This window comes from Ursus americanus, chromosome 34, assembly GCF_024610735.1.
Source record: "Ursus americanus isolate L20-20 chromosome 34, mUrsAme1.1.p, whole genome shotgun sequence".
Taxonomy (NCBI): domain Eukaryota; kingdom Metazoa; phylum Chordata; class Mammalia; order Carnivora; family Ursidae; genus Ursus; species Ursus americanus.
Window position 1 is genome coordinate 1,337,652 of NC_142160.1, and position 141,458 is coordinate 1,479,109.

Here is a 141,458-nt window from a genome sequence, read left to right on the forward strand (position 1 = left end):
CTGGCCCTCCCAGGTCTCCCACTTGGCTAGGAGACGGGCACAAGGGCAAGGATGGTGCAGCCGAGTGAGGTGTGAGACTCCGGGGTAGGACGATCTTGGAGGGCTTCCTGGGGGAGGCAGCCTCTCAACTGAATCTGAAAGGGAAGCAGGAGTTCATCAGACCAGGGGGTCAGAGGGGCATTCCTGCAAACTGTCAAGGACATGGCGAGCTAAGGAGGGTTGAAGGGTGGGCTGCAGTGGGGGACCCACACCCCTGAGCACATTTTCTAAAATGCCTCCCTACAAACAACATTTGCGAGACACTATGTTAATATAACCATTGATGATGGCAAAGGTGTGGAAGGAGACACGTTTCTGTGGGCCCAAGGGTGGGAGGAGGGCCATGGTGGCACTCCTCAGGCCAGGTCTTCCTGGCAGCCCCCAGTGTGACCAAGGATTTCATTTAGAATATGCAGTCTCCCACAACTTAATAAGGAGCAACCCAGAAGAGTAACCAGGTGGCCCTACAGGAAATGGAACAGAGGCCCTGAATAAGCACATCGCAGAAGGGGATGCCCACGCGGCGGTCCTCACAGCAGAAGGCGCTAGCGGAAATTAAAATCCCAGGGATCACCACTGCAGTCTCAGAACAGGAGCCTGAGGGGCCAGGGGCCTCAGGGGAGCAGCAAGGACAGAGGGCAGGAGCTGAGGGAGGCGGGACTGGCTCTCACCTTTGCACCCCAGTGAGCTAGCCCTTGGCAGGTCCTCAAAAATGCAGCAAGTTGGCCCCACAAGGACAGGCCCCCCAGTGCTCCCCAGTGTCTAGCCCAGGACCTGACATTTCTTACCTGACCAGGCCGGCCCCTGGAGCAGGTCCCAAGGTCCCGGCCCTGGGTCCATGGCACCCCAGAGGGGCCCACTGGGCGCAGACACTGCCCGGAGCCCACGCGGCAGAGCGGCCCTGCTCGCTGTTTACCACGCTGGGTCCCTATAAATACCCCGGCTGAGGCAGAGAGCCTCCCGGCCATATTATGACCGACCTAAATAAGACGCCTTTAATAAAAAGAAACACACGGCCCCATTTATACACAAGTGTGTAAAATATATTAAAATAATTTTAAATGCATGAGTCACTCACAGAGAGTGTGTTTTTTAAAAACTCACAAACAGCACTTTGTGGAGAAGATGGCAGGGAACAGGGGCTTGTCCTGAAGACACGGAGCTGGCAGGGAAGGGGCACAGACGTGCGGGGGACACTGCTGCGTCCCCTACTCAGGTCGGCGTTCCCTCGGTGGGTGCACCTAGCCCCGGTTCCCACCCGGACAGTAAAGGGCACCATCGGCGTGGGCGCCTGAGTCTGGCCCCCTTCCCACACTTCACCCCGCAGTGGACACCACAGGCAGAGCTGGTGGCCCCGTGCTGGGTGGGGCGGAGGGAAGAAAGGCCGCTTTGCAGGTCACCCACTCACCGTGAGCTCCTCGCCTTCCTTGTTTATAGAGTGGAGAGAAGAAGCCTGAGTCCTGGGGCCAGAGAAGACTCCAGAGACTGCCCCCAGCACAGTAATCCTCTGACGGCCCCTCTCACATCTCACACAACCTGTGACGGGGAGCTCACTCCCTCACCGGCATCTCTAGCAGCTGAACAGAGCCCCCAGCCTGGCCCTGCTCCTGCCCAGGGCCCAACCCATCACTTTGGGGGTTAGCATTTCCACATGTGGGTTTGAGGGGACACAAACATTTGCAGTCCACAACACCAGGCTTCCTGCAAAAGCAGCTCACTGGTTTTCCTTAGCATACTATAAAGTCTTGAGTTTTCAAATATTTGATGTGTTTCGAGCCATTCTTGTGAAAGTGTCCCGTATTTGGCCCGTTGGGAGCTCTGCCGGTTGGTCCCCTTGGTCCTCTTCCCGTAGGCCCGGTCGTCCCACCACTTCCTTGTGGTTGCTTATGACAGGAAGCTCAGGTCATCGTGCTCATTTCTTGCCCCAGACACAGGCCAGCCATTTCTAGAAGGACCCCTGGCTCCTCGTAGTGCAAGTGATATGCAGAGCGCACAGTGAGGGCGCAGGCTTGCTCCTGACGACCGGATTTGTAGTATCTAGGAATGTTCGGTCATAGAGCTATCACATATGTATTTTTCTAAAGATTTTGTTTTATCATGCCCAAATAGACACGACATAAAATTTACCATCAACCATTTCTTTTCTTTAGAGATGACTGACTGACCGATTGGAGAGGGAGACACAATCTCAGGCAGACTGCGCTGAGCTCGGAGTCCAATGCAGGGCTCGATTCCACAACCCTGAGATCAGGACCTGAGCCGAAATGAAGACTCGGACGCCCCACCGATGGCACCAGCCGGGCGCCCCCCCCCCCCAGTTTCTCAGCATCCAGGTCAGTGGTCGTGCGTCTGTCACCCACACTGTGTCCGGAACTCTGTTCACGTGGTAGAATGAAACTGCGCGTGTGAACCGCTGCCTCCCCACCCCTCCCCCAGTCCAGGCACCCCCCCCCCCGTCTCTGTGAGTTGGACACTGGAGGTCACTCACGGCAGTGGCATCCTAGGGGATGTGTCCGATTTCGCTCCGCACAGCGCCCTCCAGGTTCGTCCATGTTGAAGCAGCCTTACGTTTAAGGCTGAATCGTGTTCCCTGTACGGATGGAGAGACCTCACTCTCCTTAGCCATCCTCCACTGATGGACGCTGGGTGCTGTCCACCTTTCGGCTGCTGGGAAGAATGCTGCTGTGAATGTGGGTGTGCAGACAGGCGTGAATATGTTTTTGTCGCAGAATCCAAGGAGGCAGTGAGGATGTGCGTGCATGCGGGGCTGCTCAGAGCATGTCGGCTGGGGGTTGCTCCCACTGAGCCCTCTGGCGTGGCCTTTGTGTCCTCCCTGCGCCACCCCTGGCTTACACATCCCTCAGCAGCTGGGCCGCTGTCTGCCCGGCAGAACCTTGGCTAGAAAGAAACACGCTGCCCCTTCTTTACAGGAGCTCCTGTCAGTTTGTTTCTCACAACACTGTTTCCCACTCTGGTCTCCTGGACAAGCGGGAAGTTCAGGCCCGTGTTCAGAAGTCTCTGAACTGCCGCTGTTGGCATCACACGGTCCGGACACTGTGGCCCTGCTGGGGTCCTTCTCTGCTTCCTCCTCATCCTTCTCCACCCTCTGCCTCCTCCCTGCTCCCCATCCACACCAGGGGGCTCCTGATGGTAGATGCAGAGTGCTTGAAGGGGGGTGGAGCACATCAAGGGTTCCAGAAGCTCTGAGCTGGGAAGGGTCCTCAGCACCTATGACATCTGACAGTCCTAAACCTCATTGTTCAAACACAATCCTACTAGAGCCCCACTAACTCAGAGCTGTCAGGGGAACAGCTTCTATCACTGCACTCATGTTACAGAGGGCAACGCACCACACAGAAGACAAAGGGTGTGTTTTCCAGCAAGTTCCACGTGGGCAACTGGGAGTGAGTGGCCATGCTCCCCCACCAATTCCAGCAACCACTGCTGGGGACCCTGGCCTCGCTCACCGGGGGACTGGGGTGTGAATTCCTGCGAGGGGGGGGCTGCTGACAGCAGAAGCCCTCAGCCGGTCCAAGGCCTGCACTTGCAGGGGCAGTCAGACCTAGGCTAGCATTCACTCATTCGCTGCAGGCCTGCCAGTGTCTGCCCACAACCTGGAGGGGACATGTGTCCAGGTTCTGGGCAAGCCTGAGGGCTGTGGGAGCACAGCCCGGCGCCCACCACCGACAGGGATGAAGTCAGGGAGGTCTACGGAGAAGGTGCTTCTGGAAAGTATCTTGGTTGGCCAGCCGGGGAGGGGCCGAAGCAGTGCCTTGGGCAGAGGACACAGAACATGGAGGGTGGGGTCTGGACAGGGTGGGCCCCAGCGGGTGGGACAGGAACTAGCCAGGCAGAGTGTGTTCAGAGAAGAACAGGGGTGCAGGGGTGGGCTGGCCAGGACGGGGGTGTGGGGGCTGATGAGGAGTAACCACAGCAACTCCCCCAGTGAGTGGAACCCCCCAGGGCCACACCCCGACTGCCAGGGGCCTGCTGATCACCCTGCCTGTGGCAGCCTGCCACCATAAGGCCCTGGGTGGAGGGGCATCCCATTCTAAGCCTGTGGGAGCAAAGGCCAGGCAGACTTTTGTCATGTGACATCTTCCCGTACATCCTCTGTGCGCAGTGGGGGTTCCAACCAGGCTCTCCCAGCTTCTAAGTGGCGTCTGCTCCTCTGGCCCACAGGTGTTTCTGGTGCAGCCAGCGTGTCCCAGGCATGGGGCACAGGGGTGAGAGGACAGACAGGGCAGACACGCCAGGGGGAGAGACAGCCAGAAATCCATCCACTGATGACCTCTCAAAAAGTCCCACAATGTCGGTAAGTGCCATGACGACGATGTGTGGGGGTGGGGGAGAGCAGGGGGCTGCTTCCTTGCCAGCACCCCAGGAGCTCCCATCAGCCGCCTAGACACCACACGGACACCAGGCCTGTGCCCTCACGCTCATTCCAAAAGTCCTTGGTGAGAAAGTCCCACGCGCTTCGGGGGTCAGGCCGCTCAAGGAGGATTTGGGATTTTATTATCGGTCACGATTTTAAGGAGAGGGAAACCAAGGAATGCAGAGGCGGTCACACAGCCAATGAGGGGTGAAGTCAGGCCGCCTGGCTTCCAAGCCTTGCCCTTAACCACCGAGCAAGCTGCGTGTGTTGCTCCGGGCTAAGCCTGCATGGCTAAGCCTGCATGGGATCCTCCACTGCGTCCAGCTGCAGCGGGAGGAGCTCTGCCCCTGCCCGTGAAGTCGAAGTCACCCTTGTCTGAGCTTCCGGTTGCTCGCCTGCAACACGGACTTGGTCGTCTGTGTTTCTGCAGGCTTCGAGGCGATCCCGCGAGAGTAGCGCAGGGGGTGCACAGCGTTGCTGCCCTGAGAAGGGTCAGGCGGTGTGCGGCACAGTTGCAACCCCGGGGAGGGCCCCGGGTTCCAGGTGGTCTCCAAGGCTAGGGGGCGATGTCCCACTGAGCTCCCGCATCCCCCCTCAGGCAGCACCCCAGAAGATACGTGACTCCAGACCCCCACCCCTGTCCAGACAGGAAGGAAGGACACTGCAGGGACCCGGGCAAGGGGAAGGATCCCAGCCAGGTGTCCTCCCGGCGCCGGGAGTTTCCTGGGCCTCTGCAGTGGGTGCCCGGCCCAGGTCTGCCTGGCCCCGCGCAGATCCAGCGTTCCTGGTCGTGCAGGAGGATGGCAGGGGCACGGAAGCTACGGCTGGGGACCCTCAGGTTGTGCGGGGACTGGGGCGGCCGGGTCCCAGCACAGACCCCAGGCAAACGCTCAGGGCGTCAGAGCGGAGAGGAGCGCCAACCGACAAGGCAGGGCATTGAGAGCCGCGCGCTGGGAACGGCAGGGCCCGGGACGGAGGGAGTTTGGCGCCCTTTGGAGCTGAAACACAGCGAGCAAGCGGAGGGCAAAGGCACCTAGGCTGCTTCCCATTTTGGCCACTGTCTACCGGGCCACACCACCTTCACCTTCGTGCGCAAGGTCACCTGGCGGTCTGGGGAGAGGGGCCCCGGGAAGAGCCCCGTGCCTGCGATCCCCGTCCTCTCCTTCCCTTGCCCGGGCCTATCTCCCCTCCCTCCACCTCCCTCCCCGGTCTTTCGGCCGCGCCGGTGCCGTCCGCGGCTCTACGTGCCCACAGCGCCCACTCCCCGTCTCCCTCCGACAGGCTTCCACGTCTGTGGGTCCGTTTCTGCAGCTCCGGTCTCCGCACGTCTCTCTCCCGCCGTCTCTCCGCTCTCCCGGCGACTCTGTGCCCCCGCCCCCAGCGGTCCCCAGGGCCCGCCCCCGCCTCCACCTGCCCCTTCCCCGCGCGGCGCCGCCTCCTGTGCACTGCGCCGCGAGCCTCGCTAATGCGTTTCGCATGGCGCGTCAGTCAAACGCCCTTCTAATGTCCTTAAAGCACGCAGAAAATTGCATCCTTATGAAGAAAAAAAAAAAAAGCAAATTGCCTGGTGGAGGCGGAGCTGCCGCGGGGCTTTGGCGGCCGCGCGCCGCGTTCGGAGGGGCTGGGCAGGCGCAGGCGCCTGCCCCCGGGCTCCTAGGGCTGCAGGGCGGAGGGAGCAAGGATGCCGCCTTCCGGGTAGCCCCTGGGCTCATCTCCTCGCCTTCTCGCCCACTACTCTTGACCACCTCGCCACACTTGTTTCCTTCACTCTGATCCAGCCCCGTCCCCCGCCAGCCTTTAAGGCCAAACTCTTAACTGTCTCAGGACCTTTGCACTTGCTATGTCGGCTGCCTGGCATACATTCCTTCAGGTCTCAACTGAAGGGTCAGCTCCTGACAGAGATCCTCACTGAGCACGCTAAAACCCCCCTCCCACTCATTGTCTACCACATGCTTTGTTTTCTATAAGGCATGTGTGACTCTCTGAAATTATCTTGTAGGGTTAATTGTGGCTCCTTTGGGACCTACCCAAGTCCCCTCACTCCAACATGAGCTCCTTAGGTCAGAGGCTATATGCCCCATGCCTAGCACAGTGCCTGGCGCTCACACACACACACACACACACACACACACACACACACAACAGGCATTCAATGAATACTTAGTGAACAAGTGGACATATTCATTTTGGGCAGGCAGAGGCTGTTGAGGACCCTAAGGCATCTGGGATGCCCCAAGCTGAACCTCGAGGCTGCTGGGCAAGGGGCAGTGGAGACCCCTAGAAGTGAAGTCTGATCCAAATTCTGCTGCTAATCGCTGTGTCCCTGGACAAGTTGCCTAATACCTCTGAGCTTTATCTTCATCTGTAAAACGGGAGTAAGCTAAGTACCTTCCTGGGTTGTCACTGGATCAACATAGGGGAAGACCTGTGTCACAGTGCTGGGAACTGCCTGCCACACTCAGTAACTGCTTTGTTAAGTGCATGAGTGGCTCAAGGAAGTGCTTGGCTAATATCAGGGTCCACGGTGCCACTGAAGTCAGACACTGATATTTCCGGAAGCACAAAGAAAGAAAAATGTGTGAAGATATTGCCAATAGAGTCATGACCCGAGGCTTTTATGTCACCAGAATTTTTGTGTCATACTTACTCCACGATCTCTTTTGGGCCTATTAGGACATTGATTTTTTTTTTTTTCACAGATCACTAGTGAGTTTACATGAAACGGAAACTATTAGGGAACTCAATAGTTTGAGGTGTTCCTTAAAACTTCTCTGAGGTCAGACCTGCCTCTGAATCTGTGCCGTCCTGTAGCCAAAATTCTGAAACCCTTGGCCTCTGCCTGGAGGGTGATCTGCCCTCACCCCTGCACCTCAAGAAAGGTCTCCCCTCCAGCAGGCCTCCTGGCTCTCTCCAAGGGGGGGGGTGTCAGTGCACCTGCTGCAGGGACAGTCACATCCTGCAGACACAGGGCCCATGGGGCCCTGGACACCTCCCCCCAAACTGTCACATGAACTCAAATTTCAGAAAAGGGAAGACGTTGTCTTAAACTTGATGAGATTCAGTAATATGGCATAAGAACTAGGAAGGGGACTTTTTCCGTCACACAAGGGAGAGGTGCCTCACTGGGCCTTACTGCAGACAGGAGGAGGACCTGCCTTTCACTGCATCCTGTGTGTCCAGGGCCCAGGGACAGGGCCAGCAGAGAGGTTGGCCCAGAGCCAGGCTGACTGCCTGCATGGCCCAGTCTCTGCGGCCACCTTTCTGCCCCACTCACTGAGGGAGTAAGGCTCCCCCACTCCCTAAAGTGGGGAGGCAGCGTTTGAGACATTTCCTTCAGCTCCTGAGCTGGACAGGCCAGTGGGGCACTTGTGGTCCTCCTCAGCCTCGATGTGGCTCCCGGAGAGGCCTTGGGGACAGGCTTTCTGGATTAGATGGGACCCTCTCTGGACAGGAGAACTCGAGGGGCAGGTGGAGGGGGGTGTCAGAGATGTCACTTCTGAGGCAGGGGCTGCTCTTGAGTGTAGAAAGAAAATCAGGCAGCGGGGCGACCAACAATGAAGGAGATGCCCGGTTTCCCGTGCCACGCTCGAGTCCCGGGAGGGTGCGGCGGTGGTGCCCAGTCCAGGCTGAGAGGCCGGCGCTGCTCCCTCCATCTCCCCCCCCCCCCCCCGCCCCCGTAGGTACAGGAGGCCAGCGCCCTCCCTCCAGGAAGCTCAAACCTCACACCGGCCTGGTTAGTGTGGCCTGGCCCGCTTTTCTTCTCTTACACTTTATGGGTTCCCGCCAGTGACCTCCAGGAGAACTCCGAACAGGGAAAGGGTTAAGTCAGAGAAAACTTTATATTTTACAAGGTGGTGTGGCGTGGGGAGCCCCCGCTCCCGGCTGCACCTGTCACGTCCTGGCGGTGCCGGCTCTGGGCGGAACCTGGGGACGGGCTGCGGGCCTCAGGCCCGCCTCCATCGGACCACCCTCTCCCCAAACGCTCCAGCGTTCTTCCCGAGCTAGGCTCCCGCTTCCACCGACGAGATCCGCTTGCTCAGGTCGGGGTCACAGTCTCCCTCCCCAGCTCGGCCCTGCAGCCGACCCTCCCCCAGAGTCTGCCCTACTGCCCAGTCCTGCCGACCCCCCTTCCCTCAGTCCTAGAAGCACGGAAAGTGCAGATTTGGCGGCTGTCGCCCCACGCGGAGGCCCAGCTAACCCGGCGCTGCTCAGCCCTCGGGCGGCCCCCGGACCTTCCAGCCGCGAGGGTCCCTGCAGCCGCGGGCGCTCCCCGCAGCCCCCACCCCAGCGCCGCGGCTCTCGCGAGACGCCCGAGCCCGCTCCCTCCCCCGGCCGCGGGCCCTGCGCTCCCCAGGCGCAGCCGCGACCTCGTTCGCCCGCGCAGTTCCAGGGTTGTGTTTCCCAGGACCTTGGGGCGGAGAAGACCTTCGTGCGGCCGGGGAGCGGGGAGGGGTCGAGGAGACCGTCCCTCCCTCCCCGCCGCCAGGCCTGCGGTGAGGGGCGCGCGTGCTGCGGGGCCGGGAGGGGCCTCTGCGCCGGGTGGCATCTCGCGGACGCCCCGCGTCACCTCCGTGGGGAGGATGCGGTCCTCCTCCAGGAGTCGCGGCTCTGCGGGCCGCTGGCTGCGAGCCAAGCCTGGGGCGCCGTGGGCATGTCGTGGCTTCTCTGGGAAGGGCTGAGCTCCCTCCCGGGCTTCCGGAGCAGGGAACCCCGAGCTGGCCGGCCAGCCGCCCCTTCCCCTGCCCACCGAGGGGCACAGCGGCGCAGGCAGTGCCAGGAACCCCTCCCACCGCCGCCCGCAGTGGGGGCCCAGCTCCCCCTCTGACGGGCTGGTGACCTCTCGACAGCAGGGCCGGCTCAGGCTCCCCATCTGTGCCCAGAGGGGCTGTCCTCAATGGAATATAGGAACCCTGTGCTCTGGCGCTCCATTCGCTGGACGCCCCCCACCCCAAGGCCTCCTCCCTCAAGGACCTTCCGTGCAGTCCAGTGAGGGGGCTGCCTTGGCGAAACCGCAGGGCAGTCTGCCTAAGGTCGCATTCCAGAGTGAGTCCAGCCCCAGAACCGACTTTGAGGAGTGGGTCAGAACTCCTCTTCTCTTGGACCCTCCTTCCTTCTGCAGCTCCGCCAGGCTGACAGAGGTTGTAGCTGGCATTGGCACCCAGGGCCCACCCGGGACAAAATTGTGGGAACTTCCCTTTCCTCCCCTTTGAAGTGGAGAGAGGGAAAGGCAGCCCGGCGCCTAGCCGGGCTGGCCTGGGCCTGGGGCAGGAAGGTTACCACCCACTGCCACATGTAGCCACCTAGGGGTAACCCTCAGGGCCGGAAGGGATCGGCGCAGCCCTACACTGAATATCCGTTCCCTCCCGCGAGGCTGGGCCCCACAGGATTTCTCTTCAGGGGACGCTGGCCAGCGAGTAGGCTGGAAGCTGTTTGCAAGGTGGAGCTGACAGCCTTTGAGCCGATTTCCCTGAGACCTGGCAGGGCTGGGGCGCCTGGAGAATTGTCTGCAGCCCTCAGAAAGAACCCACTCTCTCACTCCTCCCGGCCTTAACCTGACCCCGAGATGCTGGGAACTGGAAATCCAAGAGCTGATTTCCCCAAGGAACGCTCAAGCCCCAATTTGAAGGGAAGCCGTCTCTCTCACAGGTGCAGGCCGTTACTGTCGTCTTCACATTCCGAGATGCAAAACCGGAATCTGGGTGTGCCTTTCCTCTGTCCCCCGTACTTGCGCCTGGGGGACCTGGTTAAATCCTGTCCCACTTGGAATTCTGCACGGCCAAGATGGGGTCCCTCCCTGAGCTTTAACCAGCAAAGTGGCCATCTCTCCATCCCCATGCCCTGGTCCTCGTCCTCTCCTCGTAGGAAGTGGAAGGAGAGGAACCCACAGGCCCGCCGAAGCCGAAGGGGGGACAGAAGTCAGCCGAAGCCTTCCCTGAGGATAGGGCGCCCGCGGGCACACGCCACCAAGCTGCACCCCTGGAAAGGGCGCCCTGCGCGAACTGGGGAGGCTCGCCGGCCTCTGCCTGGGTCGGCTGCCCTCCCTGCGCAGAGCAAACCTCGGGGCTGGGCGCTGCCGCTGGGCGTGTCCCGCGCAAAACGGGAAGACCTGGCTGCAGGCTCCTCCGCGGCTCCGGACCTTGGATCCCGTGCGTCCCGTCTGCCTCACGAAGAGCTGGCCAAGACCATCTCGAGGACCTCACAGGCGGTTCTTCAAGTCCCTAGAGACCGAACCAACAACGGAGGTGGCTCTCAGACCCGGGACACTTCCCGAGCCAGCTCCGCCGTGGCCTGGGGCTTCTGCCCCTCGGGCGACCCCTGTGTAGCCCGACTGCTACCGCCGGTGCCCTGGCCCCGCACACGGAGAGGAAGCGATTCCTGGGATCCTGCAGCAACTGGACCGCCTGCCCTGCCAGTCCGAGCCCGTGGGGCAGGTCACAGTTAGCTCCCACGAAGCCCGGGGAGAGGGCGTTTCAGAAGCCAGTGCAAGTGTCCCTCTTAGTCGCCGCGACCCCCCTCCTCCAGCCCTGCAGCCTCAGAAACCCTTCATCAAGCCCCGCTGTGTCATAAAATATTTTATTGGAAAAAAAATCACTGTCTTCGCAAAAGAGGGGTAGGAGCCCCAGCGACGTCGGGGACCCGGCCGACCTCAGGGTAGAGCCGCCGGGCTGTCCGGGCGCCCTGTCGGGCCGTAGTGGCCTGCGCCAGGCGGCGGGGTCCCCAACAGGCGGTAGCAGGTGTGTGCCGGCGGCGTCAGGACGCAGAGGGCCGGCTGAGGCGGGTGGGGGTGCGGGAGAGGAGCGGGGCGTGAATGCGCGCGGAGCTCCGGGCCCAGGCGCCGTCCGCCGCGCCGGACGCGAGTCTCCAGGCCAGGGCCCAGAGCGCAGCACTGGGGCCGGGCTTGGCTGCAGGGTCTGTGTCCTTTCTTGGCCCCTAACTGTCCGCATTCAAGGTAATAATAAAACGTTTCGAAAGCGAACGGCGTGGCCGCGGAAGGGCCGGCTCGCGGCTTCCAGCGGGCGAAGGGCCCTCGGTCGACGCTTTGCGCGCTCAGTCCTCGCGGCTCCTGTCGATGGTCTCCCCTGGCGCCTCCGCCGGCTTCTCCGCCTCCTTGGCGCGCTCCTGCTCCGTGAGCTGCTCGCTCGTGGGAATGGAGTTCTTCTTGGGCCGCCCCTTGGGCTTGGTGGGAGACTCCAGGCCGCCGCCCTGCAGCACCTGCACACAGGACGGCCGCAGGGCAGTGAGCTGGGACCCGGGAGCGGGACCCCAAGCCCTGTGCCCAGGTAGGGCCTGCCCAGCACAACGAGGCCATCTGAGGCCGCGCCTAGCCCGGGGAAATGATGGGGAAAAGCAACCGAAGGGCCGGGCCTAGGGGTCAAGGCTGTTGGAAGGCCTGAGGGTGCAGCGGAGCAGAAGGAATGTGGGCTGTGGTAGGGCCCCCAGAAGCAGGAAGAGAGCAGAGAGGATCCCTGCGGGGATCAGACACGGAGGGAACCCTAAGCGTAGGGTCGAAGTCTGGGGGGGGGGGGATCCTGGAGGGCACAGGGGCCTGGTAGCCACCGGGACTCGGAAAGTGACAAGCACACTCACTATTTTCTTCCACTTCATCCTCCGATTCTGGTACCACGTCTTCACCTGCAACTGGCTCAGGCCCAGGGATTCAGCGAGATCTATTCTGGAAAGAGCAGGGGGCACCTTCAGCAGGGCAAGCAGACACCTCCCACCCCCGCTGGGCTCCGCCTGGCCCCACAGCTACCTGTCGGGTGTGGAGAGGTACTTCTGCTTCTCAAAGCGTTTCTCTAGACCCATCAGCTGCAGCTCAGTGAACACCGTGCGGCTCCGACGCCCTTTCTTGGCCTTGGCGCCTGGCTCCCCGGTGCCCTGCGTCTCCAACTTCCCACGGAGCTGCAGCTCAAGAGGCAGGTGCGGTGCTCCAGGGGCGCCGGGCAGTCCAGGCCCTGCTGCCAGTAACGCTGAGCCTAGCCCGGAGCAGCCCAGTGGCGCCAGAGGGAACTTAAACACCGCTGCCTGCTCGGCCTTCAACACGGCTGCAGGGAGAGAGAGTGGGGAGCCGGTGAGCTTGGGCCGTGCTCCTCCTCCTGGAGATGCCCCGCACTGTGGGCCGCGGGAGTGCTCGCCGCACTTGGCTAGTGCCACCCAGCACAAAACCTTCCTGCCCGGCCACAAAGCTCGAGATTTGCACACTTTGCCTAGGGTGACCCTCTTGAAAGCCAGCGTTACTGCAGCCTGGGAGGGGGGAACCTCCCCCACCCGGGCCTCTGCCTGGTGTTCCCCAGGCCCCAGCCGCCTTTGGGATTCTCAATGAACAAAGTCAGCACAGTGTGTCTTTCACAGGAGAGGGAAAGCAAGAAGGAATGGCAGGAAGGTGAGCGTTTGCCCCAACCACGTCGGCATCGCTGCATCCCCAAAACCAGAATGGTTAACTGCATGAGCGCGTCTGCTCCTCCGCGAGGGCGGCACAGCCACGCGGCCACAGGCTGGGGTCGTTAGCGGGGTTGGGGTTGGGCACCCCCGCATCAGGAAATTGTCCTTCCTGTTTTCTCTGTTTAGACTCTTCCCCCGAAGATGTTTCCATTTTTCATTAGTCCTATGATGATGATTTTTTTTTGCCCGCTTCAAACGAATTGTTAACAACAGTGCAAAGAGCAGCGGAGAGGCTGCATCAGAGCGGCATTAAAACGAACAAACCGACCCTGCGGCCCTCCGCGCTGGCGGGCGGTGGCCGGAGGGTCTTGGGTGCGGAGCAAGGCCGTTTGCAGGGCGGGGCTCCTGCGGGGACGTCGGCGACCCCCTTCCCCGGCAGGCATCTCGCTGCGGCGGATGTTCGCCCCGCTGGAGCCGGCCAGGGCCGGGCAAGGTGCGGGCCAGTGTGAGGAGGGGACGAGCGATCCTTGGCGGAAGGTGGGAGAGGGAGGGCAGACAGACCCCATCGAGAGAAGTCCACCGACGGATGGAGAGAGGCCGGGAAAGGCCAGAAGTAGAAGGGGGTGCCGAGGAAGAGAACCGGCAGGAAAAGGCAGGATCCGCCAAGGAAGGAAGGGAACCGATGGCGGCAGAAGAAGGCAGAGCAGGCAGCTCAAGATGCAAGGAGGCCCAGCCGACCTGGAGGGGAAGGGCCAGGCGGGCAGCGGCTCACAGCCAGGCCTCTTATCCCCAGGCGAGGCCCATGGGCATCGGCGCTGGGGCAGAGGCCGTTGGTCCCCACCTGAGGCCCTGGAAGTAGCGTCAGCCCCCAGCACAGCCCTCGGAGACACGGGCTTCTGCCCCAAAGGTCCGGCTTCCCCGCCGTGGGCAGCCGCGGCCAATGCCGACCAGCTCTCTGCGGCTTAGGCCCAGGCGCCCGAGGCCTGAAGTCGCTCTGACCCGCAGTCTGACATTAGCAGTGTGGTCCTGCGCCCGCGCTAGGGATGCGGGCTCCTCCGGGCCCCGACTGGAGGCCGCAGGTCGGCGGTGAAGGAGAGAGCGGACGCCCCCCCAGCCGGCGCGGCCCGGGGGCACCAGGCCTGCTTTCTGAGCGGCCCGGCGCCTGCCCCTCGCTTCCCCGGCCGGAGCGCGCCCTGGGAGCCGCCGGGGCCTGTGCGCCCAGAGTTGCGTCCTCGAGGCAGCGCGGCTCGCTCCCCCCAACGCTCGGCCCCGCACGTACCCAGGTGGCTGTGGAACGGCCGCGCCGCCAGCAGCGCCTGCACGCCGAACTTGAGCAGCTCGCCCGCGGCGGCGGCAGCGGCGGCGGCGGGCGCGGCGCCCTTGGGCCCCGGCGGCTCGGTGAGGATCTCCTCGATCATGAAGCTGCGGTAGCGATGCGGCGGGTGGTCGGCGCAGCCCTCGGGCGGCCCGAAACGCGCGGCGCCGGGCTCCCCAGGCCGCTGCATCGCGGCGCCCGCGTCTCGGTGGCGGTGGCGGCTCGGGCGCGGGGCCCGCGCGGGGCTCTAGGCCGGCCCGCAGTTCGGGGCGGTGCGCGGGCACCGGCTCATGCCCCCTCCCCCGCCGGCCGGCCGGGCGGAGGCGCAGGGCGCGGGCGGGGCGCGCGGGGCTCGGCCTGTCGGACCCGGGACTGCGCCCCCGCCCCGCGCCGCCGCGCCTCTAGCCCGGCTGGCCCCGCGTCACCGCCCCGCCCCGCCCCGCCCGGCCGCCCCGCCCCGCGCCGCCGCCCCCACCCCCCAGGCCGAGCCCGAGGGAGGCCGGAGAGGGGAAGGAGGCGGGAGGGAGGGGGCCGCGAGAGGGGCGGGCCGACGAGACCGAGGGGACCCAGCGGAGCGCACGCCCAGGAAGGAGAGAGCGGGAGAGCTCGGAGACCAGACCCCCAGAGATGGGAGCGGAGGGTTCGAGAGAGAGAGGTGAGAGAGGGGCCAGCGCGAAACAGCGAGGCCACACAAGACGCGAGACAGTGATGAGCGGGTGCCACGGACGCCGAGACGTGCGCACAGAGAGGCCGACGGAAGCGCGGGAGCCAGCGGGCCGCGACGTGCCGGAGGGCACAGAGGCAGGCAGGGCTGGGCAAGGGGCAGTAAAGAAAGACCGGGGACAGCTAGGAAGGCAGCGGCCTGGCCAGGGGTCCGGGAGCCCTGGAGAGGTCGGGGGGAGGAGAGGCAAGGGCCGTGCGGCTTGGCTGGGAAAGGAGTAGCCATGCGCAGCCTCCAGGCTAGCGCTCAGAGCCACCCGGCAGGGTGGCGCAGCAGCAGGGAGGGGTGCAACTCTCAGAGTAGCGGCCGCACCTGTGCACTCCCGCCTCAGTTTACCAGACACGGCCTCATCTGTCCCAAGCTGCCCTCAGAGGTTCTCCAGCGGGGATTTGCTTGTATTGCCAAGTGATGCAGGAACACATCCCCCTTGGCCATCCCCCTCCTGTGGGGTGGGTTCTGTCCCCCTACTGAGTGGAGGAGATGGATGCCGGGGAAGAAGTGCTGCAGCTCCACCTTTTCCCAGCTTTAGAGGAAGAGCACGGGGCTGAGCTGCGCGAGGAGCCACAGGGTGCACTGGGAGTGTGGTGATAAACTCCGGCGTCACCCCACTGGTCTCTGAGCCTGAGTCCCCCATATGATTGAGGGAGGTCCAGTCTTCCTGGCTCCCCTTCGTCACTACAGAAATATAAACCCAAGCTGTGGGGTGAACGATCTCCCCAGCTCTCTACTGACTCTCTCTCTCTTTGGCTCTGCCGCTCCTGGCAAGCCACTGCCCCTTCTGGGCCTCAGCCTCTTGACCTGTCCTGAGGAGCTGCTGCTGCAGGGTTCCAGGGAGGCTCTGATGACTGAATAGGGGGTCCTGCACCCGTGTGCCCCACAGGTCTGTTGGGGAGGAGTACACAGTTTGTCTGGGCAAGGAGGGTGGGTTGTCAGTGGGGTGGATGGGTGTCTCTGGGAGGCTGGGGAGAGTGCCAGCCCTCCCCTCCCATTCCTCTGCCCAAGTCCTGGACCACTTCTCCCACTGTGTGCTCTGCCCCTCCTCTGTGTTTGCCTCTGGGAAATAGGGCCTACCATGCCCATGGCCCTACTCTCCGCAAGTTGATGCAATTTCCCTAGCTCCAGCGGCTGGCAATGAGATCCTGAAGCCAGTCCCAAGCCCTGGCACCTGCCCTAGACCCTTCGTGAACTAGGAGATGGCCAAGACTCTTTGTCCATAGGGATAAAGAGAATGCATTTCGTACCAGAGGCTCTAAGATCCTAGCTGCCTCTCCCACTGTGGTTGGGGGACTTTTGCTGGGTCTGCCCCTTACTGAGCATAACAGCCATCATCAGGTATGAAAGGTGGCCTCCAGGTGCTCCATGTGTGGGTGGTCCTGTGAGTCACGTTGTGGTTGTTTGGAAGGGGACAGTGTGGGATCCGCTGAGACTGATAGTATCCCACAGGAGCAGGCCTCCCTCCCAGTGAGAGGTAGCACGATAGTGGGTGGGGCCATGCCGACACCAGTCCAAGAGAGAAAAGCCAGTGTCTCCTGCAGCTCTGGGCAGCCCAGCCTGGACTGCACTGGCCCAGGGGCTGGGGGAGCAGGGCTGGTTTGCTGTTGCTCCCAGCACGTAACAGCATCACACCCTTGCCCTCTCAGCTCCCTCCACCCCTGTAGGGTCCACTGGCCGCTGCCACCTCCCCCTCCTGCCCCTTCTTCTCCTTCTCCCCCTCCCCCTCCTCTTCCTTCTCTTCCTCCTCCTCCCCACTTCAGGTCTTTCCAAGGGCATAGCCTGGGGGTGTTTTCGTTGGAGGGTTAGGCCCAGGCACCCCCATTCTATCCCTTCACTCCTATCTGGGCCGCTGATGGAAGCTGCCCACCTTTGAACCATCTCTTCCCCCTGCAATTGCTATTCCGCAGGGTCTCCGGTCCTTTAGATGAAGACGCATTTGGAGTCACATTGGGTACTGAGCAGTTCTCACTAAACCCATTGGGCCCCCAGTTGGCCTCCTAGGTCAGGCTTGGGGAAACGAGGTCATTTTCAGGGTGGGACCTCATCTCTAGATTTGGGGGAGTCAGAAGACCAGCGCAGCCCAGGCCGAACCTCATTTCACAGGTGCCAAGGCCCAGAGTGCCTCCCCCAGCTCCTTGGACACCCGCCAGGGCTCTTTCTCAAAGGCCCAGAGAGGTCTGCGCCCGGCCATTGAGGCCCCGGGGCTCTTTGGAGAATGCCCTTCGGGAAGCAGTCGGAGGCCTCGGCTGGCGCAAAGTACTGAGAGAGCCCGCCCGGCCCGTCACCCCCACAGACTCCCCGCCAGGCGAGAAGGCCTCTGACCTCCCCCCGCCGCCGGACGAGGTCTCCCCGCGCGGCGCGATCCCAAAGCAGACACGCAGATAAACCCCTTTTAGGCGAAAAAATGCGCGCGCACAGCGGCAGGGCCTCTCCTGTGCTCGAGAACTGCAGAATTGTTGGCCGGCAAAGGGTTCACAGCGGATCCCTCCTCCCGGTCCGAGCCCCGCAGCCCCCACCCCAGGGGCGCAGCAGCCCGGCCAGCGCCTGGGACCCGGCTGGGGCCTCCAGCCGCCGCCGCCGCGAAAATCCCGGAAACCGTCCGCTCGCGGCGGGCGCAGTGGAAAAGGTGACCTCAGCGGCCGAGGCCAGCCACCCTCTCCTGGCGGCGGGCGGCGAGGGGCTTCGGGTGGCAGGGGCGTCCCGGCGCCGCCCCGACGCCGGCTGGGGCCCCTTCCCCCACTGCTCTGCCCTTCCGGACCCCACAGCCGAGCTGCAGGGGAGACGCGGGGAAGGGGGTTACCTCCCTCCCTAGCCAACCCCCTCAGCCGGGATGCGCAGATTCCAGACTCTCCTCCTCCGCCCGCCAAGCCTCCTCCTCCCGCGGAGCCTCCCCGAGGGATTCTGGAGTCGTTCGCCGTAGGGGTCCTAAGAGCAGCCGGGGAAGCTGAGACTCGAGCGCGCAGGCCTGGGCGAGGTCGGCGGCCCGCGGCGGTGTTTCTGCACCGCCTGGAGGGTCCTGGGACCAGCTCCCCTGGGGCCCCCACCCGACCGCGGCCGGTGTCCTGGCGTCTCCTCTCCCACTGGCCGCGGGTTTGGATCTTATGCGGCAAAACAGCGTGGATGGAGGGTAGGTTGCTTCTGGACCTGTCGGCTCACCTCCGAGTGCAGTCGCCCCGCAGCTGCCGGTGGGGAGTCCCACACCTTCTGGCGATCCACAGAGCGGGAAATCGATCCCGAACCGGCCAGCCGGCCCCCGGGGGACCCCCTGCAGCCCCGCGCCCCGCGCAGGCCTCCTTGCCGAGCACACGCAACGCAGCTTCGGCGCCCCGCACGCGGGTCATCCTCCTCTCCCCCCTTTCCTCCGGGAAGCCTTCCGTTGTGATGGCCCGGGGCCGGCAGGCGGTGGCGGCGCCCGCATCCGCTCGATCTCAGGTGGGCAGCGCCGGCAACGCACCGTCAGTCTACAGCCGCGCTCTGTCGCGCGCCTGGTGCGTGAGTTCGAGACCCGCGACCTCTTCTGTCCTGCCTTCAAAGTGGAAAATCTCGGGGCCCTCGCCCTCGCAGGTCACATCTCCCAGGGACCGCCAGGTTACTTTCTCGTTGGAGAAACCGGTCTCTGTGGCGCCTTTCTTTACGAAAATTTCGATGTCAAGTGTGGACTTTTCGTTTTGGATCATTTCAAACCCCCGTGAGCTCGGGGCTCAAATCGTGTTTTGAGACAGCGCCTTAAGACACATCCCTCCCTCTTCCCTTCAAATTATTCCTTTTCGGGTATTTTCCAAACTTGTTCCTTTGGAATGTGTTACTTTATTTTTGTTTTGTGGTTATTTTTCTTAAACGTGTGGTTTTCTTTAGAAGTGTCAATTTTAAAAGATTATAGGCGGGTAATAACTGGCCTAACCCAGCGAAGACCCGGGGCGACCCTGCTGGACGAGCACAGACGCCGGCCGCCTCCGCTTCACGCCGGACCCTCGGCCTGGCGGGGGCAGCGCCCGCAGGGACCTTGGGTCCCAGTCCAGCTGCGCGGATCAGCTCCCGAGTCCACACCCAGGGCCCGGAAGCAGTGGCCGCTGGGGCCTCGGTTCGGTGGGGTCCGCAGCGCGCGCCGGGCTGCTGGGCACCCGTGGCGAGGCCGGATGTGGTCAGTCTGGGGGGGCTGGAGATGTGCCCTGCGCTCTGGGCGCTTCGCACCGGGGACACGGTCCCAGGCCCCGCGGAGACTGGATCTGACTTCTGCCGGGTGCGCGTCCGGGGCCACGTTCGGACTCGGAGCTGCTCCGCCTTCCGGGAGAGCGAGGGTCAGTGCAGGCCGCCCGTAGGATCCTTACGGCTTCATAGCGGCAGGTGCCAGGTCGCCCACTCGCTGGGGTCATTGGTCTCGGAGGCGGCAGAAAAGCAGAGGCCCCAGGGCAGAGGCCGGATTCCTCCCAAGCCACCGGCCAGGTCTGGTCTTTTCTTTTTCTTCCTTTTCTTCCTTTTTTTTCTTTTTTCTTTTCTTCTCTTTTTCTTTTCTTCTCTTTTTCTTTTCTTCTCTTTTTCTTTTCTTCTCTTTTTCTTTTCTTTTCTTTTCTTTTCTTTTCTTTTCTTTTCTCTTTTCTTCCTCCCTCCCTCCCTCCCTCTCTGGTCCTTCCTTCTTTGCTCTCCAACTTCTCTTCCCTCCCTCCCTCCATTCAGTCACCCTCTTTCTTCTTTTACTTTCAGCTCGTCCTTCTCCACCTCGCCCACCTCTGCTCTTGCTCTCTGTGTGGCGTTTCCTTCTGCTCCCCTCTCCCTTCCTTCCCCCGCTCTCTTTTAGTGAGAAGTAGGGGGCCAAGCCACAGTCGTCCTCCTAATATTAAGGGGGAGGGGTTGCATTCTCGGGTGGCCCCCCAGGAGCCAGATACACAGATGCGGAACCCTTGGAGGCAGCTGTGGTCTGTGTGCCTGGGCGGGGGTCTCCTTCCCAGCCAGCCCGAGAGGCTGCCTAGGGGGTCGGGTTGAGATCAAGCACCCCCAAGCCCCAGGCAGTTTGAGAGGGGCATGCCACCTCCTCCAGGTTCCGTTCAGCCGCAGGTAGGGGGCCAGACCACATCGTCCCTGTTCAAGTAGGGACTCTCACGTGCATCTTTCATCTGTGACACAGAAATCCCTTCTCCCAGGGAATGGGGATGGGGATGGAGCTCCAGGGGACAAAGAGGCCACAGCTGCCCTACCTCTCAGATACCAATCCAGGACCCGCTTCCGGTCCCCAGACTGCAGGGCAGCCCTCCTCCCTCCTGCTACTCTGAGTGAAGATGGGGTCAGGAGTCTGGGCTTTCCTGCTCTCCCCACCTACCACCTGTGCTTCCTCACGATCTTGGACCTGCCCCGGGGTGCCAAGAAGGGGCTCAGAGGCCCAACTCGCAAATGTCCAAAGGCCATGCAGAGCACAAAGGATCCCACGATGAGCCCAGGACCGCTGGTTTCCGGTCCTTTCCTGCTCCTGCCCACTCCCTGTCCAAGCCTCAGTGTCTCCAACTGAGACAATGAAAGGGGTGAACCGGACAAATCGTCCTCCTTGCCAGTTTCAATAGCCAAGATCAGGGTCCCCCAACTTTTTCTGTAAAGGGCCAGCTAAGTCAATATTTTAGGCTTTCCACGCAGACAGCGTTTGCAGCCACCCCACTCGGCCCTTCAGTGTGGATGCAGCCGGGGGTGACGTATCCTGGCTGTGTCTCACCACCCTTCATTTCTGCACACTGACACTTGAGTTTTATTTAATTTTCACATGTAACAAAGTATTATTCTTATTTTTATTTGTTCTGATCTTTTAAAAACGTTAACTCCTTTGTCGGTTGACAGGTGGTACAAAACCAGGCAGGATGGTTTCCTAGTCTACCTTCAATTCTCCTCACACAAACATACACTCTTCCATGTCAGAAGTGTTACCTGATTAAAAAAAAAAATTTTTTTTTTTTTAGTTTTTTCCCCACAAAAGCACCCATTAGTTTTACAGCACTGGGGCCTTGGACACATACTTTATGTGGTTCATTCCCTACGACCATGGTTGACTTCTCAACGATTTGAAGTCTTCTCGGTGCTGATACTGTATTTCACCTGGATGGCTTAAGTTGTCGCTCATTTAACAGACGGACTCTCACAATAGTCCTTAGGGATTGTTCACCCCACTTTCCAGTGCCTCGCATATGCCTGGTGACAGGGCACTCACTCCCTTCAGTGGTAGCCCTAAGAGACTCTGAGGGCTGAATCTTCCGGAGAACCCCAGCTACTGAGAGCCCAGTGACCTGCCTGATGACCCTAGAAGGACAAAGGCCACTGTGGGTATGCGAGCTCCCTCCAGGGCCTGTCTTTTCCCATCTCTGCTCAATTCCATCTAAATCCTCTCCAGCTGTTGAAATGTGGATGGACAAGGGGGCCGCAGCCTTGATTTTCTGGAAGTTTCCCAAGCCCTGAGGCTTTGCAGGCCTTTGCAGCTGCCAAGTGACAAATCTTGCAAGGAATAGGCGAGGGGAAAGAAAATGACAGAGAAATAGTTATTATAAATGTGTTACTTGCTAGAAATATCTTGCTCGTGTGGAGGCCTCGCTGCCTCCCCCACGTGTATCGTCAATGGTTCTCGCGCCCTCTGCTGGTCGGATTGAGCCCTAACCAGGCTCCCTAGGACCATCTTTCCTCATCAGAAGGACAAACAAGACAGAGCTTTCTCTGTGTGTACCAGACGCTCACTGGATGCTGAGGAGACAGAGGAGAAGGCGCTTTATCTGTGTTCAGGGAGCACGGTGGGGCCGTGGAGAGCGGCAGACAGACGCGCTCACAGCTGATAGGGAGAGTGAAGCTGTGGACACAGGTGGGGGCGGGGGGCAATGTGGACAGCTGCCCAGAGCAGGTGGCAGGACATAGCACCGAACCAGGGGCGAGGAGCGTCCAGACACAGACGTGGGGTGCTCACGGTTCTGGAGGGTGCTAACGTTCCAATCAGTGGGCTGGCGGCGCACGTCGGCTTCTGCACGTTTGCAGACTTTTAGTGTCAGCGACCACTGGCCTTCAGAGGCCTACCCGGCTGGAGCCCCACGCCCCATGCTCTCTCCTGAGGGCATGGGTGCCTTCTGGCCCCTGCTGCTGAGAAGGGACATCTCTCCGCCCAGTTATGGGCTCCCATGTGCTCCCTAACTGGAATCGCCAGGGGACTGTCTGAGCAGCGTGTCCTCTCAGCAGCAGCCCCCCGATATTATCTCATTTAATCCCAGTCTAGGACAAGGGCGCTTTTACCCTGAAGTTCCAGGTAAGGAGACAGGTAGTGAGAGGCCACCTCATTGGCCAAAGTTGCAGGCCGGGGTTTGAGCCAGCGCTCCCTCCCTAGCACCACCACGAGGCTCCTCCAACTTCTTTTTTTTTTTTTTTTTAAAGATTTTATTTATTTATTTGACAGAGATAGAGACAGCCAGCGAGAGAGGGAACACAAGCAGGGGGAGTGGGAGAGGAAGAAGCAGGCTCATAGCAGAGGAGCCTGATGTGGGGCTCGATCCCATAACGCCAGGATCACGCCCTGAGCCGAAGGCAGGCGCTTAACCGCTGTGCCACCCAGGCGCCCCTCCTCCAACTTCTGACTTAACCCCACGTTCTCTCCAGCCCTGATTGCTCCTGGGGTTCAGACGAGTAGCCCTCACTGCCAAAGGTCACCTCCAGCCAGGTGTCCCTAGGCCACCGTGCTCACTGTGTTACGTCTGGACTCCTCATTCCTCGAGACTCCCCAGGCTGCTCTCCTGCTCCCACATGTGGGCTGGGTGGGGAAGATCTTCTGGGCAGCTGTCGGGACAAACACGTTTCCCTGTCTGCGGCCGGGGGCAGCCCTGGGAGGCAGGCCCCATTCCAACCAGAGAGCTCGCAGGGGGCAGGGCGCCCCTGTGCAGGGGGCAGGGCAGCCAGGGTCCCGGGCCCCCTCCACAGGCTGGCCCTGTGCTGGCGCTGACCAGGGCGCAGCCTGGCTGTGCAGGAGAGCAGATGGGCATCGAGGACAGAAGCTTTGGGAAGGACAGCCTCTCTGGGCACTGCAGGAGGACTTGGGGGAGGGGGCAGCTGGGTAGGAGTTGGGGTGTGGCAGGCAGGCTTGAGGAAGCAGAGGAGCCCCGTTTGCTGGCGCTGGAAAGCTCTCTGGAATGTAAGCTTGGAGGAGGGTCCAAACCCTCCTGGGAGGTCCGGGTAGTCACCTACTTTGAGACTGAAAGGTTTGTTCCAGAAACTTGGTGGTTCCCAAACGGTTTTGCATTCAGTGGTACACACAGCAGCACCGTCAGCCAGGGAATTAGAATTGTAGACCTTTCTGGTGCCTGGGGACAGCTGCTAGGGTCGTGGGGAGGGTCCGGAGACCTCTGTTGTAAGCCAGAGGCTGAGGAAGTGACCGGCACAGCCGTCCCTGTCAGGGGCCTTGCCTACTCAGTGCACGTGAGCACATGAGGCGTTGGGAAGGCTCTGACTACGCCGTGGCCGTGCCACTGTGCCACTGTATGGATGCCGTGTGTGCTCGCGTGGGAAGAGCCCTGAGCCTTCTGGCAGAGGTTTGCCTGAATCCGTTGTAGCTGAACACAGCCCCGCGGCAGGTACTCTGCAGCACAGGGTGGACGGCGGCCCCGGAGCCACCTGCCAAGGACATGTGTCCAAGAGTCGGGCCAACGCGACACCCAGTAGCATCCCACACAGGCAGCAGCTGGATGGGCCACCCGCGGTGTGGAGGGGCTGGGGTGGTTGCAGGGGGGTGGGGGCTTCCGAGGCCCTTCCACACCATGCAGGAGCCTGCTGTAGCTGGGGACGCGCGCAGCTGGGCCAGAGCGCCTGCGCGGCCTGGGGCAGAGCATGGCAAGGCGGCTGGGGTGTCCTTCTAGAAAGCTCAGAGTGCTCTTAACCGGGCAGGTGTCTTGCGGTCTGGAGATGACAGCCGAAAAATCCTTCCAGGCCCTGCCTCCCTCCAGCGCTGCCACCCTGGAGGCTGAGTTCCACGTAAGCCCTGCGGCCAAGCTGCCGTTTGGATGGGTCGTTGTTCCTGGGGAGGCGTCTGTTCCTGTGGAACCCCAGCACCTGGTGAAATCACGGGTTCGGGAGGGCCTCAGTGCCGCCTCTGTCCCGGCCCCCAGACACCGCCCACCTCTCCGCTCCCCAGGGTTGGGCCCAGGCCCTCCCTGGAGCCCGCCAGCCCTGCGTGGCTCCCTGCTCCCTGACAATAAGGCCGGGAGGGCCTGAACGCCGCAGACTGCTACCCCCCCGCCCCCCCCGCCCCGGGGCTCAGGTCCCCTCCGACTCTTGTTAGCAGTCCTGTGCCACCAGCATGGGGATCGCTGATGTTCGTACAGTCACCTCGCCCCGGGAGTGCCTTCCGCAGAGGGTGGGTGTGGGGGTGAGCGGCTTGGCTGGCTTTCCCGGCCTTGCCCACAGCGGGTGCTAAGCGAACAAAGCTCTCACCCCACACACAAGGCACCCACGGGAGCCTCCCCTCTGGGGCGATTCCATAGTCTCCTTCCACTTGGGGCTCCCGCCTTCCCTGGACCCTCATTCTGTGCATGGACCCCCACTCTGCTGGCCCTGCTTTCTGCTTTTCCTTCCTCCTTCCCCCAGACCCCCATCTCTGCCTCTTTCCAGATCCCACTTTCCACCTCATCACTGGATGGGCCACTGGTACTGCTCCTGCTCTTCCAGATGGGGAAACTGAGGCTCAGACAGGGCCCCAACCCTGAGCCGCATAGGTGGTGGCAGAGCTGGGAGGACTTGTCTGTGAAGGCACTGCAGGGGAGGCTCCCCACCCCTCCAGGCAGGTGAGGCTCTCTCTGCACGTCTGCCCCTGCGGGCTCCTTGGCAGCTCTGGCTCCCCCTCGCCAGGCTGGGACTGTGGACAAGCAGCAGGACTTTGCTGAGCCTCAGTTTCCCCAGGTGTCTGGTGGGGATGGTAACAGCCCCATGTTCAGGGATTACTGTGGATAAAACGAGGTGCTGAGCAAAAGGTCAGGTTCAGAGTAAGTGCTCACAAGATTGGAACAGGGAGACACTTCTAGGTGCTAAGAAAGTCCTCGCCGGCAGTCAGTGTTGGAACGGGCATCTGGTCCTGCATGCACAAGCCCAGTAGAATTAGGTAGCATTGTCTTCATCTTTCTGACAAGGACACCGGCTTGGAGGCATTCCCCAAAGTGAGCAGGGCAGCTAGGGAGGGCACAGCCAGGATTCGAATCCTGTGCTAGGAGACCAGCAGGTGCCTGGGGAGCGAGGCAGCCGCAGGGCCCAGCAGGCAGAGATGAAGCCCGGATGTGCCAAGCCCAGGAACAGGAGGTGCAGACAGGTCCCCGGAGGCCCAGTGCAGTGGGTGGGGACGAGGCGCCGGCCACTGGACATGTGTGTTTGAGAGCAGCTCAGAGGCCTGAATGCAGAGACACTGTGGGCGGTTCTAGGCACAAAGGTGGGGTGGCCTCCTCATCCCGGTGGCCCCTCTCCGTGTGGGCCCTCTCCCTGTAGACGGTTCTGTGCTCCTGCCTGGAGCCCCCCTTCTTGTGCAGGCCCAGCCTTGGGTTTCAGGTCTTGGGGTGAAGCCAGCTGCCCTCCCAGGACAGGTGGGGACAAAGGAGCTGCAGGTGCCCAGGCTGGACCCTCCGTGCCTCTCTGGAGCCCCGGCTTGCCCCCCAACCCTGGGACTGTGGGCCACTCCTGTGCTGGGAGGACCTGGGACCCCACGGGAAGGGGTGGGGGAGTTTCCCAGGGCTGTGAGAAGTGGGGGGCCTGTGGCTGGGAGCTCAGCCGGAAGAGGGGCCTAGTGCAGGGTGGAGGCCCTGAGTGCATGGCCCAACCGCCCTCTGCTGGGCTCTCTGGGAACAACAAGGTAGCTGCAGCCCTCGAGGCCCTAGCCAGCCCTTCAGCCCACGGAAGGTTTGTGTCACTCCCTATTACGTGTCTCTCGTTTTCTCTCTGCCGCAGGCCCCTAAGGCCCTTGAGTACAAGATCCACGGCCCCACCTCCGCCCCAGCTGAGAACCTCATGTTTCTAACGGGATGGGAGAAGTTCTGATCTTTAAAAACGCCCACAAGAAGGGTTCTGGAACAGGGCTGTCTCTGGCCCTGTGGTTTCCTGGGCTCCACACGTGGGACAGCTCAGAACAGCAGTCTATTCTGTCAGGGAGCTGGAGGCTGGAAGTGCGCAATCAAGGTGTCCGCGGAGCTCCGCTCCCTCCGAGGGCCCAAGGGAGGACGCATCTTTGTCTCCTCCAGGGCCAACTTCTGTGGTCACGTGGCCTTCTTCTCGTGGGTCCGTGTCTCCAGATCTCCCTCCTCATGAGGCCTCCAGTCACTGGGTCGGGGCCCACCCTGACCCAGCCTGACCTCAGGTCGACTAATTATATCTGCAAAAACACCTATTTCCAAATAGAGTGACAGTCACAGGTCCTGGGGAGTTAGGACTTCAGTATGTCTCTTTGTGGGACACGATTTACCCAGCACTGCCCACAGAGCATTTTTGTACAAATTAGATAAAGGCACGCCCTCTTGTGGGTAGGCATGGCAGCAGCAGCAGGGCACAGGCTGGGGTTGAGCCCCTCACTTGCCCTCGAGCTTGTGCAGTGAACAACCTGCACAACTGTAAGCAGGAGTCCTGTTCTGGAACCTCTCATTTATAAGCTTAACATCCAGCCCAGGTAAAATGTCCAGACTGGAATTTCTATTTCAGCCTGGGACAGAAGGTGCTTTGAAGGCCAAGGGAAGGGCCAAGGCAGGGTCTGCAGCAGGCAAGACCATAGGGTGTACATTGTCTGCAGAGAATTTAAGAACAATCATAAAGCTCAGTGAAAGTTGATCTGCTTTTTATTATCACCGTGCACCCACTACTCTAACAGTGTAACCCAAGTCTTCCGTTGGTTTTAGTTCTAAACAACCGCTACAGAGTTTTCAGACTAGCACACACTTACTCTCTGTAAAACACTGGCCTACGTGGAAGTTGTTAGGAGAACTGGGACGTTGCAGCCAGCCCAGGCATTCACACCCATCTTGAGGGCTTCAGGACCATTGGCGGTCATGGCGCTGGGAGACTGCACACCCCTGACACCCAGGGTAGTCAGTGTCCCCCCCGGAAAGCACAGTGACCACAGAGACAAAGACCTCAGGCGCCTTCAAGTCTGCGAGATCACTGGGAGTTTTCATTAGTGTTTAGACCTTCCAATGGTGAAACAGAGAGACAGTGCGAGTTGAGGGGTGACCGTTCTGTATCCTGAACGCGGTGGTTGTTACTAATCTGTGATAAAATGGCAAAGAATAGGGGTCACCTGGGTGGCTCTGTTGGTGAAGCGTCTGCCTTCGGCTCAGGTCGTGATCGCAGGGTCCTGGGATCGAGCCCCGCATCGGGCTCCCTGCTTAGCGGGGAACCTGCTTCTCCCTCTGCCTCTGCCCCTCCCCCTGCTCGTCTTCTCTCTCTCTCAAAGAAATAAGTAAAATCTTTTTTAAAAAGTGGCCAAGAACAGCACACTCGCACCAGCGTTAGCTTCCTGCTTTGGATGCTGGGTAACCACAGTTGCTCAGCCTGAGTTGTCACTGATCGTGGAGTGGGCCGGAGGGCACTCGGACCTCTCTACTACCTCTGAATCTGTAATACAGCTCAAAATGAAAACTTAAAAAGATAATGGTGAAAAGAATGATCTCAGAAACCAAAAGCAACCCCAAAACACCACAATGGTACAAATCGCGAAGTGTGATTGTTTGTGAGTGTACATTTATCCTGTATGTGAGCGATTTTACTGAATTCGGATATCTTTGAAATTGAAACTTATTCTTTTAAAATTATGCTATTTAATTTTTATTTTATTGTTATTAAACCATAACAGACCAGTATATAGGTTGAAGGTTTTCCCCTTTGAAAAAATACATTCAGTAAGTTAGAGGTATTAACCCATTGGTTTCTTCCTATTTTGTATGATATCTATCTATCTATCTATCTATCTATCTATCTATCTATCTATCTATATTTTTTCCTGGCATGTAGTTCAGTAAAAGTCGACTGTCTGAGTTCCTTTACTGCCACGATGCTGGTTGTGATTCATGTCATTTCATGATTATAACTGAAAACAGCTGCGTCACGTAGTGGGGGGCATGCTGGGTGCACTGCTGGGCCCCAGCCGAGCCTGTTAGCTGGAGTCACCCATCCCAGCTTGGGGTCTGAACCCGGCTCCGCCCAGCGCCCTCCACGCTGACCCGTCTGTACATCTGCGGCTCGGTAGCTGCAAGGTAAACGCAGGTGTGCCGAGGGCCCTGAATACCGAGGACAGGCCGACTCTGCATTTGGTTTCTAGAAGGGAAGCAAGTTGCAAGAGATGTTTGCCCCTAAAGATGAAAGCCGCCCAGCTCAGGTGTACTTATCAACCGCTCTGTAGGGGTGACTCTTGGTCATTTGGGACCCGGCGTACCTGCACACTGGCATGGTCTCCTCCTCCTTCCAGGTAAGGAAACCGAGGCGAGCTAGGTTGGTAACGTGCCTGTTTACTCTGTAGTGAGGGTGGAGTTGGCACTTGAACCTCAGCGTTGACAGCGCTCACTGACCACCAGGCCACCCTGCCTCCATTGTGGGCAGAAAGAAACTTGAAGTTCCCAGGACCAACTGTGCACTGGTGCAATTAAAAGCCTTGTGTGGTAGTGAGTCCACTAACACTGCAGGTGTGCAAGCAGGCGCAGGTGACATTTCAGGCAGGCTGTGGGCGGTCAGACAGATGATTGGGTAAGACCTGCAAGTGTCTGAGGCAGCATTGTATTGGTATGGGTGGCATGGACATTTTAATAATACTAACACTTCCAATCCATGAGCATGGAATGTCTTTCCACGGATTTCTATCTTTTTCTTTTTTTTTTTATTGCTATCTTATAGTTTTCAGTGTACGGCTCCTTCCTTGGTTAAATTTATTCCTAAGTGTTTTATTCTTTTTTGATGTAATTTTAAATGAGATCCTTTCCTTTCCTTTCCTTTCCGTTCCGTTCCGTTCCGTTCCGTTCCTGAGAGAAGGCGCACACAAGCAAGTGGGGCTAGGGGGGAAAGGCGGCAGAGGGAGAGAGAGAATCGTAAGCAGGCTCCACGCCCAGCTCAGAGCCCAATGCGGGGCTCAATCTCATGACACTGAGAGCATGATCTGAACAGAAATTTAAAGTCGGAGGCTTAACCCACTGCACCACCCAGGTGCCCCAGGATTGTTTTCTTAATTTTCCTTTCCAGTAGTTCATTATTAGTGTATATAAACACAACAGATCTTTGTATATTGATTTTGTATCCTACAACATTATGGAATTCATTTATGAGTTCTAGAAGTTTGGTGGTGGAGTCCTGAAGGTTTTCTGTGTATAATACCATGTTTCTGCAAATAGTGACAGTTTTGCTTCTTTCTTTCCACTTTCAATGCTTTGTAGTTCTTTTTCTTTCCTCATTACCCTGGCTAGGAGCTTGTGTTTTTATATTTAGATGAATTTTTTGTTGACAACACTTAATTGGGTCTTGCTTTATTATCTATATGACTATCTCTGCCTTTTAGTCTGAGCATTTAAACCACTGACGTTTAGTGTAGTTATCCATATGGTTGGATTTAAAGTCTACAGTACAGATATTTTTAAATTTTTCTTTATTGATTTTTTACTTTTATCCCTGTCTCCTATTAGGGCAAATAATTTTTGTGGTTTCAGTTTGTCTCCATGCTGGTTTTATTAGTTGCTCGAGGGTTTACGCCAGTCACAATCTATGTCCAGATAATATTATATTATCTCGTAGATCATGTATGAATCTTACAACAGTCAACTTGCATGTCCTTCCCCCCACACTCTGTGTGTTGTTATCATACATTTTAATCCTGCATCTATTGTAAACCACAGAGCACACTGTTGGCTTTGCTTTAAGCAATCCATCTTCCTTTAAGAAGATTAAAACTTGGGGAAATGTATTTCGAATTTACGCACATATTTGCCAGTCCAGGTGCTCTACATTTCTTCTCTTTAGGAACACAGTTTCCTCCTGGTTCCCGTAGTTCTTGGAGCAATGGCTTTAACATTTCTTGCAGTTCTGGTCCGCTGGTGAGCAGTTAGCTCAGCTCTTCTTTCATCTTTCTCGAAAGATGTGTTCACTGGGTATAGAATTCTGGGTTGATACAAATTTTTTTTCTTTCAGCACTTAAAGGTGATGTTGTATTGGGCTCTGGCCTGCGTGGTTTCTGGATGGAAGGCCAGGGTCACCTCTGCTCTTGCAATGTGCCTTTCCTTCTCTAGCTGCTTTGATTATAGTGTACCATTGTGGGCTTTTCTTTATATTTCTTCTCTTTAGCATTTGCTGAGCTTCATGGATATTTGGGCTTGCCATTTTCCTCCAATTTGGAAATTTTCAAGTATAATTTCTTCAAATATTTTTGTGTTTTTCCTCTCCTTCTGGGACTCCAATTACAAGTCTCTTAGACCACCTGATATTGTCCCACAGCTCACTAACGTTCGGAGGTTCTCGTCAGTGTTCTTTTTCTCTGCATGCTTTATTTTGGATACTCCCAGTTGCCAGCTGCGAGGTCACCGATCTTTCCTTCTGCAGAATCTCATCTGCTCTCAATCCCACCCAGTTTCTTTTTCACTCCAGTGTCACGTTCTTCATCTCTACAACTTCCATGTGGGTCTTTTTCACACCTTCCCTTTCTTTCCCCACAATGTTCACATTCTCCGTTACAGCTTTGAACACAGTTACAAGATTTTTAATATAGTTGCTTAGTATCTTCATCCATTAATGCCATTACCTGTCACTTCTCAGTCTGTTTGTATCGACCGATTTTTCTCCTGGTCGTGGGTCCTTTTTCTCGCTTCCCTGCCTCTCCAGCTGTTTGTGGATGTGGTCGGGTCTGCGTGGCTGCTCAGGTTATGTCCTGTTATATTATTTTACAGACTGTTGCACTTTGCTCTGCCTGCAGTTACTTGCGATGAATCCAATCCTTTTAAGTTTTGATTTTAAGATTTACTACAGGTATTTCAGAGGGGCTCTGGGTCTAGAGATAATTTAGCCCCGCTACTAGGCATGGCCCTTGTCAACACACTGCCCGATGCCCCAGGCATTCTGAGGACTATGGGAACACAGACTATTCCCAGCCTTCTCTAAACTCCAGGAATTGTTGTCTATCGCTTTCCAGATCTCTTTCCTTGGTCTCAGAGAGTTTCCTCCTCTATATGCACAAGTACGCTGACAAAAACTCAGTGGGACCCCTTTGCAGATGCCTGGAACTCTGTCTACGGCACCAGCCCCTTCTGCATTCTGTCCTGAAATGTCTAACCTTCTTGACGTCCCGAGAAGCCAACGTCTGTGTCCTGAGCTCAGCAGGACCTCTGAGTTCTGCTCTGCTGCTCAGACGTCTCCCCCAGGCAGCGAGTTGGGGCACCTGTGGGGCTCACCTGCCTTTTTGCTTCTCAGTCCTGTGCTACCTGCTTTCTGATGCCTGGAAACTGTTGCTCCAGACATTTTCCCAAGTGTTCTATTTTTGTATGGCCAGAGGGCTTTCCCATAGCATTTAATCCTTCATGGGCAGAAGTAGAAGTCATCCACTGAGTTCATAATTTCAGTTATTATGGTTTTCAATTCTAGAATTTCTGTTTGATTGTTTTTAATGGTTTCCAGTTCTCTGAGAAGAATTTTCCATGTTCTTATTGGTTATATTGAAGACATGAAATATGAAACTTAAGTATTTTAAAGTTCATGTCTGATAATCCCAGTATCAGGGCTTTCTGTGGGTCTGTCTTCAGCCTTAGTTTTTTCTCTTAATTTTTGGTCAATTATTGTCTTTTTGTATGCCTTCCTAAATTTGGTTGAGTGCCAGACCTTTGTGGTTTAAAAACTATGAAGACAGCTTGAGACTTTGGATTCTTTCTCATACAGAGATTTACTTTTGCTTCTAGCAGGCAGTTGGGAAGGGACAGGCCACCTTATTCACACGAGACACTAAGCTGCTGGAAGCTGCCTTCTGTCCTGGCACTTGATGATCTGCTTCCTGTCTGCCCTTTCTGTTAGGGTGTACCCCTTTGGGGACCCAGCCAAGAGCCTGGGGTGTTGGATGTCCTCCCCTCCCCAGCCATCTCTGAATGACACTTGTCCCCAGCCCCGTGGAGCCACCAACAGCAAGCTTCATAGCCTCTGCAGCGACAGTGTTTGTAACTGGCAGATACTTACCTTGAGGGGAAAATGTACCAGATGTCAGAACCCCCTCCCTGGGCTCTCTGCAGTGCTGTCGAAAGACCTTATTTGGACTGGGTCCGTCTTTTCTAGTCGTTCTTGGTTCGAGGGTTTGAGACAAGCTGGTTCACTGTTCCAGGAAATAAAACTCAGCCCTGATTTCTTCCTAGTAATATTTTTTGAGCCTGAGATGGCAGAGGCTGTGCCCAGTGGTGAAACCCACACAACTGAAAACTTCCCTGTAGTCGAGGCTGACTCTGAGTTCCTGAACACTGAGACTGGAAGCGTGAACAGGACCCTCCCCACCCGTAATGAAGCCAGGCAGCAGATCCTTGAACTCCAACAACTTCGTGCAGAAGAGATTTACCGCTATCACACGTGCAAATGCCACGTTAGAAAGGGCGTGGCCAGCTACGCATCCTAAGCTTAGGGACATGGTTATCCTATTAATATCCAGGAGCAATCATTCATGTGGCCGTTGCTAGCAAATCCAGGTCCAGAAGTTGGATTTCTGAGGGTATATCATAAAAATCTAGTCCAGACGCTTGTATTAAGCTCTTGGCTCCTTCCCTCAGTTGCTCCCCTGACCCCAATGTCCAAGAGCGCCTCAGGCTCAAGAGCCCAGGCTAAACTTTCTGTCTTCCCCCCAAATCCTTGTTTCTCAGAGAAAAACTTCTGAAAAGACACTGATGAAACTCTTCCAATAGGGGCCACATCTGGGGAGTTTAACTGTGGGATTGGAGAAGAACAGAAGGGGCAGCAGCTTTTGCTTTCTATCTTTTGCTCCTCTGTGGTCTTGAAAACAAATTTAAACTATGAGTTGGTATCACCCTTAAAATAAAACAAACCTGTCTCTCCCAGGCTCCCTCTCACGGCCATTAAATCGAGAGCCCCAGGGGTCTCCCTGACGCGTGCCCCACCCATCCCAGCTCACCTGGCCCCGGATCCCCTTCCCAGCCCCACTGTCACACGTGAACACAGAATGACACCCGCAGCCGCCCGGGGGTCTTCCCTCCTGCCCCCCCCCCAATTCGGCTCCACACCTGCTCTGCTCCCTTCGAAATCTCTTGAATACAGGCCTGCATGGGCTGTGGGTGCTTGAGGCTGGAGGCCACCTGTCTGGCCTGGCCTGGGACACAGGGAAAGGGTGGATGCGGCTGTGAGTTGGGGCCATGGTTTCTGCTGGGAAGTGGGACCAGTCACTGCCATTCAGGGCCCTCGGAAGCAATTCTGACCTGTTGGAGGGTCAGCTGGTAGACATGTCAACTCTGGTCGTGAGGAGAAATGCACGTTTGGAAAAGTACGCCCTGCCCCAGCCAGGGAGCCTGCTTGTGCGCCTTACAGAGGTGAGCCTCTGGGCGCGGCCGGCACGAGGGAGGGACAGTGGATCTGATGGGCAAGCAGACTACAAGTGCGCCTGCCCAGGTTCACGTCCAGTGGCCCCAAATGTCTTGGTTAGCTGGTCTGTAGGTTCCAGTCAGGCACCATGCCTCAGAGAAGGTTGCCCTTCCCAGGTTGTCTGGTCATGTCACTCGGCTCCGGTGGGAGACGTGGGCAAGAGTGAACTTGTATGAGCTGAGAGGGGACAGACAGACGGTGGTGGCAGTCCTGCAGCGCGCTGTGTGCCTCGGACTCACCTGACTCAGGTTCCACCTGATTTCTCAGCCTCACGGGACCAGCTGTCCACCAAAACTGGGACACAGCTGGCCTGCAGTCTCCCTTGCGTCCGCGTGTGACCCTGTGACTAGATATGGCCAAGGGAACGTGAGCAGAAGTGGTGGGTGTCAGTCCCGGGAGGGGTGCTCTCCTCTCCTTCCATCCCCTCTGTATGGGTTTTCTCGAGCTGCCGTAACCACGCGCTGCAGACCCTGCGGCTGAAACAACAGGGACCATCCTCTCCGGGTGCTGGAGGCGGGAAGGCCGGGGTCCAGGCGTGGGGTGGCCGGGTTCCCCGAGGCCTCTCTGCTGGCAGGTAGACCCCGTCTTCCCCGTGTCCTCACGCGGTCGTCCCTCCGAGCGTGTCTGCGCCCTGGCCTCTCCTCAGTCCGTCGGGTTAGGGCCCACCCTAACGACCCTGTTAGAACCAGTCACACTTGTAAAGACCCTCCCTCCAAAGGCTCCTGTTCGGAGGCACTGGAGGTTAGGGCTTTGACTCCGAGACACTTTGAACTGAAAAAATACCGAAATACACGAGGTGCAACAAAAGCAGCGCAACCGCTTCTGGCGCCCCGCAAACGGGTAGAGAGGGGAACGCATTCTGTGCAGCGAGCGCCGGAGGCCAGCTGATCTGCCCAGTAAAGGGGCAGTGGCCCCGGGAGTCAGCACCTGCTCGTTTGCGGCAGCCCACCGTCCTCCTTCCGAGCTCCCGCGCCCGTTGCTGGGTGCAATGGGGACCCCACAGGTATCCCCACTCCTCCTTCCTTCAGGGCTCTGATGGCGGCGTTTGTCTCTTCAGTCCCCAGGGATGGGACGCTGCTTCCTGTTTGCCATCCTGGGGGAGAGAGGTGCGGGTGCTGCCACAGCCTTTCCTGCCATGATGCTGAATCGGTGTCCTGGGTCACAGCGTGTCCTGTTCCCAGAGATGGTGCTGATGTCTGACTGACTCGTGGGTCTAGAGGCAACGGGCAGTGGTCGTTGAAGTGTGTCTTGAACAGAAAGAGGCTCCGTCTCGGAGGCATTTGCCCCGGCGAAGTTATCAAAGGGACTTCAAGCAGAAGCAGCTGTGTCCTTGGACAGCAGACAACCGTGACCTCCACTGCTGATGGAGGCTCAGAAGGATTTGTGGGCTCAATATCATAGCCAGTTTCATCCGGGTCCAACCAGATTTCTCCATTCTGAGTCTCTCCACTGTCGAGTTTCAAGATCTCGATCCTTCCTGATCAATACCCTCGCTTTTACACGAGCAACTTGACAAGACTGAATTCAGCTGTTAAAATTCAGCAACCCGCATAGCTAAAATTGTGTTTGATTAGTTTTGGGACTAGAAGAAATGATGTCCTTCAAGGGCTGTCATGGCACCTCTCTGCTTCTCAGAAACAGCTTGAGCCAAGAGTTAATAGCCCCCAGCTCCTCATTTTCTCTCAGAAAGAGCTCAAGTGCGCCCATTCTTGCTGTAACTGTCAAGCACGGCAGCCACGGGGATCACAGTCCAGCACTGTGGCCATGGCGTGTCACGGTCACCAGCCTCTCACTTCCCCTGGGCGAGGAGCTCAACGCTGGGCAGGAGCCCAAGGAGGCACTCTCACTAAACCAACCCCCACATTCCATCTCTACGGTCCCAGAACCAATGCTCTATCAGTTTGGATCCAAACAAGGGACAGAAATCACATAGCGATTTAAACGGAAGTTTAGTCTAAAGAATTATTAAGCTGTGATTAGGGATTAATGCAAAGATGAAAAGAGATTTCTGAAGAGAACCCGATGGCTGATAAACAAACCACGGTTCATCACGGGAAGAACACACGTGCCACGTTGTTCTTGTATGGAGCACGTAGGAAAGATTGGACTTGGAGGGAGTCCTGCTTCCTTCCCCAAGCCTGGGGCTCAGACATCATCAGTGGAGGTGTGGCTGTAACCCACGGGAGGGCACAGGATTTTGCTGGTTGCCTGCTCGGAGGTGGTCCACAGTCTCTGGGCAGCAGGAGACAACCCTCCGAGTTCGCCTTCTCATTGACAGGATGGCACATGGTCTCAGGTGCAGAGGGTTCATGTTGGGCGAGTTGCAGCCACAGAGCCACCAAGCCAGTCCCAGGGCCATGAGATTGCGAGGGACATGCATTCTGGGGCTCTGGGCATGTGCCTGGGGCAGACAGAGAGCATCACTGGTGGCTCCCAGAGGATGAGGCCGAAGAGAGAAAAAGCGGGATGCAGCCGCGGCTACCCAGAGGCTGGCGCTGGCCCTCTGGTGCCCTCTGCTGACAATGCTTGACCTCACACCCTGGCCGGGGAAATGCTCGGGCGGAGCCCAGGCTATGCATGAGGGTCTTTCTGGGACAACTCTGGAGCTCAGAGCCAATGAATAGATCTGACACATGCCCCAGCATAGAAACCATGCCAATGCTTATCAGCAGGGGAGCGGATGAACAACCGTGGCTTGTCGGTGGGACCGAGAACACCGCTCAGCAGCAAAACGTCGCGAACGCTGGCTCGCGCACAGCACACGTACTCGAGAAGGCATCTTGCTGAGCCAGAGCGAGACAGACGGGCACCCAGCACGTGACTCTATTTATGGGAAAGACTCTAACAGGCAAAGTGGCAGCCGGATGGGGCTCCGGGGAGGAGAATTCGCTGCCAAGGGGCACACAGAACTTCCTGGGATGCTGGGAATGTCTGTGTTTTTATAGTCATGCTGCTTAAGTAGTGCCTGTACACATTTTTCAAAACTCAAAGGTCTACACTAAAACAAGTGCATATTATTCATGTAAGTTATGCCACAATAAAGCTATTTTAAAAAGTTAGTGGAAAACCATGGCCTCTCAGGAAAAGCAGGACTATTAGGAATTCAAACCATCCAATATTGGGGCAAGGACCCCACGCCGACGGGCTGGCTGACAGCAGAGAACACGCATGGGGCGGCGGGAAGACACTGACAGACAGATGTTGGCTCTGGCTTCAAGACCAGCCCTTCAAATGAACACCGTCAAAGCACATTTCTTTTTGGCCTTCCTCCTGGGGAGTGCGTGTAAACCGAGTTTTCCCACCTCCTCCTCCTGTTTACTCAGCAACTTCGGCAGTGATGAATTTCCATGACGTTTTGGGATCACAAAATTTCCAGGTAGGACTTGAACTGAGCCAGAGCAGGAATGAGCCTCCAGACATGATTATGGGGAGTAATGGGGCTTTGTGTGTCCCCTGCTGCAGTGAGAAGGGAGAATCCCAAAGTATGAGGCTTCTGTTCTCTGCGGATCAGGATTTTAGACACAGGTGCTGGGTTCCTGCTGCTGTCACTACGGCCCACACCTGTCTCTTTGCCCTTTGCCCTGCTGGAGCTGAGCGTCTCAAGTCTGCCTTTCCTGGAGTCTCCTGGCAGCAGGAGGCACTGGCAGGAGATGGGAAACAGGCGGAGGGAGGATGCTGCCCCTGTCCTGACAGCTCGAGGTGGCTCTGCAGCGGGAGGGGTATTGCTGTGCTCCCAGGACGCAGGCCAGGGGAGGGCGACTCCGCATCCCAGCACCTGCCCCGGGGGGGGGGGGGGGCGGTTCCAGAGGAGGAGCAATGGCGGCCCCCAGGGACGGGTTATCACTTCTTCCTTTTACTCTTCTAGACCTTCTACCTCATTTGTAACCAAGTCTCTGTATAAATTTTTCTGTGTAAACACCCAGTGGGGTTTCTGTTTTCTTGACTAAGACTGTGGCTATTTCAGTGTCAGAAACACTGGTCTGACATAACACAGCACAACAGCCTTGCCCAGGGCCGGGTGCAGATGAGGGAATAACCTGACACCATTTAAACGGGTGGTTTTAAAGTATTTGTTCAACTTTACTTAGCAGAAAGGCTGAGCATTCTAAATAAATGAAGGAAGGGCCCAGAAGGAGGAAAGACTCCAGGTGGGGCGGGGCACCTCCAGCCTCTCCCCACCTCCGGAGAACTCATTTCAGGCCCCAAATCTGCAGCCCCTTGTCAGTAAAACAAATCCCTGCAAGGAACTGTGCCACTGTCTCCAGAGCCACGTTCTGGCTCAGGCCCTTCAGCACCCTCATCCCAGGCCCTACTCAAGTACCCCTTCCCTCTCCGGCACTTTCCCCTGAGGGCAGATCTGGAAAAGACTGCTCTCTCCCTTGCTGCCACCTTCAGTGACGTCCAGCGGGCGCGCCCTGGCTAGAAGGAAACGTGGTTTCTTCCCAAGTGCTCTGGTGCTCTGGCTTGTGCCTGCATGGCCCTCCCACCGCTCCTGACGCCCCCCAGGCTCCCATCGTAACTGTCAGGCCATGACACAGAAGGTGCACAGAAGTTGGAAAAGTGCAGAAACAAAGGATTTAAAGAAGAACCAGCGTCTCGTGATATCTTGATGTGTCCAGAGTATAATAGAAAAGCACCAGTTCAACCAAGATCCAGGCAGATCTCAACGTCATTGAGAAAAGACAGTGAAGAGAAGCCAACAGTGAGAGGACACAGACGTTGGAATTATCCGGCAAGGATCTTAAAGGAGCCATTGCAGAAATGCTCCAATGAGCAAATATGAAGACTCTGGTGACAAATGAAAAAATAGAAAGTCTAAGTAAAGAAATAGAAGATGTAAAGAAGAATGAGGGGAAATGTTTAGACGTGAAACATACACATGAAGAACTCAGTGGATGGATGTGTGGTGCGTGGACAGGAGAGGACGGAGGAAAGAGTCAGGTTAAAGGCGGGAGGACAAGTTACTCGACCCCCACAATGAGAAAATGGATCAGAAAAACAAATGAACCGAGCCCCCGGATCCAGTGGAACGATGACAAAAATCACACGTTGAGACACTGGCACCTCACCAGGAGAAAGAAGGTGGGCTGAAAGCTTTTCAAGGAAATCACTGTGAAAATTTCCCAAATTTAGCAAAAGATGTAAACCTGCAGATGCAAGAAGTCAAGGATAAACAGGATAATCCCAGTGAAATCCACACCAGAACACATCACAGTCAAACTGAGAACAAAAGCAGAAATCTCAGGGGATGGGAGAAACGAGCCCTCATCTGCAGAGCAAACAGGCCGCCTGCCACTGACTCGCCACCAGAAACCGTGGCGGCCCGAGGATGGGGCGTGTCTCGCTGCGAGCGGTGACAGAAGACAACTGTGGGCCCGGAATCCTGCCCCCCGCCGTGGGGACGCCCGTCGGGAACAAAGAGGAGGGCAAGGTGGGCTCCGAAACAAGGAAGACCAAAGTCGGTTGCCAGCAGACTACTCGGAAAGATCTTCTCGAGACGGAAATGACAAAGAAGGAACTTTGGAACAGCAGGAAGGAGGCAGAGAAACACAAACGTAAAGGTCTGGGTAGATCCAGTGGACTTCGCTTCTCTCCTTGAGCGGCCCTCTCAAGCATGCTTGACAGTTGAGCAGATCCGTGTTAGGTGGGGTCACCCGGGAGCAGGAGCGGCAGGGCGAGGCGTGCTGGCCTTGAGCGGCTTGCACGAGCCAGCTGGCCAAACGCCCCCAGCAATGCCTGATACTCTAGGCATCAAGTAAGTACAAGAAATGTAAGAACTGGGGCGCCTGGGTGGCACAGCGGATAAGCGTCTGCCTTCGGCTCAGGGCGTGATCCCGGCGATATGGGATCGAGCCCCACGTCAGGCTCTTCTGCTATGAGCCTGCTTCTTCCTCTCCCACTCCCCCTGCTTGTGTTCCTTCTCTCGCTGGCTGTCTCTATCTCTGTCGAATAAATAAATAAAATCTTTAAAAAAAAAAAAAAAGAAATGTAAGAACACAACACAAAGTCAACTGAAGGACATCCACTGGCAAAGACGACATTAAATCCTCCTGTTTTCTCCGTAAATGTGGCAGCAAAGTACAGAGAGGAAGAAACCCATCCAGCGGTCCTGTTCACGTCCGAGGCTGTACCATCTGGTCCTCAGGCGGCCAAGAGTGGAGGTGGCCGGGAAACCTGGAGGGAGGGGCGGGTTCTTCCTGGCCTCCCCCACCTCCCCCTCACCACCAACCTCCCAGAGGCCTCCACATCGCCCGCCCGATCCGAACTCTAGCATCTGTTTTTAGAGAAAGCTTTTCTCCCCATGTCTCAATTTTCTGTCTGAACAGACACTTTGACCTAAGCTCCCACCTTGGAACCTCAGGAAAAAGCTCTGTTTGCAGCCCTTTTTCATCTGACTATTAACATTAATTAGGTTGTAAATTAATCAACAAAGTCACTGGTTAATTGGCTTTCATTTCTTCCAGAAATGTCAGGAGACATGACATTTTTCCGAGCGTAAAATGCGTTCCCCAACCTGAAATGCTGGGCTACATAAGAAGGTTTCCTGCTAGGCCAGATGAGCGTGAACTGGGGCCGACTGGGGTGGGAGCCGGGGAGTCAAGAAGGAAGACTTCTTTTGCAGCCCCCACTTCCTTGATGGGGTCTGTTTCACGGGGGGCAGACCTGGAAGACTTGGGTTATGGCCCCATTCTGTCACTGACTCTCTGTGGGAACTAGGACAAGTCAACCCCCTGAGCCTTGCCCACACAGTGGGTACAAATCAACCCAATCTAGCCTTTGCAAAGAAGTGAATGAGTATGTGTGTAAAAACACACTGTCCGCTGCAACGCTCTGCAATGAGACCTTCCTTTTCAGAGGCTGGAGCACAAGGAGAAGGGCAGAGTTTGAGTTATGGAGCTGAATCATGAAGGAGGAAAGGAGAGGGGACGTTTGTGGCCAGGAGAGCAGCACGGCAAAGGTGAGGAAGGGCAGAGTGTACCTGGAAACCTGCCTGAAGTTTGCACAGCCAGGTGTGAGGGCCCAGGGAAGTGGGCGGGAGGAGTGATGATGCTAGAATGGGCAGGGCAAGGTCACGAAGCCCTTCGCATGTCACCCAGGGCAGTGTGGCCCTGGAGGATGTGGGGGGCCATCGAGGCATCTGAAGAGGGCAAGACCACATCTGTGGTGCAAGAGCTCCCCAGGAGGAGGCACAGAAGAGGGCCTGGACCCAGACTAGGCTGCAGGACCTCCCGGGGGACAGGTGCAGTAACCGGGGCAGGCGTGTCAAGGACCCACGATGGGGCGGTTGTACCGTCACCGACTCAGGGCGTGTTACATTGAACACAGCCCGAGGAGCTGTTGAAAGCAGAGAGTTTTTATTACGGGTCCCAGCAGGGAAACGCTGTGGAAGCACTGTCTCCTCCTGGGGTCAGCATGGGGGGCTTCTACTCAGTGCGCCACGGCACGGGGGCGGGGAGTGATGCGTGAAGGAGCTCACACGTGTTTGTTTTAGGCGCTTCCTCTCAACTGTGCATGTTTAGCACACCAACACGCTAGTGCATACGTTACCTATTCAGAAAGTAGCTGAAAGACCCTGCCCCTCGGAGGAGATCTCAGTGTTATAATGAGCTAAAGTTTCTGGACGGGAACTCAGGGGGCTTCTGCGCAGGCCCCCAGCTTCAATCTGGCTCACGTCGGCTTGTGCAAGGGCGTGTCTGGGGAGCACCTGGCCGTACGTCTTCCTGGGAGCTGCCTGTTCAGCGCAACAGACCCATTCTTTCCCTGGTTAGTCCCTTCCCCTCTCCCTGCAGAAGACACCCCTGGTCTCTTACTGGGACCGCGGCCTTCCAGCTGGTGTGGAAGATGCTCTGCATCCAGGGGTCTCCAAACTCCCCACCCTCACTCCTCAGGATTTTCTTTATAAAAGAAAGCCAAACAGGGAATGCCAATATTTAAAGCACATTTTAAAGGTTCTTCACACAGTTTAAAAATTCATCTTCATGGTTCAGTTTGAACGCTCTGATTCCCAACCATCTGTCCTAAGAATTCTGCTGCCCCTGTATGCTTTTCCAGGCGGGGATCCTCGGTCGCGTGGGTCCCGTGCCCCACAGGCTTGCAGTCCCGGATTTCCATCCACATCCAACCCCATCTCTTTAGTCTGGTGAAGCCACTGCTCTGGTTCTTGTCCTTGTTAGAATCTGATGAATGTCTTGCCATAAGACGGCACAATAGTAGTGTATACCTTTAAACCGTGATTGGACTCTTTCAAACATGGATAAAAAATTTAAAATGTAGTTGTTAAGATGTTTCCAAATCTCAGCCAACAATGAGCACCCTTTATTGGTTTCCGTGCCCCTGAACGAGAGACCAAGTCATTGGAGCGGCCCGGCAGGTCCAGCCTCGTGCTCCAGCCTCCCCTGGGCCGCTCCTCGCCTCTCACACTGCACTGCATTTCCAGGGGCGCCGGGCCTTATATTCTCTGTTTCTGTTAATGACTGCAAACAAGCTGACATACAGTTTAAGGTCAAGGGCAGAAGTGGGGTCACGTCCTTTCTCCGGAGTCTTGGTTCCTCCATCGATAAGGCCAGATTCAACTGGAGTTGGCCACCAAGAACAGGATCCGGGATTCCCAGGGGGCCTCAGAGATGTGAGGCAATGGGCTCACTAACAGCACACAGCGCGGCCCATGGAGGGACTGGCCCGCGTGCTGGGCTCACGCTTACTTAGCTCCTTCATGAAGGAGGGGCTGCGCTACCTGTTTTGCCATTTCCACCTTCGGAAGCGGAAACGGTCTGCAGAAGTGAGACCGGCTTCTTAAAGCAGAGCTGGGGTTCTACAAGGCCAAATAAAACCAAAGACATGTTTCTCTGCTTTTAATTGGAATTCTATTGATTTAATACTGTGACCGGGATCATCCGGGAACAGTGAGCCCACTCCTCCTTCTCCCCACCCACCGCTCTTTCCAGTACATTCTGTTTCCCACTGTATTGGCCTGGTGCCTGCCTTTTGAACAGATTTAATGGGCAGATACCAGGCGCTCACTAAACTCGAATGTGCCAGCGCCCACAGCCACTCGGAATTCCAAGGCAGCCCGTCGAGTCCAAGCCGTCTCTGCAAACAGCCACGCGGCTGAGGAAGGAAACAGCACAGGGACCCTCCGCCGTCTTCACTCTCCAGGGGCCGAGCTGAAGGAACACGGAAGGGTAAGGAGCTCTCGATGGCTCACGTGGTCTTGCACCGTCTGTGGGTGTGGGCCTTGTCCATTTTGGAAGATAAACACCCACGTGAAATGCCTCAGGTGTGCACATGCCTTAGATGACGGCCGGAGTTTTCCTGCCACAGTGATTTGTGAACTTTTCAGAGGCTTTGGGGGAATGGTGGGAAACCACGCGGGCTTTGTAATCAGACCGTTCTGGGTTTTAGACCTTGATTCCTCCATTTAATTGGGTAACTTTGGTTCTTCTGGGAGCTTCATTTGCCTACGTGAAAGGGAGCGATCCCAGTTCCTGTCTTGTGGGGCTATCGTGGAGATTGAACGGACTAAGTGTGCAGAGCACTCCGCAGACGGGCTCTTTGATTGCTGGAATGACTAAGCTCCCTCTTGAATACCTACACATTTATGTCCTCAACCCATCAATCACTGATTCCATAAACATTCACTAAGTGGCTAAGAACATGCCAGTTGCGGAGCCGTGAGCTGGGGCTGAGACAAGCAGGAGGATGGGGAGACCCCACACAGAGCAGGGCTCTGTGCTGAGTGCTGAGGGTCGCTGGCAGATAAGCCCCAGCACCTGAATTTCGTATTTGCTTTTGCTCCTTCGTTTCACACATTCATGCATCTAAGAGACAGCAAGGCTCACGGGAGCTCTTGTTGCTTTCTGGTCTCCAGAATTTCTTTCGGAATCAGCGTTCTCGGGAGAGTGCACCTGGGAGACCTGCTTTACTCTCCAGCTGGGTGCTGACCTCCTGCCTCCCGCCTGCAGCGAGAAATACGCACTTTCTCAAAGGAGTCTCAACAGTATTGAAAGCAGTGGTGTTGTGGCAAGACCATCCTGGCCTCTTACTTAAGGGCTGCTGTAGTTTGGTCCTTGTCCTGGGTCTTCCTGATCCATCATGCGGATTTATCATGTTGTCAGTCCTGTCACCAAGCGTGTCCTCATACATCATGTCATTACAGCCAAAGTGACACGCTTACATAAAATTTCAGAAAAAGTGCACATTACTGGAAATTAAATTACTCAAAGACCACATGTTGAAGACATTCCACAGTGCTAATGTGTTCTCTATTTCCCATAAATCTGCAGCCGCGAGCGACTCATCTTTAAAATAGCTCTGGATTTGCTCATCCAGAACAACTCGAGAAAAAACCCAACAAGCCTTCGTCATGGTCGTCACGGAGGCAATCGATCTTGCAGCACAGTAACTCCAGAACAACTGAAACTTAAAACATGAGATGAAACCGTAAGAGTTTCAGAATCACAAGGTGTGAAGATTTTTATACTTCTGAGGTGGAAAAGGTATTTCTAAGCATGACAACAAGGGCAAAAAGCATTAAGAAAATGACTAATAGACCTGACCTCTGAAAAAAGCTTAAAACTTTTTTTAAAAAATATTTTATTTATTCATTTGAGATAGAGAGTGTGAGAGAGAGAGAGCATGAGCAGGGGGCAGAGGGAGAGGGAGAAACAGGCTTCCCGCTGAGCATGGAGCCTAATGCGGGACTCGATCCCAGGACCCCGGAACCATGAGCTGAGCCGAAGGCAGATGCTTCACCGACTTAGCCACCCAGGCGCCCCAAGTTTAAAACTTTTATATGACCAACGATTCCCCAAAACAGTGACGTAAATTAGGAAAAACCCACAAGGGGCACTTAATAAACAAAGTGCTTTCACAATTGCAAAGCGAGCAAGTCATTTAAGGACAGTTTGCAAAACAATGTCCAATAAGTATAAACATGTTTGACCTCACCCATCAAAGAAATACAAATGAAAACGGTGAGATATAACGTTTTACCGTTAAATTGGCAAAGCTTGACTTTATGGATAATGCAGTGTTGGCAAATGTGTGTGCAAACCAGCACTCTCACCCATTCTTAGCAGAAGTACAATGGGATTAATTTTCTGGATGGCTATTTTCTAAATGTAAAGAAGTTTTATATATATTTTTTAAGATTTTATTTTCAAGTAATCTCTACACCCAATGTGGGACTCGAATTCACAACATTGAGATCAAGAGTCGCGCACTCCACCGACCGAGCCCGCCAGGGGCCGCGAAACGTAAAAACGTTTTACAAGTGCTACCGTCTGACTCGGCAATTCCGCTTCTAGGCATTACAGGAAGGAAAGAACAGGAGAAGTCACAAAGCTGCATTGTAGTTTTGTTTATAATTAAGAAAAATTTGAAACAACCTACTACCTATAGAGGATAAACTACGTTACATTCATACAGCGCACTATCGTGCTACCACTGAAAGGATGAAGATTCTTTTTTTTTCTTTTTTTTATTATATTATGTTAGTCACCATACAGTACATCCCTGGTTTCTGATGTAAAGTTCGATGATTCATTAGTTGCATAAAACACCCAGTGCACCATGCAATACATGCCCTCCTTACTACCCATCACCAGTCTATCCCAGTCCCCCACCCCTCTCCCCTCTGAAGCCCTCAGTTTGTTTCTCAGAGTCCATAGTCTCTCATGCTTCATTCCCCCTTCTGATTACCCCCCCTTTCTTTATCCCTTTCTTCCCCTACCAATCTTCCTAGTTCTTATGTTCCATAGATGAGAGAAATCATAATTGTCTTTCTCTGCTTGACTTATTTCACTTAGCATTATCTCCTCCAGTCCCGTCCATGTTGCAGCAAATGTTGAGAAATCGTTCTTTCTGATAGCTGAGTAATATTCCATTGTATATATGGACCACAGCTTCTTAATCCAGTCATCTGTTGAAGGGCATCTCAGTTCCTTCCACGATTTAGCTATTGTGGATAAAGCTGCTATGAACATTGGGGTGCATATGGCCCTCCTCTTCACTACGTCTGTATCTTTGGGGTAAATACCCAGTAGTGCAATGGCTGGATCATATGGGAAAGGGGATCCCTCCTACATTGTTGGTGGGAATGCAAGTTGGTACAGCCACTCTGGAAAACAGGTCCCTTAAAAAGGATGAGGATTCTGTGCTCCGTTCCGCAGCATGCACACCCGAGTTGGAACGATACAGAGGAGATCAGGAAGGCTCCCACACAAAGGTGACTTGCAAATCAGTGAAGTGTGCTGCGTTTTTTAGCTACGTTTGTAGTAAACATGGCATAATGTACAGGGTTGTCGAAACACTGTGTTGTACACCTGAAATTGATACAACATTGTGAGCCAACTACACTTCAATTTTAAAAAAGCCCCCCCAAAAATAAAAGTCGGCCTTGGATAGTAAAAATTATTAAAAAAAAAATGTTGATGGTTCTCTGTCCTTTGCTGGCTTTGAAGAAGCTGCCGTGTTGTGACACGGTCCATGGAGAGGACCACATGGCTAGGGACTGAGGGCGACCTTGGAGCTGTGAACAGCCCACCGCTGACCGTCAACAAGGAAACAGGGACCCCGGTCTACAGCTGCAGGGAGGTGAATCCTGCCAGTAGCCTGACAGAGGATCTGGGAGGCAGGTCTCTCCCCGTCAGATCCTCGATGAGGCATCGGCCCTGTCCAGCTCCTACTTTACAGCCTGGCCACAAAAACCGCGAGATCGTAAACGTGTTGTCTCCAGCTGCAGCTTGTGGTGACCTGTTATGCAAAGCTGTGCATTTGTTTTTTGAGATTTTATTTATTTGACAGAGAGAGAGGCAGCAAGAGAGGGAACACAAGCAGCAGGAGAGTGAGAGGGAGAATCAGTCTTCCTGCCAAACAGCCCGATGGCAGGGCTCGATCCCAGAACGTTGGGATCAAGACCTGAGCCGAAGGCAGACGCGTCACGTCTGAGCCCCTCAGGTACCCCTAAACCTGTGTATGTTAAGTAACAACTCAGTTGTGAACCATCATGTGGTATGGTCTTATTTAAAATTGCACTTATGTTTGAATAAATTCATAGAAAAAATGTCTTGGACAATATAAACCACTATGTATATTCCCCATGCTTTTCTGCCTTTCTTGAAATTTTCCTACTTATTTAATAAAGATTTTATTTGAGAGAGAGAAAACACGCACGCTCAAACGTGCAGTGCAAGCAAGGGGGGAGGAACAGGGGGAGGGGCAGAGGGAGAAGCAGACTCCCCGTTGAACACAGAGCCCATTGTGGGGCTCCATCTCAGGACCCCGAGATCATGACCCACGTAAACTAAGAGTCAAACGCTTAACTGACTGAGCCACTCATCTGCCCCCAAATTTATTTTTTTTCAATGAACATGCATTTTATAATTGAAGGTAGATGTATTCCTGTTTTTAAAGAAAAAAGAAAAACTATATTCAAATGCTTGGAGGAGAGTTTACCTGCTATGGTGTCATTTTTGTGTCATGATGATATAACTTTTCTTTTCCCTTGGAACATATTGACATTCATTTATTTAAAGATAATGTGGCACATTTGTGTTCATTAAGGTAGTCTGTGGATATGGCTAAACATGAATGCCCACCTTATATTAAGAAATAAAGTGAAAAAAATTGCAGTCAGAGCTTTTGCACTGCTAAAAATAGCTCATATTAAATTGAGAAAATTGCATTATGGCTATTTCAAACACAACTGCGATGATTATAAGGAAACAAAATCACAACTTGGATGACTGCTATGCCAGGACATTCATTTCACCAAAAAAAAGGACGTTGGAGCTGGGCTAACAGGACAAGTGCTTCAATAGAAGCCTACTGTCCGTTCAAGAGTGATTGTCCATTTATCTCCATTGCACTGGATGGATGCAGAAAGGCGGGGAAACAGTGAGTAAAGCATATACTTGAGAAGAACATAACTGGAGATGATGCCATGGAATAAAAATATTATTAAAAATAATATCTTTGATATTAACCAAAGAATACATATGGCGAAAGGTTGGAAATATGGCTTAAAGATTCATACTTACATCAGAATTTTCTTACTAATGCTCTAATTCATTGATGAGGCTACTGACTTAGTCCAATCAATCATTAATTTTCAGAGATTCAGTCTGGAAAGAGAAAAAAAAAGTGGGGATTAAAGTAAATGGAAATGCTAAAAAACAAAACAAAACAACAAAAAACCCCCATCATTTTAATGTAATCTAATTTGTGACTTTTCTATGCCCTAAGAAAAAACATTCTTTTGAAGGTGTCACCAGAAACGCCGTATCACATATCAAAAATAAGTTAAAGAGCTTCCTTGCAAGTGGCTGTAATTAGTGGCCCTCTTGGAACTTAAGAACAGAGCTGTGTTTTCATTCCCTACCACCCACAATGTCATCTTATCTCAACAGTACTGCTCTTTATCGTGACCACCCGATAGGGCTCCCTTGTTCCAAAGTTAGTACCGCTTGGTCTAGGCAGGGTCTCCTACAGCAGGATAATGATCAAATAAGCCATGTTCAGGTACACCAAGAAGTCGCTAGAGAGATGAGAAATGACATTTTCATCTGCATTAGTTTGAAAAGGATTCTGTGTGTGATAGGCTTGTCCCAGTGATACTTTTACTCTAGGGTAACAGCGAAAGGAGAGAAAGTACATGGCAGCATGTCAGTTCTAATTGACTTCCAGCGTCAGAAAATGTACATGTCCTAAAATCCACAACTTTATTCACTAGGAAAGAATGACTCAGACTCACGGGATTACATTTAGTTGATCACTAATTATCTGATTATTTTTCTTCCTTTATCAGTATTTTGACTAGAAAGCCAATATTATTGGGGTGCCTGGGTGGCTCAGTTGTTAAGCGTCTGCCTTCGGCTCAGGGCGTGATCCCGGCGTTATGGGATTGAGCCCCACATTGGGCTCCTCCGCTGGGAGCCTGCTTCTTCCTCTCCCACTCCCCCTGCTTGTGTTCCCTCTCTCACTGGCTGCCTCTCTGTCAAATGAATAAATAAATAAAATCTTTAAAAAAGAAAAGCCAATGTTATTTGGTGAGAAATGTAAAAGTGCTTAAGATCAGGGTTTATATGTAGTAACCTATTCTCTCACTTTCTAGAAAGTATGGGGCTTTGATTTCAAGGCATCAAAACTGAAGCGCACGGGCTCCAGCCTAGTTTCTGCACACGTGTCGGAGTCTCCCTGGGAAGGACGCAGGACAAAGTGAGTCGTCATCCCTCCTCCTCCAGGCCAGGGAGTGCATTTCGGTGTGGTAGCCAAAGTGGACTGGCATGCACGGTTTCCATTTCATCCCCCCTAGCTGAAGCGGTGGAAACTACACTTCCCACATCGTCTGGAAGCTATGTTCTCAGTGTAAACTAGGATTGTGGGATTGGGAGAAGTAAACTTGAGGCACAGCTACCGGCTGCGCCTGGGAATCACAACCCTAGTGCAGGTCTCCAAGGCTGAAGTTCTCCTGAGCAGTTAGTTGTTTCCTTCTGGGTGGGAGGTTGCAACAGTTTCAAGCCCTTAGAAATTTACGAACCTAAAGAATTCCTGTGTAATATGAGTAACACAGTCACCTTTTTTCCACTGGAGAAACTTGTTTTTCCATTGAAACCCTGGGAAGGTTGGTGGAACACCCCATCCAAATTGTCATAAAGAAATGATGTCTATGTAGTCCAGATTTTCCCTAACAGTGCTGATTTAAAATACTATTTAATTTTGGGTTAGTAAATATGATCAAAGTAGGTACAGAATACATCTTTCCAAGGACTAAAATACAGTCTTCATATCCACTTGTGAGGTGTGGAAATGGAGGAGTGAGACTGCAGGTTACTGAGTGGGCTGAGGAAACATCCCACACTGTACCTCTGTCCTCTGTGGTGCTTTCCACTACATTTTGTACACTTTCATGAATCCACAAGGCAGCCCCCTCGCCTGCTCTCCAGTGGGGATGTTTCAACCCTTGACTCCCCATCCTGCTACTACCCTTCTCACTCCAGATGATCCAACAGGCTTAGTTTGAGTCAATTGTCCGTCCGTTGGCTGGGGGAGCAGAGGGTGTCTAAATTAAGAATGCCACCAAGACTGCACGCAAGGTAAGGTAACTCCCCCCAAAGTAAGGAGGGAATTATGCTGGTGGCCATAGGAGGCAAACCCCCTAGAATACATGACCCGTCACGACGGCACCGTCTGACTCTTTAGGATGCTCTTCTAGTCCTCTCTTCATACCCAGAAGTCACATATGCAATACCCTTTAGCCTACACACTTTCGTACCATCATTCCCTACATTTAGCTTGTCCTCTCCAGTTGGTTTTCAGGACCCCCATTCAGTTATCACCTCTTGAGGTCTTCTCTGACAACTCCCTCCTTCCTCGTCTCCCCTCTAGGGTGGATACATTTCCACACCACCCACGGTTATCCTGATGCGTCCAGGTCCTCTGTGCTCCTGTCTTTCTCCCCATAGACTGTGGGCTCCCTACAGGCAGGGCAATGTCTAACCTACCCCACTAATCGCCCAGGCTTAATGCAGCAACAAGATTGGAGAGCCATTTAAACCAGTCCCGTTGATTATTAATAAACCCTGGTATGGGTACTATTCTCCCTCGGACACTGCTGAGAAATAGCAAGTTCAACATTTTCAACTCTCTTTCAGACTCTACCATCAACAGCTTTCCTTTGACAAGGTCACTGTATGGTTTTGACATGACCATGTTTTTCCTTTGGGATATTACGTGAGGCCTGCTTCCTGAGCTGCAGGAGCGGCTGCGTCCTCGTCTCGTTATTCTTGTCCGCTCTCGAGCAGGGTGGCCCTCGTTGATGGAGCACACTGAATTCTATTCCTTAGCCCCTGTGCTTGGGACGCTGCACAGCCGCGGATACCAGGTCACGTGGTCGATCTCAAAGCCGGCTGCGCTCTAGTTTGCCACCCTGTATCTGCACCGCGGGGCCAGGAATGCCTACGTGGCAGGGTGCTTGATAGGAAAACACACGGAAAGCATCGAGCACGGGGTCAGCGGCAGAGCATGTCCTCGCCCAGTACGTAGTTGAGCCCATCCCGGAGAAGGGCTTGTTTGCCCTGAGCTGTGTGATACAGGACGACTTGCAAAGGTTTAAACCAAAACGGCGCACAAGCCAACACCAGCACGGGATGTAGCGCCCCGCTCCTTGCCTGTCTACGCGCATCCTTCCCTTCGTTTTTGGAAGGAGAGTTCCGAGGGCAGAAACGTGCTGACTGTTTCCCAGCTCGGTGACTTGCTAAGTCTGTAAGACGTGGATAGAGGCTGCGGGTGGGGGCTTTTGGAGGGCCGGAGCTCCCAACGTCTTGCCCCAGATGTGCGGTGGGAAGCCCAGCGGGGAGGACCGAGCGGAGAGCGCCTGGGTCCCTGGGGTCCCTGGCTGACCCTTCCTCTCAGGAGGGGGAGAGGCCGCCTTGCGATAAGGCTCGGGACGGTGGGGTCCGGGAGTTCTGTGACATGCTCCGGCGTGTTGGGGCAGCAGGTGCGGGGGCAACGGCAGGGCCCCACGGGGTCCCAGGACCACCGCCTGCGCCGGGGTCCTCGGGCACACCGCTGGCCAGGGGGAGTGCGGCCGTCCGGGCAGGATGGCCCGAGGGCGGGACCCAGGCCCCGGTTCCCCGTCCCGCGGGCACCGGCAGGCCGAACCCCGGGCCCTCCCCTCCCATCCTTCTGCCGCCGACCTCAGAGTCGGGCCCAGCCGCCCCGCCGCCGCCCGCTTTGAAAGCGCGCAGAGCCGCCGGCCGTATCCAGGGCCGCCTCGGGCTGCCATTGGCTGGTGAGCGTCACGTGCGGAGGCGCGCGGCAGCGATTGGTCCGGGGCGGTGGCGAGGGCGGGGCGGCGGGCGCGACCGGGGAGAGACCCGCAGCCCCTGCGCCGGCCGCGGCCGAGGTGGGCGCCGGCGGTTGTGGGGCGCACGGGGGGCGCGGCGCGCGGCAGCTGCGCGTGCGACTGCGGGAGCGTCCTCTGCGAGCGCGGTGAGTGTGGCCGGGAGGCGAGGGGGGTGGCGGCCGGGCCTGGCGGGTCTCCAGAGAGGCGGGGGTCGGCGCGGTGCCGCCTAAGCCCCGATCCCGACGCGTCGGCCGCGGGTGGAAAGCGCGTGAGGAGCGCGGGGGCGGGGGTCGTTCCGCCGTCCGCACCGGGGAAGCCGAGGCCGGGACAGAAACCCGAGCCCGCCGTGTGCGGTCCCGGAGCCCCTTGCGCACGACCCCGCCGGCGGCGGCTTGGGACGCCCGCCCGCCCCTAGTGCGGGTGGCCCTGGTGCTGGAGCCCTCAGGTGCGGGTGTTCTCAGGTGCGGGTGTTCTCAGGTGCGGGTGTTCTCAGGTGCTGGGGGGCCCCCAGGTGCGGGGGCCCTCAGGTGCGGGGCCCTCGGGTGCGGGTGTTCTCAGGTCCTGGGGGGCCCCCAGGTGCGGGGCCCCCAGGTGCGGATGTTCTCAGGTGCTGGGGGGCCCCCAGGTGCGGGAGCCCTCAGGTGCGGGGCCCTCGGGTGCGGGTGTTCTCAGGTCCTGGGGGGCCCCCAGGTGCGGGAACCCTCAGGTGCGGGTGTTCTCAGGTGCTGGGGGGCCCCCAGGTGCGGGGCCCTCCAGCTGCGGAGGTCCCCCGCTGCAGGTGCCCGGCCGGGGTCCCGGGCCGGTGCTCGGGCTGCCCCCTCTCTTCCTGGCCTGGCAGGGACACCGCTGCTGGCCCTGCGGGGCTCCGGAGTGGGCGCGCTTGGTCTGGGAAAGCGCTCACGGGGCTGCTCTCCTCCTCGCTTCCCTTCTGTGTAGCGCTTCCTTCCATGCTCCTCTGACCCTCATAAAAAATCCAGGTCCAAGGCAGTTCTTTTAAAGTTAATATTAGACTTCAGCACGCCGTGGAAAAGGGCCTAGGACCCACAGATCAGCCCTGGGGCCGCCAGTCTGGCCCACCCCGCCGTGTCGCTCTGCTGTAACGAACGGCCTCCCCGCTGTTGGTCATACAGATTGTTCAGGGTCACAGCAGTTAGGAAAATCTTCCGAGAGAGATGGGGCTTGCACGTCAAAATTCCAGTCGGAAATCTGGAAATTATCCTGAGGACAAACCCTAAATTACGGTTCTCTTAAAGGCACGTCTCATCCTTTTTGCAAACTAAAAATGCCTCAGAATCTGAAGGTTTTCCTTAGCTTTAAAATAAGCAGTACAGTAGGTGTGAAAATGTACACACTGGAATGTTTCTTTTCTAGCGACTTTATCTGTTCTTTCTCACATCACTTCAGCCTTACCAAACAATACATTTAATTATTTAGTTTACTCACCTTTTCTAAAAAGTTCGTAAGTCAAATAATCAAAACATTTCCTTGCAAATATTAACTGTGTCATTTAATGCACTTAATGTGTTGTTACTGAAAAAAATATAAAATTTTTTTTCTGGTTCCTGTGGAGGCAGCATGGAGTAGAGGATATAATGTGGGTTTTGGTTTAAGGAAGAACTGGTATTCTAATCCCAATTCCAACACTTTCTTGACCTTGGGCCACAGACTTTCTGGCAGATTCTCACTTCACTCATCTTGAAGATGGGGCAGTGCCTCCAGGGTTTTTTTTCTTTTTTAATAATAATTTTTTATTATATTATGTTAGTCACCATACAGTACATCCCTAGTTTTTGATGTAAAGTTCCATGATTCATCACTTGCGTATAACACCCAGTGTACCATGCAATACGTGCCCTCCTTAATACCCACCACCAGCTTATCCCATTCCCCTACTCCCTCCCCTCTGAAGCCCTCAGTTTGTTTCCCAGGGTTGTTTTTTTTTTTTTTTTTTTTTTTTTTAAGATTTTATTTATTTATTTGACAGAGATAGAGACAGCCAGTGAAAGAGGGAACACAAGCAGGGGGAGTGGGAGAGGAAGAAGAAGCAGGCTTCCAGCAGAGGAGCCTGATGTGGGGCTTGATCCCGGAACACCGGGATTACACCCTGAGCCAAAGGCAGACGCTTAACGACTGAGCCACCCAGGCGCCCCTGTTTCCCAGGGTTTTATCTGAGACTGGGTAGAAAGCCCTCGGAGAGTACTAAGCACAACTGTTTTTCTACTGTCCTCTTTCTCCTTCACTGTTTTTAGAGCAGATTTGTGAGTTCTAATCTTGCTGTAATATTCAATGTCATTTTCATTTCCAAAAAAGATGCAATTTATTTTTGAGAATCTACTCTGTGTGAGGCATTAAAAAAATCCATAAAAATAATAATGGGCCACCTTATAAATTTTTTTGAGAAATCTGAAGGGATGGACTATTTAACTCCTAATCATGTTTTCCTTTCTATGACCAAAATCACCCATTTGTTAAGTCAGTAAATATATATGAACACTTTTTAGTATTGGGCCTTATGTTAGGTAGAGGGGATATATCAGTGAAGAAGGCAGACAGGGTCCCTGATCTTACAGAAATTATATAGGAAAAAAAGCAATAAGCAAATAAAACAAGGTAATTACAGATTGTGATAAATGCTTGAACAATAAAACTATACAGTCTCTGAATGTTAACATGATGAGGAAACGTGTTTCTGAGTTTAATTTGTAACAAAATAGTGGTTGGAAAATTCTCTTAAACTCTTTTGAGTCTCAGTTAAGCTTATTAAAAGTACATTGTTTTTGTTTTTGTTTTTTAAGATTTTATTTATTTGACAGAGAGAGACAGCCAGTGAGAGAGGGAACACAAGTAGGGGGAGTGGGAGAGGAAGAAGCAAGCTCTTAGTGGAGGAGCCTGATGTGGGGCTCGAACCCAGAACGCTGGGATCACGCCCTGAGCCGAAGGCAGATGCTTAACCACTGAGCTACCCTACATTGTGTGGGGTGCCTGGGTGGCTCAGATGGTTAAGCATCTGCCTTTGGCTCAGTCATGATCTCCAGGTCCTGGGATCGAGCCCCACGCCAGGCTCCCAGCTTCTTCTCCCTCTGCCTCTCCCCCGCTTTGCTCTCTCTGTCTCTCTTTCTCTCAAATGAATAAATTTTTAAAAATCTTTAAATAACAAAATAAAATTACAATTAAAAAATAAAAGTACATTGTCAGAAAATAGGAAACTTCAGGACAATAAATAAGCACAGTTGAAGATTTCGCAGGTCTAAAATATTTTTACAGTTGATGTAAGAGATGTAACTTACGTTTGTTACATAAAAATGTGAATGCTTTGATAGTTCTTTGGCTTAATTTCTAAGAAGTTATAATCTTATTCTTTCTTGGAAATCATTTTCTTTAATGGCAATTAGAATGGACACCTAGTTTGGTAGAAAATTGTGGCCCCAAAAATCTTTCTCCGTGGTCTCTAAAATTATTTTTTAAGATTTATTTATTTATTTATTGTAGAGAGCACGTGAGCAGGGAGAGGGGCAGAGGGAAAGGGAGAGAAGCAGACTTCCTGCTGAGCACGGAGCCCCATGTGGGGTTCTATCTCACAAACCTGAGATCGCAACCTGAGCTGAAACCAAGAGTCAGACGCTCAACTAACTGAGCCACCCATGCACCACTCCATGGTCTCTAAAATTTATTTTAGTATATGTGCTGCCAAAGTGAGCACTCTCTAAAATTTCTTGATTGTTAAACCCATGAGAATTTTGATACAAACAGTGAGTATGGGCTGACCATTAAACAGGTGTCTGAGGGAACAGCTAGCCCGGAACCTTAGACATAATGTATAAGTTACCTGTTTTTATGTTTCTGGTTGATCAGTGATAAGTCTGATCACAGCAAACTGAACAAATTGTATTTTTAAGGAAAATGCATTTCGTAAGTAACTAGTTGCAACGATGAAAACTTGAAACTCCGTAACTACTTACACTTGCATGAAGAAAAATGCTAGCAGGGTTTCTGCTTATTATTTTCTATCTTCTCAAGTTTGTTATTAGTCACATTTTCTGGGCTATCTAGTTAAGTATTTGTACATGACTTTTTTGTCATGGTTTAAAACCTAGCAGTTGTCCTCTTGGGTAGTAAACCTTATGATTTTAGTCCATAACATTTTGAGTGTCAGGTTCCACCAGAGGGCCGTTGCCTAGCCTCATTCTAGCTGCTGTCAAAGAGCACTTCTGCTCCTCGTTCCTTCTATGTGGGCGTGAACACTGTCTGTCTCTGGTCAGACCTTCCTGTCTGGATGCTGTCCTGATTTTAGCATAGGAGCTGGTCACCGCAGGTGGATATTAGCTGGGAGAAAGCCCACTCGTAGTTCCTTGAGGAAATGAAAGCATGCCTTCTTGGTCTTGTAGCCATTTCTGTTGGCTACAGTCCAAGCAGTACCATCTCTTCTCCTGCACGGTTAATCTAGTAATTTGTGTGCTCAACCCTTCAAAAGGAAAGTTGTCTGGCCTTATATATGAACTCAGGACTTTATTCCATCAAAACCTTTTTGAGCATTTACTATGTGCCAGACATTGTAACGCTTTAAATGGATCTATTAGTGATAGATTTAGTGGTAAATTCTTGTATGTTTAAGAAGGGCCACGCCATCTTAGCTACTCATGGAAACATGTTCTCATGTAGAATCGTGCCTTTGCAAAGTCAATCCTGAGGCGTTACCTTTATAGTTTATAAAGACTAAACTCTAGGTAAGTCTAAAGAGTTTACATTTTCTCCATTTTGTTAAAGTCAAAAATCTTATGTTTTAGGAATTAAATTGCTTAGTAGTTTAGTGTTGTGAGCGTATTTTTATTTTATTCTGTTCCCAATTCTGTTTTACAAGAAGTTTGCATATATGGGGCGCCTGGGTGGTGCAGTCGTTAAGCGTCTGCCTTCAGCTCAGGGCGTGATCCCAGAGTCCTGGGATCGAGCCCCACATCAGGCTCCTCTGTTAGGAGCCTGTTTCTTCCTCTCCCACTCCCCCTGCTTGTGTTCCCTCTCTCGCTGGCTGTCTCTCTCTGTCAAATAAATAAATAAAATCTTAAAAAAAAAGTTTGCATATAATATATATATATATATATATTTTTTTTTTTTTAAATAATGTATTTTCCTTTAAAGGTAATATGTACTTAGTGTCAAATTTAGGAAGTATCGATAATCAGAAGATAAAATATACCCTGTTAATATTTTGATATGTATTCTTCTAATCTTCTATGTACATATTTATATGTTTCTTTTATAAAAATCAGATCATACTCTACATTCTATTTTATAGTTTGTATTTTTTTCTAGTATTATATGGTAGATAAATATGCTTTTTGCTCACAAGATTCTGATTCTTTTTAAGCAGGTGTTTTATTGCTAGAATACGGACCAGAGAATCCATTTATTAAATTGCTTTACAGGATAAATTTAGAAGTCCAAATCACCAATCCAGGAACAAACTCCAGTTCTCTGTTCCTTTCCTTCCCTAATTCTGGCCCCTAGCCTTATTGCGTGGCGCCCCCGCCCCCTCTGGACTGCAGCGGCTCTGTTTGGGAGCCTCTGAAGGAAGGTTACCCAAGAAGTCACCCATCAGTAACACCGTAGGTTCTCTTCAAACCTTGTCAGCGAGTCCTTCAGAATTTTTATCTTTTACTTCATTTGCTGGAGGCAAAGCATGGAGAGTATACTTGGGAGGATTTGGGGTCAATACAGGAAAGTAAAATCACATGCTGGAATTTTTTCTGAGAATTGTAGGGAAAGGGGAGGAAGCTGACTGTAAATATGTTTAGAGTTGAGTAATAAATATTCAAGTTTAAAATTTTTGTGTCCCAAAGAAAATGTCCCAGTGTTTAAATTCCACTTAGCCTTTTGTATATTACCTCAGACTTACTAGCAATTTTGTTGTATCTATCACTGATGTGCAAATGTATTTGACTATTAAATTATGGCTGTTTTGAAACACACAGTAGTTCTGTCTTCATCCCCAATGAGAAATTATAAATAAATGACTCAGGCCACAGATTAAATTTATAATAGACATTAAGAACAATGGTAGGAATGTATTTTAACATACAGCATGAAAGTAAATACCTAAAACTGTACATAATGATAACCAGTACAACTATAGAATCTTTTGAAAAAATAGAAATGTCATTCCTATAAAAGTAAAACCTTACAGAATATAAACATTCAGAAAATACTGATAAGCCAGAAAGAAAAGAAAACTTACAGTTCCATCACTGTTAATATTTCATTAGTTTACTTTGTCTTTGATAATCTACAATGGGTTTATTCATAATGGTCGTATAAAAGGGCAGCTCTCCTGTGCGTGCTTTACCCTCTTTATTTGCCGTGAACATGTATCTATTTTATATTATCTGTTTTGAACCTGTTCCATGAATGAATGGACTTACTTTAAGGTCAGAACCTTTGATCTAGTCTGTTTATAAACCACAGCAGATTTTGACTTTGGATATCTTCAGACATCTGGCTCGTCATGTATCTTTAGGGAAAGGTATGAGTGAACTAACTTTTTAAGTTTGTGTTAGTCATTTGAGTAATAACTGAACAATAGCAAAATAAATAAGTACTAATGGAAAACATAGGAATATATTAGGGGAAAAAAAGTCAGCCGTACTCTCTTGCCAACATTTAGTCTCTTTCAGGTCCTTTTGCTCTGCCTGATTATTCGTACATACTAAGTGTATAACTTTTGTGTTTGACTTTCTTTAATAGAGATGTTTTATCATTTCAAGTCAATTTTTAATATTATAATATGTTCCTGAAATGACCTACTGCTGCTCCAGCCAACCCCTGTCTTCCCCAGCGCCAGCTCCTGCAGGCTGTGCTCCTGCTAGCCGGCACCTACCTTGAACTAGGTCCTTTATAGGGCTCACTGTTGTCATTGCTGTCATTCCTTGAATACTGCTTGGGCTCCTTGCTTTATGTCAGTGGCCTACCCAAACAAGCTCGCCTTCACCATGTCTGTAAACACTGTCATCACACTGTTCTCTCCCTTTCTCCTCCGTAGCTGAGCTCATTTCCTCCACCCCCAGCTGACTGATCTCCACATTCCCTCCATAAGGCTGTTTTGCAAAAGTCCTAGCATGCATCCAACTTAGCCAACATGTACTAATTTTGTCAGTGTAAAGCTGTACAGAATCAACTGTTTTCTTTCCTTTGAGCAAAAGCTCATTGAAAGCAGAGATGAGAAGCAGGAGCACAGGGGAGGTTTTCTTCTCTCAGTGATTAGTTATGTGTGTTTCCTGGTGCACATGGGAAAAGCATTCTCATTTAGATAATTTTCTTCTCTTCCATCTGACGCAACAATTTGATATTTCAAAACAGGGATACAGAATGCTAATTACGTGTGGATTTTTAAAGTGTGAATGCACTTAACTGTCTAAAATTCTAGAAGGTGACCGTGGAATGATTGTGCTTCTTAGTGCCCGCCGGAGTCTTGTTTCCTACTTGCCTGTCACTTGGGTTAGGGGTAGACCCCTTGAGTCAGACTACAAAGTTCCCCATGTTCACATAGGCAATAAAATGGAACTTTTTCCTTATGTTAAATTTTAGACTTTTAAATTCTATACTTTTAAAAAAACTAACTTTTCTAGTTGATTATAACAATATAGAATGGAAGTAATATCCTTTTGTCACATAAGTGGTGAAATTTATTGGTGTCCACAGAGTGAATCCCGTTGCATTGGGCATTTGGGGAAGAGATTGTAACATACATTCATCACTTACTTTGTGCCAGACGTGGCGCCCAAGTCAGCCTGTTACAGCGTCTGGCCTTCATCCTAAGCTGTCCTTCAGGCCATGCAGGTCAGGAACTGTTTTATTTATTCTCATATTCCCCCATGTCTCTAGAGTTCTTGGTACCTGCTAGGGGCTCAAATATTTATTATATTGCATCAGACTGTTCATGTGAATCCCAAGGCATCTTGGCCTCTTCCCCTCTAAAGTATACTCTAGTTTGTCCCTTTTAATTTATGTTCCTGGTATATTCTGCCCTCCTACTTTGAAAAAAAATATACCTGCACAATGACACAGTTTTATATTATGGAGCATGTCAAAGGTTTCTGTTACTAGATAGTTATAGTTGAAAACTGCACATTTTCTTGCTCAAATTGTTCCAGCTTTTGCCATTGGGACTCTTTTATTTGGTTTCTTTATCTCTTTGACATATTCCCAGCAGTTTGTGTTTTGAGCACTTCCCTACTTTCTTGTATATTCCCTGTTCTAGGCCTAAAATCAGCCATTTCAACAAGGGACTCTAGATCCTTTTACTGGAGAATGGTATTAAACCCCAGGATTTGCTCTGATGTGCTCATTGCTACTGGGGTGTCATTGCTTTTAGGTCCTATCAGTGAGCAGAGCTAGGAAATGAATACCTGTGTATGCGTACATCGCTATTATTTTTACTTTTACTCATCAGTTTCTGTATTTTTTTAAAGATTTTATTTATTTGACAGAGAGAGAGACACAGCGAGAGAGAGAACACAAGCAGGGGGAGTCGGAGAGGGAGAAGCAGGCCCCCGCTGATCAGGGAGCCCGATGTGGGGCTCCATCCCAGGACCCTGGGATCATGACCTGAGCCAAAGGCAGATCCTTAACTGACTGAGCCACCCAGGTGCCCCCATCAGTTTCTGTATTAAACTAAACAGGAGTGCCCACTGATGTCTCAAATTCAGTGACTCCTGAACCCCATGGTTCATTCTAGTCTTTCCCCCTTTACTTACCTGTTCTCTCTAACTTTCCACTCCCAGCAGTGAGAAACGTGGCTTCTGCCATTCACCATGTTTTTACTTATTTTTTTCAGTCCCAGTATATGCGTACAGCACTATCAAAGTCGTTAACCAGCACCTCCATGAGAAACAGTATTTCCAGCTATAGTTGGGAATGTACAGTTCCTTCTGTTCTGTCTTTCAGTTTCTAGTCATTTCCAAACTTATTCAGGTCCTTTTCTCCCATCCTCCCCATGAGTTTATGTCATACATTTGTAATACAGTTAAATTCTTTTTTTAAAGCTTTGTTCATTTGAGAGAGAGCGAGCAAGCAAGCTTGTGCACACGTGAGCAGGGGAGGGGCAGAGGGAGAGAGAGAAAATCTGAAGCAGGCTCCACACTGCGTGCAGAGACTAAAGCAGGCTCGATCCCATGACCCTGAGATTGACCTGAACTGAAATCAGGAGACGGACACTTAACTGACTGAGCCACCCGAGTGTCCCATAATACAATTAAATTCTTTTGTCATAGTCTGCATCCCCCTTCTCTCCACTCCTCAGTTGATTTTTTAATTTGCATTTTAAAATACTGCATTAAAGTTTATTCTTTGTGCTATAAAGTAGTTCTAGGGGTTTTGATGAGTGGATAACATTATGTATCCATCGCTGTAGCTGCCTTCTGAATGGCCGTACCGTGCTGCACTCATTCCCACCAGCAGGGAAAGTGGGTTCCTGTTGCTTTCCACCCCTGCCGGCACTTGATATTGCTAGGTTTTCTCGTGTTTTTGTTTTTTGCTATTTTTGCTATTTTGTTTTTTGCTATTTCTCGTGTTTTGTTTTTTGCTCTTCTGACAGATGTACAATGGTGTGTCACTGTGGTTGTAGCTAGCGTCCCTATACTGAGCATCTTCGCATAGGTTTCTTTTCTTTTTTCCTTTTTTTTTTTTTTAAGATTTTATTTATTTATTTGACAGAGACAGAGACAGCCAGCGAGAGAGGGAACACAAGCAGGGGGAGTGGGAGAGGAAGAAGCAGGCTCCCAGCGGAGGAGCCCGATGTGGGGCTCGATCCCAGAACGCCGGGATCACGCCCTGAGCCGAAGGCAGACGCTCAACCGCTGTGCCACCCAGGCGCCCCCGTAGGTTTATGTTCATCTGTAGATCTTTAGGAGGTATCTGTGCAGATCTTTTGCCCAATTTTTTTTTGTTTCAGTAGAAAGTAAAAAATATAACAAGGTTTTATTTTTAATTCCAAAGTAAAGCTCAAACAATACAGAAGTGTATAAAGGGACTCAAACAAGACAAACACTCCCTTTTTTGCTCCAAATGTAAATCTTTTAAAGCTGGTATTAACAGACCAACCCATGTGCTGCCAGTTTCCCCCATGCTTCTAATGCACAAATGCATTTTTCTATCATTTTGAAAATTTTTACAGATAAATGTAACTAGACAAAAATTATTACTCTGCAACTTGCTTTTTATTTTTTATATTATCACTATTATAGTCAGTTTTCCAGCTCAGTGCATGTGAGTACCCTCGGAGTGTACACTCAGTACACCAGCTAACTTAGTGGAAACATGCCTGGTTTGTATTCCATGAGAAATATATGCTAGAATTTGCTCAACCATTTCCTACTCAAAAGTATTCAAATTAATACCAGTTTCTTTTCTACAAGAAAAATACTACAGCAACCACAGTTTATACACACTGATGGCCTTTTCATTTTTTTTCTTAAATAAAAATATGATATGTAGATATCTATAAGATCTCTCATTATCCAACCGATATATGAGCAGAAAATAGTCCTCCTGCAAACGTTAAGCTATTTTCTCTCTATCCTGGAACCTGTCCTTCCTGCCATCATGCTCTCCCTCCCACCCCCTCCCTCCCCTTACCCTCTCTCTCTCATTTTGCCAATTTAAAAAAATTGAGTTGTCTTCTTATTTTTTTTTTTAAAGATTTTATTTATTCATTCGACAGAGACAGAGACAGCCAGCGAGAGAGGGAACACAAGCAGGGGGAGTGGGAGAGGAAGAAGCAGGCTCATAGCAGAGGAGCCTGATGTGGGGCTCGATCCCATAACGCTGGGATCACGCCCTGAGCCGAAGGCAGACGTTTAACCGCTGTGCCACCCAGGCACCCCGAGTTGTCTTCTTATTATTCAGCCTAAAAGTTCTTGGCATATGCTGGGTGCATGTCCTTTATCAGATGTGGGTTTTGCAGATATTTTCTCCCAGTCTGTCTTCTCATCCTCTTCACAGTGGCTTTCACAGTGTTCAAGGTTTTCATTTTAATTAAATCCAACTTAAAAGTTTCTTCATTCATAAATTTGCTTTTGCTTTGTACTTAAAACTCATAATGCAGATTTCCCCGTGTTTTCTTCTAGAATTTTATAGTGTCTGCGTTTTATATGTAGGTCAGTGATCCATTTTCAGTTAATATTTGTGTGAGGTTCAGTTTCTTACATATATACTTCCGGTGTCTGGCATCACTTGTTGAAAGGCTGGTCTTTCCCTACTAAATTGTCTTTGCACCTTTGTCAAAAATTGACTGTGTTTTTGTGGGTCTGTTTCCAGGCTTTGTTGTGTACCATTGATGGATGAGTCATTCTTTTGCCCCTCTGTGGTCATTCCTGTACCTTTATAGGAAGTCTTGAAATCAGGTAGTACGAATCCTCCAATTTTGTTCTCCCTTTCTAGAATTGAATTGGCTGTTCTAATACCTTTACTTGTTCATGTAAGTGTTAGAATAAGCTTAAGTATGTTTCCAAAAAGCTGGCTAAGATTTCAATATTAATTGTATTAAGCTAAGGGAGACTTGACATCTTTACTGTGTTGAGTCTTCCAATTCAAGAACACCAATCCTCTACATACGTTGTTACCTCCATATCTAAGAACTTTGTTTTGGGGGATGCTATTATAAATGTATTGTTTTTTAAAATTCATATTCCAAGTATCCATTGCTGGTATATAGGAAAACAGTCGACTTATATCTTGATTATGTACCTTTCAGCTTTGCTAAATTCACTTATTATGTACAGAAATTATTTGGTAGATTCTTTGGGGTTTTCTGCATAGACAGTTTTGTTGTTTGTGAATAAAGACAGTTTTATTTCTTTTTATCCAATTTGTGTACCTTTTATTCATTTTTCTTGTCTGATTATACTAGCTAGGAATTTTAGTATGAAGTTGAATTAGAAGTGGTGAGAGAAGACATCCTTGCTTCATTCCTGATCTTAGGGAGAAAACTTACCATCTCACTATTTAGTATGATGTTAGCTGTGATTTTTAAAAATAGTCTTTAATAGGTTAAGGAAGTTCCTTTCTAAGTTTTTTGGGAGTTTTTTTTTTTTTTTTTTGAAGATTTTATTTATTTATTTGACAGAGACAGAGACAGCCAGCGAGAGAGGGAACACAAGCAGGGGGGTGGGAGAGGAAGAAGCAGACTCCCAGCGGAGGAGCCCGATGCGGGGCTCGATCCCAAGACCCTGGGATCACGCCCTGAGCCAAAGGCAGAAGCTTAATGACTAAGCCACCCAGGCGCCCCTTTTGAGAGTTTTTATCATGAATGGATGTTGAACTTTCTGCTGCATATATTAATATAATCCTATCTTTTTTATTTTTTATTATTATTTTTAAAGATTTTATTTATTTGAGAGAGAACAGGAGAGAGACCAAGAGAAAGCACAAGCAGGGGGAGCAGCAGAGAGGGGGGAGGCATGCTTCCCACTGAGCAGGGAGCCTGATGTGGGGCTCCATCCCAGGACCCCGGGATCACAATCTGAGCTGAAGGCAGCCACCCAACTGACTAAGCCACCCAGATGCCCCATCCTATCTTTTTTTTTTTTTAAGATTTTACTTATTAGAGAGAGAGCGAGAGAGAGAGAGAGCACAGGATCAAGAGAGCACAAGCAGGGAGAGGCTGAGGGGCAGAGGGAGAGGGAGAAGCAGACACCCCACTGAGCAGGGAGCCCAACTCAGGGCTGGATCCCAGATCCCCAGGATCATGACCTGAGGTGAAGGCAGACACTTAACCGACTGAGCCACCCAGGCATCCCAATCCTACTTTTTTTCATTCAGTCTGTTGATATGATGAATTACATTGATCGATTTACAGATGTTGAATCAGCCTTGCATTGTTGGAATGAACCCCATGTGATCATGATGTAGTGCCCTTTTTATATAGTCAATTTGCTGGATTCAACCTGAGCTGAAGGAAGATGCTTAACCGACTGAGCCACCCAGATGCCCCTCATTTCCCCCTTTTAATCAAGATCTTTCCCCAAAAGCATCACTGGTCCTGAGTCAGGTTTTCTGTTTTTAGTGGTTTTGTCCCTTGGTGCCAGGAAGGACCTTTCCTGGTTGTCCTGGCCTGCATCAGATGGAAGGTGCATAGCAATTGAAAGTACTTAAGACCACAGTTGAGTAACCAGGAGAGTGAGGAAGGAGAAACTCCCAGGTACTTCCCATCTAAAGTCTCTGTTTTCTCAAGGTTGTATGTGTTGGAAACCATCTTGAAGCATGAACCAGAATCACCTTATTGGGCACATCGTTTTTGCAAAAGTTTGACAGGTAATAAAATGCAAAACTTGGGGCGCCTGGATGGCTCAGTTGGCGGAACGTCCAACTCTTGATCTCAGGACCTGATCTCAGGTTTGTGAGTTAAAGCCCTGTGTTGGGTGTGGAGCCTACTTTTAAAAATATGCAGGGGCGCCTGGGTGGCACAGCGGTTAAGCGTCTGCCTTCGGCTCAGGGCGTGATCCCCGCGTTATGGGATCGAGCCCCACATCAGGCTCCTCTGCTAGGAGCCTGCTTCTTCCTCTCCCACTCCCCCTGCTTGTGTTCCCTCTCTCACTGGCTGTCTCTATCTCTGTCAAATAAATAAATAAATAAACCTTTAAAAAAAATATGCAAAACTTAAAAACAGTTATACACAGAAAAAATAATATGACAACTCCACATTATGCTATGGTCTCGACAGATGTTGCCAGTTGAGACTTCGTGATGCCGTCAGTGAGTGTGACTAACTCTGAGGACTGAGGACGGTGCGCACGGTGCCAAGTGTTGTAACACCCGCCACACAGCGCACATTTGTCGAAGTACCTGACCGGTAAAACGGGTTCTCTGATCGCCGTGAAGTTTGAGAGGGGTCCTCAGGTAGGGGTTCTCTTTCTCACAGAATTTGAGCCACAGAAGAAGCAGTGGCCTGTCTGCAAGGGAAAGCTTCGGTCCAGTGACAAAACATACAGACCATGACTAAAATGTATTTCTATCCCTGAGATACGGAAGCGGCATCACATCCATTTGCCAAATGTGGAATGGCCCATCAGGCCGTCCGGGGTCTGGGAGCAGCGCAGTTCTCCCCGAACTATGCTTTGAACAGGCGGGACAGGGGCGCCTGGGTGGCACAGCGGTTAGGCGTCTGCCTTCAGCTCAGGGCGTGATCCCGGCGTTGTGGGATCGAGCCCCACATCAGGCTCCTCCACTAGGAGCCTGCTTCTTCCTCTCCCACTCCCCCTGCTTGTGTTCCCTCTCTCGCTGGCTGTCTCTATCTCTGTTGAATAAATAAATAAAATCTGAACAGGCGGGACAAGCAAGATAGGCACTTTCTGTGGCCCTATTACCTCTCCCCCACCAATACTGGTTCCTGAATGCTATCGCTGTGTCAGGAAACCAATGGTTTAAAGCACGTACGGTGGTAAGTAGTGGGAATTTTGGAACTTCTGCTGGGCACCTTGTTATTTGGTCCAAACCAGAAGACTTCTTTCTTTTTATCAAACCAACAATTATTAGATTTCCAATACTGTTTTTCCTTTTCAGGGGCCAATTTTTGGGGCCTCCTGGTCAGTTTTTCCAAATGATCATTTGGGAGAACATCCCTTTGGACCATGATAGAGGTCTGGCTATTGGTTTCCTTGAGAGTAGCTTTTTTTTTGCCCAGAAATATTAGTGAGGTGATTTCCTGTGGCCTCCAGAGAGTCACTTCCAGAATGCCCAGGAACTTTAATAATGGCCAGAGCAGCCAGCGAAAATATGGCGTGTAATAAATTTTGGATATAGCCTTTTAAAATTTTATCTCCATTGGAGGTAAACCTCACTGTTTCCACAGTATTTCAAAGTCATGAGCTACTGGAAGGCATACCAGCTCTGGGTATGAATGCTTGTTGTTTTACCCTCAGCTAGGGTGTCAGGCTCAAGTCAGGGCATACAATTCAGCCTGTTTGGCTGAAGTAGCCAAAGGTAAATGTGCTGCCTCAGTGACTTCAAAGGGAGTTCCCATAGCAGATCCAGCAGGATATTTAACAATTTCATCCTTTAAATAAGAACCATCAGTAAACCATTAAAAACCTGCATTTGATCTGCAGAGAAATTCCTCTAGATTGTCACAGGGTATCAAAAGGTGATCTGTCAGCATCAAGCAGTCGCGAGGGAGGGAAGAGTAGCAGGGTTAAGCCTACTGCAGTGAGGAAGAGTTGTACGAGCGGCAGTTAGCAGGAGGGTGTCAGGAGGTGCAGCGACTGGCTGACAAGTATCGAGTGTGAGGCGAATTCAGGAGGGCTTCTACTGCATGGGGCACAGGGATGGTTAGAGGGGACCCCGTGACTATTCTACAGTGGCCTTCACTAAGAGGACAGTGGCAGGAATGACTGAGAGGCAAGGGGGGATATACCTGAGCCATATTCAGGTCTGGTTGTTGGCTGTAATGCCCTATGGGGTGGTGATGGTCCCCTGTGGAGTGAGCACTCCAAGGGCATTCCCTCCTCTCACAGACAAAGAGGAAAAAGGGAAGTTGATAGCTAAGATGTCCAAAGGCAGGGACCTTATTATGCTTTTCCTTAAAGTCGCAAAAGGTCTGTCATCCTGATCTTTCCAAATAATCGGGTCAGGTTTGTTGATTTTCAGTAAAGCATGTAGAGGTTGAGCCGTAAGAGAGTTTGGGATCCAATTTCGACAGTAGTCAGCTAGTCCAAGAAAATCTCGTCATTGGTGCTTAGTTTTGGGTTTAGGGATGTTCAGGATGCCTTGAAGTCTCCCTGGATGCAAATTTAGTCCTGGTTCTGAGATGAGGGACCCTAAATACAGAACCTGAGTTTGAACAAACCGCAATTTTTCTTTGGAGATTTTATGTCCCTTTAAGGGCAAAAGTTTTAACAGATGAACGTTGCCTTCCTGTGAAGAGGTCTGAGAAGAGGAGCGGAAGAGTGGATCATCTATGTACTGAAACGAAGTAGAGCCTGCAGAAAACTTTGTCGTCTGAATCCACCTTTAAGTTTGTGAAAAGTAAGAAGGACTCCGAGAAACCTTGGGGCATGACTGTCCAGATGGATTTTAATTCTTCCCAAGTGAAAGCAAAAAGATTTTGGCTGTCCTTATCTGCTGGAATACTGAAAAATGCATAGATGAGTTACAGTGAAAAATGTGGTTTCAGTCGGGTTGGGTGGCAGTATGTATGGGGTTAGGAACAGCAGGGTGCTGAGGGATAGCAGTGGTATTTATTAGCTCGGGATCCTGGACAAACCTTCATCCTCAGCCACTGAGTGTTCTCACAGGTAAACTAGAGATATTGCAGGAACTAGTGCAGGAGATAATGAGGCCCCGAACCTTGTAATCTTCTGTTATGGACTTGATGCCTTGAAGGGCTGCTTTATTTATGGGGTTTTGGTTAGTTCTGGGGAGAGATTTGGAAGGATCTGTTTGAATCTTGATGGGAGCTGCACTGTGGATTCCGCCAATATCTGTTGGAGATTTTGCCCGTAAGGAGGATGGCAGCTGATCTAATAGGAACAAAGGATTAGCGTCTTTGGAATTAGTTCCAGTTAGTTCAGAGACAGAGCAAAGAAAAGATGTTGAAGGGCATTTGATTTAACTTCATATAAATGGAGTTACCTGTATGTACTCTTTTCTGTCTGCCTTATTTTATTTAGTAATTTATTTCATCTTATCTTGCTTTTGCATCTTTGTCAAAAATCAGTCGTCCAGCAGGTGTGGGTATATTTTTGGACCTTCTTTTTTTTGTCCCATTGCTCCATTTATCTGGCTTTAAGCCCCTTCACTGTTTTTATTACTGCTGTTAGAAATTAAGTAGTGTTAGATGGACAACTTTTTCTTCTTTTTCTTTTCTTTTTTTTTTCAAGATTTTATTTATTTATGTGACAGAGAGACAGCCGGGGAGTGGGAAAAGAAGAAGCAGGCTCCTAGCAGAGGAGTCCGATGTAGGACTCGATCCCGGAACGCCGGGATCACGCCCTGAGCCGAAGGCAGATGCTTAACGACTGCACCACCCAGGCGCCCCCAACTTTTTCTTCTTTTTCAATGGTGTTTTGGCTGCAGGGGATCCTTGCTTGTCCGTATGTTTCATAATTGGCTTTCGATTTCTACAAAAAGCTTCATGGGATTTTGGTTGAGCTTGTGATGGCTATGTTGGTCGTTATGGGGAGAACTGGTATCTTAACTAGTCTTCTGAACTATGAACACAGTAGATCTTGCCCCCCCTTTTTAGGTCCTCTGTAATTTTTCTCAGTAGTGCTTTATAGTTTTCAGTATGCAACCTCTTTATCTCTTTTATCAGATATATCCCTAAATATTTCATATTTTTCCATGCTATTGTAAATGTGTTTTAATTTTAATTTTGTTATTTATTCTCATTATATAAGAATGTGATTAATTTTTATATATTGATATGTATACCATAGCCTTGCTAAATTGGCTTACTATTTCTAATAGTTTTTTTTGTGGATAGATTGCATCAAACCTTCTATGTAGATAATATGTCATCCTTGAATAAATGTAATTTTACTTTTTCCTTTCCAGTATGAAAGCCTTTCACTTCTTTTTCTTGTATTATTGATCTGGCCTCCATACTGTGTTAAATAAAAATGACAAGAGTGGATGTGCTTGTCTAGGGGGGAAATACATTGAGTTGAATGAAATCTCAACATATCAAAAATTTGTGGGCCCTCTAAAGCAGTGCTGAGAGAAGGTGCAAGCCTGGTTCAATATTCAGAAATCATTCAGGGTAATCCACTATATCAACAGGTTAAAGAGATAAAAATCATATATTTGTATCAGTTGATGCAGAAAAAGCATTTGACACAATTAAACAGTGACACATTATTAAAAACTCTCAGAAAATTAGGAGTAGGGGGAACTGACTCAACTTGAAAAAGAGCATTTTTAAACAGTTTATAGAAATAAAACTATAATTTAATTCAAGCTTATAGAAATAAAACTGGGTTTGTGTATTATCTTGTATCTTGCCAACTTGCTGAACCACTTATCAGTTTTGAATTTTTTTTAGTTGATTTCTTAGAACTTTCTAAATACAACATCCTATCTGAAAGTAGAAATAGTTTTACTTCTTTTCCAGTATGGAAGCCTTTTATTCCGTGTTCTTGCATTATTGCACTGACTGGAACCTCCATTACAATGTTGAGTAGATACAGTAAGAGTACATATCCTTGTCTTACTCATGATCTTAGGAGAAAGCCCTCCATCTTTCTGTAAATCATGATGTTAGTTGTGGATTTTTCATAGATGTCCTTTATCAGGTTGAGGAAATTCCCTCCTACTGCTAGTTTATTGAGTGTTTTTACCTTGAGAGGATGTTGGATTTTGTCAAATGATTTTTCTGTGTCCGTTGAGATGATCATGTGGTTTTTGTCTTTTATTATTGATATATTACATTGATTTTTGAATGTTAAACCAACCTTGCATTCCTGAGATAAATTCCACTTGCTCATGGTGTATACACTTTTCTATATGTTGTTGGATTCATTTTGCTAACATTGAGGATTTTGCCTCCATATTTAAAAGAGATGTTGGTCAATAGTTTCTTTTCCTGTGATATCTTTCACATTTTAGTATCAGTATAATACTGTACTCATAAAATGAATTATGACATGTTCTCTCCTCTTATATTTTTTGAAAGAGTTTGAAAAGGATTGGTGTTAATTCTTCTTCAGATGTTTGGTAGAACTCACCAGTAAAACCATCTGGGCTTGGCTTTTCATTGTGTGAAGTTTTTGAAATAATTTAATTTCTTACTTATTGTAGATCTGTTCAGATTTTTCTATTTCTTCATGAAGGTATTCTTGGTAGTTTCTGTCTTTCTGGTAATTTATTTCATCTTATTATTTTTTGGCATACTTTCTTTACAGTATTTTCTTATAATCCTTTTTGTTTCTATAAGGTTAGTTACAATGTCCCCTTTCTACTCTTGATTTAATAATTTGAGTTTCATCTTAGTCTGTCTAAAAATTTGCCAATTTTGTTGATCTTTATTAAAGAACAAATTTTATTTTGTTTTGTTTAAAGATTTTATTTGAGAGAGAGAGTGAGAGAGAGAGAGAGAGAAGGAGAAGGAGAAGGGGGAGGAGCAGAGGCAGAGGGAGAAGCAGACTCCCTGCTGAGCAGGGAGCCCAACATGGGGCTCGATCCCAGGACCCTGGGATCATGACCTGAGCCAAAGGCAGATGCTTAAACAGCTGAGCCACCCAGGCACCCTGGGGTTCTGTTCTTAGGTGCATGGATATTTAGTCATTATATCCTACTGATAAATTGATTTCTTACCATTGTAAAATGTCCTTATTTTGTCTCTAGTAACAATTTTTGTCTTACTGTATTCTATACTATATATAGCCATCTCAGCTATATTTAGGTTACTGCTTACATGATATGTATTTTTACATCTTTTTTTCTTTTAGCCCGTGTCATTGAATCTAAAGTGTGGTTTTGTAGGTAGCATATGCTTGGGTCATTTTTAAATTCTGATGGAATCCAATTTATGTTTTTCTTTAATTTATGCTTCTGGGTCCATTTTTTAAAAGCCTTTATTTTTTCAGAGAAGTTTTAAGTTTTCAGCAAACTGGAGAGGAAGGGACAGAGATTTCCCATATATCCCCTGCCCACACACATGCATAGCACCCCCAGTTATCAACATCACCCGCCAGAATGGTTCATTTGTTACCATTGATGAACTTACATTGACGCCTCGTAATCACCCAGTCTGCTTACCTTAGAGTTCACTATTAGTGTTCTATGGATTTGGACATTCTATGGATTTGGACAAATGTAGAAGGACGTTTATCCATCATTATAATGGACAGAGTATTTTCACTGCCCTGAAAATCTGTGCTCTGCCTATTAACCCCTCCCTTCTTCCCCCATCCCAAGTAACCACTGATCTTATTGCCTCTGTAGTTTTGCCTCTTCTGGAATGTCATATAGTTAAGTCATAGATCATGTAGCCTTTTCAGATTGGCTTCTTTTACTTAGTAATAGGCATTTAAGATCTCTCCATGTCTTTTCATGGCTTGATAGCTTTTTTTTTTTAAGTTCTGAATAATATTCTATTATTTGGATGTACCACAGTTTATCCATTCACCTGTTGAAGAGAATCTTAGTTGTTTCCAAGTTTTATGAATAAAGCTGCTGTGAACATCTATGTGCAAGCTTTTGTGTGGACAGTTTGCAACTCCTTTGGAAAAATAGGAGTGCAATTGCTGGATTGTATAGTATGTTTAGTTTTATAAGAAACCACCAAACTGCCTTCCAAGGTGACTGTACCATTCTGCATTCCCACCAGCGATTCCTTTTGCTCCCCATGCTCATCAGCATTTGGTGTTGTCATTGCTCCACATTTTTGCTATTCCAATAGGTGTGAAGTGGTATCTCAATGTTTTCATCTGCATTCTGGTGGCATATGATGTGAAGCATCTTTTCCTGTGCTTATTTTCCATCTGTATATCTTCTTTGGTGAGTGTCTGTTAAGGTCTTTGGCCCATTTTTATAATCAGGTTGTTTGTTCTCTTATTGTTGAATATTAAGTTTTTTTTATATCTTTTGGATAACAAGTCATTATCAGATGTGTCTTTTGCAAATATTTTCTCCCAGTCTCTGGCTTGTCTTCTCATTCTCCTGATACTGTCTTTTGCAAAGCAGAACTTTGTAATCAAGTCCAGCTTATTAATGATTTTCTTCATAGGTGTGCCTTTGGTGTTGTATCTAAATAGGCATCACTACACCCAAGGTCGTCTATGTTTTCTCCTGGGTTATCCTCTAGGAGATTTGCAGTTTTGCATTTTATGGTTAGGTCTGCCATCCATTTGAGTTAATTTTTGTGAAGAGTTTTGTGTCTAGATTTTTTTTTTTTTTTTTTTTGGTATGTGGGTGTCCAGTTTTTCCAACACCATTTGTTGAAGAGACTGTCTTTGCTCTGTTGTGTTCCCTTTGCTTCTTCATCAAAGATCACTTGACTTTATTTATGTGGGTTTACTCCTGGGCTCTCTGTTCCATGGATCTATATTTTTGTACTTTGGCCAATTCTACACTGTCTTGATTACTGTAGCTTTATAGTAAGTCTTGAAGTTGGGTAATGTCAGTCCTCCAACTTTGTTCTCTTTAAGTATTTTATCAGCTATTCTAGGTCTTTTCCCTCTCCATATAAATTTTAGAATCATTTTAATGATGTCCATAAAATAACTTATTGAGATTTTGGCTGGGACTGCATTGAATCTATACATCAAACTGAGAAGAATTGACATCTTGACAATATTGGATCTTCCTATCCATGAACATAAATATCTCTCCATTTATTTAGTTTATTTATTTGGTTTATCGGAGTTTTATGGTTTTCCTCATGTAGATCTTATGTATATTTTGTTAGATGGATTTATATATATATATATTTATTTATTTATTTATTTGACACAGAGAGAGAGAGAACCCAAGCAGGGGGAGTGGCAGGCAGAGGGAGAAGCAGGCTCCCTGCCCAGTAGGGAGCCCAATGCCAGACTCAGTCCCTGCACCCTGAGATCATGACCTGAGCGGAAGGCAGATGCTTAACCAGCTGAGTCACCCAGGCACCCCTAGCTGGATCATTTTAAAAATCTATTCTGCCAATCTTTTACTTGAGTGGGTGGGTATGTGAACCATTAACATTTAATATAATTACTATAAATTAGAATTTATATCTGCATTTTTGTATTTTTTTATGTTTTATGTCTTTGCACTTCTTTATTCCTTGATTCTTGCCTTCTTTCATGTTAGATTTTTTAAAAAGATTTTATTTATTTGGGAGAGAGATTGTGTGTGTGTGAGCAGGGGGAGGGGCAGAAGGAGAGGGAGAGAGAGGATCTGAAGCAGACTACGAGCGGAGCGTGGGTCTCACGACCCTGAGATAGTGACCTGAGCCAAAACCAAGAGTCTGATGCTTAACTGACTGAGCCACCCAGGTGCCCCATTTCTAAGTATTTTTATGATACCTATTTTGTGAACTTTTCTGTTGCTCTTTCTTTGTGTGGATTCGAGTTACCCTTTAGTGTCCTTTGTTTTGGCTTGAGGTGTAGTATTTCTTATAAGGCAAGTCTGCAAGCAGCAAATTCTGTTTTGTTTTTTTAATGTTTTGTTTTTAAACCTGGAGATGTTTTAATTTCTCCACTTTTTCAGGGAGAGTTCAGCTGGATATGGAATTCTTGGTTAACTGTCTATTTCTTTCAACACTTGGAAGGTGGTCACTTCCCTGTCTTCCATCGTTCTGATGAGACACAGCCATGTGTTCCACAGGGGTATACCCTCTGCACGGCATATTCTGAGCTGCAGCTTCCTCATCTCTGGGTTAGTGGCCTCTTCATTTCTACCTGCTTTCTTTCCTCCAGAAGCTTACTGAGGTAACTAGTCTACTGATAACCTCCTCCTGCTCCTTGCTCTGTGGGATTCTTCTTTTTTAAATTTCTTCTCACCAGAGTCTTAGGAGGAAGAGAAAGCTAGTGTATAAGCTTAATCACGACCTAAATCAGAAGTTCTGTGTATCTTACTGTAGAAGGTCTGATCTAAGCCTTTAAAGAGCCAGGAGCCACACACCTGTTCATGTTTTAAGTCACCCAAGTACTTGAAATATGTCTCACAGAATAGTTTTTTCTTAGGGAAATAGTTCAGGAATTGATGAGTTAGAAAATCATGTTATCTTCCTAGTCTGTAAATCAATGGGAATAATAAAATGGATAGCAAACTGCTTTACCCATTATTTTAAGCTTTTCATGTTGAACTACTTGAAATTGAAAAAAAAATTAAATAATATGTCATAGAAATGTATTTAAATGTGGACATAATTATGTATCCACAATATTTATATACTTATTAAAAGGAATAGTTAATGAACAACTGTTGGTTTAATAATCCAAATTATGCCGTCCAAAATGGTGTGGTATCTGGAGCTTGACCCAGAAGTGGCTACTGTGGGGAGTCTTTCTTCCTGCTGATATCACCTGCAAATCAGTGACCTGATTCCAGGTCATCGCTTGGTCCAAACTAGGATTCTGGGAGGAACATTAGTACCCAGGTCTCACCCAGGAATATGAAGCTTTTTCTAGGTTTGGCTGATGATGTGGGGCTTATTAATGTGTTCCAGGATTTTGTGAAGATTGACTGAGGACTTGTAAAAGGAAGGTTTTATTGTTTGACAGCTAGACAGAACCCAGGAGACACACTTTTATGGTAACCTGTGTGAATACCTGCTGTTAGGTAAATGCAAATGGCTTACCTAATGCAGCAGTTCTCAAAGCATCACTGGAAACCAGGTAGAAATGCAGATTCTCAGCCCCACCCAGACCTACTAAGTGGAAATTCTGTGGGTAGGGCCCAGCAGTCTGGGTTTTTAAGAAAACCCCTCTGATGGGTGTTGAATCAGTAACTATAGACATCTTGATGAGTTTGAAGTATCTGTGGTGGTGACACTGATGTGAGGTGGGTTCAGACCTGTAGGAATGAGCCTTGTGTGGCTGTGGGAAAAGGCTAGGGACAATGGAAACCTTGCTTGCAAAAATCTGTTCCACCTATTGTTAACATTTTACCCATTTGGTCATTATCGTAATGTGTTTTTCTTAAGAATCTGAACCAAACAGCATATTTCTTTAAATGATGAAAAAGAGGATCCTGCCGTGGTGGTGTTTTTCCCAGATCTGTGATGAGTCTCCTGAGAGCCCAGGGGCCTTCCCTGAGGTGCATTTAGGGTGTAAGATCACAGAAGCGGGTGAAGTTCATAGCACACTGTCAGACATCGGTATATTCAAGGCAACCCTTTGTCCTTTCCCTGAGTACTTAACTTGCTAGAAAGGCTGGAGGGGTCTCAAGAAAGAAAAAACATTTTTTAAAATGTTGTCTGCCTGCCACCAGGGGTGATTTGAGGAGAAAAAGAATTTTATTAGTTTGTCATTTTCTTTTTTGAGGTGCAGATTCAGAAGTGATGAGGAGGTTTCCATTTAAAATAAATTTGGGGTGGGGGGTGCTTGGGTGGCTCGGTCGGTTAAGCATCTGCCTTCGGCTTGGGTCGTGATCCCAGGGTCCTGGGTTGAGCCCCACGTCGGGCTCCCTACTCAGTAGGGGAGTTTGCTTCTCCTTCTTTCTCTCCCTCTGCCCCTGCTTGTGTGCTCTCTCGCTCACTGTCTCTCTCAAATAAATAAATAAAATCTTAAAAAAAAAGAAATTTAAAAAAAGAAAAGAAATTTAGGTTTTTTGTTTGTTTATTTTATTACATGTGGAATCATAAAGAGTGCTTTAATTCCGTGAGCACAAAATACTAGTGTGGTACCAGGAGGCTATGTTTTATAGCATCCGAGACACTACGTTAATCTTTAGTCAGCCCTACATGATAAGGGGATGTAAGAAAATATGTAATTGGTGTTAGGGAATGCATCCTAAGGCAGAGAAAATTTGAATTACACAGACCCATCTCTCAAGGAATTAGAAGGAACACAGGTTGAAGACTCGCAAGGAGTTGGAGATATAAATGTGATCAGGAAAACTAAGATAGGGAAAATGCCGCTGCTTGCCTTTGCATGGCGGTGCTGTCATGTCGCACCCGTGGTCTCAGCAGTAACCTTGACATAGGGAAGGCATGATTACTGTTTCCCCTTTGCAGATGAAAAGGCTGAGGTTCAGTGAGATTAAATGGTGGTGGTGGTGGTGGTGGCAGCTACCTTTGACTAAACAGTAATTTGTGTATTCATTCAATAAATCTTTACTGAGGACCTACTATGTGCCAGGCCCTGTTCGATACAGTAGTTGACAAAGCAGACAAAACTCTATGCCTTCATGGGGCTAACATTCTGGTCAGGGAGGGCAGACAATAAAAGGGTAAGTCAGTCAATTATGTACCATGTTAGGTGTGTTTTCTTCAAAAGTCCTGAGGAGAACAAGGAAACAGGGAAGGGGAGATGGTTTAAATTATAAACAGGGTAGCTAGATGGGTTTTGAAGAGAGGGGGAGCATGACCTGGCTGAGGTTAGGGTCACTCTGGCCGCTCTGTCGAGGGCAGACTGAACTATGGATCAAGCACAGAATTAGCCTGTATATAGGCTTGCAGGTCATCTTTGCAATGACTGCAGGGCAGATGTGAGTCTCAGAGATGTTAGTAAATGTGCTTAAGATCACAGAGCTGGCTGTGCCAACATCTCTGTCCAACAGGAGTGGGGATTTTATGACCGTACAGTCAGACCAGCTGCATTTCTGTTTCTATTAGGAGGGAGGAGGCCAAAATGTGTAAAGGAGCTTTGTTCTTGACACTTGTCTTTGGGACAACAGTGAATTAAGACTTGTACAAAGGATTAGCAAAGTGCACAAAGCAAAACAAATTTGAAAATCTTTCTGTGGATTGAGAGGTCTGAAAAAGTTTCTTGAAAGCTAAGGAATTATCAGTGTAGCGTATTTAAAATGCATACAGTAACATTGAAGTTTCTTTTATCCAATGTGAGGTCTTTCCTGTGGAGAGGCTGTGTGTGTGGCGGTGAAGAGCACAAATTCTGTAGTGCAAGGTGTGAGTTCCGATCCTAGCTCCACTATTTAATAGCTGTGTGGCTGCAGGCAAATTATTTGACTTCTCTTTGCTGTTGTTTTCTAACCTGCAAAATGGGAATAATATATGAGACTAAACACATTTTTACCGTATGGTCCAGCAGTCATGCTCCTTGGTGTTCCTGTAGGAGCTGAAAAACCTCTGTGCACACGGACACCTGCACACGAACGCATACAGCAGCTTCATTCATAACTGCTAAGCCTTGGAAGCAAGTCAAATGTCTTTTGGCAGGTGACTGGATAAATAAACTGTGATTCGTCTAGACAGTGGAGTATTATCCAGCACTAAGAAGAAGTGGACTGACAGGCCAGGAGGATGTGTAGAAACCTTCAGTGCATATCCCTAAGCGAAAGATGCTAATCTGGAAAGGTGACATACTATGATTCCAATTATACTGCATTCGGGGAAAGGCAAATCTGTTGAGACCGTGAACAGATCAGGAGTTGTTGGGGTGGGGCAGAGAAGGGGATGACTGAGTGGCGCACAGAGGATTTTCAGAGCAGCAAAAATTCTCTGTGTGATCCTGGAATGGCAGATACATGTCCTTGTACATTTATCCAAATCTATGAGTATCCAGCACCAAGAATGATCCCTAAGGTACACTGCAGACTCAGGGCGATGATGGTGTGTCCATGTGGGCTCATCAGCTGTAACAAATGTGCTATCGGTTGGGAGTGTTAATGGTGAGGGAGGCTGTGCATGTTGGGGTGGGACAAAGGGTACATAGGAATTCTCTGTACCTTCCACTTAGTTTTGCTGTGAGCCTACAACTGCTCTAAAAATACACCGTCTTTTTTTTATTTGGAATAATAGTAGTACTCACCAAATGGTGGTGTGGTGAGGATTATATGAGTTAAGACAACTAAGGGTCTTGGAACAGTGCCTGGTATGCAGTAAGCTTATGTGCTGTAGTTGTTAATACACTATTTGTGAACATAAAAGTATACAGCTTTCATAAGTTCACTGACGTACTTGGAGATCTCTATTTTTGCCCATCCAAACTTACATTTTTCAACCTCAAATTCTTCTACCGTGATTGCTGTGTAGAAAGTAATTCTGTTGGCACGTGTCTTTAATGCGGGCAGGGGCCGGCCTCCTGCAGCAGTGGGGGGTGGAGCGCAGGTTGGCTCCTCCCCGGATGTCCCACCTCAGGTGTCTTGAGGCGCCCGGGACAACCCTGATGCCGTGGAGCAGGTGCTGTGCCAGCCTGGGAACGATGCTGCTGCACTTCTGACCTGTCGGCACTTCCAACACAGCCCCACCTGTTCTCCCCAAAAGTACATGTGCAGGCTTTTTGTCTGGAAGTTGGAAGGGAAAGCATGGCCTCAGAGCTCCTCAGGTCACCGAGAGCCTGTCTCTCATGTGAAATGCCGTTTTTATGGAGGAGAACATTCTTTATGTCAAGCTCTTACTTTGTGACGACTCTTCTTAACAGTGTGAGTGATCGTCCGTTGCTGTTCTGTGTTTTAAGTATTAGGTACTAATTAGTGAGCCTGTGATTAATCCTAAATGTTGAGTCATTTTGAGGAACATCTTGGGATGAAAGCAAATTGTAGGGTAGAGTGAGCAAAATATCTGTCATTAGCAGCAGGAAATGAAATTAAAGAAGATGATTGTGCAGTGAAATGACAGGATTACTGTTCAAACCCTGTTTCTCCTGACTGTGCAACCAGGCACGTGAAATGAATTCAGTTGTGAATGAAGTTAATGTTTCATAAATCTTCTTGAGAAAGTTAACCATTACTAACTACCGGCAGGACTGTTTTATAGGTAATGAAGGGAATACTTTACAAAGTCTCATAAAATACTATGATATTGGTTTGCAAATTAAAATGACAGTAACATACTGGATACCTGTATGCCAGACATTGTGCTAGAAACACGCACACGCAGTTGTCCTTTATCCTTACAACAAGCTAAGAAAGATCAAATAATCCTCATTTTACAGAAGAGAAAATTGAAGCTCAAAAGACGGTTTGTATCACTGGCAATGAATAGAGTCACGGTTTAAACGCAGAACTTCTGACTGTACAATGTAGCTTAGCCTAGTTGTACCATCTGTAATTGGTCAGCAGTTATATACAGTTGGACTACACGTCAGTGTTTTTATGCAGAGTTAATAAACAGTGAACACTCTTGCAGAGTTCCCCTGGATTCCAGTTATTCAGAGAAGGCCAAGGGGGTTTCTGCTTCCAACCACAGTGAAATCGCAGAGACCAGGGTTACCCTTCTGCCTTAAACAACTAGATAATCAGACAAAATATATAAAAATGGGTTTTGCACAGTGGAAAACAGGGAGCTCGGGATGATGATCCCTGAGAGAAGAGAAAAGACATGCTGAGCCCAAGATTGCACTGTCTGCTTCCCTGGAAGCAGTTTCTAGGCTGCCGCATGGGAGCCTAAACGGAGTCTCCTCAGAGGTGTGCCGAAACCAGGGTGGCTGGAATTTGTGGTGAAGGGCACTGGAGAGAAGGGAGCATCACGGAGAGGGCTGTGGACACATGCAGAGGGCCTGCAGGCTCCGCTGGCCTCAGTGTTTGAGGACTGATTTGTGCACACTACCCAAGGCCGGAGACGGACGCAGGAAGGAGTGGACAGAACAACTCCCGGGGCTCTCAGAGGGCTGGAAGCAGATCATGTTCCCACCAGCCAGAGAAGAAAGGCCTTGTGATAGGCAGAGCAGCAGGTGGAAGCCTCGGAAAGATGTCACATTAGCAGTGGGACTAAATTAGCCTAAAATGAGGGCTGCTGTCGAGCTGCCGTACTGGCTCCAGAGCATTAGTCTAAGGAGACAAGGAAGAGAAGTCAGTGGTTGAGGTCTGCTGGATAAGTAAGGTGGGGGTTTCCTTGAAGAAGCTGTAAGGTAAAGCGGGACAGGAGTCAGGACTGGCGTTTGGGCAAAGAGGAGGGCTGTTTAATTTGTCAAGCAGTGGAGCTGGGGCTACGAGACTGTTTAGATCAAAGCAGGTGATGAGCACCTGCAAGGAGAAGGAAGAGGAACCTGCCTGATGCTTTTGATTTTCTGTTTTAATGCACAGACTTTGAAAGGTCTGGAAATAACTGTTTCCCAAACTGATGTTTATTAGATGTCTCAGATCTTTGAAAATTTGTAGTTTAACTCTAAGCATATACTAACTCTCAGGTAATTAGACCATTAAAGAAAACTTTCCATTTTTCCAAGGTTAAAAGAATTACTTTTTCATAAAAAGCATGTATTCATGTTGTTTGGCAAAAATACAATATTTAAGCCGTACAAATGTAGATGATTTACAAATAAAGAGAGCTTTTACTATTTTTAAAATGACTTTTATAGTCACATTTGGATATATATGATATTCTTTGAAGATGGGCCATCTTTAATTTTGTGGATTAACTATTATGTTGTAGCAGTACTGTCAGCCTGCAACAAAGGGTTAGCTTTTATCCGTCTATTATCTATTATTAAATTGAGATTTATGTGTTGCATTGGAGAAGCTTTTCTTAATGTGGCAGAAAAGTTACAGGAAAAATCTTACAGGTTGGTCTACATGAGACAGTAGTGCTGCTAGGCAGAATATACCATAAACACATACGAGACGTGATAGACTGTTTTTAGAAAGTGTGATTTTTTATTAAGTTAAAAAAATTTTTTTAATCTATTTGAGAGAGAGAGCATGAGCTGTGTGAGGGGGGTGAAGAGGGAGAGGGAGAAGCAGGCTCCCCACTGAGCAAGGAGCCCAATGTGGGACTCGATTCCAGAACCCCAGGATCGTGACCTGAGCTGAAGGCAGATGCTTCACCGACTGAGCCATCCAGGCACCCTATTAAGTTTTAAATTTTAATTCCAGTGTAGTTAACACACAGTTTTATATGAGTTTCAAGTGTGCAGCACTTCTGTACACACCGGTGCTCATCACGACAGGTGCACTCCATACTCCCCATTACTTGTTTCCCCATCCCTCCCCATCTCTCCTCTGGTACCATCAGTGTGTTCTTTGTAGTTAAGAGTCTATTTCTTGGTTTCTCTCTCTTTCTTTTCCTTTCCTTTTTGCTTCTTAATTTCCACACAGATTTCATTCTTTAAAGGCCGAATAATATTCCATTGTGTGTGTGTGTGTGTGTGTGTGTGTGTTCATAAATGAACATCCCATAGGCAAACTCTCAAAAACTAATTTTTTCCCCCAACAGACTACCATGCCTGCGGGAATCTTGCCTGAAAATGAAGAACCGTATTCCGCTTTGGTGAATAACAGTACGTATGCTGCAAACATGAAAGGTAAGAGTGCTTTGATATGCTTGCTGCCTCTTTGTACAAAGTGGCATCTAATAAAATGGTGTGAGTAGACATGACAGAAGGCTCGAGGCCTCATACTGGGATCCTGAGTGCAGCTGCTATTTATGGCTTTGTTTATTTCTGCCTCCGTTTTGACCTGTTAAAATTCCTTTTCAAAATCCTGAATAACAGGTCTTTTGAGAAGGAATGTTGAAAACAATGTCTCCTGCATTATCCTCTCAGACTGAAATTATCTGTTCCTCTCATCAAACGCCTCCTTGTGAGTCACGCTTTCCTTTCTTTCCTCTCTCCTTCCTCGCAAGTGTCACTTAGACGCATGTTCAGAAGCATGGTACCCCTGCGTCTCCCAGTCTGTCTCTCTCCTCTGTTCCATCCCACGGTTTTGATCTTTTCCACGGCAGCCCCAGGAAGGAAGGGTGCTGTGACTGGGGCTTTTGCTGCCACACTTGCCCCTACTCCTTTGTGCTGCCACAGGTGCTAAGCTGGGGGCAAACCCTGACTCCCTGCCACGTTGGCACCACTGGTCCTACTGCTCCCGCCAGCGGTGAGCCAGATGTTGAGTCATTTTTCTTGGCAATGTCCTTTGTGTGATTTTCCTGTTGCCTCCTTTAGGTTTGCCCTGTTCACTTTAGTGTTCCTGTACAGGGGACTTTGAAGGACTGTCCCCCGAAGTGGGATCAGATGACGTAAGGAAGAGTAAAAGAGTAATGGTGTGAAGGGAATAACTGGCTCTCGGTGGATTGTGCTCTTTTAGGAGTCCAACCACGCCACCAGGGGGAGCTGTCTTTCACCGGGAAAAGGAGTGTCTCCCTCCTGAGACCTGGCCCGAATTCCAGGTCCTTGCAGATCCTCCTTCATCGGTCTGTGCTGTGCCCACTCTGGAGGCTCCAGGACTGCTACTGACCACCATCTGTGGGCAGCGTCTGTGTGCCAGTCTTACTGTGCGTTAGTTTCCCTGGTTTGGGAAGGAAGTGCTGTCTAAAACCAATGCAGTAACGGTGCCTACTTGCTGCTTCCTTTGTACGGTGATGTGTTTTCTCCTCAGGGACTCTCCAGCTAGCAAGCATGAAAGTCACAGAACCTTTTCCCCTCTCCCTTCTTCCGTTGAAGTGTCACCTCTTAGCTGGGGTTTCCCACCAGGGACTCTCTAGGCTTCTGAGGCAGGCAAGTCTTCGGTGTACAGGAGAGCGCCGGATGCGGAAGACAGCATCCTGCACCCCCCACCGCATCCAGTCACGTCCCCAGACTGCAGTGACGCCCAGAAAGCCTGACACGGTTCCAGTGGGAGGGCTGTACTGCCTCTGTGTGATCTTCTAGCTGAGCTGTTGCACCTTTCCGAAGGCCGTCTTTGTCATGGACATTTTCCCCATTGTATAAATGTAGCAAATTTTTAATTAGGAAAAATCTGGAAAAATAAGAAACTTTACGTCAAACTTTCTTAGTGAGTCTCATGTATAAACGTAGTCAGCTATACTTTATTGGGTTAACGCTGGGATGGGAAGCATTTTTTTTTATTATTGGCTAATGAATCGTGAGAAAACTTAATTAGGGAGTACATAAATAAAGTATTTAAATTATTTGTAAAGGAAAGTAGAAAACTTAGCAAGAGCTATCTTTGGAGTGAGACAAACCTAGATTTAAATCTTGGTTCTACTTTTTGAAAAAAAAATTGGGGGAAGGTGGAATTTCAAACATTCATAAAAGTGTGTAGAATACTATATATGTGGAGGTACGGATCTCTGTGGAGGTACCACCCCAACGTATAGGTGCCATCCCCGTGGAGGTGCCACCCCCCACAGAGGTCCCCTTCCCCATCAGGTGCCGTCTCCCAGCTTTAACAGTCTCAGCTCACTCACTTCCTCCCCTCCTTTCCCCTGCTTCCTTGTTACTTCATTTCATTCCTTAACCATATCACCATTACCATAACTAAAAAAACTTAACAATTGCTGAACATCATCAGTATCTAAACATTGCTCAAATTTCTGTCTCACAGACGTACATGTTTTCGTTTGCAATCGGGCCCCACAGAAGGCAGTTTTTTAGAACTGGTTGTTATGTATCTTACATCTCTTTGGCATGTAGATTTCTCCCTCTTTTTCCTCCAATATATTTGTTAAAGAAACCAGGTTTTTTGCCCTATAGAGTTTGCCACAGTCTGTATTTTGCTGATTATATTCACATGTTGTTTTCTATAAATTGAACTGACAGAGGGTCATAGGGTCTGATCAAGTTGTTTTTTGTTTTTTTTTTTACTTACAGTCATATTTGATGGATGGTGCTGTATTCTTCCATCAGAATGCCCGTGATGTCTGGTTGTCTCTCTTGTAACATTAGCTCTTCTGTTTTGAAATAATTTCAAACTCACAGGAAAGCATAAAAAAAAGTTCCCATATCCTATTCACCCAGGGACCCCCATTCAAGTTTTGTCAGCTGTCCCAATAATATCCTTTAGTAGCAAGAGGGCACTTGTCATGTTTTCTCAGTTCCTTTCAGTGACCAGGAACTGCTGATTCTCTTCACCTTTACGAAAGTTCCAGGCCAGTTATGTTGCAGCACGTGCTCACTTGGGGTTTGTCTGCTGTGACATCGTAGTCACATTAAGGTCACGCATTTTTGGCAGAAACATCCCAGAAGTGATTTTATTCTTTCCTCACTGCATCCCATCAGGAGACCTAGAAGGCCCCTGGAAGTGTTAAGTTTGATCACATCAGGACAGTGGCGTCTGCCGAGATGTGTGCATTATAAATCGTGCTTTCTCCCTCACAGCTCCTGTTTTGTGGAGACGTCTTTGGAGAGTCTTCGTCCAGCTCTTGGTCAGCACCTTGCGGCTCCACCTGAATTAACCATCCTGATGGTAGATAGTGAAGTGGAGGGCTCCTAATCCCATCATTGCTTCTGTGTTTCTCAGCCGGCACTTTCCTGTAAAGAGGAACTTTCTCCTCCCATTTATGTGTCCGGTTGTTTCTCCATTGCACTGTGGATTCCTGTTCTGTTCAGGGGATGTATCAGTCACTGTCATTTGTTTTCATGCTCAGCCATCCCACACTTGGCCAGCAAGAGCCCCTCCCGGCGGGGCCATCCCTGCATGCCTGCTTCCTCACACCCAGCGAGGTCTTCTTCTTCTTCTTTTTTTTTTTTTTTAAGATTTTATTTATTTAGTTGACAGAGATAGAGACAGCCAGTGAGAGAGGGAACACAAGCAGGGGGAGTGGGAGAGGAAGAAGCAGACTCATAGCAGAGGAGCCTGATGTGGGGCTCGATCCCACCAGCAAGGTCTTCTATCTCCCCTGTCCTTTCCCTGTCCCAGCCCTGAAGTCACCCAGGTCTGCAAGGAGCTCTGATCCTTTCAGTGGGGAGCAGTGTCCAGAAACCAAAATGTGCTCTCTACTGCGAGGACATTGCAGTTGCCATGCTCCCTGGGAGACAGAGCTAGGAAGTATATGTTACTAAGTGTGCACAGATACCTACCTGCTTTTACGTGTTTCTATATGGTGAAAACTCTGAGTTTATATTGGTATTTCCCACTCTCATCCATCACTGCACCATCATTCTAGCTTTTCCCAGTATTACGTTTATAATTCCCCTTCTTCAAGAATGAGAACCCTCGCTCTCATTATCTCCAATATGTTTCCTTATTTCCTCAGGCCTCCTTTTCATGACCAGTCTCCCAGCCCTGCCGTCGCTCACCCCAAGCTCGTCCACACGGAGTCTATACCCTGCCAGGCTGAGTGCCATACTCTGCTGCAGTTGACCCTTGAGCACATGGGGGTGGGGGCACAGATGAAAATCCACAAATAACTTCTGACTCCCCAAGAACTGAACTACTAACAGTTGCCTGCTGACTGGGAACCTTACTGATAACCATTGATTAACACAGATTTTCTGTGTTACATACTGTATTTTTGCAATAAAGTAAGGTAGAGAAGAAATGTTAAGGAGATCACAGGGAAGAGAAAATACATGTACAATATTGTACTGTATTTACCCAAAGACATCTGCGTACAGGTGGACACGTGCAGTTCACACCCGTATTGTTCAAGGGTCACCTGCTACATGACCCTCACTTAGGCCTGCCTCATGGCTGTTTTTAGTTTGATTATGTATATATTTTTAATTAAGATATTGAGATAATTGTACAGTCACATGCAATTGTCAGTCATGATACAGAAAGACCCTTCACTCAGTTTCCACTGCCAGTAACATCTTGCAGCTCTGGAGTGCAGTATCACAGCCAGGGTGTCAGCATTGTTACACTCAAGATACAGGACAACATTAGGGACGCCTGGGGGGCACAGTCAGTTAAGTGTCTGATTCTTGGTTTCGGCTCAAGTCATGATCTCAGGGTTGTGGGATTGAGCCCTGCATTGGACTTTGTGCTGGCCCTGGAGCCTGCTTAAGATTCTTTCTCCCTCTTCGCCTGCCCCTCCCCCTGCTCATGCGTGCACTCTCCCTCTCGCTTTCTCTCTTAAAAAAAAAAAAAAAAAAAAAAAGATACAGGACAGCACTGTCACTACCAGGATCCCTCCTGGTGCCCACTTGTACCCGTGAGTCTGGCCCCTGACAAGTACTGTGACATCTAAAGTGCAAGCGACGAAGGAAAGAGATAAATCAGACTTCATCAAACTTTGAAACCTCTGTGCGCCACAAGATGCCGTCAGCAGAAAGAAAAGTCAGTCTGCAGAATGGGGGGGACTATTTGCAAATCACATATCCATCTAATTAGGGACTAGTCTCCAGAAATGAAGAGAATCCAAAATTCAATGAGCAAACACAAACAGTCTGATCCAGAAATGACTTGAGTAGACGTTTCTCTGAAAGGATACAGAGATGTCCAATACACACGGTTATTTTAACCGTTAGAGAGATGCAGACCAAAACCATAGTGAGATACCACTGCGTATGCATTCAGATGGCTGTTACCAAACAAACAAACCAGAAATAACAAGTGTCCGTGATTAGATGGAGAGACGAGAGCCCTGGTATGTTGCTGCTGCTGGAAATGGTGCAGCCACTGTGGAAAACAGTACGGCAGTTTCTCAAAAAATTTTAAAAAGACTTACCCGGGGATCACCTGGGTGGCTCAGTCCGTTAAGTGTCTGCCTTCAGCTCAGGTCATGATCTCAGGGCCCTGGGATTGAGTCCGGCATTGGACTCCTTGCTCAGCAGGGAGCCTGCTTCTCCCTCTCCTTCTGCTGTTCCGCCTACTTGTGCTCTCTCTCTCCCTCCACCCTCACTGACAAATAAATAAATAAAATCTTATAAAATAAAGTAAATGGAATAGACTAGAAAAGAATTACTACATGATCCAGTGGTTCCACTTCTGGGTGTGCGTCGTAGGACAGAAAGCAGGGACTCACGCTGGTGTTTGTGCACCCACATTCATAGCGGCATTCACAATAGCCCAAAGTGGGAACCAACCTACAAAGGTGGCACACAGGTGCAGTGGGATATGAATCAGGCTGAGAAAGCCTGACACCTGCTACGGCGTAGATGGACCTCGAAGACACCACGCTGAGTGAAATCAGCCAGACACAAAAGGACAAATGCTACACGAGTCGCATCTATGAGGGATCCAGAATGGTCAAATTCATAGGGACAGAAAGTAGAGGGGTGGGTGCCAGGCACTGGGTGGGGGGAGACATGGGGAGTTAGTGTTAAATGGGAGCAGAGTTTGGGTTTGAGAAGATGAAGAAGTTCTGGAGATGGACGGTGGGGATGGTTGAACAATGCAAATGTACTTAATGCCAGTGTAAGTACCGTACACTTAAAAATGGCTAAAATGGCCTATTTTATGTCATATATATTTTAGCACAATTAACAAGGAAAAAGGAAGGTGCTTTCTCTTCCTCTTCTTTTCCTTTCCCTTCCTGAACAAGTCATTCCCAAGCCACTGGCAGGGCCACGAAAAGTAGGCACGCATACCAGAGGGTGAGCGAGGCTGCGGTGCTGAAGACCAGGCAGGGTGAGGGGCGGCAGCAGTCATGATGCCTGTGTGGGATGACGTGTGTGAGGTGTTCGAGTGTGCGGGTGTTAGAGCACTCGGGGCCAGAGCCTCGGATGTGGTTAGGAGGGTTCTTGCATGGCCAGTGGCCCGACGTGGAGTAGCCGAACACAGGCAGGGCATCCACACAGGTCGTGGCAACAGCAGCCCGGCTGGGGTATTAGAGCCCACATTGGGGGGAATCCACATCGAGAGGGGCAACAGCAGTGAAGGGAGATCGGTCACATAGAGGGGCCCAGTTAAAGATGGTGGTAGCAGGGTTCTCACTGCTGCAGAAAGGTGGAGGGACCATGTGTGTTGGATTGGAATTGGTATATAGGGTGAACTCTTGGTTTTCAGTTTATATATATACGCGTGCATATAGAGAGACGTGGACGTGTGGAATGTGTGTATGTGTGTCTGCGGTGCGCGTGTTCTTCAGCTCTGTCTGCTGAGAGGGCCTGCTGGCGGCAGCATGCTGATAGCCACGAGCACACCCAGCACCTAGACTTCCTTCCTCAGTGCCATTCTTCAGCCACAAACATGCGGGCTCTTGGGTCTCATCATGAGGAAACAGATACATTCTGCAAAATAACGGGCCTGTACTCTTCAGAAGTCAAGGGAAGACTGAGGAGCTTGCTCTGGACACACGGGGCAGCCACTACAACGTGCGGTTCTGACGTGGTGTGGCGTGATTTGCCATAAGGAGCAAACCTCCCTGAGGTCATCAGGGAAGCTTGAGCAAGTTCTGAGGGACAGAAGCAACTAGTCATGTATCAGTTGTAATCTTCTGATTTGGGGGAATCTAGAGGATGTCTTTGTTTATGGAAAATATACACTAAATTATTTGAAGTAATAGGGCAGCAAGTCTGCAGCTTATTCTGACAGTTCAAGAAAAAATACTCTTTTTCTGTAGGTTTCAGATTGCTTCAAAATAAAAGAGAAAGTCTTCTCCAAAAAATTTTTAAAATTAAACCAAATATTTCAACCATGTTGCATGCTACTGAGCAGTCCACCAAGACAAAAACTATCCAGAGGCCATTGGACACCTTAGAGCAGTTTTCAGTGGGTAATGGGGGCAGAGACCAGAGCGGCATGGGTTGGTGCTGAGATAGGTGAGATGCAAATGGCCACTGCCATCAACTGTTTAGAGGTTTTGCTGTGAAGGAGCAGGGGACTGTGGTGTGAGGGGTGTGGAAACAATGGTGTATGCAGGAATGCTTGGACAGTTTAGAAGCTATAGCCCGAAAAGGGGAAGTTTTGGAGAAGTTCTGTCTTCAGATATTTGAAGATCTTGCAAAGTCAAAGAGATGCTTTGTTTTAGTTTTTGGAGGAAAGTAGAGCCAGCGTTTACGGAGCAGGGGGTTCTGACTAACGCATTGAGCCGTCCAGCAGCTGAGTGGTTGGTGGCCTTGCATGAAGTGAACTCCTATCACAAACAGTGGCAAGCAGAAACTGCTCCTGGAAGTGACTCCTCTGGTGACTTAGGGCTGAGGCCAGGTGGACCTCCAGGTCCCACTGCGCTCTTCGGCCCATTGTCACTTGAGTTTGTTTAAATAGCAAGTTCTCAGCCCTTTCTGAAATCTTGAGTCTAAGCGGAAAGGACCGGTTCTTGGGGTTCCATGTCTGCTCTAACCACTGCGTGTGGGGATTAAAGAGGAAAAGACCGTGCTGTCGCGTGCCTCTCAGCGGGTTTCTTTGTTGCTTACTGCGCTTACCACAGGGGTAGACAGTCTTGCATTTGCAGTGACCAGGGAATCCCTTGGTTCCTTAAACATTATTTTGAATTGGGGAAGGTCTGATTGCCCACCTGCAATCAGGCCAGTGGCCACGAAGGTGTTACGGCATGGAGACCGGAGCACAGCGCCCTGGTTCTCTGTGCTTCGAGGGGCCCTTTGTGTGTCGGTGATGACAGCAGCTTGGGGCGTATTAGATTGGTCACAGGGATTATCCTTTGTTTTGTTTTCCTGCTTTTTCTTGGATCCTGGTTTCTTGTTAGAGATGGTATATTTGGGAGTGAGAAGGGTACGAACAGTAGCAAGATACCGCACCCATGAGTTTATGTTCATGGGATGTAGAAAACTGACATTTGTCTTCTTATGTATTTAGAAGAATATGTTGTCAGAGTAGTGAAAAACAGATGAATTATTAGCAGGTAAGTTGGAAAACAGCAGTAGTGTGGATTCTTGTGGCCTGCAAATAAATTATAGCTGTGGAGGGACAAGGAGCTTATGATAATGACGTTCTTTCCGTGGCCGCCAGAAAAAACACTCTTTACCTTTTAAGTGTCCTTGAAAGCATGGCGCTTCACAAAATTACTGTGACTCTGAAACACTCCATTTTGTATATCACAATATTACATGAAATAGGAATTAAAATAGTATTATGGCTCCTGTTTATCTAAAGAGAAGGCCTCTATTTTTTTCCTGCTGGTAATTTATATATTAAGATTTTACTTCTAAGACTCTGAATAACTATCATTAGCAATCTGTAACTCATCCCAACTAAAATTTTTTAAAAGATTTTTAGGTTGTTATAAAAATATACTTTCTTAATGAATACAGAAAGAGAGATCAGTTTGGTATAACTATAACATCTTCTATTCCAAGAATTTGAAAATAATCTCTCTACAGTTGTTTCATGATTGTTTTCCTGCAACATTCTGTGAACAAAAACATGGTTTTCGAAGACCACAAATTAAGGAGATGTGAGATTTCTGAGGTCAGAGAGGTTGAAACAAAGCTTCTCAGGGATGGCTTTTCTCAATCTTTATTTTAATGCTGTATTTCTCTCTGGCCTCAGAAAAAACCTGTGTTGAGTTTTTAAAAATATTACCTCTTTCAGTATCTTTGTATGTAGTTGTTGAAACATGTAAAGACTCACCTATATGAAAATATGAGCTTTGAAAATTCTGCTTACCAGCCACCTCATCCCTAGGAGTTTGCCGAAGGAGAAATGTGGATATAAAAATGTTTAATGTCTTGTTTTTAAATAAGATCATGGATCGTGCCCTAACTGTCCAACAGCGAGGGAATGAGGACATAAGTTATGGTGCACCCACTTATGCGTGAGGACCCTCATGCGTCCATTAAAGGAGAATTGTGAGACCCGGAGCAAACGGGAAGGTGTGGCCGTCTGCTTAGAAAAGCAGGAAGGTGTGTTCACAGAAAGTCCACATGTCTATGGACAGGGGCAGGAAGAGAGGCCAGTGTAGACTTAGGGGTGGGATTGAAGGTATATTTCCCTATTGGAAAGCTACTTGGCATAAATAAAAACTGGCTTTCAAAGATGGATTTGGCCACGATTTGGGCATTTTGCCAATGAGTAGTCTGGAGCCCAAGACCGTGGGTGACAGTCCTGCCATGTCTGGAGGAAGGAGACGTCCAGCCCACCTGTCATGCCCACACCCACAGGTGGACAGAGCTCCTCTTGAGCAGCAGGTGTGCCTCCCGCACCCTCGGGAGTCAAGGGTGAGCACTCAAGGGAGGGTGCAGCTGCCTTTCAGACTCCTGTTTGCCTTCGGCTCCACTTCCCTGAAGACCACCCTCAGGGTCCCTGAGCGTCCAGTGACAAGAGTCCATACAGTGGTTACATGTTTATTGGAGGTCCACCCAGTTCTTAAGATTTCACAGCAGAAATTGTTCTTGAGATGACACGTAGCCAGCCCTTCTTCAGCATCGTCCAGACAAGGCTGACCGTCATCAAATTCGTTTTCATTCTTGGAGCCATTGACAGCAATGCCACTTGGGCCCTGGTCCATGGATGTCCTTAGAGCTGCAGGCGTGGGGCATCTCCCACTCGCTGGTAGAGACTTTCCAGCCGCTCCTCATGTGCTTCTCATCTCCAGGGGAGCTCGCCTGCTGGGTTTCTCCACGGGCTGCGTGAACTGGCTTCAGCATCTCACTAGCACCGTGGCTGCCATCTGTCCACTCCTGCACTGTCTCGCACCTCGATTAAGTCCATTCACGCCGTCACTGTCCCAGCAGGCCTCTGGTCCCTGGCTCCCAGCCCATGAGCCCCCCGTGCAGAGACTTGCTCAGAACCCCTGCCCCACATAGCAGATGCAGACCCCCGAGTTTGAGTACTCAGGGCTGTCGGCTGCCAGGCTCCAGCTCGCCCTCGGTGTGGCATCTTCTCCTCCTCCTCCTGTAAAGCTCTGTGGAAGCTGTGCTTTCTGGATTGGTTACATTAAAAAAATTATTTTCTGTCACTGTATGCAAACAAGGACATGGCACGGCTCTCACGTAGGACTTTGGGCATCAAATTGAGCTTCTCTGTCTCTGTCTTATTTGACAGAGTCTGTTCAGTTGGGGAGTTGGGGTTGCATTTTAAAAGGCAAGTGCTTACAGCATTACTGATAATTAAAATAAAACAGAACAAACAAAAAAGAGCCGTATCTGTGGCAGGAAGTTGTTTCTGTCTGCACATAGCTGAAGCACCATTTGGAGAGACAGAGAGAGACACCGAGACACAGAGAGACGGGGTGGGGTAAGCCTGACATTCACAAGGGAGGAGGCGGACATTAGTGTTAGATTTTCTGTGTTCTTTGTGTCCTTTATCCTCAAGTTGCAGCCACCTCCTCATCCAGCTCCTGAGAAGAATGTGATACTTAGTGAATTTTTTCCACATGCCTCCACTAAGACATTCCTGAAGATTTGTTCCCCCCACAGCAGTGACAAAAGGCGCAGACTTGCATCTTTGAGCATTTGAGAGGCATAGCCACTTAACTACCTGATAAAGGCATGGCCGGGATCTGTGTTTTCACATTCCGAAAGTAAAAGCATGGAAGTCTGTGTCTTCTGATCACATCAACCCTACAGACGTCTTTATGTGTTCTGCCCAAGTATTTTTTAAAAATAGTTCTATCAGGAAAATTATAGGGGACTTTCTGGTTTTGAAGAACTGAATGGCGTTTTAATAATGTTACGAGGCATGCTATACATTCTACTTCATTACAGGTAACTTCTTGTCCGCCCTGTTCCAGAGAGGAGTAGAAAGAGAAGTTTTTTCAGACTGTTCAGAGAATAGATATGAAAGGAATAACAGAATTTAAACCTTTCAACATGTGTATAAAAGGCAGTGTCTGTGTCATAAACACATTTTTCTAAATTCATTACAATGTGTTAGATGTAGTTCTTTGAGCTGGCAGATCTTTCAACTGTGTATGAGAAACAAAATAGAGTAGTTGCAATTTAGTATAATCTATTTAAAATACATGTTCTTCCCTCTATTTGAACAATCTGTCCAAAATGCAATCCATTCATGTGGGATTTCGCCTGTACAGCTCTGAGTGGGAATCAGTAGTTTCTTTGTTCGTCACTATGGAAACAAGTCAGCCTATCCCGAATGGCTGTCAGATCTCGCAGAGTGATGCTGGTGGCTCAGTGTAACTTCACCGCGGAGCAGGCTGGCGCTGCCATCCCCTCACCCGCAGCTCTTTCCTGCTGGGAGCCCAGCCATGCAGGACTTGCCCCGGCGGTGCTCGGCCCTGCCCTTCCTCAGCTCCTTCTTCCAGGGCCGCCGGCACTCATCCTCGGACCCCATCCTGCAGCAAGGCCGGCGCGGCTCGGCCACCCAGACCCTCTCCTCATCCTCTCTCCAGGTGATGGTGGCAGTGGCCTCCGTCAGCTCTGCTGAAAGAAACGCAACTTGCCTCCAGAGAAAAAGTAAAGCTCTTTTCCTTCTTAAAGATTGCCAAAGCTTTGAGTTTAAGTTCAGACTGTCGACAATTAATTCTACATTGTACTTTTTACTGTCTGTTATGCTAAGAGCTTCAGTGGACATGTAATAGGAGATAAAGTGATTGAAGGTTTTGTGCTTTTGCATTAAAAATGTAATTTTTGGAAAAAATTCATTACCTTGTAAAAGATCTGCTTTTATAGTTTCTTCCTCTTCATTACCAATATGACATGTGGATATTATTGTGTGTGAAAGCCTTTTCTATATTAAGAGATCAAGCACTCAGATGAAAAGGAAACAGTTTTATTTCTGACAAAATGAAGGGAATGTAGCACCAGCTCGTCATCTACAACCCTGAGATAACACGGAAGCTGTTTCTCATGTTACTATTCCATTTGGAGAGTGGAACTTTGAATCCCCCCTTCCTTGTATGTTCTAGGAAATTCAGGACGTCCAACACCAAAGTATACAAAAGTCGGAGAGCGCTTACGGCACGTGATTCCTGGACACATGGCCTGCTCCATGGCGTGTGGTGGCAAAGCTTGCAAGTATGAAAACCCAGCCCGCTGGAGCGAGCAGGAGCAAGCCATTAAGGGGGTCTACTCATCGTGGTGAGTGAGTCTGCAGCAGTCAGTGGCTGTGGAGGAGGGATCGTGGGGGTGTGAAGTCAGAGGACCCCACCCCCACCCTGGCCTGGCAGCTCGTTGAGCTGTGTGACCTGGCTGGCTCACGCAGGTACTCTGAACCTCATCTATAAGGAAATAATAAAACCAACCCACAGGGGTTTTTTAATTAAGTGAAACGATGTATGTAAAGTATCTTAAAGAAATGGTAACGAGATAGTTCTTAAATATCAGAAGTTGCTAGAAATAATGTGTTCAGGTATAAATTTGAGAAGGCAGGAGGTACATACATGGTTTGTCCGTTTCACACGGGTACATGTTAGCCTCATTTTTTCTGTTCCCCTCTTCTGTATGAAAGGGCACACTTCCACACAGATACACCACCCGTGTGCCTCAGTAGAGAGCGGTGCACATTATTGGCTCAGCAGACAGTGTAAGACGCGTGCGTGGTTTATGGTATGCAGATGTGACTCATTCTGCAGTGAATCCTTCTGCTTCTTGTTATTAACGGTAAACTGTCAAGTGTACCTCTTTTGACGTAGTAATATCTCTGACGAATTCTGATAATCAAGCCAAATCACGTTTCTTTGTTCTGTTTTTTAAAGATTTTTAATTTTTTTTATTAGAGAGCACAAGCTAGGGGGGAGTAGCAGAGAGAGAAGGAGAAGCAGACTCCCCGCTGAGCAGGGAGCCCAATGTGGGGCTCAATGTAGGGCTGGATCCCAGGACCTCGAGATCATGACCTGAGCTGAAGGCAGATACTTAACTGACTGAGCCACCCAGGCACCCTGCCAAATCACCTTTGAAACCCACTAAGAGGAATTCACAGTTTAAAGAACTCTAGTGGTGAATCATTTCCTGCAGCAAGAATCCATTTCCAAATTAGACTTTTGTCGACCGGCCTACCTAACTTGCAGCCTGGGCTTTTTCATACTTGCTGGCACATGTGTAGTGATAGAGTCGGGGTCCATTGTTACTGCCGTTCCCCACAGATCATATTCTAGTCTAAAGAGTGTTGTGTGAAAGCAAACAGTAGGCCTGAGGTGTGGTCGGACCATAAAGTTCCAATAATGCAGCCTGAGATCACATTAATATTTTTGGTTTATTGTTGACCAAACATCTGAGTCTTTTTTACCTGTCATGCTTTTTCATGGTACTTCTCTCTTCGTCTTTTTTTTTTTTTTAAAGATTTTATTTATTTATTCGACAGAGATAGAGACAGGCAGCGAGAGAGGGAACACAAGCAGGGGGAGTGGGAGAGGAAGAAGCAGGCTCCCAGCGGAGGAGCCTGACGTGGGGCTCGATCCCAGATCGCCGGGATCATGCCCTGAGCCAAAGGCAGACGCTTAACCGCTGTGCCACCCAGGCGCCCCTCTCTCTTCGTCTTATACTAAGTATTACTGAATTTGGGGGCAGGGGTCCCATCAAATTTTAGGGCTTGCCCCAGCCGGGAGGCATGGTATCTTTCTGGATTGTGCTCTGCTCAGCTGATGTCTCTGTTACTCATCAGGCTCATGTGACCCATAGCTCCCGACAGACTGCCTGACGTATCTTCCACCAGACCCCTGAGGAGGGGCAGCTGTCTGTTGGGCCTCTGTCCATTTGTCCTCAGGCCAGGCACTGCGCTAGACGCTGTCAAATTATTATGTCATCTTCATAAAGCTCCTGAAAAGTAGGCGTGGTTAATGTCATTCTATTGATGAGGGAATTGAGGTCCAGAGAGACTAAGTGATCTACTACCCAGCTAGAAGTAGAAAAGCCAGCATTTGAAACCAGGCCCAACTGATTCCAAAGCCCATATGTTTTGCTGAATTACAATAACTCAGCATTTATTCATAACCACATGCCAGGATTTGTGCTAAATACTTTACACCCACATTGTGTTGAATTCTTGTGACAATCCTGCGAGGCAGGCGTTATCTCTACTTAACATAATAGGTAACTGAGGGGCAGAATTACCTTTGCTGTCCCATGAGGTTCCTCCACCATGCCCACTAGAATCTCATGAGAGTCCTTGAAACCACACTGCCAGAGTCCACGAATACTTTACACCCTGGAATTTTTTCCAGGGATTCAGGGTTTCTTAGAGCCCTCATCATGATGCAAAATTGAAGCCAGAATCTGTATAAGAAAATTGTTCTAGAATTGTTAAAATCATAGAAAAAGTAGGGACTTGGTATCTTGTTCTCTTAGTTCTTAGAGCTGGAATGTTCCAAGTTTTGTGCATCTCACTAGCCCCTCCTCCCATCCTAGGGTCACTGAGAATATCCTGGCCATGGCTCGCCCGTCCACTGAGCTCCTCGAGAAGTACCATCTCATCGAACAGTTCCAAAGGTAAATGCCATGTCCTTGACACACTTGCTAAGCCAATCACATTTTCTCGTCCGTTGCTTTTGACTTCAAATAGTCAAACAATAGGCAGTGGAGAGTATTTCAACTAGGAAATCAAGGTTTTGAGAGTGATTAATAATGTTTATTAAAGCCAAAAATGCTTGATTTTTTAACCACTTGCTCTCAATATGATAACTTTTTTCTTTTCTCCTGTAAGCCATGGCATAAAAACAGTCATCAACCTGCAGCGGCCTGGTGAGCATGCCAGCTGTGGGAACCCTCTGGAACAAGAAAGTGGCTTCACATACCTTCCTGAAGCTTTCATGGAGGCTGGCAGTAAGTCAGAGTTACCAGGAAAAGCACCCAGACTTTTGTCTGCTCAGCTCTTCCGTCACAGGGTGATAGAATGACTGCTTTCTGCCAGGGGGGCGGGCTCCCTACAGGGAAGATGAGCTGACTGATTCTAGATAATGCAACCATTCTTCTCTGGTGGTGCTACTGAAAGTACAGGATTTCTTTTGTCCTGTGAGAGGGATCTTGGGAGGATCCCTGTAAAAACAATGCCCGCATTAGTTACCATAACAGTCCACTGGCCCTGTCAGCTCTGCCCATCCTGTAGTCCCTGTTTCTGCCTCACACTCATATAGGCCATGCAGGCTTAGTGAGCTCCCACTCGCCCGGATCACACAGTGTCCACATGGCAGCAGGACTGGAACACAGGACTCACTCATGCTTTTACTGCTGCCCAGCTCTGCCTCTGGGTAGGACGCAGGGATTCTTTATGTGACAGTCCCAGAAGCCCCAGTCTTGGGAGCCAAGGGGTTGGAGTCCACTGAACACATGCCATTCAGAACCAGGCTGGAAAGGACCAACCCTAGCCATTCTGGGGACTTGTTTTTAAGAAGCATATGTCTAGCTTTTTTTGTTTCCACTAGGTGGAAAATCTCTATGTACCCACCTTGTGCCATTTATCCGTCCTTTAGGGGTATTTCCATGCTTAAACAAGATGCCATGCTTTCCCTCTGTAGCTGAGTAATTTGGGCACAGGTCATGGACTTTATTGATCTGCAATCCTGTTTCACCTTAATTCTTTCTGGCTGAGTTTTAGCAGGAAATATCATATGTTATATAGAATGTGCTTTGTAAGAAATGTTAACAATGAACTTACGGGAAATATAAAAAGCCTATCATATTAGGCCTCCGCATCCAGTTTAATCTGTGTGCCTTACAGCTTTATGCTTTTCGTGAACTCACGCACTTTCTTCAGGTGGCTATGCAAGTACTTTTCCTGTATGTCAATTGTTTTTTTCTGTTTCCTTTTTTTCATTGTCCAGTTTATTTCTACAATTTTGGTTGGAAGGATTATGGTGTAGCATCGCTCACTGCCATCTTAGATATGGTGAAGGTGATGACGTTTGCCTTACAAGAAGGAAAAGTAGCTGTCCATTGTCATGCAGGGCTTGGTCGAACAGGTAAATTCTAGGAAATGGATTTATTGTCTTGTAGCATTTTTAAACATGTAAAGAATAGTATTTCGTGATTCTAGAGAATAAATAATCCTATCCTATCAAAGCTTTGGAGTTAAGTGGCAGAAGCCACTGATAGAAATTTGAAATATCTTAAACAAATAGTTTCAGTGATCATTTATTTGTGAGAGTGTTTTTGAGACTTAAGCCTGAAAACTCATCATATTTAGTAAACAGATGGGTTTCCACGGCTCTCTAAATGACCACTCTGCTTTTTCTTCTTCAAAGGAATAAACCCCAACACTTTATTTATAATAGGTAATGTCTTTTTAAAATGTCATTTTTCTTAACCAAAATAATGAAAATAGAAAGCATTGTTTTATTTGGTGTTTTCTTTTCTTTTTCTTTTTCTTTTTTTTTTAAGATTTTATTTATTTATCTGTCAGAGAAAGAGGCAGTGAGAGAGGGAACACAAGCAGGGGGAGTGGGAGAGGGAGAAGCAGGCTTCCTGCTGATGCGGGGCTAGATCCCAGAACGCTGGGATCACGCCCTGAGCCCTGAGCCGAAGGCAGACGTTTGACGACTGAGCCACCCAAGCGCCCCTATTTGATGTTTTCTAAGCACTTTACACTCACTGTTTTTTTTTTAAGTCTTTAGCAACAATGTGAGTTTTGAAGAAGGTTAAGTAATTTGCTACATTGAGTAAGTGGCAGAACCAAGATTTAAATTGATGGCTGGAAGGATTTTATTTGTGAAGGGGTCTATCTGTGCCTAAAATTCTATATAAAAATCAATGATTTTACTTAAAAATGCAGCAGATTTCAGTGCAGTGCTGATACTGCAGCAAAAATAAATACCATAAGGTTAGAATATTAATTGTCTTCTGGTCCAACCAGACGCCTGAACTCTGTCCATCGTGTACGTGTGTACCTGCCTCCACATGCTTGGGAGTGTGTTCAGGGCGGGGACTCAACTCTACCTGAGAATATCCACTCTTAGGGTCAAGCTAAAATCTCACTGTTCCTGGGGATTCCACACGACAGCACTGCAGATACTTCCTACTTATACTAAAGGGCCACGTCCTGCTGAGGAAGATTCGTGGGATGCTGCGCCTACTGGGAACCACGCAGTTTGCAGAGGTCCTGATTTCCATATGTAACGTGATGAACAAACTTGGCGAATCACACAGATGTCTTCTGATTTGCCTTTTATCTTGATATTAGCTATCAAAGTTGGATTAATGGATTAATTATCACCATTATGTTATTCATTTTAATTTAATGTTAATTAGCAAGAATAATAATGGTTATACCATTCAGGCTGTTTCCTTTAATAATAAGTATTTATAGAATAAAGTTATATCTTGGTCTGGAGAAAAGCACTGTTAGTGTAGACAAAAGTCCAGAAGTAAACTGTCAGTGTGAATAATCCCCAAAGAAAAAGTGCCCGAAAAGGAAGAATGCCAAGCTGGGAATGTGGCGACAATTGATGGCAAAGATGGCAGGATTGGGAAGTAAGTGTGCAGTCAGGGCAAGTAATGGAGTGAACTGTTCTCAGGCTCCTTCTCCTCCTTGGACCAACTTCAAGCAAATCCTGCTCTACTTCCTGCTCTGAACTTCCCTTAAAATATTCCATCCAGTCAATCCATATACTCTGTTTGGACCTTTCCCCAACGCCCCCTCACTCCCTCACCACACTCTCTCCCTCATCCCTTCACCATACTCTCTCCCTCATCCCCTCATCCTCCTCACCCCCACTCACTCCCTCATCCCCCTCACCACTCTCTCCCTCATCCCCTCACCACACTCTCCCTCATCCCCTCACCACTCTCTCCCTCATCCCCTCACCACACTCTCCCTCATCCCCTCACCACTCTCTCCCTCATCCCCTCACCACACTCTCTCCCTCATCCCCTCACCACACTCACTCCTTCATCCCCCTCACCACTCACTCCCTCATCCCCTCACCACACTCACTCCCTCGTCCACCTCACCACACTCTCTCCCTCATCCCCTCACCACTCTCTCCCTCATCCCCTCACCACACTCTCCCTCATCCCCTCACCACTCTCTCCCTCATCCCCTCACCACACTCTCTCCCTCATCCCCTCACCACACTCACTCCTTCATCCCCCTCACCACTCACTCCCTCATCCCCTCACCACACTCACTCCCTCGTCCACCTCACCACACTCTCTCCCTCATCCCCTCACCACTCTCTCCCTCATCCCCTCACCACATTCTCTCCCTCATCCCCTCACCACATTCTCTCCCTCATCCCTTCATCCCCTCTTACTCCCTCATCCCCCTCACCACTCACTCCCTCATCCCCTCACCACACTCACTCCCTCGTCCACCTCACCACACTCTCTCCCTCATCCCCTCACCACTCTCTCCCTCATCCCCTCACCACATTCTCTCCCTCATCCCCTCACCACATTCTCTCCCTCATCCCTTCATCCCCTCTTACTCCCTCATCCCCCTCACCACTCTCTCCCTCATCCCCTCACCACACTCTCTCCCTCATCCCCTCACCACTCTCTCCCTCATCCCCTCACCACACTCACTCCCTCATCCCCTCACCACACTCACTCCCTCATCCCCTCACCACACTCACTCCCTCATCCCCCTCACCACTCTCTCCCTCATCCCCTCACCACACTCTCTCCCTCATCCCCTCACCACACTCTCTCCCTCATCCCCTCACCACACTCTCTCCCTCATCCCCTCACCACACTCTCTCCCTCATCCCCTCACCACACTCTCTCCCTCATCCCCTCACCACACTCTCTCCCTCATCCCCTCACCACACTCACTCCCTCATCCCCTCACCACACTCACTCCCTCATCCCCCTCACCACTCTCTCCCTCATCCCCTCACCACACTCTCTCCCTCATCCCCTCGGCCCCTCTTACTCCCTCATCCCCCTCACCCACCTTTACTCCCTTTCAGGGTACAGAGATGACTGTGGATTCTCAGTTAGGGGGAGAAGTGACATATAGACAAGTGAATAAACACTTGTACAAGAAGTCAGTCAGTTATAATTGTCTTTAAAATGATCTTTTATAGGTTTCCTAACACATAGTCAAAATTTAAATCTTAAAGAGTAATAATAAGTTATAAACTTTTTCATACCCATCTTCTCTTCACCTCTAGGCGTTTTAATAGCATGTTACTTAGTTTTTGCAACAAGAATGACTGCTGACCAAGCAATTATATTTGTTCGGGCAAAGCGACCCAATTCCATACAAACTCGAGGACAATTACTCTGTGTAAGGGAATTTACTCAGTTTCTGATTCCTCTTCGCAATATATTCTCTTGCTGTGACCCTAAAGCACACACGGTTACTTTAGCACAGTATCTCATTCGCCAGCGGCATCTGCTTCATGGTTATGAGGCCCGACTTCTGAAACACGTACCCAAAATTATCCATCTCGTTTGCAAATTGCTACTGGACTTAGCCGAGAACAGGCCAGTGGTGACAGAAGAGGTGGCAGAAGGGCCCAGCCTGTCTGCCGAAATTGAGAAGACGGTTTCTGAGATGATCACCCTGCAGCTGGATAAAGAGTTACTGAGGCAGGGCAGCGATGCATCCGATTCCTTCCCCCCCACTGCAGTGGCCGCAGATTTTGAGAATCAGGACGTGATTCTTTCCAGCGAGCAAGGGATTGACCCTCTTTGGAAGAGGCGGAATGTTGAGTGCCTTCAGCCCCTGACTCATCTGAAAAGGCGATTGAGCTACAGCGACTCAGATTTAAAGAGGGCTGAGTCGCTTCTGGAGCAGGGGGGATCTCCATGGACAGGGCCTGCCCAGGCCTTGTGTGGCCATAACCCTGGGCAGCAGAAGCCCATAAGCCACTGCTACAGCCCCCAGTCTCCACAGCTTGATCCAAGTAAGGAAACGCTCGTCCGAAATACATTCTCTTTCTGGAATCAGGCTAAATTTGGAGGCCTGGAAGGACTCAAAGATGAGGGGTCGCAGGTTTTCCATAGGGAGACTATTACAAAGGAAGTACAGCGGAGCAGAACCTTCTCTTCGGGTGTTTCGGGTTCATACAACCTTAAGGAACCAGTTACACTGAATCTTGCAGATATCCCGACGGAACCAGAGTGTTCTCCCCAGCAAGCGCCCCGCTGTCAGTACAAAACCCCTGCTGGTTGCTGCTCCGACACCCTCCGTGGCCCCGTGGACTGTGGCTTCAGCCCCAAAGCACCCTTCTCGGTTGGACGCAACCACGCCCAGGACAGCAAAGATCTGTCTGCAGTTGCTCCACACACTGCTTTGCAGTCTGAATTGAGTGTTGAAGCCAGGAGAATACTGGCAGCCAGAGCCCTGGCAAGTTTAAATGAGTTTGCCGAAAAGGAGGAGGTGAAAAGGAAGGTAGAAATGTGGCAGGTACTTGTATTTCATTTAATTAAGTGTGGGGGGGAAATACTTATGTCAGAGCAAAAACATAATACATTTTCCCAAATTTAAGGGTTACGGGAATTTGACGACCTGTTTGTGTAATAATTAACTTTTGAACTTGAGGTTTCTCAATCTCTGTGTGAAAGAAAGCGCTCAGTGCTCAGCACTTAGCAGGGTCCTTGGAGCACGGCACTGATGCTAATACATGTGGCGGCTTCCTGCCGTCCCTCTGCATTTGTGGGACAGACCGCAGCAGACAGTTTTAGGAACTGACTCGAACATCTTTAATGAGTCTGGTGGGGAGCCACACTTGGAGAATCACTGACCAGAGACGTAAGAGAAATCAGAGAAAATTCTTTTCCAAAGTCATCAATGCAAGTGTTGAGTGAGGTCAGGAGGACACATGATGGATGCTGTTTGCTCAGCATCCCTCCTGCAGACTTCCCAGTGCACCCCCATGAGGCCACAGTTAGATTCCACAAAGCAAATGAGAGCAAGCCACAGAGTACCTTTGTGTCGTTAGGTCTTTTTTTTTTTTCCTTAAAGATTTTATTTATGTAGAGAGAGTGAGAGGGGTGTGGGGGTAGGGGCAGAGGGACAGAGAGGGTCCCAAGCTCAGCATCAAGCCTGACGTGGGCTCCATCTCATGATCCTGAGATCATAACCTGAGCCCAAATTGAGTGAGATGCTTAACTGACTGAGCCACCCAGGTGCCCATGTACCATTAGTTTTATCCGAAGTTGTGCCTTTGGGGTCCATTTCTTGGCTTTTACTTAAATTAGAATGTGTAGTTTTAAATTTTAACCCCTTTTTGTGGTGTATTTTCATTAGAAACACAGTCTTAAATCAGTTGTGCCCAGTGCCCTGAATGAGCAGCTGGTGTAGACAAAAGGCAGGCCTTACCACCTAGTTACCAGAAACTAGTAAACTGGCCATATGTGGGGCTGACCTGGGGAGGCCTGGCTCAGTGAAATCTAGACTTGTTAGCCTATAATCTCCCACAAATTATTTGTGTAGCCGCTCCTCTGTATTCTACATTAATTAAGCAAGGCATGTACACTTTCCAGGAGGGTCAGAACCTTCCAGATGCAGACGTGGGAAAATGAGGCACAGAGCCTTGCACCCACTTACAGCTGTGGGACTGCAGAGCACGTGCACATTGTTTGTCAGAACTGCAGGTGTTTGCTGAGCAAATAGTTACATATATTGATTTCTTACAACATGGAGTATTTTTTCTTACCAGACTGAACAAGCCTTTGGCTCGGTGTGGCTCAGTCTGCAGGCCCTTCCCTTGCAACACCGTAGCCGCGGGAGCTAGTGGTTGGACCCCTCATAGGTCAGCCCGGCATGGGCCAGACTGTTGGAGCACTTTGCATACAAAAGCATCTTCCAGAGGTGAACAGGACCCTTTTGTGGGGATAGTCTTGCCCTTTGTTTCAGTTTCTGGATTTTAATATGGGCCTTTCAGCAATAAAACAACTTAGTTGAGTTCTGGAAAGAGTCCAGTGAACTGTGATTTGGACAGCACAGTGCTGCCTGTGCCTGTGCTGGGCCCTCTCTGCTGTGTCACCTGCTCTCACAGGGACCTGTAGGGCAGAGGATACCCTAAGATTCTTCCTTATTCTTCACGGTCCTTATGAATTAAGTATCACGGTTAGGGAAGCCGAGGGTCACAGGGGTCAAGACACATGCTCAAGGTCCTGTGGCCCGAATGTGGCAGGGCCGGGATGCAGCTCATGAGGTTAATACTTTGCTAAGCCCCCTGAGGGATCTCAGAAAACACGACAGTGTAACGGCATTTTACTGGTAGGGCCTTTGAGTTGTGCCGTTCTGTCCAGCTTCTGGTTACTGCAGAGCAGATCTGTGTGTGTGAACTGTGGGGAACGGGGCCTCCACACAACTCAACACAGTGGCTTCTTTATGAGGTAATCAAGCGGAACCAGAGGAACCCAGAGCCAGAGGACCCTGGCAGCGGGGCAGGAGCATCACGTCTGGGGTCGAACAAAACCCAGAGAACGCCGTCTGCCCCGCTCTGCTTTGGGCTCCTGGGCAAGTACCCTCTTCCCTGGGCCTGCACATCTGCCATCGGGGCCTCGCTGCGGGGTGCTATAGGAATCGTGCTACAGGCTGCCCTATTCTGTCTTGTGAAAATACCAGATGTGTGAATGAATGAATGAATGAATGAATGTGCAATTATTATGCTTAGTCCTGTAGCACACATATACTTTATTTACTAATGCATAATTCTGAGCCCTGGCAGAAGTTAAAATTCTTCCTGTTTTTCCCTTGCTCTCTGCGAGGTAAACTTATCTCCAGCATAAACTTAACTTGCCCTCCAGCAAGGGCAAGACTTGCTCGTCCCCTGCCCTGCCCAGTCTCAGGATGTGGGGCTGGCTCTGTGTCCAGGCCTGCACGGGACTCTGAAAAGGAGCGTGAGACAGGTGTGTCTGCCACAGTTGCGGCCTCTTCACTTTTCTGGGGCCACTTTGAAGTTTCAGGCAGCTTTTCCTCGTCCCAGGGTAATTTGCAAATGTTGTATGTATGCTTTTTCATCTACCATTCTACTTCATCACAGTAAGTATTTCTGTTTTGTTCCAAGGAACCTGAAAAGGAAGGCTCCCTCTTTCTGAACAGTGCGTGTGGTTTCAGAGCGGGGTGGAGAGCTTAGCGTTTGGGCCAGCCGAGCGCCTCTCTGAGGGAGCTTTAGCATGCATGTGGGGCAGGGTCCACTTCACAGAGGTAAACTGAGGCTTGGAGAGACTCAGCATCTCAGACCAGTGTGCCACCTGGAGGTGGGGGCACTGGGAGGGGTCCCCATCCACCCAGAGCCCAAGACTGTCACTCATGGACAGCCTGAGGGCCATCAAACCTCAAAATGTGCTGCCTCCCTGTCCCTCCTCCTCTCCCTCCTCCTCACCCCTTGCCCTCCCCTTTCTCCCTCCCCCTCCCTCTCTCCCCCTCTCTTCTTTTCTCTCTCCCACTCCATTCCCCCATCCTTCCTGCCCTTCCCCCTTCCTCCCCTCCTCTCCCTCCTCCTCCCACTCCCCCCTCCCCTTTTCCTCTACTCCCCTCTCCTTCCTCTCCATTTTCCTCTTTCTTCCCTTCTTTTTAGAAAGAACTAAATTCCCGAGATGGAGCTTGGGAAAGAATATGTGGCGAAAGAGACCCTTTCGTCTTGTGCAGTCTAATGTGGTCTTGGGTGGAGCAACTGAAGGAGCCTGTGATCACCAGAGAGGACGTGGACACATTGGTTGGCAGCCGCACAGATGCCGCGGAAGCACTATTTTTATTAGAGAAGGTAAAGAGGCTGTTGGGCGGTTGATGCAGTTAACCAAGGCCCTTAGCACAGGCTTCATGCACAAAAATCCATTATGAAGAAGGGGACTTGTGCAGAACCCCGTATCTGGGTCTAATTTAGGTTTTCCTGAGGTAAGAAGACATGCACGCCCAGCATCACATTAGAAGATCCAAAGCCAGACGAGGAGAACAGCCACAGTCCCAGCAACACCACTCGGAACGTTCGTGAGTCCTTTCTGTCAAGCTTAGTGCATTCAGCGTGGTCACGGACAACCGTATAATTCATTTTTTAGACACACACAGACACGGACACACACACTCGCACACGTGTGCACATGCCTTTAAAGATGAGGACGCCCTGGATCTGGAGTCTGGATCCAGAGTCCGTTTCAGAGTCTGCCTTCTCAGCCCCTGTGTGAGGGGATGAGAGAGGAGGTCACCCCTGGGGCAGCGGCCAGGCCCTTGCCAGGTCATAATTTCCGTTTTCCCCTTCATCCATCTCCATGGCCCAGACAGGATGAGGCCCCGTCTCTCAGGAAAGGCAGGCAGCGTGTGTCAGAGCAGGACTTGAACTCCAGTGGCACTGGCACAGAGCTCACACCCGTCTGTCACGTGGCGCCCGCGGCGCCTTCATCATCCTTCGCTCCAACCCCCACATGTAGGGTGTTTACGTTATTTCAGGTTTTCACTTTGGTAGCCATCCCTGTAATGATCTCTTGTGCATGCAGGTTTCTCTGCATTTCCGATTAGGCCCTCAGAGTAGATTTCTGGAAGCGCAGTCAGTGGCTCTCAGGGATAAGTGTACTGGATGCGCGTCCGCTCCAGAGGTGAAGTCTCCTTTGCTTCTCTGAAGTGAACAGCCTCTGGGAGTCAAGTCAGACGCGTTCCTCTGGAACCTTCCCCTTTAAGTTCCAGTGGGCGCACTGTTGGAGGGCTGTGGTTGTCTCTCCCCCCCCCCCCCCCGCAGTTCCCACCACAGGCAGGGCGTGCAGTACTGACACTGGGTGCCCGCCACTAGTCCATGTACCACCGCAGCATGTCAGCATCCGCTAGCTGAACTGAAACAGTTGTGTCTAGAAACGAGTGGATCCTCTCATTAGTTCACTGCAAGAAAGACATTTGATTTGAAATTACACTTACATTCATATTCAGTTACACTTTATGTAATAACTAAGCAGCTTTGATTTTATTTCCTGAAAGCTTTTCAAATTGTCTTAACACCTAACAGGAAACATTGGTAGAGCCCTTGGTAGAGAGTTTGGTATTTGAGGTTACGAGTACTTGGTTGCACACCAGCTCCTGGCTCTGCAGTTGCTCTGAGTTTATGTCTTGAGGCATTTTTCAAACCACTCGTTTGCTTTTGATTTCTGCAAAAACAGGGCCAGCACCAGACCATTCTCTGTGTGTTGGACTGCATAGTGAGCCTGCAGGGGATCCCGGCGGATGTGGAGGAAGCCATCCTCTCCCGCGCCATTAAAGCCTTCACCAAGGTGGGTCACATGCTGCCCTCAGCATAATTGCAAATCAGAATTCAGAGGTCCCACACCTGCTCTAAAATAAAACTTTCAGTATATTTTTCCTTAATGGAAACATGTTTGACCTTTCTCAAATGTGGTTATAGACTTTGGCCAAAAAATACTAGTTTCTCAAAAGTGATATTAGAAAAAGCTGAAATGTGGTATTTTTGTAGGAGAACATTGGAACAAAGAGCTTTCATACAGAAACAATTAGATGTTGAGAAAATTCTTTTAAATCATGTGCCAAGTAGGAGTCAGAGAATCTTTTCTGGTTGAGCCCATTCTACTTTGGGCCTAAGCAAGTAACTGACCACTGAGAACCCAGCGTCCAGCATCGATGACCCAGTACCCTGCCCTAGTTGGCAAATCAAAGCAGAAAGTAGTAAAAAAGCTTCCTTTCTATGCACATCCTTTTGGCTTGCAGCAAGAACCAGGGCCGTGCCAGGAGAAAAGGCTCCCCTCACCCCTTCAGTTTGGTTCTTCTCACAGGGGATGCGACACTGTCCTGAAGCGCAAGAGCCCAGCTTCTCAGCGACGGCATCTGCAGTAGATGTTAGCGATGATGCCAGTTAACTGTTTGTGCGGTTCGCCGCGGCTTCCCTGTGCTCTCCAAAGTGCGCCCTTGCAGGTGTCTGGGTTACTCTCAGGAGCTTTGCAGCCTCTGGGTCTCTTCTCAGCAGTTTCCAGAACCAGTGGCTCAGACCCATGTCGCATCGTCCTTTGCACCTTACATTTATGTCTTAGACCGCGAGGCCACTGCCCTTGGGGAGGGTTGCAGTTGGGTGCTTAGCAAAGTGAACAATTCAAACCGTTATTAATGTCAATGAGAAGTTTTTGCAGATAGGATAAACAATATAATGAAATTTCTGAATGAAAAAATCCTTAGTGTTGGTTTCTCTGAATGTGGTAGGAATTCTTTATAATTTCTTTTGGCCTTTTAGGGGGATCCTGATGAAAAGTTAAACATAGCAGTTGTTCCAAACCCAGCTTTGAAAAGGTTGGGAGACATTTGTGGCTGTCTCCCCTGGTGCACAGTCTCGTGAGCAGAGGCCCCGACTGCTCTCGCTCTGGGCCAGCTCTTCAAGGAAGCTGGGCAGCGGCTGCTTTCAGGGTCACGAAGGTCCTGTTTGCCTTTGGCCAGAGCTTTCCCGGCTTGCTGCAGCCCCTCAGCAAACACTGGGAAACCTGCGCTCGCTCGGAGAGGTCAGCTAGGATGCAAAGCCCCTGCTTGTGCAGCCCCCACCTGGGCCGCTCCACATCGCCCCCACCTCATCGGGGAATTGGGGGCTTAGAGTGCGAGGGCGACCGTGTGATTGTGACGCACGTGCTGCCTGGAGTCGTGGAGTTGTTTGTCTCTGACCACAAACATGTTAGCCAGGCGGGGACCCTCCACAGCCCTGCCCATGGAGTCACATGTTTCTGTGGGAGGGGGAGTGGGCGGAGGTGTGGGAATTGGTTTGGCTCTCTGTCCTACCATCACTCGACCCTGCAGCCCTCTGAACTTGGGCAAACAGCCCAAATACATGGACACAGTACGTCCCCACCGTGGGGCAAGGAAACTAACTTCCATGAAAGTTTTCTCTGTGGCAAACAAACACGTGAGCTTCTCAAGTTCACTGCTCCCAGAAATGCTAAGGCGGTGGGTATTGTGGTGCACACGTTACAGAGGTTACGTGTGAGCTGAGGCCAAGTAGCGGGCTGGCGGAAAGCTGGGCTCCCGGGCGGGTTGCCACAGGGCAGCCCTTACAGCTGGCGAGCACTGTTTTGATAGACACCTTCCCTGTGCCAGGGCGGTTAGTCTCCAGATTCAGAATCCCGTCCTCATGGCTGCCCTGCGTCATGACACCCTTCAAGTACACACGTCCAGGCAGGGGGTTTCAGTTTTTGAGTTTTTATTCATAAGTTTGGTATTGACATGATTGGCGGTTCTAATATAGTCTTTCAATTTAAATTAATGTGTGAACTGTGTTGTGTATGGTGTTCATTGTATATAATTGTGTTTGTAAGTCAGGGTTTTTCTCCTCCTTTCTTTTCTCCCCAAATCGGCTGATTAAAATTCTGCTGCTATGTCCTGAGTCTATCTATTCTTTGTCAGCAGGTTAATTTTGACTCTGAAAATGGACCAGTAGTTTACGACACCCTGAAGAAAATATTTAAGCACACGCTGGAAGAAAACAGGAAAATGACAAAAGACGGCCCTCAGCCTGGCGTTTAGTGACACTTCCTGGTGGCGGACACCTCAGACCTGAGACCCAGATGGCGTTTCTGCTCACAGATGAACAGGTTGGAGCGTGGAGCCACTTCGCCCCGTAGCACTTTGTCTCAGATGCTCTTGGTTTGTGCTAAGAAAACTCATTTCTCTTGGGAGCAATTATTTATTTTAAAATATTCTCAAGCTACATTTTTGCGTTGAAAAATTGCCATAATGTTGGTGCCACTTTCTTGTATTTATTTAACTGAATTAACATTGTTGTATTAATATGTTAAGTATGTGGTGTTTACATCTTTATTCTTTTTGACATTTTGGAAAAGTTGCAACTCTTCTTTCCAAAAGAATTATTTTGTCAGTGGAGCCCTTGCTGGAGTTTTTACCAAATATGAAATTTTAGTAGTAAAACTTCATTGTGGATCCATCCCCCTGATCCATGACCTAAGGAAGTCACAAAGTGTCTTAAGCTGTTTTGTATTTGTTAATAAGAAGGCTATTGATACATTTTTTAAGGATTTTTTTTAATTTGCAAATTTTTTGGTTTTTTCTTTTTATAAACACGTGAAAGGATTTCAAAGTATGTTATTTCTCAGAGCGATTTAGTTTTGTGTTGAAGGTTGACTATGAGGTGGTTGGGATTTTTTACCACAGGAAGTAGACTTGCTCTTGGTCAGGCTTCCAGACTCCCGGGCTGACCTCTGCTGTCACAGGAGGCAGGAGCGCTTCTCAGCACATCCAGCCTGATGCCCACGAAACAGCATCTTCACAGAGGAAGCAGGGGCCGTGGTGGGCAGTGTGGGCAGCTGCTCAGAAGCAGGACTCCACAGGGAGGACCATCAGGTGGGGCCAGGCTCCGTGCAACAGTGTGACCACCAGCCCGCACCTCCCACATCTGCCCTTCCGTGGACCCTGTCGTCTCAAGGCCCTGTCTTCAGCCACTTGTCACTCTGAGAACTGAGATTCTTAAACTGAATGTGACGCACATAGACCACAGTCACCCTACGGGCTCGAGATAAGAAATAAGTGAACTAGTTACTGCCTAACTAGTTCTCTGTGGACCAGACTGTCATTCAGCAGTTGAAGCCGTGAGGAATGTGTGCAGTACCAGAGGCCAGGCCACACAGAGGGTAATCATTTTTCCCAATAAATGTGATATTCATCTAACCAATTTCACACTATGGCTATGACCTAATTATGGAGACGGAATTTCGGGGGAAGTGAGACTAAGCACGGATGAGACTCCCCGATTGCTGCATTTCTGAATCAGACGCTGGCGCATCAGAAACATCGTCATCCTTGTCGGTTCTACGAACTCCGGCGGCAAACGCTGAACACCATTACCTCCCACACTGTTTAAATTTTCTTAGGAAACCAGAACAAATGAATTTTAACAAACTGGGTTGCCCGTTCCTGAAATTTCTCATTTTTAAGTGCCTGACCTGGGAAAGAAGGGGAGAAAAGATTACATTTTATCCAAAGGTACATTATAAAAATATGTTTTTTACCCAAAAAGATGTTTACCATCATTTCTGTCAGTCTCACATGGGCAGGTGCCAGCAATGGTCACTGGACAAGTGACCATTGGCCTGTGTGTCTGAGATGGTTCTGCACAGCCCTGATGTGACCATGGCAGTGTGCCAGACTGAGGAAGAGAGCTGGTGGGAGAGATAAATTGGGCTGTCTGCAGGCTTTGTATGTATTTGAATAAAAGTTACAAGAACAACCCATAATCCTCATACATCTTTAGCTTGGAGCTCCTGATGATACGGGTGTGGTTGGTGACGGGACAGTCCTGATGGGAAACTGGGTCATGGGCTGGGCATCAGCCAGGCTCTGGTCGGTCCCGACTCTGTTGGTCCAGGAGGAGCAGGTGGGGGTGGGAAGGGAGAGGAGAGCTCTAGGAGGAGTGGGTGAAGGGAGTCTTAAGGCCGGGGGGTTCCTGCCTTCCTACATTTGAGTGGATGAAGAGTTCTCTGCAGCCCAAAGGATAGTTCTCCTGACTGGAAGAACTTACAGGGTTGCGGGATTCAACTCAATGGAAGTGTGAAGAGCACACTTGCTCGGAACTGACAGCAGTGACCATGCCCGTGCATTGTCTGGGTTCTTACCAGACCCGGGGAGAAGTATTGTTCGTACTTGCCTGTTGAAGGAGTCCCTGTCTGACCAACTCCAGACCATGCCCTCCTCCCTCCCCAAGCCGCCTGCCTGTGGCGCTCCCGACAGAGTGCCCGGCAGGGACCGCGGGCCCTGTCAGCATCAGGCTCCACGGCAGCACCACAGAGCATCGCGTTGTTTGTCGCTCCGTGAAAGTACCCGTCATCTCTGTCCTCTGGAGCCGGTTGGGCTGCTGTGTTCCTGTCGTCTGATCTCAGCATATCTCCCTTAGGAAGTGCAGGATTTCCGGCCACTTACCAGTTTTCTTTCTATCGGACAGCTCGCTGATGCCCTCTGCACTGAAGCGCTGCTGGTTTTGAGATGGCTTTATCTTTGCAGAACTCAGAAACACTCTGTGATATGCTTAGTCGTGTCTTCAGCCAGCTCCCTGGTCTTATCTCAGGAAGAGCATGTGCTTTCATAATGCCGGGGTCCGTGAGAAACCACGTATCATACCTCAGTAAAGTTTCTCTGTTTTCTGTTAAATGGAGGATACCTGCTCGTGTGCTTGCATGCTGTGTCAGCCAGTTCTCCAGAGCTCTGAAGAAATCTCCAGTGTGCCGCAGACAAAGCGCATACCCCGAGCTCCCAATATCTGAAGGCCCACAAGTAATTTGGGGGATTGGTTAAATCTGATAGTTTACTCAAGACATCTTTGTTGTTGTTCCAAATGCACAAGGATCGATAGATTTTCAGTGCAAGTCAATCAAGAGTGATATTCCCTTTGGTGATTTTATGAATATGGCTCAAGAGTATCACCTTATCTAAAGGGGCCTACATGGGGCGCCGGGGTGGCTCAGTCGGTGAAGCGTCTGCCTTCGGCTCAAGTCATGACCCCAGAGTCCCAGGATCGAGGCCCACGTCAGGCTCCCTGCTCAGCGGGGAGTCCGCTTTTCCTTCTCCTCTGCCCCCTGGCTCCATTTCTCTCTCTCTCTCTCCCTCACCCTCCCTCTCTCTCAAATAAATAAATTTAAAGAAATATAAAGGAGCCGACTTAATGCTAGATGGTTGAAATTGTTTACAGATAACGTAGCAGGAGAAAAATTCAACAAATCCTGTGATGCCGTTGTGCATTACGGTCTAGTTATGCTTTGGGCATGAGCTGGCCTGTGACTAGCCCAGCACTGACTTGTGAGTGATCACGACGGAGGCCTTGAGCAGCGTGGCTTGGGGAAACCTTTGCTGTCAGCCATCGTTTAAGACATCCAGTCATGGAAGACAATGTCCAAACCAGACTTAACGATCATAAGGCCTCGTGACTGGAAATAAAAGTTTCGTGCGCCCATGGAAGTTTATATCGCAACAGAAGGCTGTTCTGTCCTTGCCTTCTGGCTTTCTTTTTTTTTTTTTTTAAAGATTTTATTTATTAATTCGACAGAGATAGAGACAGCCAGCGAGAGAGGGAACACAAGCAGGGGGAGTGGGAGAGGAAGAAGCAGGCTCATAGCGGAGGAGCCTGATGTGGGGCTCGATCCCAGAACGCCGGGATCACGCCCTGAGCCGAAGGCAGACGCTTAACCGCTGTGCCACCCAGGCGCCCCAGTGGCTTTCTTGATTAAAATGAAAAGATGTTTTACTCCTAAGATTGCCTGTTTTGGGGAGAAGTTATATTTTTGGAGTAATTTTCTACTTACATGGCCATTTGATTACAGCCTGAAAATACTCCTTGGCTTTGAGTTAGTAAGTTGCTTTCTCATTTTCTTTCTTCTCTTAAAAATAAAATTAAATTAAAAATACTCAGACATTGAATTAGACTGAACCATGTGGAATAACCTGCAGGTCAAAAATGATCAAATGTGGCCATTTCCTGTGGTTCAACCTAATATTAAATTTAATGCTTCTGAGACCAATAGGTGATTTTTTCCTGAATTATTTTAACAAAGTTATATTAGATGATCAATTATTTTCTTTTTTTTAAATGTTTTTTTATTATATTATGTTAGTCACCATACAGTATATCCCTGGTTTTTGATGTAAAGTTCAATGATTCATTAGTTGTGTATAACACCCAGTGCACCATGCAATACGTGCCCTCCTTACTACCCATCACCGGCCTATCCCATTCCCCCACCCCCCTCCCCTCTGAGGCCCTCAGTTTGTTTCTCAGAGTCCATAGTCTCTCATGTTTCATTCCCCCTTTTGATTACCCCCCCTTTCTTTATCCCTTTCTTCCCCTACCGATCATCCTAGTTCTTATGTTCCATAGATGAGAGAAACCATATGATAATTGTCTTTCTCTGCTTGACTTATTTTGCTTAGCATTATCTCCTCCAGTGCCGTCCATGTTGCAGCAAATGTTGAGAATTCGTTCTTTTTGATAGCTGAATAATATTCCATTGTATATATGGACCACAGCTTCTTAATCCAGTCATCTGTTGAAGGGCATCTCGGCTCCTTCCACGATTTAGCTATTGTGGACAATGCTGCTATGAGCATTGGAGTGCATATGGCCCTTCTCTTCACTACGTCTGTATCTTTGGGGTAAATACCCAGTAGTGCAATGGCTGGGTCATAGGGTAGCTCAATTTTTAACTTTTTAAGGGACCTCCACACTGTTTTCCAGAGTGGCTGTACCAACTTGCATTCCCACCAACAGTGTGGGAGGGATCCCCTTTCTCCACATCCTCTCCAACAGTTGTTGTTTCTTGCCTTGTGAATTTTTGCCATTCTAACTGGCATAAGGTGGTATCTCAGTGTGGTTTTGATTTGAGTTTCCCTGATGGCTAATGACTTTGAACATGTTTTCATGTGTCTGTTAGCCATTTGTATGTAGATGATCAATCATTTTCTAAGAATATTCTCTATGCTCCTAGTGGACTTCAAAACAAGTGGAAGAGATCGGTGTGAAATTCCTTCTCTTTCATCAAGCAAGGCCGTGCCTCCTCTGTGCATGGTGCTCTGCTGCTGCCGGGGCACATGGGGTCATTTTTTGAGTTGTTCTTCCTCCATCAGGTGCCAAGTTTAGCACATGCTTGGAACTAATGCTGGAAGCCTAATTCTCAACGTTGTCACTCACTTAATTGTGAACATCCTTCAAAATTCAGCTCTAATTCCTTGGAACAGAGTGTGTTAAATGTAGTCAAATTCAGCTTTCTGACTATACAGCCCAAGCAGATGGAAGGGTATTACAGGCTGGATTACGTCCTGAAATTCATGTTGAAGTTCTAACCCCTTGTCCCCTAGAATGTGACTGTATTTGGAGATGTTGTCATTACAGATGTAATTAGTGAAGACGGGGTCACTAGGGTAGTCCTAATCCAGCATGACCAGTGTCCCTGTGAAGATGAGTAGATGAGGACGCGGACACGCACAGAGCCACGACCATGTGAGGACATGGGGAAGACAGTGTCTACCCACCAGCAGAGAGGCCTTGGGGGAAACTGGCCTGCCCATGCCTGGACCTTGGACTTCCCACCTCCAGGACTATGAGAACGTAAATTTCTATTGTGTCAGCCCGGGCTGTGGTGTTTGTTATGGCAGCCCAGGCTGACTGCTGCACTCCTCAGTGCTTCCACTGTACCTTGTGTTTCTCTATCGCATTTCCTCCAATAGCACATGGCTTGGATTTGCTTGTTTCTCAACTTTGTAGAAATTGAAGAGTGCAGGGTGTATTGTCCTGTGACTTGCTCACATTGCCCAACGTTTTCCTCACATTTATCCATGTTGGTGTGTGGTGCTGCGGTTCCCGTGTGTTCACTGCACTGTGGCAGCCCATTGAGTGGATGCCCCACAATTTATCCCTTTGACTCGTGATGGACACTTGGATGGTTATATTTGTAGATAAATGTAAACATGTGGGTACACACATAGTTTTTCTAGGCTGTGGAGCTGCAAGTAGAATTTATGGGCTTTAGGGCATGCACATGTCCAGTTTCTTTTCAAATGACAAGGTATTTCTAAAATGATTGCCTCCATTTATCCTCCCAGCAGTGGTGAATGAGCGTTCCCATTGCTCAGTGGCCTTGCCAACACCTAGTGCTGGCTGCCTTCTTGGTTTCTGCCAGATTCAGCTGGTGTGAGAGTGTCCCAGTGAGTTATCTGTACGTGTTCTGGGCCATTTGTGTTTCCTCTCCTGTCACGTGCTTGTGCACACGTGTGTCTGTCTCTCACAACACTTAACGTGTGATGCTCCGTTTGTTGGTTTTCTTTCTTCTCCTCCGTGATCCTGCCACTCAGTGTAACACCTGGCACACAGAAGGGATCAACGAATGTGGATAAAAGAAGGAAGAGGGTAGAGGACAACAGGAGAGCGCTGTCCCCCTAAGATCAGGAACAACTCAGGGAGGGCCGCCCCCATCCCTGTTCACATTGTGCTGGAGCTTCTGGCTGGTGTAATCAGACAGGAAAAAGAAATACGAGGCATTCAGAGGAGAAAGTAAAACTGTTTTTATTTTCAGACATGACCATCCATGTAAAAAATCTGATGGAATCTACAGAAGAAATTATGACAGCTATTATGTGACTTTAGTGAAGTGGGAGGACATGAGGTCAGTTCATGGAAACCAACTGAATTTCTGTACACTGGCAGCAAAGAGCCTGAAGTTGAACAATGGCAGTTACCAGAGCGTCAAACCGTAAGGGATAAATCTGACAGAAAACGTGAGCCACCTGTTCCATCTATCTCCAAGGGCCACCACAACAAATTATCACAAACTGCGGGGCTTACAGCCACAGAAACTTGTTCTGCCTCTCCCAGTTCTAGAGGCCAGAAGTCTGAAATTAAGGTATCAGCAGGCCCACGCTGCTTCCCGAGGCTCCAGGGGAAGATCCTTCCTGCCTTTTCCAGCTTCTGCCGGCCACAGGCATCCCATGGGGTTTCTTGGCTTCTGGCCATATTTGGCCCATCTCTGCCTCCATCTTCACACTGCCTTCTCCTCTCTCTCTCTCTCTCTCTCTGTCCTCTATGGAACTCTCATAAGGACACTTGTCATTGGTTTTAGGCCCATCTGGATAATCTAGGATGATCTCATCTCGAGACTTTCGAGTACAACTGCGAAGACCTTTTTTCCAAATAAACTCATGTTCTCAGGCTCTGGGGACTAGGACACAGACAACGGGGCAGGGGGAGGGTGAGTGGCACAATCCAACTGACTACATCTCCACACTGAAAACTACAAATTATTTCCAAGAAAACTTAAACAGACCTAAAAAGATGGAGAGAGACCCCTGTTCATGAGTCAGAGGAGTCAAGATTGTTAATATGTCCATTCCTTTTCGATTGATCCAGATCCCACACAATCCTAATCAAAGTCCAAGCAAGCTTTTCTTGCAGAAATTGACAAACTGATTTAAAAAAACAAAACAAATGGACAAAGGAAAAAAGGACAAACCAAGAAACAGACTCTTCACTACAGAGAGCACACTGTTGGTCCCCAGAGCAGAGGTGAGTGGGAGGGTGGGTGAGACAGGTGATGGGGACTCAGGAGGGCACTTGTCGTGATGACCACCAGTTAACGTAAGGAAGTGTTGAATCACTATATTGTACACCTGCAACTAATATAACACTGTACCACAAGGAGACATCACTGCACACCTTGTAAAATGCTGAAAATGCGGAAGCCGGGGTGCACTAGGTGTTGGTAGGATATGGAGCAATGGGAGCTCACACTGCAAGTGGGGATCTGACCTGGCACACACTTTGGAAAGCAATGTGGCAGTAGCTTCAGAAGTGTGTGATCCAGCCATCCCATTCTTAGTCATTTATCCAGGGAAAAAATGTATAATCCCAACAAAGGCTTGTACGGGAGTGTCTGCAGCAGCTCTGTGTGGAATAGCCAAAAACTGGAAACAGCACAAATGTCTGTGAACAGGAAAATGGAAAACCACATCGTGGTGGAGCCACACGTGGGATGCCACGCAGCAATAAAGAGGAGTGAACTCTCAGTGATTCATATGACAGCAGGAGTGACTCAGCCTCACGGTGCCGAGTGGAAGAAGCCAGACAAAGGAGTACGCGCCTTGTGACCCCCTGTACATAAAACTAGGGAATGCAGAGCAATGTGTCGTGACCAAACACAGGTCTGGCCCTCCAGGGCCAGGGGGCGCCCGGGGTATGTGCCCGTTCACGGCAGTGACTGTGGTGTTGGATTCGTGGCTGAAGTTCATGGTTTCATGTCAGAAGGTATCAAGTTGCACACGTTAAATACCATGTGCCAATTTTTCTGTTCTAGAAAATAGACTATGTTTGTGAAAGAGGAAACAGTGTCTTGGAAGGAGGAACGTTGGAGTGGTCACGTGGGTTTTCTCTGGGAGGGGACACATGGGCCATCGTGTTCAAGGGGCACTGGGGCTCTAACTGTACTTGAATTTCTGTAATAGGAGTTTGCCCACAGCGTAACCGTGCTGTGTTTTTAAAGTGAAAAACAAGTGGCTTGCTCACCGCTGCTCTTTGCTGCTTGTTGGGCTGAGTCTCCAGAGAGCCTCTGCGTTGCAGTATTTGTGCAGTGGAGCTGTTTCTACAATTTAAACTATCTTTACATGAAGTGAAATGCATTTCTGATTTCAAATGTTTGTTTCCTGAGGATTTCTGAAGGACCGATTTGGGAAAATCTGCTTTTTAACAGATGTCCCACATTCCCTGCTCCGTTGGTAAAAGCGAAAGACTGCTTTCCTAGACTCTGACTCATGCGTGGACGCCCTGGTCGCCGCCCATTCGGAGCACAGGCTCTCCTGCCAGATGTTTGTCTTCCTGCTCTCTCTGTTTAAAGGGTTCAGAGGACATTTAGCTGCTTTAGCCACATGATTACTTTTTTCAGCAATTAAGAACTTTGACAACTGGCATTCACAAACTAATGTGAAGGCACAGAAACCTCAATTTAATTACTGAGCCTTAGAAGCTCCTGTGGAGAGTGTTCAGCCTGCCACCTCCCCGCAAGGGCGCTGCTGGTGCGCCGGAAGTCGTCCCCCGGGAATTCTGACAGAGCCTCCTGGCCGCCACCCAGGGACTGTGAGTCATGAAGAAACCCCGTGTGCAAAAGAAACCCTTGGCAAACAAGAAATGGCTCTTGAGAAGGTCTGTGTCTGCGCGGGAGGAGGAAGTTGAATTAAACACGGGACCATGTTCGTTCTCCAACCCTCCCCCCATCTCCAGTGTCCCTCACGCGGGCCTTCCTGCAGCCCCTTCCAGCCCCGGCCCCGGCAACACGGACGGACGTGAGGCCGGTCCCCCTAAGAATGCAGGTGGCCCTGGGAGGCAGGACCGGCTGTATCTGGGGAGCTGCGGGCCCTCAGAGCCAAATTGCTCTGGGAAGAGGGAGGACACGGGCTCGGCCTACGGAAAGTTGGAAAATGGAGGGATGGGAATTCTGGACAAAGCAGCAGTGTGTGGAGGTGCTTCCGGCCCGTTGTTCTGAGACCAAATCCTTCTTTGTCCCTAGACTGTAGGAGAGGGCTAGGGTCACTCTGCTGCCAAATTGCAAAGAGGTCCCCCCTACCCCATCCAGTGCTTTAAATCCACAAATACAGGTAAGCACAAACAGCCCATTTCTTGACTTTCTTTCCTCAGTGCGGACTCCAGGCCCCCCTCCCCCCGTTTCCCCCAGGCTGGGCCCCCGACTGTGCCTAAGGTGCTGGAGAGGCCTGGGCCCTCTGCGCCCCCTCCCTGCTGCCGCAGGGGGCTCCGCAAGCCTGGAAGAGGCACATGTCTCTCCTTAAAGTACAGGAAAGTGTCCTGGAGGCCCACCCCTCCCCAGCAGGCAAGGTGCTGCCATCCAGTCAGGCCAGGCCATGTCCCCTCCCCACGGAACCCAGACGGAGGGGGGGTGTGCTGTGGAGCAGGGCTCCTGGTAGGCGGGGCCTCTCTTCTCCTCTGGGATCCTCCCTTGACCCTGAGCTGAGGCTGGCTGAGGAGGTGGCTCTTGGCACTCCCGGGAGAGGGACGAGGAGCGGCAGGAACTAGGGCCTGCCTTGCTGAGGCTGTTCTGGGCTTGGAGCGCTGACCGGGTGACCGGAGGACATGGAGCACCACGGTGTGTCCCTCCCCAGCTCCCAGGGCCAAGCTGGTCTGGAGGAGCCGCTCCTCAGCCACCACAGCTCAGCTGCCTCCCTCAGGAAGCCCGCCTCCCCCAAGCCGGGGTGCTTATTTTACAGTCAGGTGTGTTGAGATCATGTAGTCAAACGCGCGACCTTTCGCGGTCCAAGTTTTGCAAACACGCACTCATGTACCCACCACCACGGTGCAGAAGTTCCCCTGCTGTCCCCGCACGGCCCGCCCTTGTGTTCTCTGGTTTTGCCTTCTCAGCGGTCACACCGCCACAGGCTCTGGGCCCCCACCGGATGTTCCCACGCTCTCGTGTGTGTCCACGGTTGCTCCTGTCCATGGCTCAGGAGCTCCTGCCGAGTGGACTGGCCACGGCCTGTGGGTCCATTCTCCCAGGAACGCTCGGGCTGGTGCTAGTTTTGGCAATTGTGAGTAGGATGCGATGCCCTCCCCAAGCCCCAGCAGGCTCTCCTGGGAGCTCAGCCTTGATTTCCATTGGTGAAAGCTGAGGCCTTGGCTCCCTGTCTCGTGGCCCCTGCCTCGCTCCTCATCCATGCCCACCATCTGTTTCTGCTCGGGCTCCTGGGCCATGTGGTCTGCTCTTCCTCCCCTGGTCCCCAGCCTCACACACCTCCGCCTCCCCTTCCAAGCCCCAGGGTCTATCGGGGCCCAAGGCCCCTACACCTCGGAGCCCCTCCTGCTCTTCTTCCAGTGACATCTGTCCTCCTGGGCCCGTCCCAGAGCCCCCGCACCCCTGCACAGCCTTCCAGGCTCCAGACCAAGTGACCTCCCTGGGCCCGTTCTCCTAGGACAGCACTCACATCCATGATGGGGCCCAGGGGTCTGCGTGTTGGTGTCCCCACCAGACTGCCGGCTCTTGGCAGGCAGGGCAGCTTCTGATTGAAATCCGACTCCCAGACCAGCAGGCACCTGGCCCTGCGGTGGCGCCCAAGGGGGACACGGACAGAGAAGTCTGTGCCACAGAAAGGGGCCGGCGTACAGAAGGGGCAGAGGGAAACCGCACGCACAAGCCAGAACGCTGCAGGGGCGGGAGGGAGGACAGAGAGGCAGAAGGGTGTTGGCCTTTCTCAGGTTGGCGCCTGGGCCTGTCCCCAGAGTACACACTCTTGCTGCTGGCACCCCGTTCCTGAGCCCACAGGTTGGCCTCCACGCCCCGTCCACACTGGAAGCAGCATGGATCCCCGCCGCCCTCTCTCCTTGGTGCTCTGCCTCCCCTGACCCTCACCCTGCTGCACCCACCGCCTCCTGCCCCCGTGTTGCCACCTGAGTGAGCTCGGTCCTGGAAGCTGTCCTGCCCGGTCCACACACTGTTTAGTGGGGATAGAGTTTCAGTTTGGGAAGATGGAAAAGTCCTGGAGATGGATGGTGGGGATGGCTGCACTCAGTGTTAATGAGCTGCGTACTTACAAATGGCTGAAACGGTAAATTTTAGGGGCGTCTGGGTGGCTTAGTCTGTTAAGTATCTGACTCTTGGTTTTGGATCAAGTCATGATCTCAGGGTTGTGGGATCGAGTCCCGCATTGGGCTCCATTCTGGATGCAGAGTCTGCTTGAGATTCTCTTTCCCTCTGCCCCTCCCCCACCTCAAATAAATAAGTATTTTTTATTTTTTTAATTTAAATTCAATTAATTAACATATAATGTACTATTGGTTTCAGAGGTAGAGGTTAGTGATGCATCAGTTTCATATAACACCCAGTGCTCCTGGCATCACGTGTCCTCCTTAGTGCCCATCACCCAGTTACCCCATCCCCCACCCCCTCCCCTCCAGCAACTCTCAGTTTGTTTCCTGTGATTAAGAGTCTCTTATGGTTTGTCTCTCTCTCTGGTTTCATCTTGCTTTATGTTTCCCTCCCTTCCCTTATGATCCTCTGTTTTGTTTCTTAAATTCCACATATGAGTAGAAACCATATGATAATTGTCTTTCTCTGACTGACTTACTTCGCTTGGCATAATCCCCTCCAGTTCCATCCACATCGCTGCAAATGGCAAGACTTCAGCTTTCTGATGGCTGAGTAATACTCCACTGTATATACGGGCCACATCTTTATCCATTTAAATACATAAATCTTTAAGACCCGAAGGCACAGGAGCGTCACGGTGAGTGAAGAGCCCACAGAGTGGCAACACCGCGACCCCCACGTGGCCATCACGTGTCTCCAGCATATTGGGTGCTCACTCTGTGTGTGTCGAATGGAGGTTAAGGGTATACAGTGGGTCTTCATGGCTTTCCCCTGCTGTCCGTGGTCTCACAGGCACGTCCAGGAGTGTAAGGAGCCGTGCATCTCACTGGGAATGTCCCCGTCTGCAGCACCTCACTTGTGAGCAACGCAGCCTGTCAGAGGCGAAGGGAGAGCCGCGGAGCACCGCGCACCATCAGCTCCTCCGTTTTCATGAACAGCAGCCCTGGACAGGTCACCGCACCTCTCCACACCTCTGCATCCTGGCTCAGGTGAAAGCAGGCCTGTGCTTCCTGGGGTGTGGAGACAGCCAAGAGGGGCGGTGGCAGCCGCCTGGCCCGGCCTCATGCTGTCAGCACCCCTCTCAGAGGCTGCCTGGTCTTCCGAGACACCCGCAGGCCAGGTGGGCCCATGCACCTGCCCCCTTTCTGCAGGGGGCGGAGGTGAGGGAGAGCTCAGTGGCGCCCAGAGGCCGTTCTGTGCAGGAGCGCAGACCTGTGCGAGACCCCAGTCCTGGAGCTGAAGCAAGCCGGCCGTGCGCACGAGGTGGGCTGCTCTCCAGCAGCGTGTCTTCTGCATCAGAGAGGTCAGCAAATTCAGTAAAGAGCTGGAAAGTAAGTATGTTAGACTTTGCAGGCCACATATGGTCTCTGTTACATATCGTGTGTTCCTGTGTTTGTTTCTTACCATGTCTTAAAAATGTAAAACCCATTTGCATCTGGTGAGCCGTACAAGAAGCTGCGGGTGGGCCGTCGTTTGCCCCCCCACACGTGCTGCCGCCCCGGGCGTCTGAGGAACGGCTCGCTTCTTGTCCCTGGAGGAAAGCCTGGCGTGTGCGTGGCGCTGTGTCTCCCGTGGCTGTGTCCGGTGCCTGATCTAGAAGCCGGGTGGGTCAGGCCCTGGGTGCGGTGCTGTCCTGCCTCGTGTGTGTAGAGCTGTTCACGGCCCTGTGCTGCTCCCGCCCGGCCCCCACAGGCAGGTGCCAGCAGGCACTCTGCCGTCCCAGGTGTCACAGCTATGGGGCCCTCTACTGGGGTGGCAGGTCTCTTTCCAGTCGGCACGTCTCAGAATCCGCCCCATGAAAGGACTGGGGATGTCTGACAAAGTGGAGACTGGCCGGCCAGAACACCCCCTTCCCCGCCCCGCTGAAGGGCTGTCCAGGGAAGGTGGGAGCAGGCTCAGAAGACACGGGGGACCCAGGCCGGGCGCCGCAGGGGACATGCCCTGGGGCTTTGCACTGGGGGCAGGGAGTGTTCATTAGCACCTGTGCTGTGGCCCAGAGATGCATGGTGCCAGGCCCACAGTGGACACGGAACATTCAGAGGAGAGGAGAGTCCACAGAGTAGGGCAGCCGCGGGTAGGGAGGGCATCCGGAGAAGAGAGGGCGGCAGATGCCGGCGTCCAGGGGAGGGGCCCATGCCGGAGGCTTCAGTGGAGGACGTGGGATGTGCTCCTGGGAAGGCAGGTGAGGACCTGCTGGAGGGGGTCTTACAGGTCATGCAAAGGGCTCTGTGTTTTGTCCTGTGGGCAGTGGGGAGCCAGCAGTGCGGACCTGGAAACCGTAATCCACACCATACCTCCGGTGGGACCTGATCTCCGTCTCTCCCCTGAGCTGGAGCGAAGGAACCACGACTGGAGCTTATCCAGGTCCCTTGGGTATTTGTGGAGGGAAGGAAGGAAGAAACGCAGATGGAACGGATCGCAGGAAGACAGGGCCCACGGAACAGAGGGCAGCCTATTGCAGATGGGGGCCCGGCCCCCAAACAGTCATCAGTTGGACATGGGGGTGGGTGATGGGGCTGCCAGATGCTTGGGTTTATTTATGCTTTTCATTTTTCAACTTGGAATTTTCACTTATTTTGTATTTGTTTTAAAGTCTTCTCCAAGTAGCACCTTAGAAAAGGTGCTGAAGGGTCAACCTTAGAAAAGATGGAGAGTGAAAGCCATGGCCTCTGCTGCATCTCCCCCCGGCCCAGGCCCACCAGAGGCAGCCCCTTGGAACTTGTTCTAGAGAGTTCTTCCTGCAGTGGCCTCACAGCGCTAAATAATGTGCTCATTCCGCCATGTCCCCTTACTGCCAGCTGTGGACATGGCTGCTGTTGGCTTCCTCCGCGGGCTGAGCCCCGTCCAGGTGGCTGCACACCATCTCTGGTCCCCCCAGTGTGCTTCTAAGTCACACACTTAACAGTAGGGACGAGGGAATTCCCTGTAAAACAAGGCTCCTCTGACGTCTGTCCGCCAGACCCAGGAAAATTGAGGGTGCGGAAGGTGACTGGCGCCTCTGCTGAGCCTGGGTTTGGGGGGTGTTCCCCAGAGGAAAGTGCTCGCGGGGCAGGTGTAGCCCAGACGGACAGGACATAGCGCGTGTGTTATTCATAACTGGTTTCTTCCACTCCACGTAATTTCTTGGAGACTCGTCCGTGCTGTGTGTCCCAGCCGTTCATTTTCTTACTGCTGTGTTCCCTGCGCACACACGCACGCACACCTGCTGTCCATTGTAGGGTATCCGTTGTAGGACCCTCCTGACGCGTACTTCGCGCAGCTGGGACGTGGCTTGGAGCTTTCCCTTCAGGCTCTGGGGAGCCCACCACACGTTTCCTCCACAGAGACGCACACGCAGTTATTTGCTCACACTGAGCCCCAAGCGGCACAGGTGGAAAAGACAGCTTTAGGTCGATGGTCTGGCTGGAGACCTGAGGGAGGCGCTGGCATGGTGGCTGTGTGGCATGTGTGTCCCCCTCAGCGTTCAGAGCCCCGAGGGGGGCCAGGGGTGTCTGTCCCGTTCACCCTCACATCCCCAGCATAGCGTGCCCTGAGTAAAGGTTTTCTGAACAGACGGATCTGAGGTGGGTGGATTGTGACGGCGGCACCTGGTCTTGTCTGTTGTGCTTTAAAACGTAGGTTTTATCACGACTCAGGTGTGGCGGGCGGCCATCAGATCAGAGGGTAGCTCGCTACCCACCGTTCCCGAGGGGTGGACCTGCCATGGAGGGCCACACGGGGAGGCACTGGGGTCAGCTGGCGAGTTACCTTGATTTCCATGGGAAGGAACAGGTGAGGCAGAGTGCAGCAGGTTTGGGATTAGCAGGTGAATGACCCCAGCGGGCTCTGGGCACAGGGGCCCCCAAGGATGTCTGCACCTGGTGCCGGGTGACCAGGGCAGGCACAGTGATCGGGCGGAAAGAACTGACAGAGGCCACGGTGTGGCTCCACGCGGGCTGGTTTGCATGTGAAGGCAGCTGAGTCCTTCACCATCTCCTGGCGTGGCCCTTCCTTCCAGGGTCTGCAGGGCCCCAGACGCCAGAGCGTCGAAAGCAGCAAATGAGAGATGCAGTTAATACACTTGGGTCCTCAGTGCCTAGTTCAGGCGCCCTGTCCTCAAGGCTGCTACCCTGGTCTTCGCGGTCACCCCAGGAGACCAGGTTCCTCCCTGTCTGTGCTCCCCTGTGCGTCATCGTCATCTTGGAGTGTGCCCGGGGGGCACAGGCTACCCAGGAGAGGACTGGCAGGCGGGGCCCCCTCCCCGTGGTGACATCACAGTTGGCGATGGGCACTTGCCACAGGCTCGTGCCTCTGTGTTTTAGCTCATCTCTCTGAGGGGAAGAGGAAGAAAACGGTTGCAGGGGGACATCCTGGCTGAAAACGCACTGGACAAGTCTGAGAAGGCCCCAGAGACAGTGCACACCACGGAGCACCGCCAGCTCGCTCAGATGTGCGAAGAGCGCGGGGAGCCCACGAATCTGTACCCGCTTCCAACTTCAGTTTACTCTTGCCAAGCTGCCCAGTCTGCCAGATTGCTCAGCAGCCTTACAGTTGAAATCAGGTGTCTGCTCAGGAGAATAGCAGAGGATCCCTTCCGAAAATGTTCCCACACCAGCACTGATGCTCTTCACTCCTCACGCTGGAGCCCGAGGATGGGGCGTATGCGGCATTGAGCCACGCAGTCCACAGCAGGATTCAGGGGACCACGAGAGAGGGGCTCACGCAGTTACACTGAAGTAGCAGCATCTCCAGATTTAGGATGTGGCTAGCCCTCATCGTCCCAGTGACAGAGGGTGGGGTACGGGGGGGCCAGCGAAGCTGCCAGTCCTCCTGCTGGTTCCTGCTCTCTGGAGAGCTGAGCGTGTTGTTCATACCGGACGCACACGAACCCTCACTGTACCCTGTACCACACTCAAAACGTCGTGCAGTTACATGCACGTGTCTGCAGCAAGACTGATGCAAAACCCTGTGTCCTCTGCACCTCATACCCCAGTCAAGGGACCTTCGAAGGTAATTTGATGCAGGTAGTTTTCCCCTTTGGTACAAACTTCAGGATGATCCCGTGTCAGATAAAACTCAGGTATGAATTGGACACAACCCCAGTCGGCTTTAGTTCTAGCCCATCTGATTCCCTCAACGACCCTGGAGGGCCGCGATGCTCCTGGCTTTGCAGAGTACGGAGCACTGCCCACCAGCTTTAGGCCGCTTTGTTTACTGCAGGGCATGAACTAAGCTGGTGATTTCTTTGGAGGAGGTCAAGATGATTCCCTGGTCTTCATAATTTGGCTCCGGCTTGAAGCTCTATGACCAATCCTGGGAGCACAGACATGGCCTCAAGAGATGGTCTCATGGCGCCAGGGGCTTCCAGCTCTTCAGAGCAGAGTCCTGGGGGGTCCATCCTGATGGAGCAGAGTGTCCCTGTGACTCCCTGCTTCAGGTGACGTCCTGGGCCACCAGGCCGCTCCAGCCTCTGCTGTGTTCCTTCAGCTGTCCCTCCTCCTGCGAGGACATGGTGGCAGTGCTGGGCAGGCAGGCCATGCCAGTAAGAAGGCTCGAGAGAGGAGTGTACTGTTAAGTGTTGCTGTTTGGACTCTGCCTTTGAAAATCAGTTTTGTCTGCCACAAATTCTCAGTGGTTCTGCATCATGGTCGGTGGTTATCTCCCCTGCCGAGACGTGCGTGCTTATCCCAAGCCCCACACTAGTGGAGGGAACGTGAAGGGTCCTCCTTCTTTCCACCCACGTGGTGCTCACTGTGAGCCTGCAGTGGGCTTGACATTGTGGAGGCCCTTACGATATCATCCGTAGCTACCACGTGTATAATGTCAGCCAAGTGGCGGGCACCTCACCAAGTGCGCTATGTATGCCGCAGCCGGTCCTCCTCGCAAGCCCCAGGAGGCCATGGCGTGGCAGAGTGGAAGGGACTTCGCTCTTCTTCTTCTAATCCCAGTGCTGCCCCTTCCTGGTGGCGTGTCTGTGGGCCCATTCCCCAGCGTCTTGGAACCTTCCCAGCTTCCTCGCACAATTACCATCTAACGCGGTCGTTGTGAGGATTCCATGGAGTACCCAGTGTGGTGTGCTCTTGCTACATGACCAGTCGAGCATCCCTGTACTATCATCACCCACGTGCTCCACCTGCCGGGGCGTCCTGTGCAGGTGACCCTTGATACCTACTTAAGAACACATTCCGCAGATGTCACTGGCCCGGGGCATGGCGGGTCCTGAGGGCATAGAGCTGGGACATGGAGGGAAACAGAGTCAATCAGATGTGCCTCAGTGATGGAGAACCAATATATGGATGCGCAAGCTCTTTGGGGACCACAAATCTAACCAATAAATAAAATACAATCTTATAAAAAACGACAACAAAGTGCTGAAAACCAGTGATGAAGAGAAAAATCCTAAAAGTGACCAGAGGGGGAAAAAGATGTTCCACACAGAACAAAAATAAGGATGACATCGGATTTCTCATGGAAACAATCTATGCAAGAAGACAGTGAAGCAAAATTTTAGAAGTATGCATTTAAAAAATAAAAGCAATCTAGAATTCTATATCCACTGAAAATATCTTTCAAAAGTAAAGGCAAAATAAAAACTTTTTCAGACATACAAAACTTGAAAGAATTCCTCACCAGCACACCCACACTTGAAGAGACGTTAAAGGGAGTCCCTTTGAGCAGAAGGAAAATCTGGATCTATATGGAGAAACAAAGCCAACAAGAACTTTCCAAGATTTTTCTTGTATTATATAAATCTCTCTAAAAGATAATCGCTTTAAAAACAATATATTTTGGCATTTACAAAATGTAAAAGTGAAATGCAGGATGAGAAGAGCACGAAGGCCAGGAGGGGCAAGGTGGGAGGGCACCGTGTGTGAGGGGCTGCAGCATCTCGGAGGCAGACCGGGGTCAGTGCAAGATGCGATCCGCCCTAACGCAACCACCGAAGTGGCAAAGACAGAGTTACAGGGAATAAGCCAGCCCTGGAGATAAAACGAGATCACGAAAAACACTCGACCCTAAAGAAGGTAGAAAAAAAGGAACAAAAACCAGAAACAAATAGCAAGATGATAAAACTCAAATGTAGCCACATCAGTAATCACATGCAATGAAAGTGAGCTAAATCCTCCAATTACAAAGGTGATTGTCAGAACGGATTAAAAAATCAAGACCCCACTGTCTGCTGCCTGTGATACATACACTTCAAAGAGGAAGACACACAAACAGGTAGGAAGTGAGAAATGGGGAGAAACAAGTCGTGCTAACAGGAGTCGAAGAAACTACAGGGGCTTTACCAACGTCACAAAAAGCCGATCTCAGACCAGATAATATTATCAGAGGTAAAGAAGGTCACTTCATTTTTTTAAAGACTTTATTTATTGGGGGGGGGGGGAGCAAGGCAGAGGGAGAGAGAATCTCAAGCAGACTCCACGCTGAGTGCACACCCCAGTTCAGGGCTCGATCTCATGACCCTGAGATCATGACCTGAGCTGAAGTCAGAAGTGGGACACTCAACCCACTGCGCTACTCCGGTGCCCTGCAGGTCACTTCGTTTTGGTGCAAGGTCAACAAATGGAGAGAACGTAGCGGTCCTACATGTCTGCGCATCTAGTAAGGAGGCTCCGAGATACACAAAGCAGAAGCTGATAGAAGGCCCAGGAGAAATAGAGAAATCCATAACTTTAGAAACCAGTCTCCCCACCGCTGGCAGAGCAAGTAGGCAGGAATCCAGCCGAGAACCTGTAGGCGCGGACGGCAGCACTGGGCGGACAACACTCCGCTGCTCTGCGCAGCAGCCGCAGAGCACGGCGCTCGCCACGACAGACCGTGGAGCGAGTCAGACTGTGCAGAGGGATTGAAATCACACAAAGTCCTTCTCTGACCACAGTGCAGTTAAATTAGAGTTCAACAACAGAGATCTCTGGGATGCCTCCAAGTATTTGAAAACGAAATAACCCACAGATCAAGGAAGAAACCGAAGTGGAAACTACTAGCTATTCTGAACGGGATGGAAATGAAAACACAACCTTCACTCTTGAACACATCCCACTCGGCCACACATTACAGCAGTGTGGTGCTGTCGTTTCTTCCCTGATATTGTATTCACTGTAATTGCACTCATATTTATAGGTAATCTGTGAATTTCCCTCTTTTGATATCATCTTTTCAGGGTTGTGTCCTAACATCCTACTTGTTTGATGATAAAAGACACTTCAAAGTCCTCTGTTCCATGCTCTGGAAAACGTTGAAGATTTGGTAGAATTCTTCTTTGGGAGCAATGGGGCCAGGTGATTTTGAGTGGAATAGTTTCTCAATAACTTTATTTTGTTGTACAGAAACTATTCTGCTCAAGCTTTCTCTCTCTAATGGGGTCAATAATGTTAAGCTATTGTTTCTTAGGAAATTATCTGTGATATCTGGATTTTACATATAATTAAAAGTAATCTTCTATTAAAAAATATTCATTTGATTCAATGGTTATTTCTCCCTTCTCATTTCTTATTTCATATGTTTTTATCTTCTCTCTCTTTTTCTTGATTAATTTATTCAGTGCTTTGTTTATTTTGGTGTTATTTTAATAAATCAAGATTTTATTTTGTTAATTATAGTATTTTTTTCTATAGTATTTCTTTTTAAGGTTTTATTTATTTATTTGACAGAGAGAGAGAGAGAGAGAGAAGCAGCACAAGCAGGGGGAGCGGCAGAGGGAGAGGGAGAAGCAGGCTCCCTGCTAAGCAAGGATCCTGACACGGGGCTTGATCCCAGGACCCTGAGATCATGACCTGAGCCAGAGGCAGACCCTTAATGATTAAACCACCCAGGTGCCCTTCAAACTCAACAATAAAAAAAAACAAACAATCGAAATAGGCAAAGTGTTTGTACAGACTCTTCACCAAAGAAGGTATACAGAGAGCAAACAGCACATGAAAGGCTTCTCAGTGCTGCTGGTCACAACGAGATCCCGCTCACACTGTTGGAAATGCAAGGCCACACCAAGTGCTGGCGAGGACGCGGAGGAAGTGGGGCTGTCATACATGGTCGCGGGGAACAGAAAATGGTACAAACACTTCGGAAAACAGTTTGGCCGTTTCTTAAAAAGTTAAACATATGATCCAGTCATTCCACTCCTGGGTCTCAGTATCCAAGAGGAAAGAAAACATCTATGCCTACAAAGACGTGCACGCGATCGTTCACCGCAGTTTTATTTATAATAGACAAAAACTGGAAACAACCCAAACATCGGGACGAGTGCATAAACAAACGGGTACACAACCACCTGGAAACGCATCTGAAAGTTGCTGTGTGAAAGAAGGCAGACAAAACAGGGCACAATTCCATTGTATATAGAACCCGAGGGACTGCCGCGTGGCCTGCGGTCGGGGGCACGGGGGGTGCAAGGGAGGAGATTGCAAAGGGGCGCTGGATAGATGCGCTTGCCACCCTGGCTTCCCCTCACCCAACAAGCTTCGAAACCTGTCAAATTGTATACTTTTCCCATGTCAGTTACACTCACTAAAGCTGTGGTAAAACTCAGGATGTTTTGAAGAGATGGGATTTTCGCCCCCACCCCCCACCCTCTGGCCTTGTCAGTGGAGGAAGCATCCACCCCCTCTGTGTTCACTTGGGTGTTTGTATCTGTCGAATCTGTCGGGCGCTCGTTGGGTGCTCGACGGCGGGTGTCCGGCAGTGAGCGACACGGGGTCCTGCTCAGTGATTTCATGGCCCTGCTGGATAGACCGGTGAGTATGTGTCGTTAGTGTCTCAGTTCTGTGAAAGGAGCAGGGACGCGTGAAGCTGACGTTCAGTGGCGGACAAACGCGGGTAGTTTTGAAAGCTGGCCCCACAGTCCCCACTGAGCGGGAGGGCTCCGCTCCAGGGCACTTGCCATCTCACCCCCAGCTCACCCCACGGCCAGAGGAGCCAGTCGTATTTTAAATGAGATCCAGGGCTGGGGAAATAAACAAGTCCGCTCTCTTGTGAGTTTCTCCATGGGAGCCGCTGTCGCATTACAAAATAATTTTACAGCATCACCTATTTCTTATCATAAAAGCAGAAAGTCAAATGACTCACCCAGTGTTGGAATCTGTGTCACATTTTTTTGTTGTATTTGTGGTTCTCTTCTCTATACAAAGCCTGAAATACTTAGGAAATACATCATTTTATATTTATTTATCACAAAATAGATAATTTTACAAGTGTAAAAAAAGTCCACAATTTGTAGTATTTAATATTTCTTGTATAGCACGGAACTGTACGTTTTCTTGGAAGCTAAAGAACAACCAAACTAATACTAAAAACTCAAAAGAAAGAGAAAGAGATATTTAACATCTTGCAAGACCCAGGTGCGTGAAGGGTACGCATGAGCTCACTGGCCTGCTCTCCATCCACTTTGCTCTCTCTTGCCTGCGGCAGCCACCACCCCCGGAAAACCCTCGTTTCCATGGCCCTCATCCGTTGTGGACTGGCAGGAGTGGCCGTGGCCTTTCCTGGCCGTCCCCACTTGTGCAGCTCCCTGGGCCCCCGGTCAGCTTGCTGCGCTCTGTGACAGCCCTGGCGGTGCTCGGGCCTCCCCGAGGGTCCCACCATCCTCACCTCTGGCCTGGATGCTGCAGTGGCGCCCACGTGAGCTCCTCGTGCCCACACAGCCCCACTAATAGCACTTTAGCTCATGCCATTCCCTCGTTCAAAATCCCCACTTGGTGGTGGGGGGGGGGTCCACATACTGTGAATAAACCCAAGGCCTGGCCCGCTGCCTCTCTACCCGCCGTGCCCCCACTCTGTGCCCGGCTGTGTCTCAGCCTCAGTGCCTGGCTGCTCCTCAGACATCCTTTGTGCTTGTGGCGCGTCTGCCTGGGCAAACTCCCCTTCAGGTCAGACCAGCGCGTGACCATCATTCGGTCTTGCCCTCCGAAGACAGTTCTCCGAGACGCCTTCCCAGACCACCCCAAGTCAACAGCCGCCTGCCCCACCCCGCTCCACGTCCCTTCATCTTTCTGCAGCGTGTCAGTCAGCGCTGCGAGGCTCTGCTGTGTGGCGGTCATGGCTGTGTTGGCTGCCCATGGGAAGATTGCTCTAGTGGGTCAAATAAGACGCCCCAACACGCTCCGGGCGGGCTACAGGGGGCACTGACGGGCAGCAGACGGATCAACTTCGCAGTCGGCAGGCAGCGTCGGGACGCATTTGTATTGTGCTGTGGGGACCGGTGTGGGACTGCAGGGACACCCCTGGCTGCTGGGGCGGAGGAGGTGTGGGGAAGGCGAGCCCCGTCTGCCAAGGGCCTACTGTGTGCTGGGTGTGGCTGTACGCCCTGCAGAGTCCCCTCTCACTCCATTCTCTGCAGGACCCGGGTCCCTTTTCCGCAAGCAGGAATCTCAGATGCAGGGCTCTCCAGCCATCCGAGCCAAGATGCCACCAGGGTCTGCAGGGTCTCACTGAGCCTCCCGTGACACAAGGCAAGTCACAGAGCTGACGGGAGCTGAGGTTGATGAGCGGTGACAGGCTGGTGGGCCAAGACAGGGCGGGGCTGTGGCCAAGGACAGTCCCGGGCAGGAGATCTTGACTTTTTCTAGAAAGATCACAACAGGTGGGTCTGAGACTTCATCCCCTCAAAATTATAGGAGTAACCCTTCTATTTGGCCTTTCGCTCAACAAGGATCCGCATTTGATTGTAATGAAAGCTCATGAGCGGTGGTTTTTAAAAACTAAGGGTTCTGTTTTCCTACTGAGATGTCCAGCTCGGTGCCCTCGATGCTCTGCCCTCTTCTTCGGCCATGCCAGAGATGCCCTTGTCACACACGGTCACAGGGTGCTGCCCCGTGTGGGCACCAGCCGGAGGAAGGGGAAGGGCAGGGGTCAAGATTTGTCCCAGACGCGTCTGCGCACTTTGAAGCCACTTTCCCAGGGGCCCCACCCAACCACTCCTGCTTCTGCTTCTGTTGCGCGCCTGGTCACCCCTAACTGCGAGGGAAGCAGGAAACGAACATAGTATTTTTAGTTGCCCGCACATTGCTGGCAGGGCCCAGGGTTCTTTGGGAAGGAAAGGTGAAAAATGGGTGCTGGGCTGGCGACCACGGGTGGCAGCCACACCCGAGGAGTCCCTGGCCCATGGAGGACAAGAGGCCGAGACAATGCCGTGAAGCATGCCCACGCCTGCCCTCGGGAGGTCTTTCCTAAGGAAGTGCTCCCACCGCCTCGGCAGGCCACGCGGAAGCTGCTGTGGGAGCTCCGCACCAGGGCCACCGACACGCGGGCCATGATCCATGCCACGGAGACGGCCTGCTCGGTGGATCGAGTGCCCGAGAGCCCCTTGGAAGAGGCAGCCAGAGAGCGAGCTCTCCTCCAAGTGGGAGAAGTTACAGCTGGTTGCCCGGGAACCTGACGCAGCCCTGCAGCTGGGCCAGCAGATGAAGACGCTCCTGCAACACTCGAACGCGGTGCGGTTTCTCCACGAGCATCGGAGGCTCAAGGTGGACGGGCAGACACGCAGGGGTGGTGTGTCCCCACAGGGCCCCGCCACGGACACTGTGTCCATCGGGCGTTATTTCCAAGAGCCCGTCAAAGGAAGAGACATGGCTGCCTCTGTCACCCCTGAGACCAGCCCCGTGCTGGCCAGCTCCTGGCGGACGAGCCGTGGTGCGGAGGGCCCCCGATCCCAGCAAGTGTTTGAGGATACCTTGTGCAAGGCAGGTCAGGCATGGTGCCAGAACCAGAGGAAAAGACAAAGCTTCCCGGGAGCCCATATCCCTTTCGTCCCCGTTCTGCCCGCGCAGGGAAGTGGGGCTGGGTCCGGGGAATCAACCGGACAACGCAGCACTTTGGCCTCAAAATGCCGGCAACAATCATTTTGGCTGCAACTTGAAAGTTGCTAGACTTTACTTCTTAAAAAGAAAAAAAAAGATTCTTTTAACATTGTGGTTTCTCTCTTGATTTGGGGGTCTTACATGGCTAATGACTATCCGAAACTTTTCCTTTTCTTTCTTTTTTTTTAAGCGGAAATCTGCTGTACCAGCTTGTCTGAAGCTCACATTGGAGGCTCTGAATCGTGGGGGCCGCTGGCTTGGCCATGGGGTGAGTGCTGCACGAGGGAGCTCTTGGCACAGCTGAACAGAACGGCTTTGTGCTCTGATGACTTTCATGGCTCGGTTGGGCCTCTGATACTAGAAATCACAATAGCAGTGATTCTCGGCAAGTGAAGCCTTCGGCTGGCTCTCGCCCGTGGCCTTTAGACGTCCGTCATGATAACCACAATTTGTCAAATGCTTAGTATAACTACGAGCCACTCCTGCTGGTGAGTTAATTCCAATTCCATTCTCAAAGTCACTGAAAGAGATGAGATTTATTATCTGCACTTTATAGGAAGAACCGCAGGGTCCAAGAACTGAGATAACTAGCCCAAGAAGACACAGTCCTCGGAGGGAGGGGACTTAATGCGAATCCCAGTCCAATGGGTGGAGGCCTGGCTGGTTCCAGCCCATCCCAGAGTCCTTGAAGGCAGTACTGATCTAGAAAATGTCTCCTTAAAGGACACCGCTGCCGTTCTTCAGGAGGGAAGGGGCTCTTCTTAATGCCAGCCCACCTGGGTTTAGTTAAACATTTGCCACAAAATTCAGTAAGTGCTTATGGAATCCTCGGTAGCCCCAGTTATGCTTCACATAATGACATATGCCACCTCGGAAGGTTAGCAGCAGAGTCCGCATCGCAGAGCTGAAGAAATTGGGGGAGGTGGGGAGGGAGATCTGAGATTTGTCTGAAACCACAGCTGGCCGTGTGGGTTCCAAAGGTCTTTCTCAACCCCCCCTCCCCTGTTTCTGATACCTCCTGGTCAGGGACATCTGAAAACACATGGGGGCAAAGTGGGGTGGCCTTGGGGATGACAGGACCCGGAGACTCAGACCCGTCTCTTTCCTTTCTGTTTTCAACACTTGTTTTGTGTATTTTCTGCAGAATGACTTCTTCTCCCCTCATTACAGATTGGGGTGTGAGGCTGTGGGTGGGGTGGGTGAGGTCTCTCCTCCCTGTCCCTGTTCGATCCATTCCCAGGAAAGATTCTGCTTGGCCTACACCCAAGTCGGGCCGGAGCCATGCCCCAAAGAGGAGGTGGTGGGGACACAAACTCAGCTGAGCACGGAGCCAGGCTCATAATAAAAATGAAACAGGCGGGGGGCCAGGGGGGTGGGATACTGTGACAAATAGCAGAGCCCACGCTGCGCATAAAGAAAAGATTGTCCTGTTGGAATGTAGGCTGAGTGTAGCCAGAGATCCCGTTGTTTTTTTTTTTTTTTGAGAAAAGCAAGAAATCCAGATTTTTTATGTTAAATGTCTTGATTCTTTTGAAAGCTGTCAGCTAATTAAAAATAGATTTAAAACATTGCGTGGGCGGAACAAAGCCTTTCTGTGAACCAGATGGGACCTCCCGGCCATCACCAGTTTGCAGCCTCTGGTGGAAGTGGACTATATAATAACTGCGCCTCCCCCAGGGACACTGGGGGGCATTTGCCAAGCATAGGCTCTCCCCCATCCGACTGTGACTTCCCAGGCCAGCACGTTTCCAGCGGGTGTGCAGGGGAACAGGAGGCCCCTGGAGCCACAGGCAGGCAGAGTGTGGGCCCTCGGGAGGCACTGCTCAGACATCTTCTTCCGGATCGACACACACGGGAGCTCTGCGGCGACCTGGACCCAAGGCGGGGACCCAGGAGTAAGGGCGAGAAGACCGAGCTTTGAAGAGCAGGGAGGCCCAGAGACAAGCTGATCATCTGCACCCAGCTGAGTGCTGGGCCAGGGGAGAGGAGCCCGAGATGCCCCCAATCTCACCTGGGCACGGACAGCGTCACAGGGAGCTCCCAGGACTGTGTTTGCTTTACTCCAAGTTTCGGCTGCCAGAAAACCAGGGTGGAGGGTGTGTTCTGTCCTGCGGCTGCCTGCAGAGAGCTGTGGACTAGCAGTGAGATGGGGACAGCGAGGCCGCAAGGACATTGGGCCTTTGGGGTCCCATGGGAGTTCGCAGGTCTTCTCAGAACTCCGTGTCTCCTGCTCACTCTGCCTTTCCACATTGTCCCCTGCTCGTGGCCCTCACGACCTGGACTCCACTGTGACCTCTCCACCATTGGTGTTCTTCGAGCTCAAGCACTGTGAACTGCGCTTGTTGTTTTTTGATTCCACACGAAGAGATTGAGCACCTACTGTATGCCTGAGGTCCTGTTCTAGGAGATGGGGACACAGCCGTGAAAATGCAGACAAGCAGGCCAGGTTCAGAGTGCTCAAAGATGGCCTAGTGTGATCAAGTGGGGAGCTCAGGCTGCGTGGTCAGGAAAGGGCTCTCTGAGCAGGCCAGGCTTAAGGGCCATCCAAAGGACAAGGACCTGCCAGACAAAGAGGGGATGAGCATTCCAGGGAGCCTGAGCCGTGGTAGGAGCACGGGGAGTGGAGAGGGAGGCTGAGGCCCGGCCGCGGCACAAGCTCCGACTTGAACCCAAGGGTTACTGCAGGCCGGTCTGCGTTGCCGGCAGCTCTTTGTAGTTGTGCCCAGTCATACGTGTTCCTCCTGCTTCTCCCCCTCTTCTGTTTGTCACCCAGCCATCCCACAGCACTTCCCTGCTGTGATCTGAGTGAATGCTGTGTCTGTGCCCGAGGGGGCCCCCCGGGACACGGATGCCGGGACTTTGACCTACGTTTGCTCTATTCCAAAAGCTGCAAGGCGGTCTACAAGATGTGCTCTCCTCCTTCCCTAGACCCACCTGCAGAACGAGACGCAGGTTGGGCATGCCCGCCTGCTCAGGCTAGCTTGCTGTGAAGTGTTCCCACACCTGAGGGGCTCAAACCAGATGGAAGTCATGTCTCTGCCACAGTCCAAGCTTTTGTGGAGGATGCCCTATGATGCCACCAGAGGATAGGGGTTCACTCTAGGTGGCTCTCCACCACACTCCATTCCACCCAGCGCACTGGGAATCAGTGGGGAGAGAAGAGGCAAGCCTTTCCCCTGGAGGGCAGAACCCAGAGACCTCACCCATCCTTGCGCCCACATCTCAGCAGCCAGAACATAGTCACATGGCTCCATCCCAGGACACTACTTCTGCTGTTACCTAAAAACCAGGCTCCTGTTTATTGCAGAAAAATGGGTATTGGGGAAAAACTGACCATGTCTGGATAACTTTTCTATTTTTTTCCTGATTATGAAAACAGCACATACTCAGTGGTAAGGATCCAGAAATAGATGGGGCACCTGTAACCAGGTACAGTCGGTTAAGTGTCTGACTCTTGGTCTTGGCTCAGGTAGTGATCTCAGGGTCGTGAGAGTGAGTGGTGTGTGGACCCCCGGTGTCAGGCTCCTTGCTCAGCAGGGAGTCTGCATACGTTTCTCTCTCCCTTTCCCTTTGCCCCTCTCACCCAGTTCTCTCTCTCTCTCACACATAAATAAATTTAAAAAAATCCAGAAATAGGTAAAGACAATAAAGATCACCAGTAATTCCAGAGCTAACTGATGTTTAAGACTTATGGGGTCATGTTATACACATAATTTTGTAACCTTACTTCTTGCTTAACAATATAAGCTTTGTAACTTCCGTGTATCTGTAGAGACTGACATTACCAACCATCATAGTTTTTCATGGCATGTTTAAGTGAGGACTATGAACTTGGGGAGGGCTGTGATTTCTATTTATTTGACTACTAATGAGGGCCAGCATCTTTTCACATTTATGGGTCATTTTTATTTCTTTTGTGAATTGCCAGTTCATGTCCTTTGTCCCTATTTTGATGGAGTGTCCATTTTTTCCCTATTGATTTGAGAAAAAAATCCCCGTTACATATTAAGGACATGTTAGCACTTCTACAGTGCTTATATGCAGCAAGCACTGAGTACTGGTAATGCAGACTCACCTAAACCTGAGCTAGGTATGACTAGAATCCCCATTTTAGCCTTCCTAGGCACAGAATGGAGCAGTGTGCCCAGCGCTGCGACGTGGTGTAGTCGGGGGAGGCAGAAATGGGATTTACACGCAGCGTCTGGTTCGGGTTCCTGCTCTTAACCGCTAGGCATTTTAATTAATGTTTTGTCAGTTATAGATTTTACAAAATTGTTCCAATTTGTCATTGGCCTTTTAACAGTAAGTTCTTCTTTTTTAAATTGGTTTTTCACGTATACGGTCGTATCCATTAATCTTTTCCATCGTGGACTTTGGAGTTGCTTGGTCGGCCTGGACTGGAAAGTAAGGGGTAATGTATTTCATACGCACTTTTCCAAAGTTCCCGAGAACTTTCAGGTGAGTAAAGAAAATGTCAGAAAGGCTCATAGTGCTACGGGGCTCCCAGCGCAAGTCCCTGACAGCACATGGACCCTGGCCTGGGCCGCGCGTTTCAAGTCCATGGCACCTGCTAGCCGGGTGCGCCACGCATCCAGCCAGCTCAGTGGGCTCGCGCTCCGGCCTGAGCACCTCTTCCTCCCAGGAGTCCTCCCGGAATGCGGCCCCGCTCTCAGGCAAGCTCAAGCGTGCCCTCCTCTAGGTTCCCACGAAACAAACTCTCTCTCGCCTCTGGCACGTGTGGGGGGCAGCACCGCGGGAGCTGGGAGGTGTGAACGAACGCACCGGGCAGACGCGACCTGCTCACTCGCAGACGGTGCGCACCGCGTTACCAAGCGGGAAGGAGCCGCGCGGGCCCGGGGGCGGTCCCCCGGGGCGCACCCACCCGCACGGGCACCTGCTCCGCGCGCCCCGGGACCTGCCCCGGGAAAGTCACAGCGCGCGCGGCGCAGCGCGTACTTGAAAGTGGGAAGATTAAGGCTCGCTTCGAGAAGCATCCGAAGACAAGAATCTTCGAAAGCTGGGACAGCCCGCAGACGCGACTGCCTCAGCCACAGACGGGTAAACTGAGGCACAGCGGGGACCCCGGCCTCCGCGGGGCGTACGACCGCCCAGCGCGCCCTCGGCGCCACGTGACGGCGCCCGTCCATCACGCGCGGGGGGCGGGGCGCCGCCGCCACTCTTCAGCTCGTCCAATAGGAAGCGGGGCGCGGGCAGGGTAGGCAGGCCCGCCCGTCCCTCCGCAGGCCGCCCAGCGCGGGGCGGGCCCAGCCGCCGCCCTCCAGTGGGGTCCCGGCGAGCCCGGCTCGGCCGAGGCGAAAGGGCGAGGCGCACGTCAGTCAAGCGGCCCGGCCAATGCCCTCGTGCACTGCGTTCGCGCCCGCCCCCGCCCCGGCCTCCCGGCGCCCGCGTTGCCTTCCCTCAGGCCGCCGCGGCCGGCCCGCCCGCGCCTTCATCCGGGTCTTCGCGCGCGGCTCTCGGGCGGTGGCGGGCGGCGGGTGCGAGGGCTGGACCGTCCCCACGGAGGGCGGCGGCGGGCGGAGGCCTCCTCTGCGAGCTCGAGGTGGGTATGAAGACGGACGGCGAGCGCAGGCCCGTCGCCATTTTCCTTCCCTCCGAACCCTAGTGGCGGTGGGAGAGGGGAGCGCTGCGGGCCGGCCGGCAGGGGTCCGGAGCCGGGGCAGACGGGTGGTGAGCTGGGGCCGCGGGCGGCGGCGGCGGCGGAGGCGGGGGGGGGGGATGGGCGCCGCGTGGCGCGGTCGGCTGGCCCCAACCCCCCTCCGCTTCCCGCCCAGCGCCTCACGGACCGGGGGGAGGGGTCATTCTTCACATTCTTCACCCCGCCCCTCCCCCCGCCTCAATCAAACTTGGGCGGGGGAAGTCCCGCCCCCGGGCCGCACCCATTGGCCGGCGCCGCCTCCCGCTGTGGCGTGACTGGCTGTGGGGACAGCCAGGTCCCCCTGACGTCATTTCCGCTATCAGGTTTGTGGGCCGGGGAGACCTTGGCCTTGGGGGCTGGGATGCAGGAGGGAAGGTAGGAAGTGCGGGGGGAGGGCCGGCGCGGGCGGGCGCGGGCGGGCCCTGGGCTGGCTCCCTGCCCCTAATCCGCCCGGCCGAGCGCAGCCTCCGTCCCAGAGCAGCTATGCTGCGGGCTCCGCCGCGGCGGCCGTCCTTGGCGGGGGAGCGGGGCGGGCGGCGGGAGGAAGTGGGATCCCGGGGGACAGACTCGTGCGCGGCGACCCGAGCCCCAGCCGGCGGCCGCAGCCCCGGAGCCGGGCCGCTCGCCCCGCACGCGGGCTGACCAGGGCCCGTCCCGGGCGAGCCCGGAGTGAGGAATGCGTAACCTTTCTGTCCTTGGCCCGCGACGGCCTTGGGTGTCCAACTTTTACAGTAGGGCCTGGCCCCCTGTCTTGTGTGTCGGAGCGGAGGGTATGCTTCGGTGCTCCAGCCCTTCTTCGGTGGCGAACTTGTACCAGCGGGAGGGTCGGCCCGCGCAAGAGGGCGTCCAGGCCGCGGGTGTGACATGCCCACAGCAAATTAGGAGACCGGACGAGCGTGCTTTCTGGGCGCTCGGTTCTTAAAGTTAGCAGCTCACTGAGCAGCCCCTGCTCTTGTCTCGCCTGGCCTGAAAGCCATGCAATAGTATATGAAGATTTAGGGTCAGATCTTAGATTGTATGTAGTTTCGTCCGTATCCAGGTTTTTTCTTGCTGGCTGGCAGTTAGGTTCATTTACAGTGTATTCAGGGAGTGTGTGTAGTTAAGGAAGGAAAAAACTTGTGGTTACTTTGGGTTTTGTGAGGGTGTTTGGTTTATTATACACGGTCGTGAAGCTTGTGGGCTTTTTCAGAGTAGACAAATGTCTTCATCTAAATTGAATTATGATTAAATAGTATTTTTAAATGTGTCGCTTGGGTACAAGCAATTACAGTTGACATGGGGGAAAAATTTAACCCTTTTGGGTAGTTATTTTGCAGGGATAGTTTTTCTTCATGTTGGAACGGCTGTGGTTCCCTCCCTCTTCACTAAGTTCAAACTTAAATTTGAGAGACTCGGGAATTATGCAGGTGTGAGGGAAACAAAACACCTGTTCATAAATAAAGAGGAGATTTGTAAATGAGTTCAGACTTCTAGAGTGAAGAGATCAGTATTCTACAAGTTGGTCTCAAATGTTTTCTCCTTAAGGGCATTTTGTTCCCGTTAGCATGAACTAGAATTTCTTGGTTTAGAGTACAGCACATTAAATATTGTGCCTTTTCTTTCAAGAGCGAATACAGTAATAGCTTTACTAATAGTGGGATTACTCTGTATTAAGAGCTCTACGCCATTTTCTCAAACTGTAGGTCTTGACTCATTGGGTCATGAAATCACTTTAGTGGGTGATGGTTAGAATTTTTAAAAAACTAGAATAGAAAATATTAGTGTGTTACATGAAATTTGATCTAGTTATATGCACATATATTTCTGCAAAATATCTTTTTCTGAGGGTGTCAAAAAAGTTTGAGAAACAGTACTTCCAAAGGGTAGTTTTGTTGTTTATACTACTGGTTTTCTGCAAGGAAAACGAAAAGTCCTGTTAATTTATCACTTAGAATTTTTAGTATTCTGAGAAGCTTTTATTTAGACAGTAAGGGATCCCAGAATATTAATTCCAGTGATTTTTTTTTTTTTTTCATGTCTAGAGGAGTGTAGAAGAATTTGGATCTCCAGTAATGAGTTGTCGACATTGCCTCACGCGACCTCAGGACTGGAGTCAAGGAGGCCTGGTCACTCGTGCCCTTTGCCTGTGTGGGTGTTCTAAGCATTGCACAATCGCTTAAGAGTGGACTTCATTAAATAACCAGATAAAATGAAAGCCACTACTTTTTTTGGTGCCAAGTCTTTGAAATTAGACCGTATTTTATATTTTACAGTTACAGTGCATCTCTCTTTGGGCTAGTTGAATTCCAGTGCTCAGTAGTGACAAGTTGCTAATGGCTACTGAGTGGATAATGCAATTCTAGTGGATTGTCTAGCTGCTTTTTAAACATTAGCTTTCTCTAGCTGTTTGCAGTTTCATATAATCAGCAGAAATGTTCCCTGTCTCTATAGCCTCATTTCAAAACATAAGACAGTTGCATCAGGTGATTTCTTAGGCTCTTTCTAGGTCTAAGATTTAAGTATTCTGAGGTAGCTGACAAACTATATTTTTGTTAAGTGTTACTTTTGCTTTTCTAGGAATATTATAAGAGATTTTAGATGAGCTGTTTTAAAGTGACAGATATTGGGGCGCCTGGGTGGCACAGCGGTTATGCGTCTGCCTTCGGCTCAGGGCGTGATCCCGGCGTTATGGGATCGAGCCCCACATCAGGCTCCTCCGCTATGAGCCTGCTTCTTCCTCTCCCACTCCCCCTGCTTGTGTTCCCTCTCTCGCTGGCTGTCTCTGTCGAATAAATAAATAAAATCTTTAAAAAAAAAAAGTGACAGATATTCAGGATGAA

The 141,458-nt window shown here is 50.4% G+C and overlaps 3 protein-coding genes and 1 non-coding gene across 9 annotated transcripts; 3 read left to right on the forward strand and 1 right to left on the reverse strand.

The window, feature by feature from the left end:
- Positions 1-11,342: 11,342 nt before the first annotated feature.
- Positions 11,343-14,478, reverse strand: BARX1 (BARX homeobox 1). The gene is made up of 4 exons (XM_045772536.2): positions 14,076-14,478; positions 12,168-12,459; positions 12,002-12,086; positions 11,343-11,626 (listed from the first exon to the last, which is right to left on the reverse strand). The coding sequence occupies exons 1-4, from the start codon at positions 14,299-14,301 to the stop codon at positions 11,462-11,464; spliced, it is 768 nt and encodes a 255-aa protein (XP_045628492.1). The 5' UTR covers positions 14,302-14,478; the 3' UTR covers positions 11,343-11,461.
- A 31,063-nt stretch (positions 14,479-45,541) lies between these two features.
- On the forward strand, positions 45,542-45,648 carry LOC123776564 (U6 spliceosomal RNA). Its single transcript, XR_006775394.2, has one exon. It is a non-coding gene; the product is annotated as a U6 spliceosomal RNA (small nuclear RNA).
- Positions 45,649-51,247: 5,599 nt separating this feature from the next.
- PTPDC1 (protein tyrosine phosphatase domain containing 1) lies at positions 51,248-110,315 on the forward strand. Of its 6 annotated transcripts, none has more exons than XM_045772488.2 (10): positions 51,248-51,378; positions 80,976-81,063; positions 93,180-93,351; positions 95,617-95,697; positions 95,912-96,030; positions 97,029-97,166; positions 100,317-101,557; positions 104,682-104,867; positions 106,246-106,356; positions 108,479-110,315. In XM_045772488.2, exons 2-10 carry the CDS (start codon positions 80,982-80,984, stop codon positions 108,596-108,598), a joined length of 2,250 nt encoding a protein of 749 aa, XP_045628444.2. In that variant the 5' UTR covers positions 51,248-51,378; positions 80,976-80,981; the 3' UTR covers positions 108,599-110,315. The 6 variants fall into 6 exon arrangements, with proteins under 6 accessions (XP_045628444.2, XP_045628445.2, XP_087715081.1 ...); XM_045772489.2 differs by having other exon boundaries at positions 108,482-110,315; XM_087858955.1 differs by lacking the exons at positions 51,248-51,378; positions 80,976-81,063 and adding an exon at positions 89,708-92,727.
- A 13,594-nt stretch (positions 110,316-123,909) lies between these two features.
- LOC148107154 (uncharacterized) lies at positions 123,910-133,209 on the forward strand. Its single transcript, XM_087858766.1, is given in 8 exon segments — positions 123,910-123,978; positions 124,509-124,858; positions 125,674-125,728; positions 126,418-126,484; positions 126,487-126,510; positions 129,775-129,923; positions 130,733-130,806; positions 132,455-133,209. Coding segments are annotated over 8 exon segments (1,386 nt in total). The 3' UTR covers positions 133,053-133,209.
- The last annotated feature ends 8,249 nt before the right edge of the window (positions 133,210-141,458 follow it).

Excerpts from the sequence above, each read along its gene's own strand:
- PTPDC1 (XM_087858955.1), top strand. The coding sequence starts at position 92,520 with ATGCAGGACTTGCCCCGGCGGTGCTCGGCCCTGCCCTTCCTCAGCTCC. Across the intron at positions 101,558-104,681 it reads GGAAGGTAGAAATGTGGCAG|AAAGAACTAAATTCCCGAGA; the intron begins GTACTTGTATTT and ends CCTTCTTTTTAG. Across the intron at positions 104,868-106,245 it reads CACTATTTTTATTAGAGAAG|GGCCAGCACCAGACCATTCT; the intron begins GTAAAGAGGCTG and ends CTGCAAAAACAG.
- BARX1 (XM_045772536.2), bottom strand. The coding sequence starts at position 14,301 with ATGCAGCGGCCTGGGGAGCCCGGCGCCGCGCGTTTCGGGCCGCCCGAG. Across the intron at positions 12,087-12,167 it reads TACCTCTCCACACCCGACAG|AATAGATCTCGCTGAATCCC; the intron begins GTAGCTGTGGGG and ends TGCTCTTTCCAG. Across the intron at positions 11,627-12,001 it reads GGATGAAGTGGAAGAAAATA|GTGCTGCAGGGCGGCGGCCT; the intron begins GTGAGTGTGCTT and ends TCCTGTGTGCAG.